At 47.5% G+C, this 144,179-nt stretch overlaps 1 protein-coding gene across 1 annotated transcript; it reads left to right on the forward strand.

Moving 5' to 3' along the window:
- Positions 1 to 46,310: 46,310 nt before the first annotated feature.
- LOC137361814 (microtubule-actin cross-linking factor 1, isoforms 6/7-like) lies at positions 46,311 to 112,349 on the forward strand. Its single transcript, XM_068026427.1, has 5 exons — positions 46,311 to 46,387; positions 53,286 to 53,480; positions 86,337 to 86,462; positions 86,833 to 86,976; positions 111,939 to 112,349. Exons 2-5 carry the CDS (start codon positions 53,397 to 53,399, stop codon positions 112,200 to 112,202), a joined length of 618 nt encoding a protein of 205 aa, XP_067882528.1. The 5' UTR covers positions 46,311 to 46,387; positions 53,286 to 53,396; the 3' UTR covers positions 112,203 to 112,349.
- Positions 112,350 to 144,179: the final 31,830 nt, after the last annotated feature.

Consider the following 144,179-nt stretch of genomic DNA (forward strand, 5'->3'; position numbering starts at 1 on the left):
GGCAGGTTCAGTGAGTGTTTAGGATCTGGAATACACTGTCTGAGAGTGTGGTGGAGGCAGGTTCAGTGACTGTTTAGGATCTGGAATGCACTGTCTGAGAGTGTGGTGGAGGCAGGTTCAGTGAGTGTTTAGGATCTGGAATGCACTGTCTGAGAGTGTGGTGGAGGCAGGTTCAGTGAGTGTTTAGGATCTGGAATGCACTGTCTGAGAGTGTGGTGGAGGCAGGTTCAGTGAGTGTTTAGGATCTGGAATGCACTGTCTGAGAGTGTGGTGGAGGCCGGTTCAGTGTGTGTTTAGGATCTGGAATGCACTGTCTGAGAGTGTGGTGGAGGCAGGTTCAGTGAGTGTTTAGGATCTGGAATGCACTGTCTGAGAGTGTGGTGGAGGCAGGTTCATTGAGTCTTTAGGATCTGGAATGCACTGTCTGAGAGTGTGGTGGAGGCAGGTTCAGTGAGTCTTTAGGATCTGGAATGCACTGTCTGAGAGTGTGGTGGAGGCAGGTTCAGTGGGTGTTTAGGATCTGGAATGCACTATCTGAGAGTGTGGTGGAGGCAGGTTCCGTGAGTGTTTAGGATCTGGAATGCACTATCTGAGAGTGTGGTGGAGGCAGGTTCAGTGAGTGTTTAGGATCTGGAATGCACTGTCTGAGAGTGTGGTGGAGGCAGGTTCAGTGGGTGTTTAGGATCTGGAATGCACTGTCTGAGAGTGTGGTGGAGGCAGGTTCAGTGAGTGTTTAGGATCTGGAATGCACTGTCTGAGAGCGTGGTGGAGGCAGGTTCAGTGAGTGTTTAGGATCTGGAATGCACTGTCTGAGAGTGTGGTGGAGGCAGGTTCAGTGAGTCTTTAGGATCTGGAATGCACTGTCTGAGAGTGTGGTGGAGGCAGGTTCATTGAGTCTTTAGGATCTGGAATGCACTGTCTGAGAGTGTGGTGGAGGCAGGTTCAGTGAGTGTTTAGGATCTGGAATGCACTGTCTGAGAGTGTGGTGGAGGCAGATTCAGTTAGTGTTTAGGATCTGGAATGTGCTGTCTGAGAGTGTGGTGGAGGCAGGTTCAGTGAGTGTTTAGGATCTGGAATGCACTGTCTGAGAGTGTGGTGGAGGCAGGTTCAGTGAGTGTTTAGGAATTGGAATACACTGTCTGAGAGTGTGGTGGAGGCAGGTTCCGTGAGTGTTTAGGATCTGGAATGCACTGTCTGAGTGTGTGGTGGAGGCAGGTTCAGTGAGTGTTTAGGATCTGGAATGCACTGTCTGAGAGTGTGGTGGAGGCAGGTTCAGTGAGTGTTTTGGATCTGGAATGCACTGTCTGAGAGTGTGGTGGAGGCAGGTTCAGTGAGTGTTTAGGATCTGGAATGCACTGTCTGAGAGCTTGGTGGAGGCAGGTTCAGTGAGTGTTTTGGATCTGGAATGCACTGTCTGAGAGTGTGGTGGAGGCAGGTTCAGTGAGTGTTTAGGATCTGGAATGCACTGTCTGAGAGTGTGGTGGAGGCAGGTTCAGTGAGTGTTTAGGATCTGGAATACACTGTCTGAGAGCTTGCTGGAGGCAGGTTCAGTGAGTGTTTAGGATCTGGAATGCACTGTCTGAGTGTGTGGTGGAGGCAGGTTCAGTGAGTGTTTAGGATCTGGAATGCACTGTCTGAGAGTGTGGTGGAGGCAGGTTCAGTGAGTGTTTAGGATCTGGAATGCACTGTCTGAGAGTGTGGTGGAGGCAGGTTCAGTGCGTCTTTAGGATCTGGAATGCACTGTCTGAGAGTGTGGTGGAGGCAGGTTCAGTGACTGTTTAGGATCTGGAATGCACTGTCTGAGAGTGTGGTGGAGGCAGGTTCAGTGAGTGTTTAGGATCTGGAATTCTCTGTCTGAGAGTGTGGTGGAGGCAGGTTCAGTGAGTCTTTCGGATCTGGAATGCACTGTCTGAGAGTGTGGTGGAGGCAGGTTCAGTGAGTGTTTAGGATCTGGAATTCACTGTCTGAGAGTGTGGTGGAGGCAGGTTCAGTGAGTGTTTAGGATCTGGAATGCACTGTCTGAGAGTGTGGTGGAGGCAGGTTCAGTGAGTGTTTAGGATCTGGAATGCACTGTCTGAGAGTGTGGCGGAGGCAGGTTCAGTGAGTGTTTAGGATCTGGAATGCACTGTCTGAGAGTGTGGTGGAGGCAGGTTCAGTGAGTGTTTCGAATCTGGAATGCACTGTCTGAGAGTGTGGTGGAGGCAGGTTCAGTGAGTGTTTAGCATCTGGAATGTGCTGTCTGAGAGTGTGGTGGAGGCAGGTTCAGTGAGTGTTTAGGATCTGGAATGCACTGTCTGAGAGTGTGGTGGAGGCAGGTTCAGTGAGTGTTTAGGATCTGGAATGTGCTGTCTGAGAGTGTGGTGGAGGCAGGTTCAGTGAGTGTTTAGGATCTGGAATGCACTGTCTGAGAGTGTGGTGGAGGCAGGTTCAGTGAGTCTTTAGGATCTGGAATGCACTTTCTGAGAGTGTGGTGGAGGCAGGTTCAGTGAGTGTTTAGGATCTGGAATGCACTGTCTGAGAGTGTGGTGGAGGCAGGTTCAGTGAGTCTTTAGGATCTGGAATGCACTGTCTGAGAGTGTGGTGGAGGCAGGTTCAGTGAGTGTTTAGGATCTGGAATACACTGTCTGAGAGCTTGGTGGAGGCAGGTTCAGTGAGTGTTTAGGATCTGGAATGCACTGTCTGAGTGTGTGGTGGAGGCAGGTTCAGTGAGTGTTTAGGATCTGGAATGCACTGTCTGAGAGTGTGGTGGAGGCAGGTTCAGTGAGTGTTTAGGATCTGGAATGCACTGTCTGAGAGTGTGGTGGAGGCAGGTTCAGTGACTGTTTAGGATCTGGAATGCACTGTCTGAGAGTGTGGTGGAGGCAGGTTCAGTGCGTCTTTAGGATCTGGAATGCACTGTCTGAGAGTGTGGTGGAGGCAGGTTCAGTGACTGTTTAGGATCTGGAATGCACTGTCTGAGAGTGTGGTGGAGGCAGGTTCAGTCTGTGTTTAGGATCTGGAATTCTCTGTCTGAGAGTGTGGTGGAGGCAGGTTCAGTGAGTCTTTCGGATCTGGAATGCACTGTCTGAGAGTGTGGTGGAGGCAGGTTCAGTGACTGTTTAGGATCTGGAATGCACTGTCTGAGAGTGTGGTGGAGGCAGGTTCAGTGAGTGTTTAGGATCTGGAATTCACTGTCTGAGAGTGTGGTGGAGGCATGTTCAGTGAGTGTTTTGGATCTGGAATGCACTGTCTGAGAGCGTGGTGGAGGCAGGTTCAGTGAGTGTTTCGAATCTGGAATGCACTGTCTGAGAGTGTGGTGGAGGCAGGTTCAGTGAGTCTTTAGGATCTGGAATGCACTGTCTGAGAGTGTGGTGGAGGCAGGTTCAGTGAGTGTTTAGGATCTGGAATACACTGTCTGAGAGTGTGGTGGAGGCAGGTTCAGTGAGTGTTTAGGATCTGGAATGTGCTGTCTGAGAGTGTGGTGGAGGCAGGTTCAGTGAGTGTTTAGGATCTGGAATGCACTGTCTGAGAGTGTGGTGGAGGCAGGTTCAGTGAGTGTTTAGGATCTGGAATTCACTGTCTGAGAGTGTGGTGGAGGCAGGTTCAGTGAGTGTTTAGGATCTGGAATGCACTGTCTGAGAGTGTGGTGGAGGCAGGTTCAGTGAGTGTTTAGGATCTGGAATGCACTGTCTGAGAGTGTGGTGGAGGCAGGTTCAGTGAGTCTTTAGGATCTGGAATGCACTGTCTGAGAGTGTGGTGGAGGCAGAATGAATTGTGACTTTCAGAAGGGAATTGGATAGTTATCTGAAGAAAAACATTTGCAGGTTTGCAGGAAAAAGGCAGGGGAATGGGACTAGATGAGTTGTCTCTCTCTCTCCCCACTTTCTCTCTCTCTCTCTCTCTCTCTCTCACTCCCCGCCTCTCTCTCTCTCTCTCTCTCCCCGCCTCTCTCTCTCTCTCTCACTCCCCGCCTCTCTCTCTCTCTCTCTCACTCCCCGCCTCTCTCTCTCTCTCTCTCACTCCCCGCCTCTCTCTCTCTCTCTCCTATCCCCTCACTCCCCCGCCTCTCTCTCCCTCTTTTTTCCCCCACCTCTCCTCTCATTCCCTTCCCCTCCCTCTCACTGCCCTACCTCTCTCTCTCTCCCTCTCTTCCCCCCCACCCCCCCCCCCCCCCCACCCCTTTCTCTGTCTCACCCTCACTTGTCAGGTAGAACACAAGTGAATCATTAATTTGTTAACGGTGGAATAATTGGTTTGAATTGTCAGGTGAAGCTGTCAGACGAATTAACCCTGGAGACTCAGTTCCATAACAATGTACAGGACCTGATGGGCTGGATGGCAGACACCATGAGCTCCGTGAATAACCTGACACCGCCGAGTTTCATCCTGGACATCATCAACCAACAGCTCCAGGAGCACCAGGTGAGCAGGAACAATATCTGTCCAGCATTCTCCATCCAGACTCATCCAGCAGGCCAGGAGAGTAATGCCCAGGAGTGGGGGTGTGTGTGATGGACTGAGCCGGGGGAGCAGGAGAGCAATACCTAGGGTGACGTGGTCTGGGGATTAGGATTCGCGGGGTGGGGTGGGGGATGGAACAATGCTTTTCTGTTGGTCAGTGAAACCTATCAGCTCTCTTTTTCCAGGTACTTACTAGTGATGTGTCCTCACACTGTGCACTGGTGAGCGAGTTGGAGCAGAGCTCAGAGTCTCTGAAGTACTGTAGCAGGAAACAGGATCAGTCCCTCATTCAAAACTTGATGGTGACTGTGCTGGATAGATGGGGGAAGCTGTCACAGCGTACCAAAGAACGAGGGAACACACTAGAGGAGGCCAGGAAACAAGCCAAACAGGTAAGAAACCAACTTAACCCTCAATTCTGTCAGCTGTCAGCACAGTTCACAATCAGCAGCAGATTCACTTTAACAGAGAGTAGGTGGTCAATGGCATTGATCCTTTTCCCATTCCCATTGGGAATTGGAGCATTGATCCTGTGCCCATTCCCAGAGGGAATCAGTGCATGACCCTGTGCCCATTCCTATTGGTAAATGGAGGATTGACCCTGTATCCATTCCCATTGGGAATCAGAGCATTGTCCCTGTGTCCATTCCTGTTGGGAATCAGAGCATTGTCCCTGTGTCCATTCCTGTTGGGAATCAGAGCATTGTCCCTGTGTCCATTCCTGTTGGGAATTGGAGCATTGTCCCTGTGTCCATTCCTGTTGGGAATCAGAGCATTGTCCCTGTGTCCATTCCTGTTGGGAATCTGAGCATTGTCCCTGTGTCCATTCCTGTTGGGAATCAGAGCATTGTCCCTGTGTCCATTCCTGTTGGGAATCAGAGCATTGACCCTGTGTCCATTCCTGTTGGGAATCAGAGCATTGTCCCTGTGTCCATTCCTGTTGGGAATCAGAGCATTGTCCCTGTGTCCATTCCTGTTGGGAATTGGAGCATTGACCCTGTGTCCATTCCTGTTGGGAATCAGAGCATTGTCCCTGTGTCCATTCCTGTTGGGAATTGGAGCATTGTCCCTGTGTCCATTCCTGTTGGGAATCAGAGCATTGTCCCTGTGTCCATTCCTGTTGGGAATCAGAGCATTGTCCCTGTGTCCATTCCTGTTGGGAATCAGAGCATTGTCCCTGTGTCCATTCCTGTTGGGAATCAGAGCATTGTCCCTGTGTCCATTCCTGTTGGGAATCAGAGCATTGTCCCTGTGTCCATTCCTGTTGGGAATCAGAGCATTGTCCCTGTGTCCATTCCTGTTGGGAATCAGAGCATTGTCCCTGTGTCCATTCCTGTTGGGAATCAGAGCATTGACCCTGTGTCCATTACTGTTGGGAATCAGAGCATTGTCCCTGTGTCCATTCCTGTTGGGAATCAGAGCATTGTCCCTGTGTCCATTCCTGTTGGGAATTGGAGCATTGACCCTGTGTCCATTTCTGTTGGGAATTGGAGCATTGTCCCTGTGTCCATTTCTGTTGGGAATTGGAGCATTGTCCCTGTGTCCATTACTGTTGGGAATTGGAGCATTGTCCCTGTGTCCATTACTGTTGGGAAATGGAGCGTTGACCCTGGGCCCATTACTGTTGGGAATTGGAGTGTTGACCCTGGGCCCATTACTGTTGGGAATTGGAGCATTGACCCTGTGTCCATTCCTGTTGGGAATCAGAGCATTGTCCCTGTGTCCATTACTGTTGGGAACTGGAGCATTGTCCCTGTGTCCATTACTGTTGGGAAATGGAGCGTTGACCCTGGGCCCATTCCCATTGGGAATGGGAGCATTGACCCTGTGTCCATTCCCATTGGGAATGGGAGCGTTGACCCTGGGCCCATTACTGTTGGGAATTGGAGCATTGTCCCTGTGTCCATTACTGTTGGGAAATGGAGCGTTGACCCTGGGCCCATTACTGTTGGGAATTGGAGCATTGTCCCTGTGTCCATTTCTGTTGGGAAATGGAGCGTTGACCCTGGGCCCATTACTGTTGGGAATTGGAGCATTGTCCCTGTGTCCATTACTGTTGGGAATTGGAGCATTGTCCCTGTGTCCATTACTGTTGGGAATTGGAGCATTGTCCCTGTGTCCATTCCCATTGGGAAATGGAGCGTTGACCCTGTGCCCATTCCCATTGGGAATTGGAACATTGACCCTGTGTCCATTCCCATTGGGAATTGGAACATTGACCCTGTGTCCATTCCCATTGGGAATTGGAACATTGACCCTGTGTCCATTGCCATTGGGAAATGGAGCGTTGACCCTGTGCCCATTCCCATTGGGAATTGGAACATTGACCCTGTGCCCATTCCCATTGGGAATTGGAACATTGACCCTGTGTCCATTCCCATTGGGAAATGGAGCATTGACCCTGTGCCCATTCCCATTGGGAATTGGAACATTGACCCTGTGTCCATTCCCATTAGGAATTGGAACATTGACCCTGTGTCCATTCCCATTGGGAATTGGAACATTGACCCTGTGTCCATTGCCATTGGGAAATGGAGCGTTGACCCTGTGCCCATTCCCATTGGGAATTGGAACATTGACCCTGTGTCCATTCCCATTGGGAAATGGAGCATTGACCCTGTGCCCATTACTGTTGGGAATTGGAACATTGACCCTGTGCCCATTCCCATTGGGAAATGGAGCGTTGACCCTGTGTCCATTACTGTTGGGAATTGGAACATTGACCTTGTGCCCATTCCCATTGGGAAATGGGAGCATTGACCCTGTGTCTATTCCCATTGGGAATGGGAACATTGACCTTGTGCCCATTCCCATTGGGAAATTGGAACATTGACCCTGTGTCTATTCCCATTGGGAAATGGAGCGTTGACCCTGTGCCTATTCCCATTGGGAAATGGAGCGTTGACCCTGTGTCCAATACTGTTGGGAATTGGAGCGTTGATCCTGTGCCTATTCCCATTGGGAAATGGAGCGTTGACCCTGTGCCCATTCCCGTTGGGAAATGATGCGTTGATCTTGTGCCGATTCCCATTGGGAAATGGAGCGTTGATCCTGTGCCCATTCCCGTTGGGAATCGGAGCATTGACCCTGTGTCCATTCCCATTGGGAAACTGCTCGCTGATCCTGTGCCCATTCCCATTGGGAAATGATGCGTTGATCTTGTGCCGATTCCCATTGGGAAATGGCGCATTGACCCTGTGCCCATTTCCGTTGGGAAATAGAGCGTTGACCCTGTGCCCATTCCCGTTGGGGAATGGAGCGTTGACCCTGTGCCCATTCCCATTGGTAAATGGAGCGTTGACCCTGTGTCCATTCCCATTGGGAAACGGCTCGCTGATCTTGTGCCCATTCCCGTTGGGAAATAGAGCGTTGACCCTGTGCCCATTTCCGTTGGGAAATAGAGCGTTGACCCTGTGCCCATTCCCCTTGGGAAATAGAGCGTTGACCCTGTGCCCATTCCCGTTGGGAAATGGAGCGTTGACCCTGTGCCCATTCCCGTTGGGAAATGGAGCGTTGACCCTGTGCCCATTCCCGTTAGTAAATGGAGCGTTGACCCTGTGCCCATTCCCGTTGGGAAATGGAGCATTGACCCTGTGCCCATTCCCGTTGGGAAATGGAGCATTGACCCTGTGCCCATTCCCGTTAGTAAATGGAGCGTTGACCCTGTGCCCATTCCCGTTGGGAAATGGAGCGTTGACCCTGTGCCCATTCCCGTTGGGAAATGGAGCGTTGACCCTGTGCCCATTCCCGTTGGGAAATGGAGCGTTGACCCTGTGTCCATTCCCAATGGGAAATGTAACGTTGACCCTGTGTCCATTCCTGTTGGGAAATGGAGCGTTGACCCTTTGCCCATTTCTGTTGGGAATCACAGCATTGACCCTGTGTCCATTCCTGTTGGGAATCGGAGCATTGATCCTGTGTCCATTCCCAATGGGAAATTTAACGTTGACCCTGTGTCCATTCCCATTGGGAAATGTAACATTGACCCTGTGTCCATTTCTGTTGGGAAATGAAGCGTTGACCCTGTGTCCATTCCCATTGGGAAATGTAACATTGACCCTGTGTCCATTCCCATTGGGAAATGTAACATTGACCCTGTGTCCATTCCCATTGGGAAATAGAGTGTTGACTCTGTGCCCATTCCCGTTGTGAATGCTTTTCTGTTACAGTTTAGTGAATCCAGGAAGATGCTGCTGGATTGGATGGATGAAGTGGATCAGCATGTGGAGTCACAGAAGGAGACTGCTGTTAACATGAATGATATTAAACAGCTGCTCACCCAGCAACAGGTTAGCATTCCAGCAATATAAAACATTGACTTTAACAGCCAACAACTAAGAATTTACCTGGAGTACTGCGTGCTGTTTTGGTCGATCTTACCTTACGAAGGATATTATTGCTATACAGGGAATGCAATGAAGGTTCACCAGACTTGTTCCCGGGATGGTGGGACTGTCCTATGAAGAGAGATTGGGGAAACTGGGCCTGTATTCTCCAGAGTTTCGAAGAATGAGAGGCAATCTCATTTTTTTTTTTTGAGATACAGCACTGAAACAGGCCCTTCGGCCCACCGAGTCTGTGCCGACCATTAACCACCCATTTATTCTAATCCTACACTAATCCCATATCCCTACCATATCCTCACCTGTCCCTATATTCCCCTACCACCTACCTATACTAGGGGCAATTTATAATGGCCAATTTACCTATCAACCTGCAAGTCTTTCGGCTGTGGGAGGAAACCGGAGCACCTGGAGGAAACCCACGCAGACACAGGGAGAACTTGCAAACTCCACACAGGCAGTCCCCAGAATTGAACCCGGGTCGCTGGAGCTGTGAGGCTGCGGTGCTAACCACTGTGCCGCCCTACATTGAAACCTACAAAATACTTAAAGGGATAAACAGGGTAGATGCAGCTAAGATGTTTCCCCTGGTTGGGAAGTCTATTACCAAGGGACACAATTTTGAAATAAGGGGAGGCCAAGTGAACAGAGATGAGGAGAAATATCTTTACTCAGAGGGTTGTGAATCTTTGGAATTCTCTACCCCAGAGGGCTGTGGAAGCTCAGTTATTGAGTATGTTTAAAGCAGAGATTGATAGATTTCTAAATACCAATGACATAAAGGGATACAGGGATAATGTAGGAAAAAGGCATTGAAGTGGATGAGCAGCCATGATCGTATTGAATGGTGGAGCAGTCTCAATGGGCTGAATGGCCTACTCCTGCCCCTATGGTCCTAATTGATTCTGAGTAATGATATCCATCATACACCCTCTTTTTTATTTCATCATATTCTCTATCTCCCTCATCATCCAAGGAGCCCTGGTTTCGGTTCCCTTACCTTGTCCCTCTTGTTGCAATGTACCTAGCCTGTACCTGAAAGATCTCTTCCTTAAAGATCACCCATTGTTCCGTTGCAGTTTTTCCTGTCAATCTTTTGTTCTATTTTACCTTGGCTAGACCTCACTTATCCCATTGAAATTAGCCCTCTTCCAATTTCCATATTCTACTTTAGATTGTTCCTTGCTCTTCTCCATTTTGAATCTAAACCTGAACACTTAATATCCTTGAATATTAAGCACCCTGTCCTCACTATTTTTAAACCATTTTTCCATTATTACCACTACATCATATTCCCATATGGCTATTTTGCTTCTAACTCACCAACCTTGATCACCACACATTATAATGTGTTGTGTTGCAATTGCATGAAGTGGGAGTTCTTGGATGCCAGTGTGATCCAGGGCAAACACATCTGCAGTAAGTGTCTACGGCTGCAGGGACGTCAGCTCAAGGTTTATGAGCTGGAGGCTGAACTTTATTTTATTCTTTCAGGGCTTGTGGGCGTTGCTGGCTCGGCCAGCATTTGTTGCCCATCCCGAATTGCCCTTGAGAAGGTGGTGGTGAGCTGCCTTCTTGAACCGCTTCAGTCCATGTGGGGTAGGTACACCCACAGTGCTGTTAAGAAGGGAATTCCAAGATTTTGACCCAGCGACAGTGAAGGAACGGCGATATAGTTCCAAGTCAGGATGGTGTGTGACTTGGAGGGGAACTTGCAGGTGGTGGTGTTCCCATGCATCTGCTGCTCTTGTCCTTCTAGTTGGTAAAGGTTGTGGGTTTGGAAGGTGCTGGCTAAGGAGCCTTGGTGAGTTGCTGCAGTGCATCTTGTAGATGGTACACACTGCTGCCACTGTGCGTTGGTGGTGGAGGGAGTGAATGTTTGTAGATGGAGTGCCAATCAAATGGGCTGCTTTGTCCTGGATGGTGTCGAGCTTCTTGAGTGTTGTTGGAGCTGCACCCATCCAGGCAAGTGGAGAGTATTCCATCACACTCCTGACTTGTGCCTTGTAGATGGTGGACAGGCTTTGGGGAGTCAGGAGGTGAGTTACTCGCTGCAGGATTCCTAGCCTCTGACCTGCTCTTGTAGCCATGGTATTTATATGGCTACTCAAGGTCAATTGTAACCCCCAGGAGGTTGATAGTGGGGGATTCAGCAATCGTAGTGGTATTGAATGTCATGGGGAGATGGTTAGATTCTCTCTTGTTGGAGATGGTCATTACCTGTAACTTGTGTGGCGCAAATGTTACTTGCCACAAACCAGCCCAAGCCTGAATATTATCCAGGTCTTGCTACATATGGATACGGACTGTTTCACTACCTGAGGAGTCATGAATGGTGCTGAACATTATGCAATCATCAGCGAACATCCCCACTTCTGACCTTATGATTGAACAAAGAACAAAGAACAGTACAGCACAGGAACAGGCCATTCGGCCCTCCAAGCCTGCGCCGATCTTGAAGGAAGGTCATTGATGAAGCAGCTGAAGATGGTTGGAGATGGCCGAGGACACTACCCTGAGGAACTCCTGCAGTGATGTCCTGAAGCTGAGATGATTGACCTCCAACAATCACAACCATCTTCCTTTGCGCGAGGTACAACTCCAACCAGCAGAGAGTTTTAACCCTGATTCCCATTGACTCCAGTTTTGCTGGGGCTCCTTGATGCCATACTCGATCAAATGCTGCCTTGATGTCAAGGGCAGTCACTCTCACCTCACCTCTTTTTTTGTCCATGTTTGAACCAAAGCTGTAATGAGGTCAGGAGCTGAGTGACCCTGACGGAGCCCAAACTGAGTGTCAGTGAGCAGGTTATTGCTAATCAAGTGCTGCTTGATAGCACTGTTGATGACACCTTCCATCACTTTACTGATGATTGAGAGTAGGCTGATGGGGCGTTAATTGGCCGGGTTGGATTTGTCCTGCTTTTTGTGTACAGGACATACCTGGGCAATTTTCCACATTGCAGGGTAGATGCCAGAGTTGTAGCTGTACTGGAACAGCTTGGCTAGGGGCACGACAAGTTCTGGAGCACAGGTCTTCAGTATTATTGCCGGAATGTTGTCAGGGCCCATAGACTTAGCAGTATCCAGTGCCTTCAGTCCACTGTCCCTCCACCTCTGGTCAGTCTTTCCTGTTGGCGTGACAGGTCATACTTAGGATGATGATGGTGGTGTCAGGGACAGTGTCTATAAGGTATGATTCCGTGATTCCTATGTCAGGCTGTTGCTTGATTAGTCTGTGGGACAGCACTCCCAATTTTGGTACAAGTCCCCAGATGTTAGTGAGGTCTTTGCAGGGTCGACCCGGATGGGTTTGCCATTGTCGTTTCTAGTGCTTAGGTCGATGCCGGGTGGTCTGTCCAGTTTCATTCCTTTTCTTAGATTTTGTATCGGTTTGATACAACTGAGTGGCTTGTTAGGCCATTTCAGAGGGCAGTAAAGAGTTAATTATTTTGCTGTGGGTCTGGAGTCACATGTAGGACACATAAGGAGTCACATAAGGACAGCAGATTTCCTTCCCTAAAGGACATTAGTGAACCAGATGGGATTTTACAACAATCGACAACAATTTCACGGTGACCATTAGACTAGCTTTTTTAATTCCAAATTTATTAATTGAATTTAAATTCCACCTGCTGTGGTGGGATTCGAACCCATGTCCCCAGAGCATTAGGGGCTCTGGGTTACTAGTCTAGTGACATTACCACTACACCACCACCTCACCGCTGCAGACACTGCAACACATCAGGGAGGGGGAAAGTTACCGGAACACATTGTATCAAAAGGCGGTCACACCACTGAAGATAGGATCTTCTGATTATCAGGGACAAGAGGGTGTGAATGTGAGTGAGGCAGATATGGGGACCCAGAACGTAGAGGTGAAGGAGCTTCAGCCTTAGCAATTGTCCAACAGGTTCGAGGCTCTCACAACCTGCCTGGATGAAAGTGAGGGCTGCAAGATGGATGAATGAACTGACCATAGCACCATGGTACAGGAAGCCATTCAAGTGGGGGGAGTTAATAGAAATGTAGTGGTAGTAGGAACTCAGTGATGCCATTGATTCCCTAGCCAGCGGAAAAGCCCCTGGGAAGGACAGCATTACCCCTGAAATAATCAAGAGTGCCAAGCCTGCTATACTCTCAGCACTACATGAACTGCTATGCCTGTGCTGGGACGAGGGAGCAGTACCCCAGGGCATGCGCGATGCCAACATCATCACCCTCTATAAAAACAAAGGTGACCGCGGTGACTGCAACAACTACCGTGGAATCTCCCTGCTCAGCATAGTGGGGAAAGTCTTTGCTCGAGTCGCTCTGAACAGGCTCCAGAAGCTGGCCGAGCGCGTCTACCCTGAGGCACAGTGTGGCTTTCGTGCAGAGAGATCGACTATTGACATGCTGTTCTCCCTTCGTCAGATACAGGAGAAATGCCGTGAACAACAGATGCCCCTCTACATTGCTTTCATTGATCTCACCAAAGCCTTTGACCTCGTCAGCAGACGTGGTCTCTTCAGACTACTAGAAAAGATCGGATGTCCACCAAAGCTACTAAGTATCATCACCTCATTCCATGACAATATGAAAGGCACAATTCAACATGGTGGCTCCTCATCAGAGCCCTTTCCTATCCTGAGTGGTGTGAAACAGGGCTGTGTTCTCGCACCCACACTTTTTGGGATTTTCTTCTCCCTGCTGCTTTCACATGCGTTCAAATCCTCTGAAGAAGGAATTTTCCTCCACACAAGATCAGGGGGCAGGTTGTTCAACCTTGCCCGTCTAAGAGCGAAGTCCAAAGTACGGAAAGTCCTCATCAGAGAACTCCTCTTTGCTGACGATGCTGCTTTAACATCTCACACTGAAGAATGCCTGCAGAGTCTCATCGACAGGTTTGCGTCTGCCTGCAATGAATTTGGCCTAACCATCAGCCTCAAGAAAATGAACATCATGGGGCAGGATGTCAGAAATGCTCCATCCATCAATATTGGCGACCACGCTCTGGAAGTGGTTCAAGAGTTCACCTACCTAGGCTCAACTATCACCAGTAACCTGTCTCTAGATGCAGAAATCAACAAGCGCATGGGTAAGGCTTCCACTGCTATGTCCAGACTGGCCAAGAGAGTGTGGGAAAATGGCGCACTGACACGGAACACAAAAGTCCGAGTGTATCAGGCCTGTGTCCTCAGTACCTTGCTCTACGGCAGCAAGGCCTGGACAACGTATGCCAGCCAAGAGCGACGTCTCAATTCATTCCATCTTCGCTGCCTTCGGAGAATACTTGGCATCAGGTGGCAGGACTATATCTCCAACACAGAAGTCCTTGAAGCGGCCAACACCCCCAGCTTATACACACTACTGAGTCAGCGGCGCTTGAGATGGCTTGGCCATGTGAGCCGCATGGAAGATGGCAGGATCCCCAAAGACACATTGTACAGCGAGCTCGCCACTGGTATCAGACCCACCGGCCGTCCATGTCTCCGTTATAAAGACGTCTGCAAACGTGACATGAAATCGTGTGACATTGATCACAAGTCGTGGGAGTCAGTTGCCAGCATTCGCCAGAGCTGGCGGGCAGCCATAAAGACAGGGCTAAATTGTGGCGAGTCGAAGAGACTTAGTAGTTGGCAGGAAAAAAGACAGAGGCGCAAGGGGAGAGCCAACTGTGCAACAGCCCCAACAAACAAATTTCTCTGCAGCACCTGTGGAAGAGCCTGTCACTCCAGAATTGGCCTTTATAGCCACTCCAGGCGCTGCTTCACAAACCACTGACCACCTCCAGGCGCGTATCCATTGTCTCTCGAGATAAGGAGGCCCAAAAGAAGGGGACAGTATAGTTAGGGGGATTGACACTGTTCTCTGCAGCCAAGAGTGAGAGTCCAGATGGTTGTGTTGTCTGCCCAGTACCAGGGTTCAGGATATCTGCTCTGGGCTGGTGAGCAACTTGCAGTGGGAGGGACAAGATCCAGTGGTCATGGTACATGTAGGTAAAACTAAGAAAGAGGCTCTGCTGAGGGAGTATGAGTATCTAGGGTCTAAATTAAAAGAGAAAGTTTACTAGACTAATACCTGGAATGGTCAGGTTGTCTTATGAGGAAAGCTTGGACAGGCTAGGCTTGTAACCACTGGAGTTTAAAAGAGTAAGAGGCGACTTGATTGAAACATATAAGGTCCTATCTTGACAGGTTGTTTCCCCTTGTGGGAGAATTTAGAACTAGGCGTCACTTGTCATGATCCTGTCTTTTTTTTTTCTCTGGGAAGTATGTGGTGTGTCTTTAAGACAGCAGAGGATCAGTACTGCTTGAAGAAATAGCAAGTCTCAGGAGTTAGAACAAAGAACAGTACAGCACAGGAACAGGCCATTCGGCCCTCCAAGCCTGCGCCAATCTTGATGCCTGCCTAAACTAACACCTTCTGCACTTCCGGGGCCCATATCCGTCTATTCCCATCCTATTCATATATTTGTCAAGATGTCTCTTAAACGTCGCTATCGTATCTGCTTCCACCACCTCCCCTGGCAGCAAGTTCCAGGCACTCACCACCCTCTGTGTAAAAAACTTGCCTCGCACATCCCCTCTAAACTTTGCCCCTCCCCTCTAAACTTTGCCCCTTGCACCCTAAACCTATGTCCCCTAGTAACTGACTCTTCCACCCTGGGAAAAAGCTTCTGACTATCCACTCTGTCCATGCCGCTCATAACTTTGTAAACCTCTATTATGTCACCCCTCCACCTCCGTCGTTCCAGTGAAAACAATCCGAGTTTATCCAACCTCTCCTCATAGCTAATGCCCTCCAGACCAGGCAACATCCTGGTAAACCTCCTCTGTACCCTCTCCAAAGCCTCCACGTCCTTCTGGTAGTGTGGCGACCAGAATTGCACACAATATTCTAAGTGTGGCCTAACTAAGGTTCTGTACAGCTGCATCATGACTTGCCAATTTTTATATTCTATGCCCCGACCGATGAAGGCAAGCATGCCGTATGCCTTTTTGACTACCTTATCCACCTGTGTTGCCACTTTTAGTGACCTGTGGACCTGGACGCCCAGATCTCTCTGTCTGTCAATACTCCTAACGGTTCTGTCATTTACTGTATACCTCCCACCTGCATTAGACCTTCCAAAATGCATTACCTCACATTTGTCCGGATTAAACTCCATCTGTCATTTCTCCGCCCAAGTCTCCAACCGATCTATATCCTGCTGTATCCTCTAACAATCCTCATCACTATCCGCAACTCCACCAACCTTTGTATCGTCCGCAAACTTACTAATCAGACCAGTTACATTTTCCTCCAAATCATTTATATATACTACAAACAGCAAAGGTCCCAGCACTGATCCCTGCGGAACACCACTAGTCACATCCCTCCATTCAGAAAAACACCCATCCACTGATACCCTCTGTCTTCTATGACTGAGCCAGTTCTGTATCCATCTTGCCAGCTCACCTCTGATCCCGTGTGACTTCACCTTTTGTACCAGCCTGCCATGCGGGACCTTGTCAAAGGCTTTACTGAAGTCCATATAGATAACATCCACTGCCCTTCCTTCATCAATCATCTTCGTCACTTCCTCAAAAAACTCAATCAAATTAGTAAGACACGACCTCCCCTTCACAAAACCATGCTGTCTCTCGCTAATAAGTTTGTTTGTTTCCAAATGGGAGTAAATCCTGTCCCGAATAATCCTCTCTAATAGTTTAATAAAAGCAAAATACTGCGGATGCTGGAAATCTGAAACAAAAACAAGAAATGCTGGATTCACTCAGCAGGTCTGGCAGCATCTGTGGAAAGAGAAGCAGAGTTAACGTTTCGGGTCAGTGACCCTTCTTCGGAACTCGAAGTTCCGAAGAAGGGTCACTGACCCGAAACGTTAACTCTGCTTCTCTTTCCACAGATGCTGCCAGACCTGCTGAGTGAATCCAGCATTTCTTGTTTTTCTCTCTAATAGTTTCCCTACCACAGACGTAAGGCTCACCAGCCTATAATTTCCTGGATTATCCTTGCCACCCTTCTTAAACAAAGGAACAACATTGGCTATTCTCCAGTCCTCTGGGACCTCACCTGTAGCCAATGAGGATGCAAAGATTTCTGTCAAGGCCCCAGCAATTTCTTCCCTTGCCTCCCTCAGTATTCCAGGGTAGATCCCATCAGGCCCTCGGGACTTATCTACCTTAATGCTTTGCAAGACACCCAACACCTCCTCCTTTTTGATAATGAGATGACTGAGACTATCTGCACTCCCTTCCCTAGACTCATCATCCACCAAGTCCTTCTCTTTGGTGAATACTGATGCAAAGTACTCATTTAGCACCTCACCCATTTCCTCTGGCTCCACACATAGATTCCCATCTCTGTCCTTGAGTGGGCCAACCCTTTCCCTGGTTACCCTCTTGCTCTTTATATATGTATAAAAAGCCTTGGGATTCTCCTTAATCCTGTTTGCCAATGACTTTTCATGACCCTTTTTAGCCCTCCTACCTCCTTGCTTAAGTTCGTTCCTACTGTCTTTATATACCTCAAGTGCTTCGTCTGTTCTTCGCCTTCCAGCCCTTACGAATGCTTCCTTTTTCTTTTTGACGAGGCTCACAATATCCCGCGTTATCCAAGGTTCCCAAAACTTGCCAAACTTATCCTTCTTCCTCACAGGAACATGCTGGTCCTGGATTCTAATCAGCTGACGTTTGAAAGACTCCCAAATGTCAGATGTTGATTTACCCTCAAACAGCCGCCCCCAATCTAAATTCTTCAGTTCCTGCCTAATATTGTTATAATTAGCCTTCCCCCAAATTAGCACCTTCACCCGAGGACTACTCTTATTCTTATCCACAAGTACCTTAAAACTTATGGAATTATGGTCACTGCTCCCGAAATGCTCCCCTACTGATACTTCGACCACCTGGCCGGGCTCATTCCCCAATACCAGGTCCACTATGGCCCCATCCCTAGTTGGACTATCTACATACTGTTTCAAGAAGCCCTCCTGGATGCTTCTCACAAATTCTGCCCCATCCAAGCCCCTAGCACTAAGTGAGTCCCAGTCAATATCGGGGAAGTTAAAATCATCCACCACCACAACCCTATTACCTTTACATCTTTCCAAAATCTGTCTACATATCTGCTCCTCTACCTCCCGCTGGCTGTTGGGAGGACTGTAGTAAACCGAAAATGCATTTTGGTTGCCATTGGATACAGCCATTTGGAGACTGCAATTCAAAGGGTGTATTCTCGTTACCTTGGACACAGTCATTTGGACTGAGCATCAAGTGACACATTTGTTAAAATTCAATTTTGAACTGGCTTTTTAGTTGGGGACAGGAAATTTCTAACAGAACACAGACAGACAGCTGGTGTTAGCACCTGAAAGAAGAGCTCTCAGCCATTTAAACTGAAGGAAGAGAATTTAGTCTGTTTATTTATTATTATCTCTCAAAATTCTAAAAAAATAGTCAAGCCAAACAGAGATCTCTGATAATTTAAACTGAAGGAAGGGGAGTTAGACTGTGACAATGTGTAATCCCTCAAAGATTCTGAAGCCGAATTAATTCATTTAAAAAGTGTTTGCAAGTCGTTAATTGTTGAAATTCATCACTTACTGCTGGAATTAGACTCCGGACTGTTCTACTGTTGAAGAACCTTTTTTCCCCATCAAACGGCTGTGAGGTCTTCAAGCAACCTTGGACTTTTTTCACCTGCGGCTGGGGCGTGAATTTGCAAGGGCTCTAATTTTTTCTATTTTAAATGTTGTTATATCTTCATCGTGTTTAAGAGTTTAGTTTTTTTAATTAAACAGTTAATTTGTTGATTTAAAGACACCTGGTTTGGTTAGCCTCATTCGGGAGTTAATAGATGGTACAATTTGGCTGGGTCTTTCTTTAATTTGGAAAGTTTAAAATGATATGTTAGGCAATCTGTGGAGGGACGGGATTGAATTAACAGTGCGTTTCTCCCACCACAATCAGAATCGTAAATTTTGATTGGGGGCTTTGACTGGAGTGGTCAGTTGTAACATATATTAATTGGGTTTCTCGTCCGGGATTTGAATCACATATTAATTGGGGGCTCACTCGAGATTTGAATCATATATTAATTGGGTTTCTCATCTGGGATTTGAATCATATTTTAATTGGGGGCTCGCTCGCAGTTGAATCATATTTAATTCGATGGCTCACATCTGGGATCAGAATCAAACTAATTTGGAGGGCTCACATTTGGAATCATAGTAATTACTCATCTCTGGGAGAACATATTTAAATTGGGGTCCTGCGTTTGGCATCATTTTAATTGCTCCCGAGTCTGGGGTCATATCATTGGAAACCTGATTGTTGGGATCTAAATCTAACACCAATTACAAAGAAATTAAAAGAACCAAGTCTTTTGTATACCATTGTAATGGCAGTCATGGTTGCAGCAGAGTTTTTGAGAAAGCAGAATGCCTCCCTGAGTGACTTGATAACTTTAACTAAGAACAAATTAAAAGAATTGGCAGCAAAATTGGGGTTGGAATTGAAATCAGACGTCAAAAAAGCAGAGATAATTGACATAATAGCCGAACATCTAGAATTAGAAGATGATGATGATGATGCTGAAGGGGAATACAAGGAAAAAAGAAAGGGAATACGGGAGACATGAAGGTAGTAGGTCTGAGAGTGATGCAGTGGTATTGGCTAGGATTCAGTTAGAAATGAAAAAACTTGAGGTAGAAAAAGAACTATGAAAACTTGAATTGGAAAAAGAGGAAAAGGAAAAAGAAATAGCATTAAGAAAACTTGAATTGGAAAAAGAGGAAAGGGAGAAAGAGAGAACACTTCGGAGAGAAAGTGAAAGAGAAGAGAGGGAACTTAAGTTAAAAGAGAAGGAACTAAGACAAAAGGGTAGTCTTAAATCCAAGAAAACTTCGAGTCAGGAAGAATCTGAATTTAGATCAGGACCCAGCGAGAAGTTGTTTAAATTAATGCAATCTCTTCTTAAGTTCGAGGAAAGGGACGTAGAGACATTTTTCATATTTTTTGAAGAAATAGCCAAACAGATGAAGTGGCCAAAAGAAAGCTGGACATTGCTCATGCTGGGCAGGCTGGTAGACAGAGTTCATGAAGTTTATGCCATGCTTCCTAAAGAGGCTTCTGCAGATTATGAGATGGCAAAAAAGGCTATTCTCACTGCGTACGAGCGAGTCCCTGAAGCTTACCGTCAGAAGTTTAGGAACTTATGGAGATTAACTGGGCAGACATATTTAGAATTTGAGAGGGTGAAGCAAATGAATTTTGACGGTTGGAAATGGGTATTAAAGATAGAAACCACATATGAGAACCTTCGAGGATTGATTCTCTTAGAAGAGTTTAAAAACTCCATGCCCCAGGATCACCTCCTCAGTTCAGAAAGGAAGGTGCTGAGGGTAGAAGTGAGGTTCACAAGCCAAAGTGTTATCATTGCAACAAAATGGGTCATCTTCGTTCAGAGTGCTGGAAATTGCAAGGTAAACCCATAAGACTTGTTGGGGTACACAAAGTTAGTGCGGAGGAAAAGACTCTGACTGAGAGTATAGCAAACCAGGATATAGCTTTACTGACAGCTGTGAATGTGAAACCAGATACTAAAACTAAAAGGAGTGCAGAGGTTAAGAATAAAATATATGAAAGCTCTAATGAATTTTTGTCAAAGGGGAGAGTAACTCCGTATCCTGTAAGTGAGGCAGGGAAACCTATCATTATATTCAGGGACACAGGAGCAACCCAAACACTCTTGCTGGGGAAGGATATAAAGTTTCCACCAGAGAGCGCCTTGAACGCTAAAGTTTTAGTTAATAGAATTGGCGGAGTGTGTATACCTGTAACTTTGTATAAAGTACGCCTAGAGGGTGAGTTAATATCTGGGGTAGTAACTGTCGGTGACCTTATTTCTGGAGATCAAAGATGTGGAATCAGTTTGGGTAGAGATGAGAAATAGTAAAGGTAAGAAGTCAGTTGTGGGAGTAGTTTATAGGCCCCCTAACAGTAACCACACTATAGGATGGGGTATACAGTAAGAAATAATGGGGCTTGTGAGAAAGGTGCAACGATGATAATCATGGGTGATTTTCATCTACATATAGATTGGACGAATCAGATTGGTAACGGTAGTCTGGAGGATGAGTTCAGAGAGTGTTTTCAGGACAGTTTCTTGGATCAACACATTTTAGAGCCAATCAGAGAGCAGGCTATTGTAGATCTGGTAATGCGTAAAAAGGCAGGATTAATTAATGACCTCAGAGAAAGGCAGTGATCACAACATGACTGAATTTCACATTCAGTTTGAGGGTGAGAAGTATGGATCTAAGATGAGTGTTTTAAACTCAAATAAGGGTAATTATGAGGGCGTGAAGACAGAACAGGCTAAAGTAAACTGGGAAATTAGTTCAAGGGATAGGTCAGTAGAGATGCAGGCATTTAAAGAGATATTTCATAACACTCAGAAAAGATACATTCCAGAGAGGAAGAAAGACTCTAAGGAAAGGACGCACCATCCTTGGCTAACTAAGGAAGTTAAAGATCGTATCAAATTAAAAGAACAAGCATATAATTCCACGAAGAAGTCCCACCTTCACATTGAGGATACCCTCCATCGTGTTGTGTGGCATTACCACTGTGCGAAATGGGATAGATTTCGAACAGTGCAATGCAAAACTGGGCATCCATCAGGCACTGTGGGCCATCAGCAGCAGCAGAATTGTATTCAACCACAATCTGTAACCTCATGGCCCAGCATATCCCCCACTCTACCATTACCATCAAGCCAGGAGAACAACCCTGGTTCAATGAAGAGTGCAGGAGGGCATGCCAGGAGCAGCACCAGGCATAACTCAAAATGAGGTGTCAACCTGGTGAAGCTCAACACATGACTATCTGCATGCCAAACTGCGTAAGCAGCATGCGATAGACAGAGCTAAGCAATCCCATAACCAACAGATCAGATCTAAGCTCTGCAGTCCTGCCACATCCAGCTGTGAATGGTGGTGGACAATTAAACAACTAACTGGAGGAGGTGACTCCACAAATATCCCCATCCTCAACAATAGGGGAGCCCAGCACATCAGTGCGAAAGATAAGGCTGAAGCATTTGCAACAATCTTCAGCCAGAAATGCCAAGTGGGTGATCCATCTCAGCCCCCTCCTGAAGTCCCCAGAATTACAGATGCCAATCTTCAGCCAATTCGATTCACTCCGCATGATATGAAGAAACGACTGAAGGCACTGGATACTGCAAACGCTATGGGCCCTGACAACATTCCGGCAATAGTACTGAAGACCTGTGCTCCAGAACTTGCCGCGCCCCTAGCCAAGCTGTTCCAGTACAGCTACAACACTGGCATCTACCCGGCAATGTAGAAAATTGCCCAGGTATGTCCGATACACAAAAAGCACGACAAGTCCAACCCGGCCAATTACCGCCCCATCAGTCTACTGTCAATCATCAGTAAAGTGATGGAAGGTGTCATCAACAGTGCTATCAAGCAGGACTTGCTTAGCAATAACCTGCTCAGTGACGCTCAGTTTGGGTTCCGCCAGGGCCACTCTCCTGACCTCATTACAGCCTTGGTTCAAACATGAACAAAAAAGCTGAACCCAAGAGCTGAGGTGAGAGTGACTGCCCTTGACATCAAGGCAGCATTTGACCGAGTATGGCATCAAGGAGCACCAGCAACTTTGAAGTCAATGGGAATTAGGAGGAAAACTCTCCGCTGGTTGGAGTCATACCTAGCACAAAAGAAGATGGCTGTGGTTGTTGGAGGTCAATCATCTGAGCTCCAGGACATCACTGCAGGAGTTCCTCAGGGTAGTGTCCGAGGCCCAACCATCTTCAGCTGCTTCATCAATGACCTTCCTTCAGTCATAAGGTCAGAAGTGGGGATGTTTGCTGATGATTGCACAATGTTCAGCACCATTGCTGATGGTGATGACACAAAGATAGATAGGAAAGTAAGTTGTGAAGAGGACATGAATCTGTAAAGGGACACAGATAGGTTAAGAGAGTGGGAAAAGATTTGGCAAATGGAGTACAATGTCAGGAAATGTGAACTTGTCCACTGTGGCAGGAAGAATAGAAAAGCAACATATTATTTAAATGTAGAGAGAGATTGCAGAACTGAGGTACAGAGGGATCTGGGTGTCCTGGTACATGGATCACAAAAACTTGGCATGCAGATACAACAAGTGATTCTGAAAGCAAATGAAATGTTATTGTTTGCAATGGGAATGGAATATAAAAGTAGAGATTGGGAGCACTTTGGGACAAGTGACCATAACTCTATTAGCTTCAAGATAGTTATGGAAAAGGAGAGGACTGGTCCTCAGGTTGAAGTCCTAAATTGGGGGAAGGCTAATTTCAATGGCATCAGACAGGAACTCTCAAAGGTTGAATGGGAGAGGCTGTTTACAGGTAAAGGGACGTCTGGCAAGTGGGAGGCTTTTAAAAGTGAGATAGGAAGAGTTCAGGGCCGGCATGTTCCTGTTAGATGGAAGGGCAAGGCTGGCAAGTTTAGGGAACCTTGGTTGACGAGGGATATTGAGGGTCTGGTCAGGACAAAGAAGGAGGCATATGTCAGGTATAGGCAGCTGGGATCAAGAAAGTCCCTCGAGGAGTATAGGGTATGTAGGACTACACTTAAGAAGGAAATTAGGAGGGTGACAAGGGGCCAAGAGATTTCCCTGGCAGATAAGATAAAGGAGAATCCTAAAAGATTCTATAAGTATATTAAGAGTAAAAGGGGGGCAAGGGAGAGAGTAGGCCCCCTTAAAGATCAGTGTGGCAATCTATGTGTGGAGCCACAGGAAATGGGCGAGGCCTTAAATGAATATTTCTTGTCCGTATTTACCGTGGAGAAGGTCATGGAAGCTAGTGAGTTCAAGGGAGGGAACAGCGATATCCTGGAGCATATCAACATTACAAAGGAGGAGGTGTTGGAGGTTTTGAAGCGCATGAAGGTGGATAAATCCCCAGGGCCTGACCAGGTGTATCCTAGGATGCTATGGGAAGCAAGGGAGGAGATTGCTGGGGCCCGACAGAGATTTCTGTATCATCATTAGCCACGAGTGAGGGACCAGAAGACTGGAGGATAGCTAATGTTGTGCCTTTATTTAAGAAGGGCAGCAGGGATAAGCCAGGGAACTGCAGGCCGGTGAGCCTTACATCAATGGTGGGAAAGTTATTGGAAGGGATTCTGAGAGACAGGATTTATATACATCTGGAAAGGCATGGTCTGATTAGGGATAGTCAGCATGGCTTTGTGCATGGGAAATCATGTCTCACGAATTTGATTGAGTTTTTCGAGGAGGTGACCAAGAGGATTGACGAGGGCAGGGCGATGGACGTTGTCTACATGGACTTTAGCAAGGCCTTTGACAAGGTCCCGCATGGTAGGCTGGTCCAGAAGGTTCGAACACATGGGATCCAGGGTGAGCTAGCAAATTGGATACAAAATTGGCTTGGTGATAGGAGGCAGAGGGTGGTAGTGGAGGGTTGTTTGTCAGATGAGAGGCCGCTGACCAGTGGTGTGGCGCAGGGATCGGTGCTGGGCCCTCTGTTGTTTGTCATATATATTAATGACTTGGATGTGAATTTAAGGGGCATGATTAGTAAGTTTGCAGATGCCACCAAAATTGGTTGTATAGTGGACAGTGAAGAAGGTTGTCTAAGGTTACAACAGGATATAGATCAACTGGGGAAGTGGGCAAGGGATTGGCAAATGGAATTTAACGCAGACAAGTGTGAAGTGATGCATTTTGGGAAGTTAAACCAGGGCAGGACATATACAGTGAATGGCAGGGCCCTGGGGAGTGTTGTTGAGCAGATAGACCTTGGGGTGCAAGTACATAGTTCCCTGAAAGTCGCAACACAGGTAGACAGGGTGGTGAAGAAGGCGTATGGCATGCTTGCCTTCATCAGCTGAGGCATTGAGTACAAGAGTTGGGACGTCATGTTACAGTTGTACATAACGTTGGTTCGGCCACATTTGGAGTACTCTGTGCAGTTCTGGTCACCGCACAACAGGAAAGATGTGATTAAGCTATAGAGGGTGCAGAAAAGATTCACAAGGATGTTGCCTGGTTTGGAGGGCTTGAGTTATAAAGAGAGATTGAATTTTGTAAAGATGTAAAGGTAACAGGGTTGTAGTGGTGGGTGATTTTAACTTCCCCTATATTGACTGGGCCTCACTTAGTGCTAGGAGCTTGGATGGGGCAGAATTTGTAAGGACCATCCAGGAGGGCTTCTTGAAACAATATGTAGATAGTCCAACTAGGGATGGGGCCATTCTAGACCTGGTATTGGGGAATGAGCCCAGCCAGGTGGTTGAAGTTTCAGTAGGGGAGCATTTCGGGAGCAGTGACCATAATTCCATAAGTTTTAAGGTACTTGTGGATAAGGATAAGAGTAGTCCTCGGGTGAAGGTGCTAAATTGGGTGTAGGCTAATTAAAACAATGGGTTGGCCCACTCAAGGACAGAGAAGGGAATCTATGTGTGGAGCCAGAGGAAATGGACGAGGTACTAAATGAGTACTTTGCATCCGTATTCACCAAAGAGAAGGCCTTGGTGGATGATGAGCCTAGGGAAGGGAGTGTAGATAGTCTCAGTCATCTCATTATCAAAAAGGAGGAGGTGTTGGGTGTCTTGCAAAGCATTAAGGTAGATAAGTCCCGAGGGCCTGACGGGATCTACCCTGGAATACTGAGGGAGGCAAGGGAAGAAATTGCTGGGGCCTTGACAGATATCTTTGCATTTCATTGGCACAGGTGTGGTCCCAGAGGACTGGAGAATAGCCAATGTTGTTCCTTTGTTTAAGAAGGGTAGCAAGGATAATCCAGGAAATTATAGTCGGTGAGCCTTACATCAGTGGTCGGGAAATTATTAGAGAGGATTCTTCGGGACAAGATTTACTCCCATTTGGAAACAAACGAACCTATTAGCGAGAGGCAGCATGGTTTTGTGAAGGGGAGGTCGTGTCTCACTAATTTGATTGAGTTTTTTGAGGAAGTGACAAAGATGATTGGTGAAGGAAGGGCAGTGGATGTTGTCTGCATGGACTTCAGTAAAGCCTTTGACAAGGTCCCTCAAGGCAGCCTGGTACAAAAGGTGAAGTCACACGGGATCAGAGGTGAGCTGGCAAGATGGATACAGAACTGGCTCAGTCATAGAAGACAGAGGGTATCAGTGGAAGGGTGCTTTACTGAATGGAGGGATGTGATTAGTGGTGTTCCGCTGGGACCTTTGCTCTTTGTATTATATATAAATGGTTTGGAGGAAAATGTAGCTGGTCTGATTAGTAAGTTTGCGGACGACACAAAGGTTGGTGGAGTTGCGGATAGTGATGAGGATTGTCAGAGGATACAGCAGGATATAGATCGGTTGGAGACTTGGGCGGAGAAATGGCAGATGGAGTTTAATCCGTACAAATGTGAGGTAATGCATTTTGGAAGGTCTAATGCAGGTGGGAAGTATACAGTAAATGGCAGAACCCTTAGGAGTATTGACAGGCAGAGAGATCTGGGCGTACAGGTCCAGAGGTCACTGTAAGTGGCAACGCAGGTGGATAAGGTAGTCAAGAAGACATACGGCATGCCCTTCCTTCATCGGTCGGGGCATAGAGTATAAAAATTGGCAAGTCATGCTGCAGCTGTACAGAACCTTAGTTAGGCCACACTTAGAATATTGTGTGCAATTCTGGTCTCCACACTACCAGAAGGACGTGGAGGCTTTGGAGAGGGTACAGAAGAAGTTTACCAGGATGTTGCCTGGTCTGGAGGGCATTAGCTATGAGGAGAGGTTGTATAAACTCGGATTGTTTTTACTGGAACGACAGAGGTGGAGGGGCGACATGATAGAGGTTTACAAAGTTATGAGCGGCATGGACAGAGTGGATAGTCAGAAGCTATTTCCCAGGGTGGAAGAGTCAGTTACTAGGGGACATAGGTTTAAGGTGCGGGGGACAAAGTTTAGAGGGGATGTGCGAGGCAAGTTTTTTACACAGAGGGTGGTGAGTGCCTGGAACTTGTTGCCGGGTGAGGTGGTGGAAGCAGGTACGATAGCGACGTTTGAGAGGCATCTTGACAAATACATGAATAGGATGGGAATAGAGGGATACGGGCCCCGGAAGTGCAGAAGGTTTTAGTTTAGACAGGCATGAAGATCGGCGCAGGCTTGGAGGGCCGAATGGCCTGTTCCTGTGCTGAACTGTTCTATGTTCAAAGTGAACAACTTTATACTTCCGTACATTATACTCCATCTGCCATCTTGTTGCCCACTCACTTAACCTGTCTTTTTCTCTTTGCAGCCTCTCTGCATCCTCCCCACAGCTTACCTTTCCACCGAGATTTGTTTTATCAACAAACTTCGATGCATTACTCACTGTGTCTTCATCTAAGCCATTGATGTAGATTGTAAACAGCTTAGGCCCCAGCACTGATCCTTGTTGCACTCCACTATTTACTGCTTGCCAACTTGAAAATACCCTGTTTAAAGAGTCATAGTCATAGAGTCATACAGCATAGAAACAAGCCCTTCGACCCACCGCGTCCATGCCGACCATAATGCCTATCTATACTAAACCCACCTGCCTGCATTAATTCCATATCCCTCTATGCCTTGCTCATTCAAGTACCTGTCCAGATGCCTCTTAAATGTTGCTACTGTTCCTGCCTCCACCACCTCCTCAGGCAGCTCATTCCAGATACCCACTATTCTTTGTGTGAAAAATCTACCCCTCTTTATGGCCACTCTTTGCTTCCTGTCTGTGAACCAATCTCCATGAGCCCTTTTCTTGCCTATTCACCTTTTGTGTGGCACCTTATCGATTGCCTTTTGGAAATCCAGACAAATCGAGGGCAATTAGGGATAGGCAATAAATGCTGGGCTAGCCAGTGATGCCCACATCCCATGAACCAATAAAAAGAAAATTGCATCTACTGGTTCCCCTTTATCTACCCGACTAGTTACATCCTCAAAAAAACTCGAATAAATTTGTCAAAAAGGATTTCCCTTTAGTAAAACCATGCCGACTTGTTCTGATCACACTATGCTTTTCCAAGTGGATTGTTAAGACTTCTTCAATAAGAGATTCCAGCATTTTCCCAACAACTGATGTTCGGCGAACTGGCCTGTAGTTCCCTGTTTGCTCTCTCCCTCCTTTCTTGATCCAATCTGATCAGACCGTTCCCGAATCTAAGGAAGTTTGGAAAATCATAGCTAGCGCATCCACTATCTCTGCAGCTATCTCTTTTAGAACCCTAGGATGTAGGCCATCAGGTCACGGAGATTTGTCAGATTTTAGTCCCTGAAGTTTCTCCAGTACTTTTTCTCTGCTGATATAAACTTCCTTAATTTCCTCACTCTTTTTAGCCCCTCGATTACTGTCTAATTCTGGTATGGAACTTAAAAGACAGACACAAAACATTTGTTCAATGTCTCTGCCATTTCCTCATGATGATTTCTGCTGTCTCTGCTTCTAATGGACCAAAGTTGACTTTAGCTACTCTCTTCCTTTTTATATACATATAAAAGCTCTCAGAATCTGTTTTTATATTCCCTTTGATATCCTACTTTTTAATTTCCTCGCTAGCTCCTGAAAGTCTAAGCATCGGACCTCAATAGGGGATTCTGTGGCAAGTAATCTCTTTTGTCAATTTAGAGCAGAGGGGATGGAAGCTAGGGCAGTTGCATGCTCCTCTTGCAGGATGTGGGAGGTGAGGGTCACCACTTGTGTCCCTGCTGACTTCACCTGTGCGAAGTGCACCCAACTCCAGCTCCTCACAGACCGCGTTAGGGAACTGGAGCTGGAGCTGGATGAAATTTGGATCATTCAGGAGGCTGAGGGGGTGATAGAGAGCAGTTATAGGGAAGTAGTGACACCTAAGTTACAGGATAAAGGTAGCTGGGTGACCATCAGGGGAGGGAAAGGGAATAGGCGCACAGTGCAGGGATCCCCTGTGGTCGTTCCCCTCAATAATAAGTATACCGTTTTGGATACGGTTGGGGGGGACGACCTACCAGGGGAAAGCCACAGCGGCCAGGTCTCTGGCACTGAGCCTGGCTCTGTGGCTCAGAAGGGAAGGGGGGAGAATAGGAGAGCGATAGTGAAAGGAGATTCAATGGTTAGAGGAACAGACAGGAGATTCTGTGGTCGCGAACGAGACTCCCGGATGGTATGTTGCCTCCCGGGTGCCAGGGTCAGGGATGTCTCGGATCGAGTCTACAGGATTCTTAAGGGGGAGGGGGAGAAGCCAGAGGTCGTGGTACATATCGGTACCAATGACATAGCTAGGAAAAGGGATGAGGACCTGAAAAGCGAATATAGGGAGTTAGGTTGGAAGCTAAAAGGCAGGACGAGCAGGATAGTAATCTCAGGATTGTTACCGGTGCCACGTGCTAGTGAGGCTAGAAACAGAGAGCGAGTGCAGCTGAACACGTGGCTACAGAGCTGGTGTAGGAGGGAGGGATTCAGATATGTGGATCATTGGGATACCTTCTGGGGAAGGTGGGACCTGTACAAGAAGGGCAGGTTGCATCTGAACTGGAGGGGCACCAATATCCTGGGCGTGAGGTTTGCTCGAGCTCTTCGGGAGGGTTTAAACTAGTTTGGCAGGGGGATGGGAACCGGAGCTACGGATCAGTGGATGGGGTAGCTGTTGAACAGGAAGATACAGAGTGCAAAGAGTCTGTGAGGAAGGTTAGACAGTTGACAGGGCAAAGTTGCAGCCAGTATGATGGGTTGAAGTGTGTCTATTTTAACGCAGGAAGTGTCAGGAATAAGGGTGATGAACTTAGAGCATGGATCAGTACTTGGAGCTACGATGTTGTGGCCATTACGGAGACGTGGATATCACAGGGGCAGGAATGGATGCTGGATGTTCCGGGGTTTAGATGTTTCAAAAGGAATAGGGAGGGAGGTAAAACAGGTGGGGGAGTGGCATTGCTAATCAGGGATAGTATCACAGCTGCAGAAAGGGAGGTTGTCAAGGAGGGTTTGTCTACTGAGTCAGTATGGGTGGAAGTCAGAAACAGGAAAGGAGCAGTCACTTTATTGGGAGTTTTCTATAGACCCCCCCAGTAGCAACAGAGACACGGAGGAACAGATTGGGAGGCAGATTTTGGAAAGGTGCAGTGGCGCAGTGGTTAGCACTGCAGCCTCACAGCTCCAGCGACCCGGGTTCAATTCTGGGTACTGCCTGTGTGGAGTTTGCAAGTTCTCCCTGTGTCTGCGTGGGTTTCCTCCGAGTGCTCCGGTTTCCTCCCACAGCCAAAAGACTTGCAGGTTGGCAGGTAAATTGGCCATTATAAATTGCCCCTAGTATAGGTAGGTGGTAGGGAAATATAGGGACAGGTGGGGATGTGGTAGGAATATGGGATTAGTGTAGGATTAGTATAAATGGGTGGTTGATGGTGGGCACAGACTCGGTGGGCCGAAGGGCCTGTTTCAGTGCTGTATCTCTAAACTAAACTAAACTAACAGGGTTGTTGTCATGGGTGACTTCAACTTCCCTAATATTGATTGGAACCTCCTTAGTGCAAATAGTTTGGATGGAGCAGTTTTTGTCAGGTGTGTCCAGGAAGGTTTCCTGACTCAATATGTAGATAGGCCGACTAGAGGGGAGGCTATGTTGGATTTGGTGCTTGGCAACGAACCAGGCCAGGTGGCAGATCTCTCGGTGGGAGAGCATTTCAGTGATAGTGATCACAACTCCCTGACCTTTACTATAGTCATGGAGAGGGACAGGAGCAGACGGGATGGGAAAATATTTAATTGGGGGAGGGGAAATTACAATGCTATTAGGCAGGAACTGGGGAGCATAAATTGGGAACAGATGTTCTCAGAGAAATGCACGACAGAAATGTGGAGGTTGTTTAGGGAGCACTTGCTGCGACTGCTGGATAGGTTTGTCCCGGTGAGGCAAGGAAGGGATGGTAGGGTGAAGGAACCTTGGATGAGAAGAGATGTGGAACAGCTAGTCAAGAGGAAGAAGGAAGCTTACTTAAGGTTGAGGAAGCAAGGATCAGACAGGGCTCTAGAGGGTTACAAGGTAGCCAGGAAGGAACTGAAGAATGGACTTAGGAGAGCTAGAAGGGGACATGAAAAAGTCTTGGCGGGTAAGATTAAGGAAAATCCCAAGGCGTTCTACACTTATGTGAGGAACAAGAGGATGGCCAGAGTGAGGGTAGGGCCGATCAGGGATAGTGGAGGGAACTTGTGCCTGGAGTCGGAGGAGGTAGGGGAGGTCCTAAATGAATACTTTGCTTCAGTATTCACTGGTGAGAGGGACCTGGTCGTTTGTGAGGACAGCGTGGAACAGGCTTATATGCTCGAACAGGTTGATGTTAAGAAGGAGGATGTGCTGGAAATTTTGAAAGACATAAGGACAGATAAGTCCCCGGGGCCAGACGGGGTATACCCAAGGTTATTACGGGAAGCGAGGGAAGAGATTGCCGCGCCTTTGGCGATGATCTTTGCGTCCTCACTGTCCACTGGAGTAGTACCAGATGATTGGAGGGTGGCAAATGTTATTCCCTTGTTCAAGAAAGGGAATAGGGATAACCCTGGGAATTATAGACCAGTCAGTCTTACGTCGGTAGTGGGCAAATTATTGGAGAGGATTCTGAGAGACAGGATTTATGATTATTTGGAAAAGCGTGGTTTGATTCGAGACAGTCAGCATGGCGATGTGAGGGGCAGGTCATGCCTCACAAGCCTTTTTGAATTCTTTGAGGATGTGACAAAACACATTGATGAAGGAAGAGCAGTGGATGTGGTGTATATGGATTTTAGCAAGGCGTTTGATAAGGTTCCCCATGGTAGGCTCATTCAGAAAGTAAGGAGGCATGGGATACAGGGAAAGTTGGCTGTCTGGATACAGAATTGGCTGGCCCATAGAAGACAGAGGGTGGTAGTAGATGGAAAGTATTCAGCCTGGAGCTCGGTGACCAGTGGTGTTCTGCAGGGATCTGTTCTGGGACCTCTGCTCTTTGTGATTTTCATAAATGACTTGGATGAGGAAGTGGAAGGCTGGGTTAGCAAGTTTGCCGATGACACGAAGATTGCTGGAGTTGTGGATAGTGTGGAAGGCTGTTGTAGGTTGCAACGGGACATTGACAGGATGCAGAGCTGGGCTGGGAAGTGGCAGATGGAGTTCAACCTGAGAAAGTGTGAAGTGATTCATTTTGGAAGGTCGAATTTGAATGCAGAATACAGGCTTAAAGACAGGATTCTTGGTAGTGTGGAGGAACAGAGGGATCTTGGGGTCCATGTCCATAGATCGCTCAAAGTTGCCAACCAAGTTGATAGGGTTGTTAAGAAGGTGTATGGTGTGTTGGCTTTCATTAACAGGGGGATTGAGTTTAAGAGCCGCGAGGTTATGCTGCAGTTCTATAAAGCCCTGGTTCGACCACACTTGGAATATTGTGTTCAGTTCTGCTCCCCTCATTATAGGAAGGATTTGGAAGCTTTAGAGAGGGTGCAGAGGAGATTTACCAGGATGCTGCCTGGACTGGAGGGCATGTCCTACGAAGAAAGATTGAGGGAGCTAGGGCTTTTCTCATTGGAACGAAGAAGGATGAGAGGTGACTTGATAGAGGTGTACAAGATGATGAGAGGCATAGATAGAGTGGATAGCCAGAGACTTTTTCCCAGGGCGGAAAGGGCTATCACCAGGGGGCACACTGCCCCCCCTCCCACCCCACCGCCCCCCCACCACCGCTCCCTCACCACCCCCCCACTGCCCCTCCCCCACCTCTACATTGACGTGCAAGGCACGGAAAATCGAGCTGGCTCCACAACATGCGACCTGAGTGGGTTGGGCTGCCATTGTTTTTGCCCGCTGCCAATTTTGGTGGTGAGAATATAAATTTCAGCCTACACTGTGTAACACATTCACTTATTCTGCATTACATGGGGCAGCACAGTGGTTAGCACCGCAGCCTCACAGCTCCAGCGACCCGGGTTCGATTCTGGGTACTGCCTGTGTGGAGTTTGCAAGTTCTCTCTGTGACCGTGTGGGTTTTCGCCGGGTGCTCTGGTTTCCTCCCACAGCCAAAGACTTGCAGGTTGATAGGTTAATTGGCCATTGTAAATTGCCCCTAGTATAGGTAGGTGGTAGGGAAATATAGGGACAGGTTGGGATGTGGTAGGAATATGGGATTAGTGTAGGATTAGTATAAATGGGTGGTTAATGGTCGGCACAGACTCGGTGGGCCAAAGGGCCTGTTTCAGTGCTGTATCTCTAAATCTAAAAAAAAACTAAATCTAAAAAATAACGCACTGGGCTGCACTGTACAAGCTCATCACCAATCTCGGCCATGAGTTTCAAAGATGGCAGTCCGCCCGTGCAGAACCACTGTCATTGTCAGTGCCGCGGCTCATTTAAATGGTCAGGCAGATGCGCCCCCCGATGACGTGGAAGGGGTGGGCGGTCCGTCCCCAGCAACAGCGTTAGGTGCCGACGCATTTTTAAAGGGCTTCCAGCCCTTCAATTTAATTTACATTTTTAAAGAAAGTTGAGTGTGAAAAAATTAAATAATGTTATCTTGATCTCTACCCCCCCACCCGCCATGACCATCACATTTATTTGCTGCCCTCTCCCCTGCCCTCAAAAAACAGACCTTGTGCTCCTGACATCCCCCCATCAAAGTTCATAAACTAAGAACTTTACCCCTTCCCACCAGCTCCTAGACCAATTGAAAATGTTTAACCCCGCACTCCCCACCCACCCTGAAAACATACCTGCTCACCCCTCCCCACCAGTGTTCTGCCTCGGATCTCTGAACGGTGGTCTGAAGGTGCAGGAGTGGCAGCTGCCATCACCAATATGGCACCAGGACGGATGGCGGGAGCGGGTAAGTATTTAATTCATTAGTTTAGTTTAGTTTAGAGATACAGCAAATACATTAACCTATTCAAATTGTGATGCTGCTGATGAGTAGCAGGGGGCCCATCATGGGGCCTTGCCGCAGCTGGCAATATGGGACCAGGCCTTCCCGGCGTCGAGGCCCATGGCGGGCCTCTCCCGGAGCCATTTTCTGGGCCCCTCCACTGTGACCCCCGACGTCGGGAGGCCTGTAAAATCCAGCCCTCTCACTCACACTGTGTAACACCCACTCCCCAGCACATTGATTTGATTGTGAAGATACGAGGATTATTTGTTTTTGACTTTAGGAATTACAGAAAGAACTGCGAGGACGAAGGGCTGTTTATGAAGCAACGTTGAGAAACTGGCGAGTGCTGATGGACAAAGCACAAAAGCCAGGTGACCGGGAACTACTGCAGCAACTGGTGGCAGACGTGTGTGATCACTGGGACACCTTGTGTGGGAAATATGTGGAGAGGTATAGATTGTATTTAAGTGTGAAGTGACTCATTTTGGTCCGAAGAATGCAGCAAGGCAATATAAACTAAATCGTACAATTTTATAAAAGCAAAATACTGCGGATGCTGGAAATCTGAAATACAAACAAGAATGCTGGAATTGAGTTCCGAAGAAGGGTCACGGACCCGAAACGTTAACTCTGCTTCTCTTTCCACAGATGCTGCCAGACCTGCTGAGTGATTCCAGCATTTCTTGTTTTTATTTCGTACAATTTTATAATTTATTAGAGTTCTTCAAGGGAGTTACATGTGCTGTGGATAAAGGGGAACCAGTGGATGTACTGTACTTAGATTTCCAGAAGGCATTTGATAAGGTGCCACATCAAAGGTTATTACAGAAAATAAAAGCTCCTGGTGTAGGGGTAACATGGGATAGAAGATTGGCTAGCTGACAGGAAACAGAGTAGGCATAAATGGGTCATTTTCTAATTGTCAAGATGTAACGAGTGGTGTGCCACAGGGATCTGTGCTGGAGCCTCAACTTTTTACAACTTATATAAATGACTTGGATGAAGGGACCGAAGGTATGGTTGCTAAATTTGCTGATGACACAAAGATAGGTAGGAAAGTAACTTGTGAAGAGGATATAAGGAGGCTACAAAGGGATATAGATAGGTTAAGTGAGTGGACAAAGACCTGGAAAATGGAGTATCATGTGGGAAAGTGGGAAATTGTCCACTTTGGCAGGAAGAATAAAAAAGAAGCATATTATCTAAATGGTGAGAGATTGCAGAGCTCTGAGATGCAGAGGGATCTGGGTGTCCCAGTGCATGAGTCACAAAAGGTTAGTATGCAGGAACAGCAAGTAATTAGGAAAGCTGATAGAAAGTTATCGTTTATCACGAGGGGAATTGAATACAAAAGTAGGGAGGTTATGCTTCAGTTATACAGGGCATTGGTGAGACCACATCTGGAGTACTGTGTACAGTACTGGTCTCCTTATTTAAGGAAGGATGTAAATGCGTTGGAAGCAGTTCGGAGAAGGTTTACTAGACTAATAGAATGGGCGGGCTGTCTTATGAGGAAAGATTGGACAGGCCAGGCTTGTATCCGCTGGAATTTAGAAGAGTAAGAGGCGACTTGATTGAAACATATAAGATCCTGAGGGGTCTTGACAGGGTGGATGTGGAAAGGATGTTTCCCCTTGTGGGAGAATCTAGAGGTAGGCGGGAATGTGCAGTTGAGGTTACAATCAGATCAGCCATGATGGCGGAGCAGGCTCGAGGGGCCGGGTGACCTACGCCTGCTCCTAATTGGTATACTCATATGTTCGTATGCACTGCAGCAGCTCACCACGCTCCTTAGAAAGCACCTTCCAAAACCACGACCTCCACCAACTAGAAGGACAAGGGCAGCAGACGCATGGGAACACCAACACCTGCAAGTTCCCCTCCAAGTCACACACCATCCTGACTTGGAACTATATTGCCGTTCCTTCACTGTCACTGGGTCAAAATCCTGGAACTCCCTTCCTAACAGCACTGTGGGTGTACCTACCTCACATGGACTGCAGCGGTTCAAGAAGGCAGCTCACCATCACCTTCTCAAGGGCAATTAGGGATGGGCAATAAATGCTGGCCGAGCCAGGGATGCCCACATCCCATGAATAGGATGAATTAAAAAAATGCAGTTCTAGGCACCACACCCTAGGAAGGATATACAAAGAACAAAGAACAGTACAGCACAGGAAAAGGCCATTCGGCCCTCCAAGCATGCGCCGATCTTGCTGCCTGCCTAAACTAAAACCTTATGCACTTCCGGGGTCCGTATCCCTCTATTCCCATCCTATTCATGTATTTGTCAAGATGCCTCTTAAACGTCTCGATGGTACCTGCTTCCACCACCTCCCCCGGCAACAGGTTCCAGGCACTCACCACCCTCTGTGTAAAGAACTTGCCTCGCACATCCCCTCTAAACTTTGCCCCTCGCACCTTAAACCTATGTCCCCAAGTAACTGACTCTTCCACCCTGGGAAAAAGCTTCTGACTATCCACTCTGTCCATGCCGCTCATAACTTGGTAAACCTCGATCATGTCGCCCCTCCACCTCCGTCGTTCCAGTGAAAACAATCCGAGTTTATCCAACCTCTCCTCATAGCTAATACCCTCCAGACCAGGCAACATCCTGGCAAACGTCTTCTGTACCCTCTCCAAAGCCTCCACGTCCTTCTGGTGGTGTGGCGACCAGAATTGCACACAATATTCGAAGTGTGGCCCAACTAAAATTCTGTACAGCTGCAGCATGAACAGAACAAAGAACAAAGAAAATTACAGCACAGGAACAGGCCCTTCGGCCCTCCAAGCCTGTGCCGATCCAGATCCTCTACCTAAACATGTCGCCTATTTTCTAAGGGTCTGTATCTCTTTACTTCCTGCCCATTCATATGTCTGTCTAGATACATCTTAAAAGATGCTATCGTGCCCGCGTCTACCACCTCTGCTGGCAATGCGTTCCAGGCACCCATCACCCTCTGCGTAAAGAACTTTCCACGCATATCTCCCCTAAACATTTCCCCTCTCATTTTGAACTCGTGACCCCTAGTAATTGAATCCCCCACTCTGGGAAAAAGCTTCTTGCTATCCACCCTGTCTATACCTCTCATGATTTTGGACACCTCAATCAGGTCCCCCCTCAACCTCCGTCTTTCTAATGAAAATAATCCTAATCTACTCAACCTCTCTTCATAACTAGCGCCCTCCATACCAGGGAACATCCTGGTGAACCTCCTCTGCACCCTCTCCAAAGCATCCACATCCTTTTGGTAATGTGGCGACCAGAACTGCATGCAGTATTCCAAATGTGGCCGAACCAAAGTCCTATACAACTGTAACATGACCTGCCAACTCTTGTACTCAATACCCCGTCCGATGAAGGAAAGCATGCCGTATGCCTTCTTGACCACTCTATTGACCTGCGTTGCCACCTTCAGGGAACAATGGACCTGAACACCCAAATCTCTCTGGACATCAATTTTCCCCAGGACTTTTCCATTTACTGTATCGTTCACTCTTGAATTGGATCTTCCAAAATGCATCATCTCGCATTTGCCCTGATTGAACTCCATCTGCCATTTCTCTGCCCAACTCTCCAGTCTATCTATATTCTGCTGTATTCTCTGACAGTCCCCTTCACTATCTGCTACTCCACCAATCTTAGTGTCATCTGCAAACTTGCTAATCAGACCACCTATACTTTCCTCCAAATCATTAATGTATATCACAAACAACAGTGGTCCCAGCACGGATCCCTGTGGAACACCACTGGTCACACGTCTCCATTTTGAGAAACTCCCTTCCACTGCTACTCTCTGTCTCCTGTTGCCCAGCCAGTTCTTTATCCATCAAGCTAGTACACCCTGGATCCCATGCGACTTCACTTTCTCCATCAGCCTACCATGGGGAACCTTATCAAACGCCTTACTGAAGTCCATGTATATGACATCTACAGCCCTTCCCTCATCAATCAACTTTGTCACATCCTCAAAGAATTCTATTAAGTTGGTAAGACATGACCTTCCCTGCACAAAACCATGTTGCCTATCACTGATAAGCCCATTTTCTTCCAAATGGGAATAGATCCTATCCCTCAGTATCTTCTCCAGCAGCTTCCCTACCACTGACGTCAGGCTCACCGGTCTATAATTACCTGGATTTTCCCTGCTACCCTTCTTAAACAAGGGGACAACTTTAGCAATTCTCCAATCCTCCGGGACCTCACCCGTGTTTAAGGATGCTGCAAAGATATCTGTTAAGGCCCCAGCTATTTCCTCTCTGGCTTCCCACAGAAAGCTGGGATAGATCCCATCCGGACCTGGGGACTTGTCCACCTTAATGCCTTTTAGAATACCCAACACTTCCTCCTTCCTTATGCTGACTTGACCTAGAGTAATCAAACATCTGTCGCTAACCTCAACATCCGTCATGTCCCTCTCCTCGGTGAATACCGATGCAAAGTACTCGTTTAGAATCTCACCCATTTTCTCTGACTCCACGCATAACTTTCCTCCTTTGTCCTTGAGTGGGCCAATCCTTTCTCTAGTTACCCTCTTGCTCCTTATATATGAATAAAAGGCTTTGGGATTTTCCTTAACCTGTTTGCTAAAGATATTTCATGACCCCTTTTAGCCCTCTTAATTCCTCGTTTCAGATTGGTCCTACATTCCCGATATTCTTCCAAAGCTTCGTCTTTCTTCAGCCGCCTAGACCTTATGTATGCTTCCTTTTTCCTCTTAGCTCGTCTCACAATTTCACCTGTCATCCATGGTTCCCTAATCTTGCCATTTCTATCCCTCATTTTCACAGGAACATGTTTCTCCTGCACGCTAATCAACCTCTCTTTAAAAGCCTCCCACATATCACATGTGGATTTACCTTCAAACAGCTGCTCCCAATCTACATTTCCCAGCTCCTGCCGAATTTTGGTATAGTTGGCCTTCCCCCAATTTAGCACTCTTCCTTTAGGACCACTCTCGTCTTTGTCCATGAGTATTCTAAAACTTACGTTTTTGTGATCACTATTCCCAAAGTAGTCCCCAACTGAAACTTCAACAACCTGGCCGGGCTCATTCCCCAACACCAGGTCCAGTATGGCCCCTTCCCGAGTTGGACTATTTACATACTGCTCTAGAAAACCCTCCTGGATGCTCCTTACAAATTCTGCTCCATCTAGACCTCTAACACTAAGTGAATCCCAGTCAATGTTGGGAAAATTAAAATCTCCTATCACCACCACCCTGTTGCTCCTACATCTTTCCATAATCTGTTTACATATTTGTACCTCTATCTCACGCTCGCTGTTGGGCGTACCTATTTTTATACTCTATGCCCCGACCGATGAAGGCAAGCATGCCGTATGCCTTCTTGACTACCTTATCCACCTGCATTGCCACTTTCAGTGGCCTGTGGACCTGTACGCCCAGATCTCTCTGCCTGTCAATACTCCTAAGGGTTCTGCCATTCACTGTATACTTCCCACCTGCATTAGACCTTCCAAAATGCATTTCCTCACATTTGTCCGGATTAAACTCCATCTGCCATTTCTCCGCCCAAGTCTCCAACCGATCTATATCCTGCTGTATCCTCTGACAATCCTCATCACTGTCCGCAACTCCACCAACCTTTGTGTCGTCCACAAACTTACTTATCATACCAGCTACATTTTCCTCCAAATCATTTATATATACTACAAACAGCAAAGGTCCCAGCACAGATCCCTGCGGAACACCACTAGTCACAGCCCACCATTCAGAAAAGCACCCTTCCACTGTTACCCTCTGTCTTCGATGACCGAGCCAGTTCTGTATCCATCTTGCCAGCTCACCTCTGATCCTGTGTGACTTCACCTTTTGTACCAGTCTGCCATGCGGCACCTTGTCAAAGGCTTTACTAAAGTCCATATAGATAACATCCACTACCCTTCCTTCACCAATCATCTTCGTCACTTCCTCAAAAAACTCAATCAAATTAGTGAGACACGACCTCCCCTTCACAAAACCATGCTGTCTCTCGCTAATATATCCATTTGTTTCCAAATGGGAGTAAATCCTGTCCCGAAGAATCCTCTCTAATAATTTCCCTACCACTGACGTAAGGCTCACCAGCCTATAATTTCCTGGATTATCCTTGCTACCCTTCTTAAACAAAGGAACAACATTGGCTATTCTCCAGTCCTCTGGGGCCTCACCTGCAGCCAATGAGGATGCAAAGATTTCTGTCAAGGCCCCAGCAATTTCTTCCCTTGCCTCACTCAGTATTCTGGGGTAGATCCCATCAGGCCCTGGGGACTTATCTACCTTAATGCTTTGCAAGACGCCCAACACCTTCTCCTTTTTGATAATGAGATGACTGAGACTATCTACACTCCCTTCCCTCGGCTCATCATCCACCAAGTCCTTCTCTTTGGTGAATACTGATGCAAAGTACTCATTTAGTAACTCGCCCATTTCCTCTGGCTCCACACGTAGATTCCCTTCTCTGTCCTTGAGTGGGCCAACCCTTTCCCTTTTTACCCTCTTGTTCTTTATACACGTATAAAAAGCCTTGGGATTTCCCTTAATCTTGTTTGCCAATGACTTTTCATGACCCCTTTTAGCCCTCCTGACTCCTTGCTTCAGTTCCTTCCTACTGTCTTTATATTCCTCAAGGGATTCGTCTGTTCCGAGCCTTCCAGTCCTTACGAATGCTTCCTTTTCCTTTTTGACTAGGCTCACAATATCCCGTGTATTCCTGGAGTTTAGAATTTTAAAGGATGATTTGATTGAAGTTTTCAAGATATTAAGGGGAACAGACAGGATAGATGGAGAGAAACTCTTTCCACTGTTTGGGAGGTCTAGGACGAGGGAGCAGAATCTAAAAATCAGAGCCAGGCCTCCTCCCATGCTATATTATTGTCTAATTCATGCAGACCCTGGTTCACCTGCTCACAAAATGCAACAGACTGAGATGCAAAAGAAAAAAAAAGCCTTGCATTTCTGTAGCATCTTTAATGACCTCAGGAGGGCCTAAAGTGCTTGACAACCAATGAAATACTTCTGAAGCATAGTCACTATCATAATATAGGAAAAGTGACAGCCAATTTGCGCACAGCAAGATTCCATAAACAAAGTGTGAAATGTGTTTATTAACACTGAACAAACTGGGGCACTTTTCTGTAGAAAAGGGAAGCCTGAATGTGACCTTATTGATGTCTTTAAAATTATGAGAGGTTTTGATAGGGATCATGGCTGATCATCCAACTCAGTAGCCTGTTCCCGCTTTCCCCCAATAACCTTTGATGCTTTTAGACCCAAGAGCTATATCTAACTCCTTCTTGAAAACATTCAATGTTTTGGCCTCAACTGCTTTCTGTGGTAGTGAATTCCACAGGCTCACCACTCTCTGGGTGAAGAAATTTCTCCTCATCTTAGTCCTGAAAGGTTTACCCCGTATCATTAGACTATGACCCCTGGTTCTGGACTCCCCCACCATCGGGAACATCCTTACTGCATCTACCCTGTCAAGTCCTGGTAGAATTTTAAAGGTTTCTATGAGATCCTCCCTCACTCTTCTGAACTCCAGCAAATATAATCCTAATCAACTCAATCTCTCCTCATACGTCAGTCCCGCCATCCCAGGAATCAGTCTGGTAAACCTTCGCTGCACTCCCTCGACAGCAAGAACATCCTTCCTCAGATAAGGAGACCGAAACTGCACACAATATTCCAGGTGTGGCCTTACCAAGGGCCTGTATAATTGCAGCAAGACATCCCTGCTCCTGTACACCGACAGTGCAGCATTCCCTCAGTTCTGACCCTCTGACAGTGCAGCACTCCTTCAGTATTGACCCTCCGACATTGCAGCATTCGCTCTGTACTTACCTTCTGACAGTGCAGCACTCCCTCAGTACTGATACTCTGATAGTGCAGCACTCCCTCAGTACTGATACTCTGACAGTGCGGCACTCCCTAGGTACTGACCATCCGACATTGCAGCACTCCCTCAGTACTGACCCTCTGACAGTGCGGCACTCCCTCAGTACTGACCCTCTGACAGTGCGGCACTCCCTCAGTACTGACCCTCTGACAGTGCGGCACTCCCTCAGTACTGACCCTCTGACAGTGCAGCACTCCCTCAGTACTGACCCTCTGACAGTGCAGCACTCCCTCAGTACTGACCCTCTGACAGAGTAGTGCTCCCTCAGTACTGACCCTCTGACAGTGCAGCACTCCCTAGGTACTGACCCTCTGACAGTGCAGCACTCCCTAGGTACTGACCATCCGACATTGCAGCACTCCCTCAGTACTGACCCTCTGACAGAGCAGTGCTCCCTCAGTACTGACCCTCTGACAGTGCGGCGCTCCCTCAGTACTGACCCTTTGACAGTGCGGCACTCCCTCAGTACTGACCCTCTGACAGTGCGGCACTCCCTCAGTACTGACCCTCTGACAGAGTAGTGCTCCCTCAGTACTGACCCTCTGACAGTGCAGCACTCCCTAGGTACTGACCCTCTGACAGTGCAGCACTCCCTAGGTACTGACCATCCGACATTGCAGCACTCCCTCAGTACTGACCCTCTGACAGAGCAGTGCTCCCTCAGTACTGACCCTCTGACAGTGCGGCGCTCCCTCAGTGCTGACCCTTTGACAGTGCGGCACTCCCTCAGTACTGACCCTCTGACAGTGCGGCGCTCCCTCAGTACTGACCCTTTGACAGTGCGGCACTCCCTCAGTACTGACCCTCCGACAGTGATGAGTGCGTCATCCTTAAAGCCTCTGATTATCTTCTCCATGTTTTCAGGCAGCACAAGATAGAGCAGGCCTTGCTGAGCTCGGGCAGATTCATGGATGCTTTGCAACTGCTCATGGACTGGCTGTACAGGGCCGAGGTCCTGCTGAGTGAGGAGACCAGAGTCAATGGCGACTGGCAGTCTGTCAATACTCTCATTGACAAACACAAGGTAAAGACTTAAAGGGAGACTTAGAATATCAGACAGCAATCTGACAGCAGCCTAATTAATACCCTGTAAAACTTTACCTTTATCTCTTTGCTTTTTACTTCCTGATCCTTTAATGGACCGAAGGTTTCAGGTAAACCGTTGCCTGATGTCAGGGATTGTTGTCACCACCAGTCAGTTACTTAATACCATGCATCAAGCCCTGTGTGAGGACCCTGGGACCTAACACAGGCATTTGATATATGGCAGTCAGAGAGATTGCTGCTGATTTACGGGAACCGGAAGGCACTCCTGATAGATGGGTGACGGTCCTGATATATGGCACTCGCGGAGGTGCTCCTGATACACAGGATTGACTGGGCACTGCATGACACTCATTCACTGCAGCTCATGAATGGACACAAAGGAGTCAGTGCTTCACTCACAAATACCCCCGATCATTCGACTGCTCCAAGCTGTGCAGGGGGTTAATTATGTATTAATGGTATTTAATGGCAGGTGATGGGCATTATTTGGGGAATCATTTGTGTCCCTATAAATACACACAGACGGCATCTGTGGTTAGGCAGATTCGGAGGGCGGAGTTCCAGAGTGGTGAATATAAAAAACTTACCTCGGGGATTCTCGGAGCACACTCGGAGGGTGGAGTTCCAGAGCGGTGAATATAAAAAACTTACCTCGGGGATTCTCAGAGCAGACTCGGAGGGTGGAGTTCCAGAGCGGTGAATATAAAAAACTTACCTCGGGGATTCTCGGAGCAGACTCGGAGGGTGGAGTTCCAGAGCGGTGAGTATAAAAAACTTACCTCGGGGATTCTCGGAGCAGACTCGGAGGGTGGAGTTCCAGAGCGGTGAATATAAAAAACTTACCTCGGGGATTCTCGGAGCAGACTCGGAGGGTGGAGTTCCAGAGCGGTAAGTATAAAAAACTTACCTCGGGGATTCTCGGAGCAGACTCGGAGGGTGGAGTTCCAGAGCGGTGAGTATAAAAAACTTACCTCGGGGATTCTCGGAGCAGACTCGGAGGGTGGAGTTCCAGAGCGGTGAATATAAAAAACTTACCTCGGGGATTCTCGGAGCAGACTCGGAGGGCGGAGTTCCAGAGCGGTAAGTATAAAAAACTTACCTCGGGGATTCTCGGAGCAGACTCGGAGGGTGGAGTTCCAGAGCGGTGAATATAAAAAACTTACCTCGGGGATTCTCGGAGCAGACTCGGAGGGTGGAGTTCCAGAGCGGTGAATATAAAAAACTTACCTCGGGGATTCTCGGAGCAGACTCGGAGGGCGGAGTTCCAGAGCGGTAAGTATAAAAAACTTACCTCGGGGATTCTCGGAGCAGACTCGGAGGGTGGAGTTCCAGAGCGGTGAATATAAAAAACTTACCTCGGGGATTCTCGGAGCAGACTCGGAGGGTGGAGTTCCAGAGCGGTGAATATATAAAAAACTTATCTCGGGGATTCTCGGAGCAGACTCGGAGGGTGGAGTTCCAGAGCGGTAAGTATAAAAAACTTACCTCGGGGATTCTCGGAGCAGACTCGGAGGGTGGAGTTCCAGAGCGGTGAATATAAAAAACTTACCTCGGGGATTCTCGGAGCAGACTCGGAGGGTGGAGTTCCAGAGCGGTAAGTATAAAAAACTTACCTCGGGGATTCTCGGAGCAGACTCGGAGGGTGGAGTTCCAGAGCGGTAAGTATAAAAAACTTACCTCGGGGATTCTCGGAGCAGACTCGGAGGGTGGAGTTCCAGAGCGGTGAATATAAAAAACTTACCTCGGGGATTCTCGGAGCAGACTCGGAGGGTGGAGTTCCAGAGCGGTAAGTATAAAAAACTTACCTCGGGGATTCTCGGAGCAGACTCGGAGGGTGGAGTTCCAGAGCGGTGAATATAAAAAACTTACCTCGGGGATTCTCGGAGCAGACTCGGAGGGTGGAGTTCCAGAGCGGTGAATATAAAAAACTTACCTCGGGGATTCTCGGAGCAGACTCGGAGGGTGGAGTTCCAGAGCGGTAAGTATAAAAAACTTACCTCGGGGATTCTCGGAGCAGACTCGGAGGGTGGAGTTCCAGAGCGGTGAATATAAAAAACTTACCTCGGGGATTCTCGGAGCAGACTCGGAGGGTGGAGTTCCAGAGCGGTGAATATAAAAAACTTACCTCGGGGATTCTCGGAGCAGACTCGGAGGGTGGAGTTCCAGAGCGGTGAATATAAAAAACTTACCTCGGGGATTCTCGGAGCAGACTCGGAGGGTGGAGTTCCAGAGCGGTGAATATAAAAAACTTACCTCGGGGATTCTCGGAGCAGACTCGGAGGGTGGAGTTCCAGAGCGGTGAATATAAAAAACTTACCTCGGGGATTCTCGGAGCAGACTCGGAGGGCGGAGTTCCAGAGCGGTAAGTATAAAAAACTTACCTCGGGGATTCTCGGAGCAGACTCGGAGGGTGGAGTTCCAGAGCGGTGAATATAAAAAACTTACCTCGGGGATTCTCGGAGCAGACTCGGAGGGTGGAGTTCCAGAGCGGTGAATATAAAAAACTTACCTCGGGGATTCTCGGAGCAGACTCGGAGGGTGGAGTTCCAGAGCGGTGAATATAAAAAACTTACCTCGGGGATTCTCGGAGCAGACTCGGAGGGTGGAGTTCCAGAGCGGTGAATATAAAAAACTTACCTCGGGGATTCTCGGAGCAGACTCGGAGGGTGGAGTTCCAGAGCGGTGAATATAAAAAACTTACCTCGGGGATTCTCGGAGCAGACTCGGAGGGTGGAGTTCCAGAGCGGTAAGTATAAAAAACTTACCTCGGGGATTCTCGGAGCAGACTCGGAGGGTGGAGTTCCAGAGCGGTGAATATAAAAAACTTACCTCGGGGATTCTCGGAGCAGACTCGGAGGGTGGAGTTCCAGAGCGGTGAATATAAAAAACTTACCTCGGGGATTCTCGGAGCAGACTCGGAGGGTGGAGTTCCAGAGCGGTGAATATAAAAAACTTACCTCGGGGATTCTCGGAGCAGACTCGGAGGGCGGAGTTCCAGAGCGGTGAATATAAAAAACTTACCTCGGGGATTCTCGGAGCAGACTCGGAGGGCGGAGTTCCAGAGCGGTGAATATATAAAAAACTTACCTCGGGGATTCTCGGAGCAGACTCGGAGGGCGGAGTTCCAGAGCGGTAAGTATAAAAAACTTACCTCGGGGATTCTCGGAGCAGACTCGGAGGGCGGAGTTCCAGAGCGGTGAATATAAAAAACTTACCTCGGGGATTCTCGGAGCAGACTCGGAGGGTGGAGTTCCAGAGCGGTGAATATAAAAAACTTACCTCGGGGATTCTCGGAGCAGACTCGGAGGGTGGAGTTCCAGAGCGGTGAATATAAAAAACTTACCTCGGGGATTCTCGGAGCAGACTCGGAGGGTGGAGTTCCAGACCGGGCAGTATAAAAAACTTACCTCGGGGATTCTCGGAGCAGACTCGGAGGGTGGAGTTCCAGACCGGGCAGTATAAAAAACTTACCTCGGGGATTCTCGGAGCAGACTCGGAGGGTGGAGTTCCAGAGCGGTGAATATAAAAAACTTACCTCGGGGATTCTCGGAGCAGACTCGGAGGGTGGAGTTCCAGAGCGGTAAGTATAAAAAACTTACCTCGGGGATTCTCGGAGCAGACTCGGAGGGTGGAGTTCCAGAGCGGTAAGTATAAAAAACTTACCTCGGGGATTCTCGGAGCAGACTCGGAGGGTGGAGTTCCAGAGCGGTGAATATAACAAACTTACCTCGGGGATTCTCGGAGCAGACTCGGAGGGTGGAGTTCCAGAGCGGTGAATATAACAAACTTACCTCGGGGATTCTCGGAGCAGACTCGGAGGGTGGAGTTCCAGAGCGGGCAGTATAAAAAACTTACCTCGGGTGGGTTAAAAAAAACTGAAAAAGTGACGTCACAGGAAAGCTGTGACCGGATTGGCCGGTAGGGAATCTCTACTGAATTTGAAAAGAAAACTGATATAAATTGATTAAAACATTAATTAACTAATTAATAATTAGAGTAACTGAACCAGAGGGAGGAGATTACTGCCTTTAGTTAGCATTCAGAATTTATTGTAGAAATCGAGCACCAGGGACCATATCGTTAAGAGTATCCTAATTTTGTGAGGATTTAATAAGTATTTATTTATTTTAAATTAATTTATTAATTAGTGCTAGAAATTTCAGTAAGAGGGGTGAAGTGCTTCACCTGTGAGATGTGGGAGGTCCGTGATGCTTCCAGCGTTCCGAGCGACTACATCTGCAGGAAGTGTACCCAGTTGCAGCTCCTCACAGACCGCATGGATCAGTTGGAGCGGCAACTGGATGCACTTAGGAGCATGCAGGTGGCAGAAAGCGTCATAGACAGGAGTTTTAGAGAAGTGGTTACATCCAAGGTGCAGACAGATAGATGGGTGACCGCTAGAAGGGGCAGGCAGTCAGTGCAGGAATGCCCTGTGGCTATCCCCCTCTCTAACAAGTATACCGTTTTGGATACTGTTGGGGGGGATGGCCTATCGGGAAAACAGCAGCAGCCAGAGCAGTGGCACCACGGCTGGCACTGGTGTTAAGGGAGGGTCAAAGCGCAGAAGAGCAATAGTTATAGGGGACTCTATAGTCAGGGGTACAGATAGGCACTTCTGTGGACGTGAAAGAGACTCCAGGATGGTATGTTGCCTCCCTGGTGCCAGGGTCAAGGATGCCTCTGAATGGACAGGGGGCATTCTGAAGGGGGAAGGTTGTGGTACACATTGGCACCAATGACATAGGCAGGAAGAGTGATGAGGTCCTGCAGGAGGAGTTGAGGGAGTTAGGTAGTAAGTTAAAAAACAGGACCTCTGGGGTTGTAATCTCTGGATTACTCCCTGTGCCACGTGCCAGTGAGGCTAGAAATAGGAAGATAGTGCAGCTCAACACGTGGCTGAGCAGCTGGTGTAGAAGGGAGGGTTTCAGATATCTGGACCATTGGGATCTCTTCAGGGACAGATGGGACCTGTACAAGAAGGACGGGTTGCATCTAACCTGGAGGGACACAAATATCCTGGCTGCGAGGTTTGCTAGCGTCACTTGGGAGGGTTTAAACTAGTGTGGCAGTGGGGTGGGAACCAGAGCAGCAGGACAGCAAGTGAAATAAATGAGGAGGACATAGTAAATAAGGCCAGTAAGACTAAGAGGAAGAGCAGGCAGGGAGATGTTGCTGAGCACAGTGGGACTGGTGGTCTGAAGTGCATTTGTTTCAATGCGAGATGTATAACAGGTAAGGCAGATGAACGTAGAGCTTGGATTAGTACTTGGAACTATGATGTTCTTGCTATTACAGATATTTGGTTGAGGGAAGGACAGGATTGGCAGCTAAATGTTCCAGGATTTAGATGCTTCAGGCGGGATAGAGGGGGATGTAAAAGGGGTGGGGGAGTTGCATTACTGGTTAAGGAGAATATCACAGCTGTACTGCGGGAGGACACCTCGGAGGGGTCATGCAGCGAGGCAATATGGGTGGAGCTCAGGAATAGGAAGGGTGCAGCCACGATGTTGGGGGTTTTCTACAGGCCTCCCAACAGCCAGCGGGAGGTAGAGGAGCAGATATGTAGACAGATTTTGGAAAGATGTAAAGGTAACAGGGTTGCAGTGTTGGGTGATTTTAACTTCCCCTATATTGACTGGGACTCATTTAGTGCTAGGGGCTTGGATGGGGCAGAATTTGTGAGGAGCATCCAGGAGGGCCTCTTGAAACAGTATGTAGATAGTCCAACTAGGGATGGGGCCATTCTGGACCTGGTATTGGGGAATGAGCCCGTCCAGGTGGTCGAAGTTTCAGTGGGGGAGCAGTGACCATAATTCCATAAGTTTTAAGGTACTTGTGGATAAGGATAAGAGTAGTCCTCGGGTGAAGGTGCTAAATTGGGGGAAGGCTAATTATAACAATATTAGGCAGGAACTGAAGAATTTAGATTGGGGGAAGCTGTTTGGGGGTAAATCAACATCTGACATGTGGGAGTCTGTCAAACATCAGCTGATTAGAATCCAAGACCAGCATGTTCCTGTGAGGAAGAAAGACAAGTTTGGCAAGTTTCGGGAAGCTTGGATAACACGGGATATTGTGAGCCTAGTCAAAAAGAAAAAGGAAGCATTCGTAAGGGCTGGAAGGTGAGGAACAGACGAATCCCTTGAGGAATATAAAGACAGTAGGAAGGAACTTAAGCAAGGAGTCAGGAGGGCATAAAGGGGTCATGAAAAGTCATTGGCAAACAGGATTAAGGAAAATCCCAAGGCTTTTTGTACATATATAAAAAGCAACAGGGTAACCAGGGAAAGGGTTGGCCCACTCAAGGACAGAGGAGGGAATCTATGTGTGGAGCCAGAGGAAATGGGTGAGGTGCTAAATGAGTACTTTGCATCAGTATTCACCAAAGAGAAGGACTTGGTGGATGATGAGCCTAGGGAAGGGAGTGTAGATAGTCTCAGTCATCTCATTATCAAAAAGGAGGAGGTGTTGGGTGTCTTACAAAGCATTAAGGTAGATAAGTCCCCAGGGCCTGATGGGATCTACCCCAGAATACTGAGGGAGGCAAGGGAAGAAATTGCTGGGGCCTTGACAGAAATCTTTGCATCCTCATTGGCTACAGGTGAGGTCCCAGAGGACTGGAGAATAGCCAATGTTGTTCCTTTGTTTAAGAAGGGTAGCAAGGATAATCCAGGAAATTATAGGCCGGTGAGCCTTACGTCAGTGGTCGGGAAACTATTAGAGAGGATTCTTCGGGACAGGATTTACACCCATTTGGAAACAAACAATCTTATTAGTGAGGGACAGCATGGTTTTGTGAAGGGGAGGTCGTGTCTTACTAATTTGATTGAGTTTTTTGAGGAAGTGACGAAGATGATTGATGAAGGAAGGGCAGTGGATGTTGTCTATATGGACTTCAGTAAAGCCTTTGACAAGGTTCCTCATGGCAGACTGGTACAAAAGGTGAAGTCACACGGGATCAGATGTGAGCTGGCAAGATGGATACCGAATTGGCTCGGTCATAGAAGACAGAGTATCAGTGGATGGGCGTTTTTCTGAATGGAGGGATGTGACTAGTGGTGTTCCGCAGGGATCAGTGCTGGGACCTTTGCTGTTTGTCGTATATATAAATGATTTGGAGGAAAATGTAGCTGGTATGATTAGTAAGTTTGCGGAAGACACAAAGGTTGGTGGAGTTGCAGATAATGATGAGGATTGTCAGAGAATACAGCAGGATATAGATCGGTTGGAGACTTGGGCGGAGAAATGGCAGATGGAGTTTAATCTGGACAAATGTGAGGTAATGCATTTTGGAAGATCTCATGTAGGTGGGAGGTATACAGTAAATGGCAGAAACCTTGGGAGTAATGACAGGCAGAGAGATCTGGGCGTACAGGTCCACATGTCACTGAAAGTGGCAATGCAGGTGGATAAGGTAGTCAAGAAGGCATACGGCATGCTTGCCTTCATCGGTCAGGGCATAGAGTATAAAAATTGGCAAGTCATGTTGCAGCTGTACAGAAGCTTAGTTAGGCCACACTTGGAATATTGCGTGCAATTCTGGTCGCCACACTACCAGAAGGACGTGGAGGCTTTGGAGAGGGTAGAGAGGAGGTTTACCAGGAAGTTGCCTGGTCTGGAGGGCGTTAGCTACGAGGAAAGGTTGGAAAAACTCGGATTGTTTTCACTGGAACGACGGAGGTGGAGGGGCGACATGATAGAGGTTTACAAAGTTTATGAGCGGCATGGACAGAGTGGATAGTCAGAAGCTTTTTCCCAGGGTGGAAGAGTCAGTTACTAGGGGACATAGGTTTCAGGTGAGAGGGGCAAAGTTTAAAGGGGATGTGTGAGGCAAGCTCTTTACACAGAGGGTGGTGAGTGCCTGGAACTTGCTGCCAGGGGAGGTGGTGGAAGCAGATACGATAGCGACGTTTAAGAGACATCTTGACAAATACATGAATAGGATGGGAATAGAGGGATACGGGCACCGGAAGTGCAGAAGGTTTTATTTTAGACAGGCATCAAGATCGGCGCAGGCTTGGAGGGCCGAATGGCCTGTTCCTGTGCTGTACTGTTCTTTGTTCTTTGTTCTAGTCATAGAGTTATACAGCAAAGAAACAGGCCCTTCGGCCCATCATGTCTGTGCCAGCCATCAATCACCTAACTATTCTAATCCCATATTCCTGCATTTGGCCCGTAACCTTGTATGCTATGGCATTTCAAGTGCACATCTAAATACTTCTTAAATGTTGTGAGGGTTCCTGCCTCTACCACCTCTTCAGGCAGTGTGTTCCAGATTCCAACCACCCTCTGGGTGAGAAACTTTTTCATCAAAATCCCTCTAAACCTCCTTCCTTATATCTATGCCCCCTGGCTATTGATCCCTCTGCTCGGGGAAAAAATGTATTCCTATCTATCCTGTTAATGACCCTCATAATTTTATATACCTCAATCAGGTCCTTCCTCAGCTTTTTCCCCAAGCTTATCCAGTCTCTCTTCATAGCTGAAATGCTCCAGCCCAGGCAACATCCTGATGAATCTCCTTTGCACCCTCTCCAGTGCAATCACATCCTTCCTATAGTGTGGTGCCCAGAACTGTACACAGTACTCCAGCTGTGGCCTAACTAGCGTTTTATACAGCTCCATCATAACCTCCCTGCTCTTTTATTGTATATTTCGGCTAATAAAGGCAAGTATCCCATATGTCTTCCTAACCACCTTATCTACCTGTGCTGCTGCCTTCAGTGATCTATGGACTAGTACACCAAGGTCCACCTGACCCTCTGTACTTCCTAGTGTCCTACCATCCATTGTATATTTCCTTGCCTTGTTGGTCCTCCCAAAATGCATCACCTCACACTTCTCAGGATTAAATTCCATTTGCCACTGCTCCATGCATTTTACCAGCCCATCTATATCGTCCTGTAATCTAAGGCTTTCTTCCTCAGTATTTATGACACCACCAATTTTACTGTCATCTGTGAACTTACTTATCATACTTCCTATATTCACATCTAAATCATTAATGTACACTACAAACAGCAAGGGTCCCAGCACCGATCTCTGTGGTACACCACTGGCCACAAGGTTCCATTCACAAAAAAAACCCTCGACCATTACCCTCTGCCTCCTGCCACTAAGCCAATTTTGGATCCAATTTGTCAAATTGCCCTGGCTCCCATGGGCTCTTACCTTCTTAACCAATCTCCCATGCGGGATCTTATCAAAAGCCTTACTGAAGTCCATGTAGACTACATCAACTGCTTTACCCTCATCTACACATCTCGTCACTGCCTCGAAAAATTCACTCAAGTTTGTTAGACATGATTGTTGTTGTGAAAGGAGATGCTTGCTTGTATTCTGTAACTGTCGGGAGAAACTGTTCCCATTTGTGAAAGGACCAAAAATGAAAGGGCACAGATTTAATGTAATTGGCAACAGAAGCAATGGTTACCCCACATGTACTGCAGTGGTTCAAGAAAGCAGCTCACCACCACCTTCTCAAGGGCAATTAGGGATGGGCAATAAATGCTGGCCTGGCCAGTGACGCCCACATCCCATGAACAAATAAATTTTTAAAAACTTTTTTACGCAGCGAGTGGTTAAGGTCTGGAATGCGCTGCATGAGCGTGTAATGGAGGCAGGTTCAATTGAAGCATTAAAAAGGGAATTAGACAGTTATATGAACAGGAAGAATGTGCAGCGTTACAGGGAGAAGGCAGGGGAATGGAACTGAGGGAGTTGCTCGTTCGGAGAGCCAGAGTGCACACGATGGGCCGAATGACCTCCTGTGCTGTAACAATTCTGTAAATCCTTATAAAAGTGTTTAAAGATTGGCTCCGGTATATCCTTCACTAACTGGCTTTCTGGAATATGGGGAACTTTAAAGCACAATAAACATATTCTGAGTTTAAATGATAAGAAATTGGAAAAGGAAGGAGCAACACACTGATACTGATGGGGAAAGATATAAAGAATGAAGTATTTACCCAGAAGAGGTCGAGGACTTCGCCTTATCGTGTGGGGCACTAACAGCTGGGGGCCTTGTTCCCAATGAATAATCATGAAGTGTAATGGCTATTATTATTCAGGGAGCACAGCAGCCATTTTATACTCAGTAAGAACTCACAAACATAAATGAGACAACTGGGATGTTAATGAGTTTCTGATGATAGATGAGGGATAAATATTGACCATGACACCAGGAAAACTTGGAATGGTGTAGTGGGATCTTTAACACCCAACTGAGGGAGAACTCCTGCAAAAGTGAGCAAAAAAACCACACCTTCAGCACAGCACTGGAGTACTGGGTCTTGGAGTGCAGCATGACTTGGACTGTAAAGTTGCTGACTGAGCCAAACTATATATAACAGTAAATGTGAATTTGCTTGAGCTAAATTGGTATAATTCTGTTGCTCTGCCTGTGTGTCTGTCGCTCTGTGAAATAGACTTGCATTTATATACTGCCTTTCATGATCACAGGATGTCCCAGAGTGTTTTACAGGCAACGCAGTACTTTATTTGAAATGTAGTCACTGTTATTATGCAGGAATCTGTGTATCTATTACCGTCGCAATTTCTCACATGCTTTCTGGTGAAGTGTGAGGTTAGTGATGTGAACATTAACACAATGTCCTCAGGATGATAAACATCCTATGTTCCACTAATCTCTGTAATTTCCTCCACTGCAGGTGTTTCAGAAGGAGTTGGGTAAACGTGCGAGTTGTGTTAAAGCTCTGAAACGTACTTTCAAGGATCTGAGCAAGAACCAATGTGTGGATTCTGCTTGGCTCCAAGCTCAGATGGAGGAACTCAGTAAACAGTGGGAAGATGTGTGCCATCTTTCTGTATCGAAGCAGTCTCTGCTTGAAGCTGCCTTGTGTCAGGTAGGACCAGAGTCTCAATCCATCACCTTTCAAACTATCTAATTATCCCACATCAGCAACTGTATCAAGGCTGAGGAGCGGACGCTAGGGACTGAGGAGCCCGCTGTCTGAAGGGAGGAGTGCAAGAACCCATGCCAGGAGTAGCACCAGGCACACCTAAAAATGAGGTGCCAACCTGGAAGCTACAACACAGGACTATGTGCATGCTAAACAGCAGAAGCAAAGCAATCCCACAACTCATGAATCAGATCAAACTTCTCCAGCTGTGTATGCTGGTGGTGAGAAGAGAGTGGTTGGCAAGTGGACTCTGATTGGTAGAGGTGTTGCCATGGAGAATTCACCAGTTTATGGTGACTGAGTTAACTGTCAAGCTTTGTTTGAAATTTAAACCAGGCAGCTTGACTTTGGGCAAGGCATTGCCCTGAGAAATGTCACTTATTTTGTTTAGATGAAACAGGCGCAATGTGTGTACATGTTCTTTCTGTCTGCAAAGAACAGGGCCCTGTGTATTAATATATGTAGCTTCCAGTACATGCAAATGCGCCACACTGCGAGTCTGACTGACAATTTTAAATTGGTTGTCAGCGTAATTCTTAGCAAACTGATGGTTATTTAGCAAATGTTGTTCTATTGCGGAATCACTTCTAATGTTGGACACTGTGTTTTGGGTGTGATGCTAGGTATATAGGCTGTAAGTCCCAGACTGGCAGATCGCATCAAAGAGCATGTCCCTTCTGCTGTTCCCAATGAGCAAGGCACAGACCGTACCCAACCAGCCTGAACTTGCAAATCTCAAGAGCAACGGGGCATATGCAGGAGATCTTCTATTTAACAGGGTGGCTCATTTACATGGCCGGGGCAATCCACCCACCTCCAATGATGTGGAGGGGACAGGCGTTTTGTTCCCAGTAACGGTTACCAGCACCACTGTGCAGGCGCTGCCCCATTCAGTGTAATTTAAATTTTTTAAGTTACAGCAGCTTAAAAATTAAAGTGAGAAATGTATTAAAAGTTTCAATCCTCTCTCCCACGCTCCCAATGACAATTTATTAATTGCCCTGACCCCCAAAATTGCAATCCCAACCAAACCCCCGCCCACCCACCAAAGTTTATAACCTTTTACCTTCAACCCCTTCCCACCATCCCTTCCACCAATCACAAGAGTTTTCCTTGCTCCCTCCTCCCAATCAGTATTCCGACTTGGATCTCCAAACGGAGATACAAAGGTGTGGTAATTCTGGCAACTGGCTGGAATATCACAGCAGATTGGCCATCGTGATGAGGTAAGTATTTATTTATTCATTTAAATATGAACATATTTTAATTATGTTTTTATCTCCAAGCGGCGGGGGTGGGGGGTGCTGCTAAGAGGTCTCACTACCACCAGTAACAGGGGGCGAGGCCTTCCCAATGGCGAGGCCGGGGGCGAGGCCTCTCCTGGATGTATTTTCCAGGCCCCCCCACCACCATGACCCCAGACGTCGGGTGGCTGGTAAAATTCAGCCCATATTCTCTCTTTGCATCTCTTATTTGCCTTTTCACTTCCCCTCTGAATCTTCTATATTCAGCCTGGTTCTCCATTGTCTTATTCACCTGACATCTGTCATAAGCACACTTTTTTTCTTCATCTTCATCTCTATCTCTTTTATCATCCAGGGAGCTCTGGATTTATTTGCCCTACCTTTTTCCTTAGTGAGAATATACCTTGACTGTGCCTGCACTATCTCTCCTTTGAAGGTAGCCCAATATTCAGCTACTGTTTTTCCTTCCAACCTTTGATCTAATTTATTTGGCCCAGATTCATTCATACCCATTGAAGTTGGCTTTCCCCCAGTTAATTATTCTTAATCTGGAATGTTCTTTGTCCTTTTCTGTAGTCAGCCTAAACCTATAATATCACCAAAGCAAAAATGATCACTGTCCCCTAAATGTTCTCCAACTAAATTTGATCCACTTGGTCCACCTCAATCCCAAGAGCCAGGTCTAGCTGTGCATTCTCTCTCATTGGACTGGAAACATACTGCTGTAGAAAATTTTCCTGAACACACTCTCGGAACTCTTGCCCCTCACTGCCCTTTACACTACTACTATCCCAGTCTATATTTGTATAATTAAAGTCCCCCAATATAACTACCCTATCCTTCTGGCATGTCAGAGGTGGAGGTAAAAGAGGAGGGGGTGTTGCACTATTGATTACAACAAACAAAGAACAGTACAGCACAGGAACAGGCCATTCGGCCCTCCAAGCCTGCACCGATCTTGATGCCTGCCTAAACTAAAACCTTCTGCACTTCTGGGGTCCATATCCCTCGATTCTCATCCTATTCATGTATTTATCAAGATGCCTCTTAAACGTTGCTATCGTACCTGCTTCCACCACCTCCCCCGGCAACATGTTCCAGGCACTCACCACCCTCTGTGTAAAGAACTTGCCTCGCACATCCCCTCTAAACTTTGCCCCTCGCACCTTAAACCTATGTCCCCTAGTAACTGACTCTTCCACCCTGGGAAAAAGCTTCTGACTATCCACTCTGTCCATGCCACTCATAACTTTGTAAACTTCTATCATGTTGCCCCTCCACCTCCGTCGTTCCAGTGAAAACAATCCGAGTTTATCCAACATCTCCTCATAGCTAATGTCCTCCAGACCAGGCAACATCCTGGTAAACCTCTTCTGTACCCTCTCCAAAGCCTCCACGTCCTTCTGGTAGTGTGGCGACCAGAATTGCACGCAATATTCCAAGTGTGGCCTAACTAAAGTTCAGTACAGCTGCAGCATGACTTGCCAATTTTTATACTCTATGCCCCGACCGATGAAGGCAAGCATGCCGTATGCCTTCTTGATGACCTTATCCACCTGCGTTACCACTTTCAGTGACCTGTGGACATGTATGCCCAGATCTCTCTGCCTGTCAATACTCCTAAGGGTGCTGCCATTTACTGTATACTTCCCACCTGTATTAGATCTTCCAAAATGCATTACCTCACATTTGTCTGGATGAAACTCCATCTGCCATTTCTCCGCCCAAGTCTCCAACCGATCTATATCCTGCTGTATCCTCTGACAATCCTCATCACTATCCGCAACTCCACCAACCTTTGTGTCCTCCACAAACTTACTAATCAGACCAGCTACATTTTCCTCCAAATCATTTATATATACTGCAAACAGCAAAGGTCCCAGCACTGATCCCTGCGGAACACCACTAGTCACAGCCCTCCATTCAGAAAAGCACCCTTCCACTGTTACCCTCTGTCTTCTATGACCGAGCCAGTTCTGTATCCATCTTGCCAGCTCACCTCTGATCCCATGTGACTTCACCTTTTGTACCAGTCTGCCATGAGGTACCTTGTCAAAGGCTTTACTGAAGGGCGTGGAACGCCCTGCCTGCAGCAGTAGTAGATTCGCCAACTTTAAGGGCATTTAAGTGGACATTGGATAGACACATGGATGAAAATGGAATAGTGCAGGTCAGATGGTTTCACAGGTCGGCGCAACATCGTGGGCCGAAGGGCCTGAACTGCGCTGTAATGTTTCTAATTCGAATTCTAAAAAAAAAAGATAACATCCACTGCCCATCCTTCATCAATATTTTTGTCACTTCCTCAAAAAACTCCATCAAATTAGTGAGACACGACCTCCCCTTCACAAAACCATGCTGCCTCTCGCTAATAAGTCCGTTTGTTTCCAAATGGGAGTAAATCCTGTCCCGAAGAATCCTCTCAAATAATTTCCCCAACACTGACGTAAGGCTCACCGGCCTATAATTTCCTGGATTATCCTTGCCACCCTTCTTAAACAAAGGAACAACATTGGCTATTCTCCAGTCCTCTGGGGCCTCACCTGTAGCCAATGAGGATGCAAAGATTTCTGTCAAGGCCCCAGCAATTTCTTCCCTTGCCTCCCTCAGTATTCCAGGGTAGATCCCATCAGGCCCTGGGGACTTATCTCCCTTAATGCTTTGCAAGACACCCAACACCTCCTCCTTTTTGATAATGAGATGACTGAGACTATCGACACTCCCTTCCCTCGGCTCATCATCCACCAAGTCCTTCTCTTTGGTGAATACTGATGCAAAGTACTCATTTAGTACCTCGCCCATTTCCTCTGGCTCCACACATAGGTTCCCATCTCTGTCCTTGAGTGGGCCAACCCTTTCCCTGGTTACCCTCTTGCTCTTTATATATGTATAAAAAGCCTTGGGATTTTCCTTAATCCTGTTTGCAATTGACTTCTCATGACCCCTTTTAGCCTTCCTGACTCCTTGCTTAAGTTCCTTCCGACTGTCTTTATATTCCTCAAGGGATTTGTCTGTTCCTAGCCTTCCAGCCCTTACGAATGCGTTCTTTTTCTTTTTGTCTCGGCTCACAATATCCCGTGTTATCCAAGCTTCCTGAAACTTGCCAAACTTATCCTTCTTCATCACAGGAACATGTCGGTCCTGGATTCTAATCAACTGACGTTTAAAAGACTCCCACATGTCAGATGTTGATTTACCCCCAAACATCCGCCCCCAATCTAAATTCTTCAGTTCCTGCCTAATATTGTTATAATAGCCTTCCCCCAATTTAGCACCCAATTCAGAGAGGACAATTTAGGTTTCCTCCCACATGCCAAAGACTTGCAGGTTGATAGGTAAATTGGCCATTATAAATTGCCCCTAGTATAGGTAGGTGGTAGGGAAATATAGGAACAGGTGGGGATGTGGTAGGAATATGGAATTAGAACATAGAACATAGAACATTACAGCGCAGTTCAGGCCCTTCAGCCCTCGATGTTGCGCTGACCTGTGAAACCATCTGACCTACACTATTCCATTTTCATCCATATGTCTATCCAATGACCACTTAAATGCCCTTAAAGTTGGCGAGTCTACTACTGTTGCAGGCAGGGCGTTCCACGCCCCTACTACTCTCTGTGTAAAGAAACTACCTCTGACATCTGTCCTATATCTATCACCCCTCAACTTAAAGCTATGTCCCCTCGTGTTTGCCATCACCATCCGAGGAAAAAGACACTCACTATCCACCCTGTCCAACCCTCTGATTATCTTATATGTCTCTATTAAGTCACCTCTTCTCCTTCTCTCTAACGAAAACAACCTCAAGTCCCTCAGCCTTTCCTCGTAAGACCTTCCCTCCATACCAGGCAACATCCTAGTAAATCTCCTCTGCACCCTTTCCAAAGCTTCCACATCCTTCCTATAATGCGGTGACCAGAACTGCACGCAATACTCCAGGTGCGGTCTCACCAGAGTTTTGTACAGCTGCAGCATGACCTCGTGGCTCCGAAACTCGATCCCCCTACTAATAAAAGCTAACACACCATATGCCTTCTTAACAGCTCTATTAACCTGGGTGGCCACTTTCAGGGATTTATGTACCTGGACACCAAGATCTCTCTGCTCATCTACACTACCAAGAATCTTCCCATTAGCCCAGTACTCTGCATTCCTGTTACTCCTTCCAAAGTGAATCACCTCACACTTTTCCGCATTAAACTCCATTTGCCATCTCTCAGCCCAGCTCTGCAGCCTATCTATGTCCCTCTGTAACCTACAACATCCTTCGGCACTATCCACAACTCCACCGACCTTCGTGTCATCCGCAAATTTACTAACCCACCCTTCTACACCCTCATCCAGGTCATTTATAAAAATGACAAACAGCAGTGGCCCCAAAACAGATCCTTGCGGTACACCACTAGAAACTATACTCCAGGATGAACATTTGCCATCAACCACCACCCTCTGTCTTCTTTCAGCTAGCCAATTTCTGATCCAAAGCACTAATTCACCTTCAATCCCATGCTTCTGTATTTTCTGCAATAGCCTACCGTGGGGAACTTTATCAAATGCCTTACTGAAATCCATATACACCACATCCACGGCTTTACCCTCATCCACCTGTTTGGTCACCTTGTCAAAAAACTCAATAAGGTTTGTGAGGCACGACCTACTCTTCACAAAACCATGCTGACTATCTCTGATGAACTTATTCTTTTCAAGATGATTATAAATTAGTGTCGGATTAGTATAAATGGGTGGTTGATGGTCGGCACAGACTCGGTGGGCCGAAGGGCCTGTTTCAGTGCTGTATCTCTAAATCACGGCAGTACTTGGAGAGGATATCCCAGGGGGAATGTCCAGCGAGGCCATATGGGTAGGACTTAGAAATAAGAAATGGGTGATCACTTTGATGGGATTATACTATAGGCCCCCCAGTAGTCAGAGGGAAGTGGAGGAGCATATATGTCGGGAAATCACAGATAGGTGTAGGAATTATAGGGTTGTAATAGTAGGTGATTTTAACTTCCCTAATATTGACTGGGACTGCCTTAGTGCTAAGGGATCAGATGGGGAAGAATTTGTTAAGTGTGTCCAGGATAGTTTTCTGAAGCAGTATGTGGATGGCCCTACTAGAGAAGGGGCTACACTCAACCTCCTCTTAGGAAATGAGGCTGGGCAGGTGGTTGATGTGTCAGTGGGGGAGCACTTTGGGACCAGTGACCATAACTCTATTAGCTTCAAGATAGTTCTGGAAAAGGATAGGACTGGTCCTCAGGTTGAAGTCCTAAATTGGGGGAAGGCTAATTTCGATGGTATCAGACAGGAACTCTCAAAAGTTGAATGGGAGAGGCTGTTTACAGGTAAAGGGACGTCTGGCAAGTGGGAGGCTTTTAAAAGTGAGATAGGAAGAGTTCAGGGCCGGCATGTTCCTGTTTGATGGAAGGGCGAGGCTGGCAAGTTCAGGGAACCTTGGCTGATGAGGGATACTGAGGGTCTGGTCAGGACAAAGAAGGAGGCATATGTCAGGTATAGGCAGCTGGGATCGAGCGAGTCCCTCGAGGAGTAAAGGGGATGTAGGACTACACCTGAAGAAGGAAATTAGGAGGGCGAAAAGGGGCCATGAGATTTCCTTGGCAAAGAAGATAAAGGACAATCCTAAAAGATTCTATAAGTATATTAAGAGTAAAAGGGTAGTTAGGGAGAGAGTAGGTCCCCTTAAGGATCAGTGTGGCAATCTATGTGTGGAGCCACGGGAAATGGGTGAGGTCTTAAATGAATATTTCTCGTCCTTATTTACCGTGGAGAAGGTCATGGAAGCTAGTGAGTTCAAGGAAGGGAATACCGATATCCTGGAGCATATCAACATTACAAAGGAGGAGGTGTTGGAGGTTTTGAAGCGCATTAAGGTGGATAAATCCCCAGGGCCTGACCAGGTGTATCCTAGGATGCTATGGGAAGCAAGGGAGGAGATTGCTGGGGCCCTGGCAGAGATTTTTGTACCATCGTTAGCCATGGGTGAGGTACCGGAAGACTGGAGGATAGCTAATGTTGTGCCTTTATTTAAGAAGGGCAGCAGGGATAAGCCAGGGAACTACAGGCCGGTGAGCCTTATATCAGTGGTGGGAAAGTTATTGGAAGGGATTCTGAGAGACAGGATTTATGTGCATCTGGAAATGCAAGGTCTGATTAGGGATAGTCAGCATGGCTTTGTGTGAGGTAAATCATGTTTCACAAATTTGATTGAGTTTTTCGAGGAGGTGACCAAGAGGATTGATGAGGGCAGGGCGATGGACGTTGTCTACATGGACTTTAGCAAGGCCTTTGACAAGGTCCCGCATGGTAGGCTGGTCCAGAAGGTTCGAACACATGGGATCCAGGGTGAGCTAGCAAATTGGATACAAAATTTGTTTGGTGATAGGAGGCAGAGGGTGGTAGTGGAGGGTTGTTTTTCAGATTGGAGGCCGGTGACCAGTGCTGTGCCGTAGGGATCGGTGTTGTTTGTCATATTTGTTAATGACTTGGATGTGAATGTCAGGGGCATGATTAGTAAGTTTGCAGATGACACCAAAATTGGTTGTATAGTGGACAGTGAAGAAGGTTGTCTAAGGTTACAACAGGATATAGATCAACTGGGAAAGTGGGCAAGGGAGTGGCAAATAGAATTTAACGCAGACAAGTGTGAAGTGATGCATTTTAGGAAGTTAAACCAGGGCAGGACATATGCAGTGAATGGCAGGGCCCTGGGGAGTGTTGTTGAGCAGAGAGACCTTGGGGTGCAAGTACGTAGTGCCCTGAAAGTGGCAACACAGGTAGACAGGGTGGTGAAGAAGGCGTATGGCATGCTTGCCTTCATTGGCCGAGGCATTGAGTACAAGAGTTGGGACGTCATGTTCCAGTTGTACATAATATTGGTTAGGCCGCATTTGGAGAACTGTGTGCAGTTCTGGTCACCGCACTACAGGAAAGATGTGATTAAGCTAGAGAGGGTGCAGAAAAGATTCACAAGGATGTTGCCTGGTTTGGAGGGCTTGAGTTATAACGAGAGAGATTGGATAGGCTGAATCTGTTTTCCCTGGAGCGAAGGAGGCTGAGAGGGGACATGATAGAGGTATATAAAATTATGAGAGGCATAGATAGAGTAGATAGCCAGAGTCTGTTTCCCATGGTAGGGGTGACTAAAACTAGAGGGCATAGATTTAAGGTGAGAGGGAGGAGGTTTAAAGGGGATCAAAGGGGTAAATTTTTCACACAAAGAATAGTGGGTATCTGGAATGAGCTGCCTGAGGAGGTGGTGGAGGCAGGAACAGTAGCGACATTTAAGAGGCATCTGGACAGGTACTTGAATGAGCAAGGCATAGAGGGATATGGAATTAATGCAGGCAGGTGGGATTAGTATAGATAGGCATTATGGTCGGCATGGACGCGGTGGGCCGAAGGGCCTGTTTCTATGCTGTACGACTCTATGACTGTATAATTCTTGCATCTCTCTGTAATTTCCTTGAAAATTTGTTCCTCTTCATTCTTTCCAGTATTGATGGTCTATAGACTACACCGAGCAATGTAACTGCACCTTCTTGTTCCTTAGCTCTAGCCAAATTGATTCTGTCCTCGACCCATCTTGGACATCCTTTTTTTCCAGCACCGCAATGATCTCCTCAATCAATACCATCACCCCTCACCATTTTTTCCCTTTACTATCTTTCCTGAACACCTTGTATCCAGGAATATTCAGCACCCAGCCCTGCCCTTCTTTGAGCCAGGTCTCTGTTATCGTCACAACATCATATTTCCACAGATTTCCTTAAACAGAGGCCCAACGAGTCCCCATCCATCACCACCCTCCTCAGCCTGGCTGAACTTGTTCTCACATTGAACAACTTCTCCTTCAACTCCACTCACTTCCATCAAGTTAAAGGTGTTGCTATGGGTACCCGCATGGGTCCTAGTTATGCCTGACTTTTGTGGGATATGTTGAACATTTCTTGTTCCAGTCCTACTCAGGCCCCCTCCCCCAACTCTTTTTCTGGTACATTGATGACTGTATCGGTGACACTTCCTGCTTCCGCCCCGAACTAGAAAACTTTATCAACTTGGCTTCCAATTTCCACCCTTCTCTCACCTTTACATGGTCCATCTCTGACACTTCCCTTCCCTTCCTCAACTTCTCTGTCTCCATCTCTGGGGATAGGCCATCCACTAATATCCATTATTAGCCCACTGTCTCCCACAGCTATCTTGACGACACTTCTTCACACCCTGCCTCCTGTAACCCTCCCAGTTTCTCCATCTCCGACACACCTGTTATGATGATGCTACCTTCCACAACAGCACTTCTGATATGTCTTCCTTTTTCCTTAACCGAGGATTCCCCCCCGACTGTTGATGACAGGGCCCTCAACCGTGTCCGGCCCATTCCCCGCACCTCTACTCTCACCCCTTCTGCTCCCTCCCAGAACCGCGACAGGGTTCCCCTTGTCCTTGCTTTCCCCACCAGCCTCCATATCCAAAGGATCATCCTCCGCCATTTCCACCACCTCCAGTGTAATGCCACTACCAGTCGCATCTTCCCCTCCCTTCCCTGTCAGCATTTCGAAGGGATCGTTCCCTCCGGGTCACCCTGGTCCACTCCTCCATTACCCCCACCACCTCATCCCCTTCCCATGGCACCTTCCCCTGCAATCGCAGGAGGTGTAATACCTGCCCATTTACCTCCTCTCTCCTCACTATCCCAGGCCCCAAACACTCCTTTCAGGTGAAGCAGTGATTTACTTGTGCTTCTTTCAATGTAGTATACTGTATTCGCTGCTCACAGTGTGGTCTCCTCTACATTGGGGAGACCAAGCGCAGACTGGGTGACCGCTTTGCGGAACACCTCCGCTCAGTCCGTAAGCAGGACCCTGAGCTTCCGGTTGCTTTCCATTTCAACACTCCCCCCTGCTCTCATGCTCACATCTCTGTCCTGGGATTGCTGCAGTGTTCCAGTGAACATCAACGCAAGCTCGAGGAACAGCATCTAATCTTTCGATTAGGCACACTACAGTCTGCCGGACTGAACATTGAGTTCAATAATTTCAGAGCATGACTGGCCTTTTTTAAATTTTTTTTTATTTTTTTATTATTTTATTTTATTTTTTAACTGTATACCTGATTTTCCATCTGGACAGAACTGCTCATTACTCTGCTATTAACACTCTCTCTGGACTAATGCTTTGTCTTTCACCACAAGTATTCACACACTCTTTGCCTTTGTCCCAGGACAGCTTTGTTATTTATCTCTCCTGCCCTGTGCCCTATCACACACCTTCTGTTTTGTTCTCTTCCCCACCAAAACCCCCAGCCCCTTTCACTTGCTTAAAATCTATTACATTTCCAACTTTTTTGCCAGTTCTGATGAAAGGTCACAGACCTGAAATGTTCACTCTGTTTCTCTCTCCACCGATGCTACCTGACCTGCTGAGTATTGCCAGAACATTCTGTTTTTATATCAAATTTCTACATGTCAATCTGTGCCTGTATCTTCCCAAACTTATTAACCACACTCCATGTTTACATACCCAAAGGCGTACAATGTGACGAAAATGAGTGGTGGAGGATTGGGAAGTTTTTAGAAACCAGCAATGGATGACGAAAAAACTAATAAAGAGAGAGAAAATTGATTGGAAGTAAATTGGCAAGAAATATAAAAACTAACAGTAAGAGCTTCTACGGGTTTATAAAAAGGAAGAGAGTAGCTAAAGTAAGTGTGGGACCCTTAGAGGATGAGACTGGGGAATTAATAACAGGGAACAGGGAAATGGCAGATAATTTAAACCAATATTTTGCATCGGTCTTCACGGTGGAGGACACTATAAACATCCCAACAATAATAGATGAGCAAGGTATAAATGGGAGGGAGGAACTTGTAACAATCTCTAACACAAGGGAAAAGGTGCTGCACAAACTGATGGGACTAAAGACAGACAAGTTGCCAGGACCTGATGGCCTGCATCCAAGGGTTTTAAAAGAAGTGGCTGCAGAGATAGTGGAGGCATTGATCATAATATACCAAAACTCACTGGATTCCGGTAGGGTACCAGCGGATTGGAAAACCGCGAATGTGACGCCCCTATTCAAGAAAGGGGGGAGACAGAAAGCAGGAAACTATAGACCAGTTAGCTTAACATCTGTCATTAGGAGCGGGACCGAGCAGACCTGCGAGGAGACAGGCACCGGCGAGCGGGAGTTCCAGCAGTTTAAAAGAGGCATACTCTCAAAGGGACAGCGAGAGATTTCCACGACTGACATCACAGTTCAGAAAGTGACGTTGCAAGGGGAGGCAGCTGATTGGTAAGTAGGAACAGGTGAGTATTTCTACCCTTTTCTACTACTTTCAATAGCTAAAGTAAAGGTAGGGAATTTAGATTGTAGTAGGTAGTGTTTGGAGTAGAATAAGGTCCCCAGTGTAATTAGTACTCTAAATTAAAGGGAGTAACAAAGGAGCTGAATCTCAGGCTGAGTCATGGCAGGAGAGCTCAGCCCCGTGATCTCCTCCTGCGCTATGTGGGAAATCAGGGATGCTTCCAGTGTCCCTGACGACCATGTGTGCAGGAAGTGTATCCATCTGCAGCTACTGACTACCCGCATTACGGAGCTGGAGCTGCGGGTGGATTCACTGTGGAGCATCCGTGATGCTGAGAACGTCGTGGATAGCATGTTTAGTGAGGTGGTCACACTGCAGGTAATGGCTGCACAGGCAGAAAAGGGATGGGTGACCACCAGGCAGAGTAGTAGGCGCAGGCAGGTAGTGCAGGAGTCCCCTGTGGCCATCCCCCTCTCAAACTGATATACTGCTTTGGATACTGTTGTGGGGGCGGGGGGAATGGCCTCCCAGGGGAAAGCAGCACAGCCAAGTCCGTGGCACCACAGAGGGCTCTGCGGCATAGCAGGGGAGGAAAAGGGGTGAAAGAGCTATAGTGATAAGGGATTCTATCGTAAGGGGTGCTGATAGGCGTTTCTGTGGCCACAAACGAGACTCCAGGATGGTATGTTGCCTCCCTGGTGCTAGGGTCAAGGATGTCTCGGAGCAGCTGCAGGACATTCTGAAGGGAGAGGGTGAACAGTCAGTGGTCATGGTCCATATTGGTACCAACGACACAGGTGGAAAGAAGGATGAGGTCCTGTAACAAGAATTTACGGAGCTATGTAGCAGATTGAAAAGCAGGACCTCAAAGGTTGTAATCTCTGGATTACTCCCTGTGCCACGTGCTAGTGAGTCTAGGAATAGGAGGATAGAGCAGAATAATGCGTGGCTGAGGTTATGGTGCAGGAGGGAGGGCTTTAGTTTCCTGGATCACTGGGTCTGTTTCTGGCGAAGGTGGGACCTGTACAAGATGGATGGGTTGCACCTGAACCAGAACGGGACCAACATCCTTGCTGGGAGGTTTGCTAGTGCTGTTGGGGGGGCGTTTAAACTAATTTGGCAGGGGGATGGGATACAGAGTGGAGGTACAGTAGGGGGTGATGCACAGTCAAATATAGAGAAAATGAGTCAGTCTGGAAGGCAGAGTAAATATAGACTTGTTCAGGCATGAGTGAAAAATGCAAGGCTGGATTGCATCTATTTTAATGCAAGGATTCTGACGAGTAAGGCAGATGAATTGAGGGCATTGATTAACACATGGGAATATGATATTATTGCGATCACAGAGACATGGTTGAGGGAAGGGCAGGACTGGCAGCTCAATATTCCAGGGTATAGAATCATCAGGCATGATAGGGAAGGGGTAAAAGAGGAGGTGGCATTGCACTGTTGATCAAGGAGTCAATTACTGTAGTAAGGAGGGATGATATCTTAGAAGGTTCCTCAAATGAGGCCATATGGGTAGAACTTAAAAACAATAAGGGGGCAATCACTTGACTGGGAATGTACTACAGGCCTCCAAACAGTCAGGGAGAGATAGAGGAGCAGATATGTAGGCAAATCTCAGAGGTGTAAAAATAATAGGGTAATAATAGTAGGGGATTTCAACTTCCCCAATATCAACTGGGATAGTCTTAGTGCAAAAGGCTTAAAGGGGGCGGAATTCTTAAAATGCATACAGGAGAGCTTTTTGAGCCAGTACGTAGAAAGTCCTACAAGAGAAGGGGCAGTATTGGACCTAATCCTAGTGAATGAAGCCGGACACGTGGCAGAAGTGTCAGTGGGGGAGCATTTCAGGGATAGTGACGATGACTCTGTAAGATGTAAGGTAATTATGGAAAAGGACAAAGATGGACCGGAAATAAAAGTACTGAATTGGGGGAAGGCCGATGTCAATACGATAAAACAGGATCTGGCGAAAGTGGACTGGGAGCAGCTACTTGCCGGAAAGTGGACATCAGACCAGTGGGAGTCATTTGTAGAGGAAATAGTGAGAGTTCAGAGCCAACATGTACCCGTTAAGGTGAAGGGTAGGACCAACAAGTCCAGGGAACCCTGGATGTCAAGGGACATAGAGGATTGGATCAGGAAAAAAAAGGAGGCTTGTGGCAGATTCAGAGGGCTGAAAACAGTGGAGGCACTAGAGGAGTATAGAAAGTGTAGGGGAGTACTTAAAAAAAAAAGTAATTAGGAGAGCGAAGAGGGGACATGAAAAAACACAGGCGGGCAAGAGGATAACCAAGGAAAGAGTAGGGCCCATTAGGGACCAAAGTGGCAATCTGTGTGTGGAGCCAGAGGACATAGGTGAGGTTTTAAATGATTACTTTTCATCTGTGTTCACTATGGAGAAGGACGATGTAGGTGTAGAGATCAGGGAAGGGTATTGTGATATACTTGAACATATTAGCATCGAAAGGGAGGATGTATTAGCTGTTTTAGCGGGCTTAAAAGTGGATAAATCCCCAGGCCCAGATGAGATGTATCCCAGGCTGTTATGTGAGACAAAGAACACAAAGAACAAAGAAAATTACAGCACAGGAACAGGCCCTTCGGCCCTCCAAGCCTGCGCCGATCCAGATCCTCTATCTAAACATGTTGCCTATTTTCTAAGGGTCTGTATCTCTTTACTTCCTGCCCATTCATGTATCTGTCTAGATACATCTTAAAAGACGCTATCGTGCCCGCGTCTACGACCTCCGCTGGCAACGCGTTCCAGGCACCCACCACCCTCTGCGTGAAGAACTTTCCACGCATATCCCCCCTAAACTTTTCCCCTTTCACTTTGACCTCTTGTCCCCTAGTAATTGAATCCCCCACTCTGGGAAAAAGCTTCTTGCTATCCACCCTGTCTATACCTCTCATGATTTTGTACACCTCAATCAGGTCCCCCCTCAACCTCCGTCTTTCTAATGAAAATAATCCTAATTTACTCAACCTCTCTTCATAGCTAGCGCCCTCCATACCAGGCAACATCCTGGTGAACCTCCTCTGCACCCTCTCCAAAGCATCCACATCCTTTTGGTAATGTGGCGACCAGAACTGCACGCAGTATTCCAAATGTGGCCGAACCAAAGTCCTATACAACTGTAACATGACCTGCCAACTCTTGTACTCAATACCCCGTCCGATGAAGGAAAGCATGCCGTATGCCTTCTTGACCACTCTATTGACCTGCGTTGCCACCTTCAGGGAACAATGGACCTGAACACCCAAATCTCTCTGTACATCAATTTTCCCCAGGACTTTTCCATTTACTGTATAGTTCACTCTTGAATTAGATCTTCCAAAATGCATCACCTCGCATTTGCCCTGATTGAACTCCATCTGCCATTTCTCTGCCCAACTCTCCAGTCTATCTATATTCTGCTGTATTCTCTGACAGTCCCCTTCACTATCTGCTACTCCACCAATCTTAGTGTCGTCTGCAAACTTGCTAATCAGACCACCTATACTTTCCTCCAAATCATTAATGTATATCACAAACAACAGTGGTCCCAGCACGGATCCCTGTGGAACACCACTGGTCGCACGTCTCCATTTTGAGAAACTCCCTTCCACTGCTACTCTCTGTCTCCTGTTGCCCAGCCAGTTCTTTATCCATCTAGCTAGTACACCTTGGACACCATGCGCCTTCACTTTCTCCATCAGCCTACCATGGGGAACCTTATCAAACGCCTTACTGAAGTCCATGTATACGACATCTACAGCCCTTCCCTCATCAACCAACTTTGTCACTTCCTCAAAGAATTCTATTAAGTTGGTAAGACATGACCTTCCCTGCACAAAACCATGTTGCCAATCACTGATAAGCCCATTTTCTTCCAAATGGGAATAGATCCTATCCCTCAGTATCTTCACCAGCAGCTTCCCTACCACTGACGTCAGGCTCACCGGTCTATAATTACCTGGATTTGCCCTGCTAATTTACCCTTCTTAAACAAGGGGACAACATTAGCAATTCTCCAGTCCTCCGGGACCTCACCCGTGTTTAAGGAAGTTGCAAAGATATCTGTTAAGGCCCCAACTATTTCCCCTCTCGCTTCTCACAGTAACCTGGGATAGATCCCATCCGGACCTGGGGACCTGTCCACCTTAATGCCTTTTAGAATACCCAACACTTCCTCCCTCCTTATGCCGACTTTACCTAGAGTAATCAAACATCTGTCCCTAACCTCAACATCCGTCATGTCCCTCTCCTCGGTGAATACCGATGCAAAGTACTCATTTAGAATCTCACCCATTTTCTCTGACTCCACGCATAACTTTCCTCCTTTGTCCTTGAGTGGGCCAATCCTTTCTCTCGTTTACCCTCTTGCTCCTTAGATATGAGTAAAAGGCTTTGAGATTTTAGAATTAGAATTAGAATTAGAACATTACAGCGCAGTACAGGCCCTTCGGCCCTCGATGTTGCGCCGACCCGTGAAACCATCTGACCTACACTATTCCATTTTCATCCATATGTCTATCCAATGACCACTTAAATGCCCTTAAAGTTGGCGAATCTACTACTGCTGCAGGCAGGGCGTTCCACGCCCTTACTACTCTCTGAGTAAAGAAACTACCTCTCACATCTGTCCTATATCTATCACCCCTCAACTTGAAGCTATGTCCCCTCGTGTTTGCCATCACCATCCGAGGAAAACGACTCTCACTATCCACCCTATCTAACCCTCTGATTATCTTATATGTCTCTATTAAGTCACCTCTCCTCCTCCTTCTCTCCAACGAAAACAACCTCAAGTCCCTCAGCCTTTCCTCGTAAGACCTTCCCTCCATACCAGGCAACATCCTAGTAAATCTCCTCTGCACCCTTTCCAAAGCTTCCACATCCTTCCTATAATGCGGTGACCAGAACTGCACGCAATACTCCAGGTGCGGTCTCACCAGAGTTTTGTACAGCTGCAGCATGACCTCGTGGCTCCGAAACTCGACCCCCCTACTAATAAAAGCTAACACACCATATGCCTTCTTAACAGCCCTATTAACCTGGTTAGCAACCTTCAGGGATTTATGCACCTGGACACCAAGATCTCTCTGTTCATCTACACTACCAAGAATCTTCCCATTAGCCCAGTACTCTGCATTCCTGTTACTCCTTCCAAAGTGAATCACCTCACACTTTTCCGCATTAACCTCCATTTGCCATCTCTCAGCCCAGCTCTGCAGCCTATCTATGTCTCTCTGTACCCTACAACATCCTTCGGCACTATCCACAACTCCACCGACCTTAGTGTCATCTGCAAATTTACTAACCCACCCTTCTACACCCTCTTCCAGGTCATTTATAAAAATGACAAACAGCAGTGGCCCCAAAACAGATCCTTGCGGTACACCACTAGTAACTAAACTCCAGGATGAACATTTGCCATCAACCACCACCCTCTGTCTTCTTTCAGCTAGCCAATTTCTGATCCAAAGCACTAAATCACCTTCAACCCCATACTTCCATATTTTCTGCAATAGCCTACCGTGGGGAACCTTATCAAACGCCTTACTGAAATCCATATACACCACATCCACTGCTTTACCCTCATCCACCTGTTTGGTCACCTTCTCGAAAAACTCAATAAGGTTTGTGAGGCACGACCTACCCGTCACAAAACCGTGCTGACTATCTCTAATGTACTTATTCTTTTCAAGATGATTATAAATCCTGTCTCTTATAACCTTTTCCAACATTTTACCCACAACCGAAGTAAGGCTCACAGGTCTATAATTACCAGGGCTGTCTCTACTCCCCTTCTTGAACAAGGGGACAACATTTGCAATCCTCCAGTCTTCCGGCACTATTCCTGTCGACAATGACGACATAAAGATCAAGGACAAAGGCTCTGCAATCTCCTCCCTAGCTTCCCAGAGAATCCTGGGATAAATCCCATCTGGCCCAGGGGACTTATCTATTTTCACACTTTCCAAAATTGCTAACACCTCCTCCTTGTGAACCTCAATCCCATCTAGCCTCGTAGCCTGAATCTCAGTATTCTCAACAACATTTTCTCTCTACTGTAAATACTGACGCAAAATATTCATTTAACACTTCCCCTATCTCCTCTGATTCCACACACAACTTCCCACTACTATCCTTGATTGGCCCTAATCTAACTCTAGTCATTCTTTTATTCCTGATATACCTATAGAAAGCCTTAGGGTTTCCCCTGATCCGATCCACCAATGACTTCTCGTGTCCTCTCCTTGCTCTTCTTAGCTCTCCCTTTAGATCCTTCCTGGCTAGCTTGTAGCTCCCAAGCGCCCTAACTGAGCCTTCACGTCTCATCCTAACATAAGCCTTCTTCTTCCTCTTGACAAGCGCTTCAACTTCTTTAGTAAACCACGGCTCCCTCGCACTACAACTTCCTCCCTGCCTCACAGGTACATACTTATCAAGGACACGCAGTAGCTGCTCCTTGAATAAGCTCCACATTTCGATTGTTCCCATCCCCTGCAGTTTCCTTCCCCATCCTACGCATCCTAAATCTTGCCTAATCGCATCATAATTTCCTTTCCCCCAGTTATAATTCTTGCCCTGCGGTATATACCTGTCCCTGCCCATCGCTAAGGTAAACCTATCCGAATTGTGATCACTATCACCAAAGTGCTCACCTACATCTAAATCTAACACCTGGCCGGGTTCATTTCCCAGTAGCAAATCCAATGTGGCATCGCCCCTGGTTGGCCTGTCTACATACTGTGTCAGAAAACCCTCCTGCACACACTGGACAAAAACTGACCCATCTAAAGTACTCGAACTGTAGTATTTCCAGTCGATATTTGGAAAGTTAAAGTCCCCCAGAACAACTACCCTGTTACTCTCACCCCTGTCGATTTTCCTGAACCCTATTTGCTAAAGATATTTCATGACCCCTTTTAGCCCTCTTAATTCCTCGTTTCAGATTGCGCCTACAATCCCGATATTCTTTCAAAGCTTCGTCTTTCTTCAGCCGCCTAGACCTTATGTATGCTTCCTTTTTCCTCTTAGCTAGTCTCACAATTTCACCTGTCATCCATGGTTCCCTAATCTTGCCATTTCTATCCCTCATTTTCACAGGAACATGTCTCTCCTGCACGCTAATCAACCTCTCTTTAAAAGCCTCCCACATATCAAATGTGGATTTACCTTCAAACAGCTGCTCCCAATCTACATTCCCCAGCTCCTGCCGAATTTTGGTATAGTTGGCCTTCCCCCAATTTAGCAGTCTTCCTTTCGGACCACTCTCGTCTTTGTCCATGAGTATTCTAAAACTTACGGAATTGTGATCACTATTCCCAAAGTAGTCCCCTACTGAAACTTCAAACACCTGGCCGGGCTCATTCCCCAACACCAGGTCCAGTATGGCCCCTTCCCGAGTTGGACTATTTACATACTGCTCTAGAAAACCCTCCTGGATGCTCCCTACAAATTCTGCTCCATCTAGGCCTCTAACACTAAGTGAATCCCAGTCAATGTTGGGAAAATTAAAATCTCCTATCACCACCACCCTGTTGCTCCTACAGCTTTCCATAATCTGTTTACATATTTGTACCTCTATCTCACGCTCGCTGTTGGGAGGCCTGTAGTACAGCCCCAACATTGTTACCGCACCCTTCCTATTTCTGAGTTCTGCCCATATTGCCTCACAGCTCGAGTCCTCCATCGTGCCTTCCTTCAGCACAGCTGTGATATCCTCTTTGACCAGTAATGCAACTCCTCCACCCCTTTTACCTCCCTCTCTATCCCGCCTGAAGCATCGGTATCCTGGGATATTTAGTTGCCAATCATGCCCTTCCCTTAACCAAGTCTCAGTAATAGCAATAACATCATACTCCCAGGTACTAATCCAAGCCCTAAGTTCATCTGCCTTACCTACTACACTTCTTGCATTAAAACAAATACACCTCAGACCACCAGTCCCTTTGCTTTCATCATCTGTTCCCTGCCTACTCTTTCCCTTAGTCACGCTGACTTCATTATCTAGTTCCTTACAGGCTTTAGTTACTACATCCTTACTCTCCACTGACTTCATTTGGTTCCCATCCCCCTGCCACATTAGTTTAAACCCTCCCCAACAGCATTAACAAAAGCACCCCCAAGGACATTGGTTCCAGTCCGGCCCAGGTGTAGACCATCCAATTTGTAATAGTCCCACCTCCCCCAGAACCGGTCCCAATGTCCCAAAAATCTGAACCCCTCCCTCCTGCACCATCTCTCAAGCCACGCATTCAAAGAACAAAGAACAAAGAACAAAGATAATTACAGCACAGGAACAGGCCCTTCGGCCCTCCAAGCCTGCGCCGATCCAGATCATCCATCTAAACATGTTGCCTATTTTCTAAGGTTCTGTATCTCTTTTCTTCCTGCCCATTCATGTATCTGTCTAGATACATCTTAAAAGACGCCATCGTGCCCGCATCTACCACCTCCGCTGGCAACGCGTTCCAGGCACCCACCACCCTCTGCGTAAAGAACTTTCCACGCATATCCCCCCTAAACTTTTCCCCTTTCACTTTGAACTCGTGTCCTCTAGTAATTGAATCCCCCACTTTGGGAAAAAGCCTCTTGCTATCCACCCTGTCTATACCTCTCATGATTTTGTATACATCAGTCAGGTCCCCCCTCAACCTCCATCTTTCTAATGAAAATAATCCTAATCTACTCAACCTCTGTTCATAGCTAGCGCCCTCCATACCAGGCAACATCCTGGTGAACCTCCTCTGCACCCTCTCCAAAGCATCCACATCCTTTTGGTAATGTGGCGACCAGAACTGTACACAGTATTCCAAATGTGGCCGAACCAAAGTCCTATACAACTGTAACATGACCTGCCAACTCTTGTACTCAATACCCCGTCCGATGAAGGAAAGCATGCCGTATGCCTTCTTGACCACTCTATTTACCTGCGTTGCCACCTTCAGGGAACAGTGGACCTGAACACCCAAATCTCTCTGGACATCAATTTTCCCCAGGACTTTTCCATTTACTGTATCGTTCACTCTTGAATTGGATCTTCCAAAATGCATCACCTCGCATTTGCCCTGATTGAACTCCATCTGCCATTTGTCTGCCCAACTCTCCAATCTATCTATATTCTGCTGTATTCTCTGACAGTCCCCTTCACTATCTGCTACTCCACCAATCTTAGTGTCGTCTGCAAACTTGCTAATCAGTCCACCTATACTTTCCTCCAAATCATTAATGTATATCACAAACAACAGTGGTCCCAGCACGGATCCCTGTGGAACACCACTGGTCACACGTCTCCATTTTGAGAAACTCCCTTCCACTGCTACTCTCTGTCTTCTGTTGCCCAGCCAGTTCTTTATCCATCTAGCTAGTACACCTTGGACCCCATGCGCCTTCACTTTCTCCATCAGCCTGCCATGGGGAACCTTATCAAACGCCTTACTGAAGTCCATGTATATGACATCTACAGCCCTTCCCTCATCAATCAACTTTGTCACTTCCTCAAAGAATTCTATTATGTTGGTAAGACATGACCTTCCCTGCACAAAACCATGTTGCCAATCACTGATAAGCCCATTTTCTTCCAAATGGGAATAGATCCTATCCCTCAGTATCTTCTCCAGCAGCTTCCCTACCACTGACGTCAGGCTCACCGGTCTATAATTACCTGGATTATCCCTGCTACCCTTCTTAAACAAGGGGACAACATTAGCAATTCTCCAGTCCTCCGGGCTGACTATTCTTTCATTTCTACTCTGACTATCACGTGGCACTGGTAGCAATCCTGAGATTACTACCTCTGAGGTCCTACCTTTTAACTTGGCTCCTAACTCCCTAAATTCTGCTTGTAGGACCTCATCCCGTTTTTTACCTATATCATTGGTGCCTATGTGCACAACGACAACTGGCTGTTCACCCTCCCCCTTCAGAATGTTCTGCAGCCGATCTGAGACATCCCTGACCCGTGCAGCTGGGAGGCAACATACCATTCGGGAGTCTCGTTTTCGACCACAGAACCACCTATCTACTCCCCTTACTATCGAATCCCCTATGACTATAGCCCTTCCACTCTTTTTCCCGCCCTTCTGAACAGCAGAGCCAGCCACGGTGCCATGAACCTGGCTACTGCTGCCTTCCCCTGGTGAACCATCTCCCTCAACAGTATTCAAAACGGTATACCTGTTGTGGAGGGAGATGACCGCAGGGGACTCCTGCGCTGCCTTCCTGCTCTTTCTCTGCCTTTTGGTCACCCATTTCCTTTCTCCCTCAGCAATCCTAATCTGCGGTGTGACCAATTCGCTAAACGTGCTATCCACGACCTCCTCAGCATCGCGGATGCTCCAAAGTGAGTCCATCCGCAGCTCCAGAGCCGTCATGCGGTCTAACAAGAGCTGCAGCTGGACACACTTCCAGCACGTGAAGGAGTCAGGGACATCAGCCATGTCCCTGAGCTCCCACATTGAGCAAGAGGAGCATAACACGGGTCTGAGATCTCCTGCCATTTTTAATCTTAAGCTTAAACTTAGTTAAATGAAAAAGGAACGAAAAGTTTTTAACCAATCACACGATAAAAAAAAAGAGAAATAGAAAAAGCCTTACCTTATCTACACACCACCGAGTCCTTTTTTTTTGGTTAGAGGAGGAGGGCAGGTGGGAGACACTACCTGTGTAGTGTCTTGTGTTCAGAAACGGCCCAAATATATAGGGTTTTACTTACCCAGCAGCCCCCTGGTCTCCGCCCAAAACAAAAGGAAATTAAGTTTACTTTAAACTGACCTTCCCAGCTGCTCACTCGCTCGCACTCTCTGCTCCCGAAAAAGCTGCTGCAATGAAAGGATACTTGCCTTTCTTAGCCGAGGCATAGAATATAAGAGTAGGGAGGTTATGATGGAGCTGTATAAAACACTAGTTAGGTCACAGCTGGAGTACTGTGTACAGTTCTGGTCACCACACTATAGGAAGGATGTGATTGCACTGGAGAGGGTGCAGAGGAGATTCACCAGGATGTTGCCTGGGCTGGAGCATTTCAGCTATGAAGAGAGACTGAAAAGGCTAGGGTTGTTTTCCTTAGAGCAGAGAAGGCTGAGGGGGGACATGACTGAGGTGTACAAAATTATGAGGGGCATAGATAAGGTAGATAGGAAACAAATTTTTCCCTTAGCGGAGGGGTCAATAACCAGGGAACATAGATTTAAGGTAAAGTGCCAGAGGTTTAGAGCGGATTTGAGGAAAAATGTTTTCAGCCAAAGGGTGGTTGGAATCTGAAACGCACTGCCTGAAGAGGCGGTAGAAGCTGGAATACTCACAACATTTAAGATGTATTTAGATGAGCAATTGACCGCGGTGACTGCAACAATGACCATGGAATCTCCCTGCTCAGCATAGTGCAGAAAGTCTTCACTCGAGTCACTTGTTCTCCCTTCGCCAGCTGCAGGAGAAATGCCGCGAACAACAGATGCCCCTCTACGTTGCTTTCATAGATCCAACCAAAGCCTTTGACCTCGTCAGCAGACGTGATCTCTTCAGACTACTAGCAAAGATCAGATGTCCACCAAAGCTACTAAGTATCATCACCTCATTCCATGACAATATGAAAGGCACAATTCAGCATAGCGGTGCCTCATCAGATCCCTTTCCTATCTTGAGTGGTGTGAAACAGGGCTGTGTTCTCGCACCTACACTGTTTGGGATCATCTTCTCCCTGCTGCTCTCACATGCGTTCAACTCTTCAGAAGAAGGAATTTTCCTCCACACAAGATCAGGTGGCAGGTTGTTCAACCTTGCCCGTCTAAGAGCGAAGACCAAAGTACGGAAAGTCCTCATCAGGGAACCCCTCTTTGCTGACAATGCTGCATTAACATCCCCAGGAAAAAAGACAGAAGCGCAAGGGGAGAGCCAACTGTGTAACAGCTGACAACCAATTTTATCTGTAGCACCTGTGGAAGAGTCTGTCACTCTAGAATTGGCCTTTATAGCCACTCCAGGCGCTGCTCCACAAACCACTGACCACCTCCAGGTGCTTACCCATTGTCTCTCGAGACAAGGAGGCCAAAGAAGAAGAAGTAGATGATGAGCACTTCAAATGCCATAGTATACAATGCTATGGGCCAAGTGCTGGAAAATGGGATTAGAATGGTTAGGTGCTTGATGACCGGCACAGTCACGATAGGCTGAAGGGCCTATTTCTGTGCTGTATAACTCTATGACTCAAATAGGAAAATGCTTGAGTCCATTATTAAGGAAGAAATAGCAGGATATTTAGAAAAACATGATGCAATCAAACAGAGTCAACATGGTTTTATGAAAGGGAAATCATGTTTGACAAATTTGTTAGAGTTCTTTGAGGATATAACCGGCAGAGTTGATGAAGGGGAACCGGTAGATTTAGTGTATTTGGATTTTCAGAAGGTGTTTGATAAGGTGCCACATAAAATGTTATTACACAAAATAAGAGCTCAGGGTATTGGGGGTAATGTGTTGGCATGGATTGAGGATTGACTAACACACAGAAAGCAGAGAGTCGGGATTAATGGGTCTTTTTCAGGTTGGAAAGCTGTAACTAATGGGGTGCCACAAGGATCGGTCCTAGGGCCTCAACTGTTTACTATCTATATTAATGACTTGGAGGAAGGGACAGAGTGTAGTGTATCCAAATTTGCTGATGATACAAAAATAGGTGGGAAGGCATGTTGTGATGAGGACACAAAGAATCTGCAAAGGGATATAGATAGGTTCAGTGAGTGGGCAAAAACTTGGCAGATGGAGTTCAATGTGGGAAAGTGTGAGGTCATCCACTTTGGTAGGAAGAATAAAAAGGCAGATTATTATTTAGATGGAGAAAGACTACAAAATACTGCAGTACAGAGGGATCTGGGTGTTCTTGTGCATAAAATGCAAAGTTAGCATGTAGGTGCCGCAAGTAATTAGGAAGGCTAATGGAATTTTGTCCTTTATTGCTCGAGGGGTTAGAGTTTAAAAATAGGGAAGTCTTGTTACAACTGTACAGGGTGTTGGTGAGGCCACACCTGCAGTACTGCGTACAGTTTTGGTCCCCGTAGTTAAAGAAGGATATACAAGAAGGATATACCGTCCGCGGCGGCAATTGGGGGGAGGAGCGCCGCGTGATCCCGGCGGCGGCTCCCGCTCACTCGGCGGCTCCGCACTGTTTCCACGCAGGCTTTCCCCACGGCTCCGGCTCGGCTCCCGGGTCCCGTTCCAGTGGCAGTGCATCATTGTGGAGGGGACAATGCTGGGAGCTGGTGAGGTGTTTTGTTGCCTGCACCCCCTTCCCAGCTCCCACCTCGCACCATCTTCCCCTTGCACCCCCTTCCCCTACACACCTCTCCATTGCGTTTGATAAGGTTCCCCATGGTAGACTGATGGAGAAAGTGAAGTCGCATGGGGTCCAAGGTGTACTAGCTAGATGGATAAAGAACTGGCTGGGCAACAGGAGACAGAGAGTAGCAGTGGAAGGGAGTTTCTCAAAATGGAGCCGTGTGACCAGTGGTGTTCCACAAGGATCCGTGCTGGGACCACTGTTGTTTGTGATATACATAAATGATTTGGAGGAAAGTATAGGTGGTCTGATTAGCAAGTTTGCAGACGACACTAAGATTGGTGGAGTAGCAGACAGTGAAGGGGACTGTCAGAGAATACAGCAGAATATAAATAGATTGGAGAGTTGGGCAGAGAAATGGCAGATGGAGTTCAATCAGGACAAATGCGAGGTGATGCATTTTGGAAGATCCAATTCAAGAGTGAACGATACAGTAAATGGAAAAGCCCTGGGGAAAATTGATGTACAGAGAGATTTGGGTGTTCAGGTCCACTGTTCCCTGAAGGTGGCAACGCAGGTAAATAGAGTGGTCAAGAAGGCATACGGCATGCTTTCCTTCATCGGACGGGGTGTTGAGTACAAGAGTTGGCAGGTCATGTTACAGTTGTATAGGACTTTGGTTCGGCCACATTTGGAATACTGTGTACAGTTCTGGTCGCCACATTACCAAAAGGATGTAGAAGCTTTGGAGAGGGTGCAGAGGAGGTTCACCAGGATGTTGCCTGGTATGGAGGGCGCTAGTTATGAAGAGAGGTTGAGCAGATTAGGATTATTTTCATTAGAAAGACGGAGGTTGAGGGGGGACCTGATTGAGGTGTACAAAATCATGAGAGGTATAGACAGGGTGGATAGCAAGAAGCTTTTTCCCAGAGTGGGGGAATCAATTACTAGGGGTCACGAGTTCAAAGTGAAAGGGGAAAAGTTTAGGGGGGATATGCGTGGAAAGTTCTTTACGCAGAGGGTGGTGGGTGCCTGGAACGCGTTGCCAGCGGAGGTGGCAGACGCGGGCACGATAGCGTCTTTTAAGATGTATCTAGACAGATACATGAATGGGCAGGAAGCAAAGAGATACAGACCCTTAGAAAATAGGCGACATGTTTAGATAGAGGATCTGGATCGGCGCAGGCTTGGAGGGCCGAAGGGCCTGTTCCTGTGCTGTAATTTTCTTTGTTTGTTCCCCTATACCCTGCAGCCCCCTTCCCAGCTCCCCCCTCGCACCCCCTTCCCCTGCACCCCTCTCCCTTACCCCTTGCTGCCCCCTTCCCGGCTTCCCCTCGCACCATCTTCTCCTCGCACCCCCTTCCCCTGCTCCACCGTCGCACCATCTTCCCCTTGCACTCCCTTCCCCTGCACCCCTCTCCCTTACCCCTTGCTGCCCCCTTCCCGGCTTCCCCTCGCACCATCTTCCCCTTGCACTCCCTTCCCCTGCCGCCCCCTTCCCAGCTACCCCCTCGCGCCATCTTCCCCTCGCGCCCCCTTCTCCTGCACCCCTCTTCCTTACCCCCTGCACCCCTCTCCCTTACCCCCTGCAGCCCCCTTCCCAGCTCCCCCCTTGCACCAGCTCCCCCCTCGCACCAGCTCCCCCCTCGCACCAGCTCCCCCCTCGCTCCAGCTCCAACCTCGCTCCAGCTCTCCCCTCGCACCATCTTCCCCTCGCACCATCTTCCCCTCGCACCATCTTCCCCTCGCACCATCTTCCCCCCCTGCACCCCCTTCCCCTGCACTCCCTTCCCCTGCACCCCTCCCCCTTACCCCCTGCAGCCCCCTTCCCAGCTCCCCACCACACCCACTTCCCTCCACCCCTTCCCACCGCACTCCTCCTCCTTGCACTGCCTCCCCCCCGCTCCCCCCTTGCACCATCTTCCCCTTGCACCCCCTCCCCTACCCCCTGCAGCCGCCTTCCCAGCTCCCCACCGCACCCAGTTCCCTCCACCCCTTCCCACCGCACTCCTCCTCCTTGCACCGCCTCCCCCCCGCTCCCCCCTTGCACCATCTTCCCCTTGTACCCCCTCCCCTACCCCCCAGCAGCCCCCTTCCCAGCTCCCCCTCGCACCCCCTTCCCACCGCACCCCCATCCCCCCACCTCCTCCCACTGGCATCCACCTACCCCTGAGCAGGGGCCCTAACAACCCCACTGCCTTGTGGGCGTCTCGGGAGAGACCAAGGCTAAAGGAGTAAACTCTAACAGAAAATCTGGAGCGGAACCCCGAAGGCGGTCATGTGTCACCTTTGACATGTTTCCGGCAATTCCTGCAGCCATACTGGTGCCAGACGTCGTGCTCTGCACTCCTTTGGACCCCACTAGGAAGGCCGAGAGGTGGGTTTTGACGCTTGGGCAACTCACAACCTCCATACATCCGCCCAGGCATGTGCCATGGAGAGGTCACTCCATAGTCGCCTCACAGTGACCAAATCAACATGGAAGGCAGCAGTTGCGGGTTATAAGTCCAGTTCAATTGGCGTAGAGATTGGGCGCCACGGGTTGCCTTTGTCGGTGAGAGAGGTCATCACATCTACTGGACAGCTACCGCCCGCCTCAAACCGGGCAGACCCCGGTCAGTAAGGTTCTGTCCCGTCACAGTCCACCTGCTTCAATGGGTGCTTGGAGCTCAGGGTCATTGCCCGACAAGTGCACTGTAACACCGCACCAAACAGCACGAAAAAAGGAAAGGACGTACCAGCCCTTCGTTTTGCAAGCTGGAACGTCAGAACTATGTGTCCTGGCCTGTCGGAAGACCTTACACAAATCAACGATTCTCGGGAGACCGCCATCATTAACAACGAGCTCAGTAGACTCAATGTGGACATTGCAGCACTTCAGGAGACAAACCTCCCTGCAAGCGGATCTCTAACAGAGCAAGACTACACCTTCTTCTGGCAGGATAGGGATCCTGAAGAACCAAGGGCGGCACAGTGGCGCAGTGGTTAGCACCACAGCCTCACAGCTCCAGCGACCCGGGTTCAATTCTGGATACTGCCTGTGTGGAGTTTGCAAGTTCTCCCTGTGTCTGCATGGGTTTTCTCCGGGTGCTCCGGTTTCCTCCCACAAGCCCAAAGACTTGCAGGTTGGTAGGTAAATTGGCCATTATAAATTGCCCCTAGTATAGGTAGGTGGTAGGGAAATATAGGGACAGGTGGGGATGTGGTAGGAATATGGGATTAGTGTAGGAGTAGTATAAATGGGTGGTTGATGGTCGGCACAGACTCGGTGGGCCAAAGGGCCTGTTTCAGTGCTTTATCTCTAAAACTAAAACAGCATGGAGTGGGCTTCGCCATCAGAAACTCTTTGCTCAGCATGATAGAGCCTCCCTCAAATGGCTCGGAACGCATACTGTCCATCCGACTGTTCACCGCCTCTGGTCTAGTACACCTACTCAGCATCTATGCTCCAACACTCTGAAGCTAAAGACCAGTTCTATGAGGAACTCCATAAGATCATTAGTAGCATCCCCAATACCGAACACCTATTCCTGCTGGGGGCCTTTACTGCCAGAGTTGGGGCCGACCATGACTCATGTCCCTCCTGCCTTGGGCGCTATGGCATTGGAAGGATGAATGAGAACGGGCAGAGACTGCTTGAGTTGTGTACCTATCATAACCTCTGCATCACCAACTCATTCTTTCACACTAAACCCTGTCACCAGGTTTCTTGGAGGCACCCAAGATCACGTCGTTGGCACCAGCTAGACCTCATCGTCACAAGGCGAGCCTCCTTAAACAGCGTTCAAATCACACGCAGCTTCCACAGTGCGGACTGCGACACCGACCACTCCCTGGTGTGCAGCAAGGTTAGACTCAGACCAAAGAAGCTGCATCACTCCAAGCAGAAGGGCCGCCCGTGCATCAACACGAGCAGAATTTCTCATCCACAGCTGTTACGTAAGTTCCTAAATTCACTCGAAAAAGCCCTTTAAAACCCTCCTACAGGGGTTGCAGAGACCAAGTGGGCCCACATCAGAGATGCCATCTATGACTCAGCAATGACCACCTTTGGTAAACGTGAGAAGCAGAATGCAGACTGGTTTCAATCTCACTTTGAAGAGCTGGAACCTGTCATAGCCGCTAAGCGCATTGCACTGCTGAACTACAAAAAAGCCCCCAGCGAGTTAACATCCGTAGCACTTGGAGCAGGCAGAAGCACTGCACAAAGAACAGCCAGGCGCTGTGCAAATGACTACTGGCAACACCTATGCAGTCATATTCAGCTGGCCTCTGACACCGGAAACATCAGAGGAATGTATGATGGCATTAAGAGAGCTTTTGGGCCAACCATCAAGAAGATCGTCCCCCTCAAATCTAAATCAGGGGACACAATCACTGACCAACGCAAGCAAATGGACCGCAGGGTTGAGCACTACCTTGAACTGTACGCCAGGGAGAATGTTGTCACTGAGACCGCCCTCAATGCAGCCCAGCCTCTACCAGTCATGGATGAGCTGGACGTCCAGCCAACAAAATCGGAACTCAGTGATGCCATTGATTCTCTAGCCAACGGAAAAGCCCCTGGGGAGGACAGCATTACCCCTGAAATAATCAAGAATGTCAAGCCTGCTATGCTCTCAGCACTACATGAACTGCTTTGTCTGTGCTGGGACGAGGGAGAGTACCTCAGGACATGCGCGATGCCAATATCATAACCCTCTAGAACAAGGGTGACCACGGTGACTGCAACAACTACCATGGAATCTCCCTGCTCAGCATAGTGGGGAAAGTCTTCGCTTGAGTCGCTTTAAACAGGCTCCAGAAGCTGGCTGAGTGTGTCTACCCCGAGGCACAGTGTGGCTTTCGAGCAGAGAGATCCACCATTGACATGCTGTTCTCCCTTCGCCAGCTACAGGAGAAATGCCGTGAACAACAGATGCCCCTCTACGTTGCTTTCATTGATCTCACCAAAGCCTTTGACCTCGTCAGCAGACGTGGTCTCTTCAGACTACTAGAAAAGATCGGATGTTCACCAAAGCTACTAAGTATCATCACCTCATTCCATGACAATATGAAAGGCACAATTCAGCATAGCGGCACCTCATCAGAGCCCTTTCCTATCCTGAGTGGCATGAAACAGGGCTGTGTTCTCGCACCTACGCTGTTTGGGATCTTCTTCTCCCTGCTGCTCTCACATGTGTTCAAGTCTTCAGAAGAAGGAATTTTCCTCCACACAAGATCAGGTGGCAGGTTGTTCAACCTTGCCCGTCTAAGAGCGAAGACCAAAGTACGGAAAGTCCTCATCAGGGAACTCCTCTTTGCTGACGATGTTGCATTAACATCCCACACTGAAGAGTGTCTGCTGAGACTCATCGACAGGATTGCAGCTGCCTGCAAATAATTTGGCCTAACCATCAGCCTCAAGAAAACGAACATCATGGGACAGGACATCACAAATGCCCCATCCATAAATATCGGCGACCACGCTCTGGAAGTGGTTCAAGAGTTCACCTACCTAGGCTCAACTATCACCAGTAACCTGTCTCTCAATGCAGGAATCAACAAGCGCATGGGAAAGGCTTCCACTGCTATGTCCAGACTGGCCAAGAGAGTGTGGGAAAATGGCGCACTGACACGGAACACAAAAGTCCGAGTATATCAAGCCTGTGTCCTCAGTACCTTGCTCTACGGCAGCGAGGCCTGGACAATGTACGTCAGTCAAGAGCGACGTCTCAATTCATTCCATCTTCGCCACATTACCAAAAGGATGTCGATGCTTTGGAGAAGGTGCAGAGGAGGTTCACCAGGATGTTGCCTGGTATGGAGGGCATTAGCTTTGAAGAGAGGTTGAGTAGATGAGGATTATTTTCATTAGAAAGACGGAGGTTGAGGGGGGACCTGATTGAGGTGTACAAAATCATGAGAGGTATAGACAGGGTGGATAGCAAGAAGCTTTTTCCCAGAGTAGGGGATTCAATTACTAGGAGTCACGAGTTCAAAGTGAGAGGGGAAAAGTTTAGGGGGGATATGCGTGGAAAGTTCTTTACGCAGAGGGTGGTGGGTGCCTGGAACGCGTTGCCAGCGGAGGTGGTAGACGCGGGCACGATAGCGTCTTTTAAGATGTATCTAGACAGATACATGAATGGGCAGGAAGAAAAGAGATACAGACCCTTAGAAAATAGGCAACATGTTTAGATAGAGGATCTGGATCGGCGCAGGCTTGGAGGGCCGAAGGGCTTGTTCCTGTGCTGTAATTTTCTTCTTCTTTGTTCTTTGTTCTTCGCTGCCTCCGGAGAATCCTTGGCATCAGGTGGCAGGACCGTATCTCCAACACTCAAGTCCTCGAGACAGCCAACATCCCCAGCTTTTCCACCCTACTAAGCCAGCGGCGCTTGAGATGGCTTGGCCATGTGAGCCGCGTGGAAGATGGCAGGATCCCCAGAGACACATTGTACAGCGAGCTCGTCACTGGTATCAGACCCACCGGCCGTCCTTGCCTCCGCTTTTAAAGACGTCTGCAAACGCGAAATGAAGTCCTGTGACATTGATCACAAGTCGTGGGAGTCAGTTGCCAGCGATCGCCAGAGCTGGCGGGCAACCATAAAGGCGGGGCTATAGCGTGGCGCGTCGAAGAGACTTAGCAGCTGGCAGGAAAAAAGACAGAAGTGCAAGGAGAGAGCCAACTGTGTAACAGCCCCAACAACCAATTTTATCTGTCGCACCTGTGGAAGAGCCTGTCACTCTAGAATTGGCCTTTATAGCCACTCCAGGTGCTGCTCCACAAACCACTGACCACCTCCAGGCGCGTATCCATTGTCTCTCGAGACAAGGAAGCCAAAGAATACTCGCATTGGAGGCTGTTCAGAAAAGGTTCACTGGGCTGATTCCTGGGATGAAGGGTTTGTCTCATCAAGAACGGCCAAACAGGTTAGGCCTTTATTCATTGGAGTTTAGAAGAATGAGAGGTGATCTTATAGAAACAAATAAGATTTTAAGGGGGCTTGACAGGGTAGATGTTGAGAATATGTTTCCACTGGGGGGGGAATCTCGAACTAGGGGACACAATTACAGAATAAGGGGGCACACATTTAAAAGTGAGATGCAAAGGAATTTCTTCTCTCAGAGGGTGGTGAATCTCTGGAATTCTCTACCTCAGAGTTGTGGAGGCTAGGTCACTAAATGTATTTAAGGAGGAGGGAGATAGATTTTTGAAATCTCGGGGAGTCGAGGGTTATGCGGAGCAGACCCGAAAGAGGAGTTGAGGCCTGGGACAGATCAGCCATGATTGTATTGAATGGCAGGGCAGGTTTGAGGGGCTGAATGGCCTACTCCTGCTCCTATTTCTTATGTTCACACATGCACATTAAGCCTGATTTAGACTTTAGTACTTTCTCCCTTGCACTGACCCCACCTGTTAACTTACTATTTCCTACTCTAGTGCTATCTATCTCAGCATTTTGTGCACTGTGCTATTCCTCCTGCTTCTACTTCTTTTGATCTTATGTTTGGAGGAGCCTGATGTATGAACATACGAATTAGGAGCAGAAGTAGGCCATTCGGCCCCTCTAACTTGCTCTGCTGTTCAATAAGATCTTGGCTGATCTGTTTGTGTTTCAAATTCCACACTCCCATTTACCCCCGATAATCTTTGATTCCCTCGTCTAACAAGAATCTATCTACCCCCGCCTTAAAAATATTCAATGATCCCGCCTCCACCACCTTCAGATGCAGAGAATTCCAAAGTCGCACAACCCTCTGAGAAAACATTTCTTCTCATCTGTCCTAACACAAACATACAGTGTCTGATGGACCCAGTGACTGAGGGGCCCATTGGAAGTGTGAACGACCTTAGCTTGATTTCCAGTGTCGTCTTTAAGGTCTTTGCTGCTGCCGTATCCTTGGCCCCCACTCACACCCCACCCTGCTGCCTCACAATTCACACCGAGTCTGACTCTGCTTTCTCTCCTGTCAGGCTGAGCAGTTTCACTCTTCAGTTCAGGCTTTCTTGGGTCGCCTGATGGAAACAGAAAGGAAACTGAAGTCTGGCTTCATCCCAGAGGAAGAGGAGGCTCTGCTGGCATTGAAGCAACAGCACCAGGTGGGTCCTGTGTAGTGGGAGATGGTAGAGGGAATGTGGGAGAGGGAGAAAACGAGGGAAGAAAGGAGCAGATAGTGGGGTGGGAGACTGGAGGAAGGCAGAGGCATGTGGGTGAGGGGCGAGGGGGAGGAAATGGGAGAAAAGGACAGGGCAAAGGAGTTGGGTGGGGGTGAGGGGTGAAAGGGAGGAAGGCAGAGGGGCAAGGGTTAGGGAGAGGAAATGGCGGAGGGGTGGGGGAGGAAGTGCAGAGGGGAGGAGGAGGGGAGGGAGAGGAAATGGCGGAAGGGTAGGGGGAGGAATTAGCAGAGAGGAGGAGGGTGGTTGGTGAGTCAGTAAGGAGATACGTGACTTCTTCCTGATTCCTGTTCAGGAGCATGTGACCAGTCTGGAGTGTGAGCGTCAAGCGCTGGATTGTGTCGTGTCGCTCGGGGACGAAATCCTTGTTTCCTGTAACCCAGAGTCAGTCAATACTATCAGAACCTGGATCAGCACCGTCCAGCAGCGATGGCAAGAGGTGAGTCGCAATCGTAATGTCAGATTAGGGTGTTTGTGACCCCTGACACCACCAGCGGCACTGCTGGGGAGACCTTGTCCCAGCCTGAATCAACATTTTAAATGTAAAACTTTAATAAAATTGTTTGGACGGTGGTCTAGGGTCTCAAAAGCAACGGTACAGCAGCGGCAATCACAACCTGAGTCAGGGGAGCAGGGACTCGGGGATTGGTAAGAAAGAAAGGGTCGGGGCGAAATGGGTTAGAGGGAGTAGAGGCTGAGATCAGGAGGTCAGGAGGGTGCAGGGGTCGGGAGTTGGGGTGAGAGGGAGCAGGGTAAGAAATGTACTCCAGCCGCTGTAAGTCGGGATTGGGTGCATCCATCCCAGGAACCTTGTTACTCTGCTGAGTTACAGGAACCGGGAACTGGCCAGTCCAGTCTGTCCCTCTAGATCCAGCACAAGGACCTGAAATATACTGTTGGCAGTTAGACATCCCTTGTCCACAAAAAGCAGGACAAATCCAATCCGGCCAATTACCGCCCCATCAGTCTACTCTCAATCAAAGTGATGAAAGGTGTTGACGACAGAGCTATGAAACGGCACTTAGTGACAACCTGCCCAGTGATGCTCAGTTTGGGTTCCGCTAGGGCCACTCGGCTCCTGACCTCATTACAGCCTTGATTCAAACAAGAGCAAAAGAGCTGAACTCAAGAGGTGAGGTGAGAGTGACTGCCCTTGACATCAAGGCAGCATTTGACCGAGTATGGCATCAAGAAACCCGAGAAAAACTGGAGTCAATGGGAATCGGGGAAATAAGAACATCGGAAATAGGAGCAGGAGTAGGCCATTTAGCCCATCGAGCCTGCTTCACCATTGAAACAGATCATGGCTGATCAGCTATCTCTACGCCATTTTACCCCATTATCCCCAGAACCTTGGATGTCATTAGTGTCCAGATATCGATCACAGAATCACAGAGGCACAGAATAATACAGTGCAGAAGAGGCCCTTCGGCCCATCGAGTCTGCACCGATGTATTAAAGACACCTGACCTGTCTACCTAATCCCATTTGCCAGCACTTGGCCCATAGCCTTGAATGTTATGACGTGCCAAGTGCTCATCCAGGTACTTTTTAAAGGATGTGAGGCAACCTGCATCTACCACCCTCCCAGGCAGGGCATTCCAGACCGTCACCACCCTCTGGGTAAAAAAGTTCTTCCTCAAGTCCCCCTTAAACCTCCCGCCCGTCACATTAAACTTGTGACCACTTGTAACTGACCCTTCAACTAAGGGGAACAGCTGCTCCCTATCCACCCTGTCTATGCCCCTCAATCTTGTACACCTCGATCAGGTCACCCCTCAGTCTTCTCTGCTCCAATGAAAACAACCCAAGCCTATCCAACCTCTCTTCATAGCTTAAATGTTCCATCCCAGGCAACATCCTGGTGAATCGCCTCTGCACCCCCTCCAATGCAATCACATCCTTCCTATAATGTGGCGACCAGAATTGCACACAGTACTCCAGCTGTGGCCTTACCAAAGTCCTGTACAAATCCAACATGACCTCCCTGCTTTTGTAATCTATGCCTCGATTGATAAAGGCAAGTGTACCATATGCCTCTTTCACCACCCTATTAACCTGCCCTCCTGCCTTCAGAGATCTATGGACAAACACGCCAAGAATTAGAATTAGAATTAGAACATTACAGCGCAGTACAGGCCCTTTGGCCCTCGATGTTGCGCCGACCTGTGAAACCATCTGACCTACACTATTCCATTTTCATCCATATGTCTATCCAATGACCACTTAAATGCCCTTAAAGTTGGCGAGTCTACTACTGTTGCAGGCAGGGCGTTCCATGCCCTTACTACTCTCTGAGTAAAGAAACTACCTCTCACATCTGTCCTATATCTATCACCCCTCAACTTAAAGCTATGTCCCCTCGTGTTTGCCATCACCATCCGAGGAAAAAGACTCTCACTATCCACCCTATCTAACCCTCTGATTATCTTATATGTCTCTATTAAGTCACCTCTCCTCCTCCTTCTCTCCAACGAAAACAACCTCAAGTCCCTCAGCATTTCCTCGTAAGACCTTCCCTCCATACCAGGCAACATCCTAGTAAATCTCCTCTGCACCCTTTCCATAGCTTCCACATCCTTCCTATAATGCGGTGACCAGAACTGCATGCAATACTCCAGGTGCGGTCTCACCAGAGTTTTGTACAGCTGCAGCATGACATCGTGGCTCCGAAACTCGATCCCCCTACTAATAAAAGCTAACACACCATATGCCTTCTTAACAGCCCTATTAACCTGGGTAGCAACCTTCAGGGATTTATGCACCTGGACACCAAGATCTCTCTGTTCATCTACACTACCAAGAATCTTCCCATTAGCCCAGTACTCTGCATTCCTGTTACTCCTTCCAAAGTGAATCACCTCACACTTTTCCGCATTAAACTCCATTTGCCATCTCTCAGCCCAGCTCTGCAGCCTATCTATGTCCCTCTGTACCCGACAACATCCTTCGGCACATTCCACAACTCCACCGACCTTCGTGTCATCCGCAAATTTACTAACCCACCCTTCTACACCCCCTTTCAGGTCATTTATAAAAATGACAAACAGCAGTGGCCCCAAAACAGATCCTTGCGGTACACCACTAGTAACTAAACTCCAGGATGAACATTTGCCATCAACCACCACCCTCTGTCTTCTTTCAGCTAGCCAATTTCTGATCCAAAGCTCTAAATCACCTTCAACCCCATACCTCCGTATTTTCTGCAATAGCCTACCATGGGGAACCTTATCAAACGCCTTACTGAAATCCATATACACCACATCCACTGCTTTACCCTCATCCACCTGTTTGGTCACCTTCTCGAAAAACTCAATAAGGTTTGTGAGGCACGACCTACCCGTCACAAAACCGTGCTGACTATCTCTAATGTACTTATTCTTTTCAAGATGATTATAAATCCTGTCTCTTATAACCTTTTCCAACATTTTACCCACAACCGAAGTAAGGCTCACAGGTCTATAATTACCAGGGCTGTCTCTACTCCCCTTCTTGAACAAGGGGACAACATTTGCTATCCTCCAGTCTTCCGGCACTATTCCTGTCGACAATGACGACATAAAGATCAAGGACAAAGGCTCTGCAGTCTCCTCCCTAGCTTCCCAGAGAATCCTAGGATAAATCCCATCTGGCCCAGGGGACTTATCTATTTTCACACCTTCCAAAATTGCTAACACCTCCTCCTTGTGAACCTCAATCCCATCTAGCCTCGTAGCCTGAATCTCAGTATTCTCCTCGACAACATTTTCTTTCTCTACTGTAAATACTGACGCAAAATATTCATTTAACACTTCCCCTATCTCCTCTGATTCCACACACAACTTCCCACTACTATCCTTGATTGGCCCTAATCTAACTCTAGTCATTCTTTTATTCCTGATATACCTATAGAAAGCCTTAGGTTTTTCCCTGATCCTATCCGCCAATGACTTCTCGTGTCCTCTCCTTGCTCTTCTTAGCTCTCCCTTTAGATCCTTCCTGGCTAGCTTGTAACTCTCAAGCGCCCTAACTGAGCCTTCACGTCTCATCCGAACATAAGCCTTCTTCTTCCTCTAGACAAGCGCTTCAACTTCTTTAGTAAACCACGGCTCCCTCGCTCGACAACTTCCTTCCTGCCTCACAGGTACATACTTATCAAGGACACGCAGTCGCTGCTCTTTGAATAAGCTCCACACTTCGATTGTTCCCATCCCCTGCAGTTTCCTTCCCCATCCTACGCATCCTAAATCTTGCCTAATCGCATCATAATTTCCTTTCCCCCAGCTATAATTTTTGCCCTGCTGTATATGCCTGTCCCTGCCCATCGCTAAGGTAAACCTAACCGAATTGTGATCACTATCACCAAAGTGCTCACCTACATCTAAATCTAACACCTGGCCGGGTTCATTACCCAGTACCAAATCCAATGTGGCATCGCCCCTGGTTGGCCTGTCTACATACTGTGTCAGAAAACCCTCCTGCACACACTGGACAAAAACTGACCCATCTAAAGTACTCGAACTATAGTATTTCCAGTCGATATTTGGAAAGTTAAAGTCCCCCATAACAACTACCCTGTTACTCTCGCCCCTGTCAAGAATCATCTTCGCTATCCTTTCCTCTACATCTCTGGAACTATTTGGAGGTCTATAAAAGACTCTCAACAGGGTGACCTCACCTCTCCTGTTTCTAACCTCGGCCCATACTACCTCAGTAGACGAGTCCTCAAACGTCCTTTCTGTCGCTGTAATACTCTCCTTGATTAACAATGCCACACCCCCCCCTCTTTTACCATCTTCTCTGTTCTTACTGAAACATCCCGGAACCTGCAACATCCATTCCTGCTCCTGCTCTACCCATGTCTCCGAAATGGCCACTACATCGAGATCCCAGGTACCAACCCATGCTGCAAGCTCACCCACCTTATTCCGGATGCTCCTGGCGTTGAAGTAGACACACTTTAAACTAGGTTCTTGCTTGTCAGTGCCCTCTTGCGTCCTTGTAACCTTATCCCTGACCTCACTACTCTCAACATCCTGTACACTGGAACTACAATTTAGGTTCCCATTCCCCTGCTGAATTAGTTTAAACCCCCCCGAAGAGCACTAGCAAATCTCCCCCCCAGGATATTGGTACCCCTCTGGTTCAGGTGAAGACCATCCTGTTTGTAGAGGTCCCACCTACCCCAGAAAGAGCCCCAGTTATCCAGGAAACCAAAACCCTCCCTCCTGCACCATCCCTGCAGCCACGTGTTCAACTCCTCTCTCTCCCTATTCCTCACTTCGCTATCACGTGGCACGGGCAACAACCCAGAGATAACAACTCTGTTTGTTCTCGCTCTAAGCTTCTACCCGAGCTCCCTGAATTTCTGTCTTCAATCCCCATCTCTCTTCCTACCTGTGTCGTTGGTGCCTATGTGGACCACGACTTGGGGCTGCTCCCCCTCCCCATTAAGGATCCCAAAAACACGCCAAGGTCCCTTTGTTCCTCGGAACTTCCCAGTGTCAGGCCATTCATTGAATACTTCCTTGTCACATGACTCCTTCCAAAGTGTATCACCTCACGCTTTTCAGCATTAAATTCCATCTGTCACTTTTCTGCCCATTTGACCATCCCGTCTATATCTTCCTGTAACCTAAGACACTCAACCTCACTGTTAACCACTCGGCCAATCTTTGTGTCATCCGCGACTTACTGATCCTACCCCCCACATAGTCATCTATGGAGTTTATATAAATGACAAACAATAGGGGACCCAGCACAGATCCCTGTGGTACGCCACTGGACACTGGCTTCCAGTCACTAAAACAGCCGTCTGTCATCACTCTCTGTCTCCTGCAGCCAATTTTGAATCCACCTTATCAAGTTACCCTGCATCCCATGTGCATTTGCTTTCTTGATAAGTCTCCCATGTGGGACCTTGTCAAAGGCTTTGCTGAAATCCATGTAAACTACATCAACTGCACTACCCACATCTACACACCTGGTCACATGCTCAAAAAATTCAATCAAATTTGTTAGGCATGACCTCCCTCTGACAAAGCCATGCTGACTATTCCGAATCAAATTTTGCCCCTCCAAGTGGAGGTAGATTCTCTCCTTCAGAATTTTCTCCAATAGTTTCCCTACCACTGACGTGAGACTCACTGGTCTGTCGTTCCCTGGCTTATCTCCACAGCCTTTCTTAAATAGTGGGACCACATTAGTTGTTCTCCAGTCCTCTGGCACCTACCCCGTGGCCAGAGAGGAATTAAAAATTTGGGTCAGAGCCCCTGCAATCTCCACCCTCGCCTCCCACAGCATCCTGGGACATAAATCATCCGGACCTGGAGATTTGTCCAATTTTAAGCCTTCCAAAACCTCCAATACCTTGTCACTCCCTCTGACAATTTGCTCAAGAACCTCACAGTCTCTCTCTCTAAGTTCCGTATCTACATCCTCATTCTCCTGGGTGAAGACAGATGTGAAGTCTTCATTCAACACCCTATCAATGTCCTCTGGCTCCACCCACAAATTTCCCCCTTGGTCCCTAATGGGTCCTACTCTTTCCCTGGTTATCCTCTTCCCATTGATATGCTTATAGAATATTTTGGGATTTTCCCTATTTTTCCCAGCCAGAGCTTTCTCATATCCCCTCTTTGCTCTCCTAATTGCTTTCTTAAGCTCCATCCTACACTTTCTGTACTCCACTAATGCTTCCGTTGATTTGCTCTCCTTGTATTTGCTAAAAGCCTCTCTTTTCCTTCTCATCGTACCCTGAATGTTTCTGGTCATCCATGGTTCTCTGGGCTTGTTGCTCCTACCTATTACCCGAGAGGGAACATGTTGGGCTTGTACCCTCCCCATTTCCTTTTTGAATGCCCCCCATTGCTCTTCTGTAGATTTCCCAACAAGTAACTCTTTCCAGTCTACCTTGGCCAGATCCTGCCTTATTTTACTAAAATTCGCTCTCCCCCTATCCAAAACCTTGTTTTGCAACTTGTCTATTTCTTTCTCCATAATAAGCTTAAATTGTACCATGTTGTGGTCGCTATCACCAAAATGCACCCCCACCAACACATCAACCACCTGTCCGGCTTCATTCCCCAGAATTAGGTCCAGCACTGCACCCTCCCTTGTTGGATCCTGTACATATTGAGCTAAAAAGTTCTCCTGTAAACATTTTAAGAACTCCACTCCATCTAAGCCCTTAACATGATGACTATCCCAATTAATGCTGGGAAAGTTGAAATCACCTAATATAATTACCCGATTATTTTTACACACCTCTGCAAATTGCGCACATGTTTGCTCCTCAATTTCCCGCTGACTATCTGGGGGTCTATAATAAACACCGAGCAATGTGGCTGTCCCTTTTTTATTCCTAAACTCTACCCATAAAGCTTCATTTGATGCCCCCTCCAAGATATCATCTCTCCTACTGCAGTAACTGACTCCTTAACTAATATTGCAATGCCCCCTCCTCTTTTACCCCCTCCTCTGTCTCACCTGAAGATTCTACATCCCGGGATATTGAGCTGCCAATCCTGCCCCTCCCTCAACCATGTCTCCATGATGGCTACTATATCACAATTCCACGTGTCAATCCTTGCCCTTAACTCATCCGTTTTACCTGCAATACTCCTGGCATTAAAGTAGAGGCCATCCATCCTGGTCTTACTCCCTTGAAACTTACTTCCGCTGTATTCCCTCTGACCTGTTTGCTTTCCTGTGTTTAGCTGTATCCCTAATCTGCTTGGAGTCTGGGTCCCCTCCCCCTGCCAAATTAGTTTAAACTCCTCCCAACAGCACTAGCAAACCCGCCAGCAAGGATGTTAGTCCCCCTCTGGTTCAGTTGTAGACTGTCCCGCTTGTACAGGTCCCACCTTCCCCAGAAACGGTCCCAGTGGTCCAAGAGCAAAGAACAAAGAAAATTACAGCACAAGCCTGCGCCGATCCAGATCCTCTATCGAAACATGTCGCCTATTTTCTAAGGGTCTGTATCTCTTTTCTTCCTGCCCATTCATGTATCTGTCTAGCTACATCTTAAAAGACGCCATCGTGCCCGCATCTACCACCTCCGCTGGCAACGCGTTCCAGGCACCCACCACCCTCTGCGTAAAGAACTTTCCACGCATATCCCCCCTAAACTTTTCCCCTTTCACTTTGAACTCGTATCCTCGAGTAATTGAATCCCCCCACTCTGGGGAAAAAGCCTCTTGCTATCCACCCTGTCTATACCTCTCATGATTTTGTACACCTCAATCAGGTCCCCCCTCAACCTCCGTCTTTCTAATGAAAATAATCCTAATCTACTCAACCTCTCTTCATAGCTAGCGCCCTCCATACCAGGCAACATCCTGGTGAACCTCCTCTGCACCCTCTCCAAAGCATCCACATCCTTTTGGTAATGTGGCGACCAGAACTGCACGCAGTATTCCAAATGTGGCCGAACCAAAGTCCTATACAACTGTAACATGACCTGCCAACTCTTGTACTCAATACCCCGTCCGATGAAGGAAAGCATGCCGTATGCCTTCTTGACCACTGTATTTACCTGCGTTGCCACCTTCAGGGAACAGTGGACCTGAACACCCAAATCTCTCTGTAGATCAATTTTCCCCAGGACTTTTCCATTTACTGTATAGTTCACTCTTGAATTGGATCTTCCAAAATGCATCACCTCACATTTTCCCTGATTGAACTCCATCTGCCATTTCTCTGCCCAACTCTCCAATCTATCTATATTCTGCTGTATTCTCTGACAGTCCCCTTCACTATCTGCTACCCCACCAATCTTAGTGTCGTCTGCAAACTTGCTAATCAGTCCACCTATACTTTCCTCCAAATCATTAATGTATATCATAAACAACAGTGGTCCCAGCACGGATCCCTGTGGAACACCACTGGTCACACGTCTCCATTTTGAGAAACTCCCTTCTCCTGCTACTTTCTGTCTCCTGTTGCCCAGCCAGTTCTTTATCCATCTAGCTAGTACACCTTGGACCCCATGCGCCTTCACTTTCTCCATCAGCCTGCCATGGGGAACCTTATCAAACGCCTTACTGAAGTCCATGTATACGACATCTACAGCCCTTCCCTCATCAATCAACTTTGTCACTTCCTCAAAGAATTCTATTAAGTTGGTAAGACATGACCTTCCCTGCACAAAACCATGTTGCCTATCACTGATAAGCCCATTTTCTTCCAAATGGGAATAGATCCTATCCCTCAGTATCTTCTCCAGCAGCTTCCCTACCACTGACGTCAGGCTCACCGGTCTATAATTACCTGGATTATCCCTGCTACCCTTCTGAAACAAGGGAATCTAAAACTCTTCCTCCTGCACCATATCTTAAGCCACGCATTCATCTGTGCTATTCTCTTATTTCTATACTCGCTAGCACGTGGCACTGGGAGTAATCCAGAGATTACAACCCGAGAGGTCCTGCTTTTTAGTCTTCTGCCTAGCTCCCTGAATTCTTGATGCAAGACCTCATCCCTCTTTCTACCTATGTCATTGGTCCCAACATGTACCATGACCTCTGCCTTATCACCCTCCCCCTTCAGGATGCCCTGCAGCCGTTCAGTGACATCCCGGACCCTGGCACCAGGGAGGCAACACAGCATCCTGGAGTCACGTTGACGGCCACAGTAGCGCCTATCTGTTTCCCTGACTATAGAATCCCCTATGACTATTGCTCTTCCTCTCTTTCCCCCTTCTTGTCCAGAAAGGCTGCTTGCGGTGCCAGAAGCTTGGCTCTGTCCACACTCCCTGGAGGAACCAGCCTCATCAGCTTCCAAAATGGAATACCGATTTGCAAGCAGGACCCCAGGGGACTCCTGAACTGCCTGCCTGATTCACTTGGACTGCCTGGTGCTCACCCATTCCCTTCCTTCCTCAGCTGCAGTGTGACCACCTCTCTATATGTGCTATCCACAATGCTCTCAGACTCGCGGATGCTCCACAGTGTTTCCAGCCGCCGTTCCAGATCTGAAACCCGAGCTTCCAGGAGCTGCAGCTGGACACACTTCCTGCACACATGCTGGTCCCGGGGACTGGAAATGTTCCCGGATTCCCACATGCAGCAAGAGGAGCAAACCACGGCTTTAAGCTCTCCTGCCATGACTAAACCTTTTAAATTTAAAACTATGGAAGATTTTAATTAAAAAAATCAACTAAGTCTTGCTAAAACAATGACTTACAATTCAATCCACTTTGAAAAATACCCACCAGGACTTACTCACCAGTCAGCTGTGCTCTTTGGAAGATCTCGGCTCCCCTCACTCTGAGGACAGGGAGGAAATGTAAGGAGCTCATCGCTCCCTCCTCACCGAAATTCCTCAGTTACCAAACTTCCACTTTAGCACTCGAATGCAACCCAAGTCAGCAGTCCAGTGCAAATCAATTTCCGTCTTAAACATGCTCAATGATTGAGCTTCCACAGCCATCTGGGATCGGGAATTCCAAAGATTCACCACCTTCTAAGTAAAGAAATTCCTCCTCATCTCAGTATTAAATGGCCTGTCTCTTATTCTGAGACTGTGTCCTGACTCTAGACTCACCAGATAGACACATGGCAACACAATATCGTTGCTATAATGGAAACTTGCCTTAAAGAGGGGCAAGAATGGCAGCTCAACATCCCTGGGTATCGGGTTTTCAGGCAGGATAGAGAGGGGGATAAAATAGGAGTGGGTATAGCATTATTAGTTAAAGAATCAATTACTGCTGTGAGGAGGGATGATATAGAACATAGAACATCGAACAGTACAGCACAGTACAGGCCCTTCGGCCCACGATGTTGTGCCGAAACTTTAACCTACTCTAAGATCAAACTAACTACCTACCCTTCATTCTACTATCATCCATGTACCTATCCAAGAGTCGCTTAAATGCCCCTAATGTATCTGCTTCTACTACCACCGCTGGCAGTGCATTCCACGCACCCACCACTCTCTGTGTAAAGAACCTACCTCTGACATCTCCCCGAAACCTTCGTCCAATCACCTTAAAATTGTGCCCCCTGGTGATAGCCCTTTCCACCCTGGGAAAAAGTCTCTGACTATCCACTCTATGCCTCTCATCATCTTGTACCCCTCTATCAAGTCACCTCTCATCCTTCTTCGCTCCAATGAGAAAAGCCCTAGCTCCCTCAATCTTTCTTCGTAGGACATGCCCTCCAGTCCAGGCAGCATCCTGGTAAATCTCCTCTGCACCCTCTCTAAAGCTTCCACATCCTTCCGATAATGAGGCGACCAGAACTGAACACAATATTCCAAGTGTGGTTGAACCAGGGCCTTATAGAGCTGCAGCATAGCCTCGCGGCTCTTAAGCTCAATCCCCCTGTTAATGAAAGCCAATACCCCATACGCCTTCTTAACAACCCTATCAACTTGGGTGGCAACTTTGAGGGATCTATGGACATGGACCCCAATATCCCTCTGTTCCTCCACACTACCAAGAATCCTGTCTTTAAGCCTGTATTCTGCATTCAAATTCGACCTTCCAAAATGAATCACTTCACACTTTTCCAGCTGGAACTCCATCTGTCACTTCTCAGCCCAGCTCCGCATCCTGTCAATGTCCCATTGCAACCTACAACAGCCTTCCACACCATCCACAACTCCAGCAACCTTCATGTCATCGGCAAACTTGCTAACCCAGCCGTTGCCAATCATGCCCTTCCCTCAACCAAGTCTCAGTAATAGCAATAACATCATACTCCCAGGTACTAATCCAAGCCCTAGGTTCATCTGCCTTACCTACTACACTTCTTGCATTAAAACAAATGCACCTCAGACCACCAGTCCCTTTGCATTCATCATCTGCTCCCTGTCTACTCTTTCCCTTAGTCACGCTGACTTCATTATCTAGTTCCTTACAGGCTTTAGTTACTACCTCCTTACTCTCTACTGACCTCGTTTGGTTCCCATCCCCCTGCCACATTAGTTTAAACCCTCCCCAACAGTGTTAGCAAAAGCACCCCCAAGGACATTGGTTCCAGTCCGGCCCAGGTGTAGACCGTCCAATTTGTAATAGTCCCACCTCCCCCAGAACCGGTCCCAATGTCCCAAAAATCTGAACCCCTCCCTCCTGCACCATCTCTCAAGCCACGCATTCATCCTGACTATTCTTTCATTTCTACTCTGACTATCACGTGGCACTGGTAGCAATCCTGAGATTACTACCTCTGAGGTCCGACTTTTTAACTTGGCCCCTAACTCCCTAAACTCTGCTTGTAGGACCTCATCCCGTTTCTTACCTATATCATTGGTGCCTATGTGCACAATGACAACTGGCTGTTCACCCTCCCCCTTCAGAATGTTCTGCAGCCGATCTGAGACATCCCTGACCCGTGCACCTGGGAGGCAACATACCATTCGGGAGTCTCGTTTTCGACCACAGAACCGCCTATCTACTCCCCTTACAATCGAATCCCCTACGACTATAGCCCTTCCACTCTTTTTCCCGCCCTTCTGAATAGCAGAGCCAGCCATGGTGCCATGAACCTGGCTACTGCTGCCTTCCCCTGGTGAGCCATCTCCCTCAACAGTATCCAAAACGGTATACCTGTTTTGGAGGGAGATGACCGCAGGGGACACCTGCGCTGTCTTCCTGCTTTTTCTCTGCCTTTTGGTCACCCATTCCCTTTCTCCCTCAGCAATCCTAATCTGCGGTGTGACCAATTCACTAAACGTGCTATCCACGACCTCCTCAGCATCGCGCATGCTCCAAAGTGAGTCCATCCGCAGCTCCAGAGCCGTCATGCGGTCAAACAAGAGCTGCAGCTGGACACACTTCCAGCACGTGAAGGAGTCAGGGACATCAGCCGTGTCCCTGAGCTCCCACATTGAGCAAGAGGAGCATAACACGGGTCTGAGATCTCCTGCCATTTTCAGTCTTAAGCTTAAGTTAGTCTTAACTTAGATAAACGAAAAAGGAACGAAAAGTTTTCACCAATAACAGGAAAAAAAAAATAGAATAAGCCTTACCTTATCTGCACACCACTGAGTCCTTTTTTTATGGTTAGAGGAGGAGGGCGGGTGGGAGACACTACAGGTGTTTCGGTGTAGGTGTACAGGTGTAGTGTCTCGGGTTCAGCCGCTGCCCAAATATATAGGACTTACTTACCCAACTGCCACCTCGCTCTCCCTGTCGCCGCTGCAAAAAGACTCCCTGTCGCCGCTCCCTGTCGATATCCCAGGATATCAATGCTTCCGGCGGGATAGAGAGGGAGGTAAAAGGGGTGGAGGAGTTGCAGTACTGGTCAAAGAGAATATCACAGCTGTGCTGAAGGAGGGCACCATGGAGGACTCGAGCTGTGAGGCAATATGGGGAGAACTCAGAAATAGGAAGGGTGCGGTAACAATGTTGGGGCTGTACTACAGGCCTCCCAACAGCGAGCGTGAGATAGAGGTACAAATATGTAAACAGATTATGGAAAGATGTAGGAGCAACAGGGTGGTGGTGATAGGAGATTTTAATTTTCCCAGCATTGACACGGATTCACTTAGTGTTAGAGGTCCAGGTGGAGCAGAATTTGTAAGGAGCATCCAGGAGGGTTTTCTAGAGCAGTATGTAAATAGTCCAACTCGGGAAGGGGCCATACTGGACCTGGTGTTAGGGAATGAGACTGGCCAGGTGGTTGAAGTTTCAGTAGGGGACGACTTTGGGAATAGTGATCACAATTCCGTAAGTTTTAGAATACTCATGGACAAAGACGAGAGTGGTCCGAAAGGAAGAGTGCTAAATTGGGGGAAGGCCAACTATACCAAAATTCGGCAGGAGCTGGGGAATATAGATTGGGAGCAGCTGTTTGAAGGTAAATCCACATTTGATATGTGGGAGGCTTTGAAAGAGAGGTTGATTAGCGTGCAGGAGAGACATGTTCCTGTGAAAATGAGGGATAGAAATGGCAAGATTAGGGAACCATGGATGACAGGTGAAATTGTGAGACTAGCTAAGAGGAAAAAGGAAGCATGCATAAGGTCTAGGAAACTGAAGAAAGACGAAGCTTTGAAAGAATATCGGGATTGTAGGCGCAATCTGAAACGAGGAATTAAGAGGGCTAAAAGGGGTCATGAAATATCTTTCGCAAACAGGGTTAAGGAAATTCCCAAAGTCTTTTATTCATTAATAATGAGCAAGAGGGTAACTAGAGAAAGGATTGGCCCACTAAAGGACAAAGGAGGAAAGTTATGCGTGGAGTCAGAGAAAATGGGTGAGATTCTAAACGAGTACTTTGCATCGGTATTCACCGAGGAGAGGGACATGACGGATGTTAAGGTTAGGGACAGATGTTTGATTACTCTAGGTCAAGTCAGCATAAGGAGGGAGGAAGTGTTGGGTATTCTAAAAGGCATTAAGGTGGACAAGTCCCCAGGTCCGGATGGGATCTATCCCAGGTTACTGAGGGAAGCGAGAGAGGAAATATCTGGGGAACTTAACAGATATCTTTGCAGCATCCTTAAACACGGGTGAGGTCCTGGAGGACTGGAGAATTGCTAATGTTGTCCCCTTGTTTAAGAAGGGTAGCAGGGATAATCCAGGTAATTATAGACCGGTGAGCTTGACGTCAGTGGTAGGGAAGCTGCTGGAGAAGATACTGAGGGATAGGATCTATTCCCATTTGGAAGAAAATGGGCTTATCAGTGATAGGCAACATGGTTTTGTGCAGGGAAGGTCATGTCTTACCAACTTAATAGAATTCTTTGAGGAAGTGACAAAGTTGATTGATGAGTGAAGGGCTGTAGATGTCATATACATGGACTTCAGTAAGGCGTTTGATAAGGTTCCCCATGGCAGGCTGATGGAGAAAGTGAAGTCGCATGGGGTCCAGGGTGTACTAGCTAGATGGATAAAGAACTGGCTGGGCAACAGGAGACAGAGAGTAGCAGGAGAAGGGAGTTTCTCAAAATGGAGACGTGTGACCAGTGGTGTTCCACAGGGATCCGTGCTGGGACCACTGTTGTTTGTGATATACATTAATGATTTGGAGGAAAGTATAGGTGGTCTGATTAGCAAGTTTGCAGACGACACTAAGATTGGTGGAGTAACAGATAGTGAAGGGGACTGTCAGAGAATACAGCAGAATATAAATAGATTGGAGAGTTGGGCAGAAAAATGGCAGATGGAGTTCAATCAGGGCAAATGCGAGGTGATGCATTTTGGAAGATCCAATTCAAGAGTGAACGATACAGTAAATGGAAAAGTCCTGGGGAAAATTGATCTACAGAGAGATTTGGGTGTTCAGGTCCATTGTTCCCTGAAGGTGGCAACGCAGTTCAATAGAGTGGTCAAGAAGGCATACGGCATGCTTTCCTTCATCGGACGGGGTATTGAGTACAAGAGTTGGCAGGTCATGTTACAGTTGTATAAGACTTTGGTTCGGCCACATTTGGAATACTGCGTGCAGTTCTGTTCGCCACATTACCAAAAGGATGTAGATGCTTTGGAGAGGGTGCAGAGGAGGTTCACCAGGATGTTGCCTGGTATGGAGGGCGCTAGCTATGAAGAGAGGTTGAGCAGATTAGGATTATTTTCATTAGAAAGACGGAGGTTGAAGGGGGACCTGATTGAGGTGTACAAAATCATGAGAGGTATAGACAGGGTGGATATCAAGAAGCTTTTTCCCAGAGTGGGGGATTCAAATACTAGGGGTCACGAGTTCAAAGTGAGAGGGGAAAAGTTTAGGGGGGATATGAGTGGAAAGTTCTTTACGCAGAGGGTGGTGGGTGCCTGGAACGCGTTGCCAGCGGAGGTGGTAGACGCGGGCATGATAGCGTCTTTTAAGATGTATCTGGACAGATACATGAATGGCCAGGAAGCAAAGAGATACAGACCCTTAGAAAATTGGCGACATGTTTAGATAGAGGATCTGGATCGGCGCAGGCTTGGAGGGCCGAAGGGCCTGTTCCTGTGCTGTAATTTTCTTTGTTCATTGTTCTTTGTTCTTCCACTTCCTCATCCAAGTCATTTATAAAAATCACAAAGAGCAGAGAACCCAGAACAGATCCTTGTGGAACACCACTGGTCACCGAGCTCCATGCTGAATACTTTCCATCTACTGCTACCCTCTGTCTTCTATGGGCCAGCCAATTCTGTATCCAGACAGCCAAATTTCCCTGTATCCCATGCCTCCTTACTTTCTGAATGAGCCTACCATGGGGAACCTTATCATACGCCTTGCTAAAATCCATATACACCACATCCACTGCTCTTCCTTCATCAATGTGTTTTGTCACATCTTCAAATAATTCAATAAGGCTTGTGAGGCATGACCTGCCCCTCACAAAGCCATGCTGACTGTCTCTAATCAAACTATGCTTTTCCAAATAATCATAAATCCTGTCTCTCAGAATCCTCTCCAATAATTTGCCCACTACCGACGTAAGACTGACTGGTCTATAATTCCCAGGGTTATCCCTATTCCCTTTCTTGAACAAGGGAACAACATTTGCCACCCTCCAATCATCTGGTACTACTCCAGTGGACAGTGAGGACGCAAAGATCATCGCCAAAGGCGCGGCAACCTCTTCCCTCGCTTCCCGTAATATCCTTGGGTATATCCCGTCTGGCCCCGGGGACTTATCTGTCCTTATGTCTTTCAAAATTTCCAGCACATCCTCCCTCTTAACCTCAACCTGTTCGAGCATATCAGCCTGTTTCACGCTGTCCTCACAAACGACCAGGTCCCTCTCACTAGTGAATACTGAAGCAAAGTATTCATTTAGGACCTCCCCTACCTCCTCCGACTCCAGGCACAAGTTCCCTCCACTATCCCTGATCGGCCCTACCCTCACTCTGGCCATCCTCTTGTTCCTCACATAAGTGTAGGACGCCTTGGGATTTTCCTTAATCCTACCCGCCAAGACTTTTTCATGTCCCCTTCTAGCTCTCCTAAGTCCATTCTTCAGTTCCTTCCTGGCTACCTTGTAACCCTCTGGAGCCCTGTCTGATCCTTGCTTCCTCAACCTTAAGTAAGCTTCCTTCTTCCTCTTGACTAGCTGTTCCACATCTCTTGTCATCCAAGGTTCCTTCACCCTTCCATCCCTTCCCTGCCTCTTCGGGTCAAACCTATCCAGCAGTCGCAGCAAGTGCTCCCTAAACAACCTCCACATTTTTGTCGTGCATTTCCCTGAGAACATCTGTTCCCAATTTATGCTGCCCAGTTCCTGCCTAATAGCATTGTAATTCCCCCTCCCCCAATTAAATATTTTCCCATCCCGTCTGCTCCTGTCCCTCTCCATGACTATAGTAAAGGTCAGGGAGTTGTGATCACTATCACCGAAATGCTCTCCCACCGAGTGATCTGCCACCTGACCTGGTTCGTTGCCAAGCACCAAGTCCAACATAGTCTCCCCTCTAGTCGGCCTATCCACATATTGAGTCAGGAAACCTTCCTGGACACACCTGACATAAACTGCTCCATCCAAACTATTTGCACTAAGGAGGTTCCAATCAATATTAGGGAAGTTGAAGTCACCCATGACAACAACCCTGTTACTTCTGCACATTTCCAAAATCTGCCTCCCAATCTGTTCCTCCATGTCTCTGCTGCTATTGGGGGGTCTATAGAAAACTCCCAACAAAGTGACTGCTCCTTTCCTGTTTCTGACTTCCACCCATAATGACTCAGTAGACAAACCCTCCTCGACGACCTCCCTTTCTGCAGCTGTGATACTATCCCTGATTAACAATGCCACTCCCCCACCTCTTTTACCTCCTTCCCTATTCCTTTTGAAACATCTGAACCCCGGAACATCCAACATCCATTCCTGCCTCTGTGATATCCACGTCTCTGTAATGGCCACAACATCGTAGCTCCAAGTACTGATCCATGCTCTAAGTTCATCACCCTTATTCCTGACACTTCTTGCGTTAAAATAGACACACTTCAGCCCATCATACTGGCTGCAACTTTGCCCTGTCAACTGTCTAACCTTCCTCACAGACTCTCTGCACTCGGTATCTGCCTGTTCAACAGCTACCCCATCCACTGATCCGTAGCTCCGGTTCCCATCCCCCTGCCAAACTGTGAAATGAATGATCAAACAAGGCCATATGGGTGGAACTCAGAAATAAATGAAGGCCAGCCACATTACTAGGAGTGTACTTTGGACCCCCAAATAGTGAGAGGGCGATAGAATAACAAATATGTAGGCAAATTTCTGAGTGCAAAAACTAAAGGGCAATAATAGTTGGGGATTTCAACTACACTAATATCAACTGGGATACAAACAGTGTGAAGTGCACAGAGGACACAAAATTCTTGAACTGTGTTCAAGAGAACTTTTTTAGCCAGCACGTAACAAGCCCAACAAGAGGGGGCGCAATTCTAGATTTAGTCTTCTGAAATGAAGCTGGGCAAGTGGATGAAGTAACAATGGGTGACTATTTTGGAGATAGTGACCATTATACAGTTAGTTTTAACATAATCATGGAAAAGGACAAAGATAAAACAGGAGTAAAAGTTCTAAATTGGAGGAAGGCAAATTTTACAAAAATGAGAGATGATTTGGCGAAAGTGGACTGGATACGGCTACTGAAAGGAAAATCAGTGACAAACCTGTGGGAGGTATTCAAAAGCGAGATTCCACAGGCACAGTGTCGACATGTCCCCACAATGATAAAGGGTGGTACTGACAAATCTAGAACCCCCTGGCTATCTAGAAGCTTACAGAGTAAGTTAAAACTGATAATGAAAGTTTATGATGATCACAAAAATCTTCATACTTTAGAAAGCCGAGAGTATAGAAAGTGCAGGGGTGAAGTAAAAAAGGAAATTAGAAAAGCAAAGAGAGGACATGAAAAATTATTGGCAGGGACACAGATAGGCACTTCTGTGGACGTGAAAGAGACTCCAGGATGATATGTTGCCTCCCTGGTGCCAGGGACAAGGATGTCTCTGAACGGACAGGGGGCATTCTGAAGGGGGAGGGTGAACAGCCAGAGGTTGTGGTACACATCAGTACCAACGACATAGGCAGGAAGAGTGATGAGGTCCTGCAGTGGGAGTTTAGGGAGTTAGGTAGAAAGTTAAAAGACAGGACCTCTAGGGTTGTAATCTCGGGATTACTCCCTGTGCCACGTGCCAGTGAGGCAAGAAATAGGAAGATAGTGCAGCTAAACACGTGGCTGAACAGCTGGTTTAGGAGGGAGGGTTTCAGATATCTGGACCGTTGGGGATCTCTTCAGGGACAGATGGGACCTGTACAAGAAGGACGGGTTGCATCTAAACTGAAGGGACACAAATATCCTGGCTGCGAGGTTTGCTCGCGTCACTCGGGAGGGTTTAAACTAGTGTGGCAGGGGGGGTGGGAACCAGAGCAGTAGGACAGCAAGTGAAATAAATGAGGGGGAACTAGTAAATAAGGCCAGTAAGACTAAGAGGAAGAGCAGGCAGGGAGATGTTGCTGAGCACAGCGGGACTGGTGGTCTGAAGTGCATTTGTTTCAATGCAAGAAGTATAACAGGTAAGGCAGATGAACTTAGAGCTTGGATTAGTACTTGGAACTATGATGTTGTTGCTATTACAGAGACTTGGTTGAGGGAAGGACAGGCTTGGCAGCTAAATGTTCCAGTATTTAGAAGCTTCAGGTGGAATAGAGGGAGATGCAAAAGGGGTGGGGGAGTTGCATTACTGGTTAAGGAGAATATCACAGCTGTACTGTGGGAGGACACCTCGCAGCGAGGCAATATGGGTGGAGCTCAGGAATAGGAAAGGTGCAGTCACGATGTTGGGGGTTTATTACAGGCCTCCCAACAGCCAACGGGAGATAGAGGAGCAGATATGTAGACAGATGTTGGAAAGATGTAAAGGTAACAGGGTTGTAGTGGTGGGTGATTTTAACTTCCCCTATATTGACTGGGACTCATTTGGTGCTAGGGGCTTGGATGGGGCAGAATTTGTAAGGAGCATCCAGGAGGGCTTCTTGAAACAATAGGCAGATAGTCCAAGTGGGGACGGGGCTGTACTGGACCTGGTATTGGGGAATGAGTCCGGCCAGGTGGTCGAAGTTTCAGTAGGGGGAGCATTTCGGGAACAGTGACCATAATTCCATAAGTTTTAAGGTACTTGTGGATAAGGATAAGAGTAGTCCTCGGGTGAAGGTGCTAAATTGGGGGAAGGCTAATTATAACAATATTAGGCAGGAACTGAAGAATTGAGATTGGGGGAGGCTGTTTGAGGGTAAATCAACATCTGACATGTGGGAGTCTTTCAAACGTCAGTTGATTAGAATCCAGGACCAGCATGTTCCTGTGAGGAAGAAGGATAAGTTTGGCAAGTTTCGGGAACCTTGGATAACGCGGGATATTGTGAGCCTCGTCAAAATGAAAAAGGAAGCATTCGTAAGGGCTGGAAGGCTAAGAACAGACGAATCCTTTGAGGAATATAAAGACAGTAGGAACGAACTTAAGCAAGGAATCAGGAGGGCTAAAAGGGGTTATGAGAAGTCATTGACAAACAGGATTAAGGAAAATCCCAAGGCTTTTTATACATATATAAAGAGCAAGAGGGGAACCAGGGAAAGGGTTGGCCCACTCAAGGACAGAGAAGGGAATCTATGTGTGGAGCCAGAGGAAATGGGCAAGGTACTAAATGAGTACTTTGCATCAGTATTCACCAAAGAGAAGGACTTGGTGGATGATGAGTCCAGGGAAGGGAATGTAGATAGTCTCAGTTATCTCATTATCAAAAAGGAGGAGGTGTTGGGTGCCTTGCTAAGCATTAAGGTAGATAAGTCCCCAGGGCCTGATGGAATCTACCCCAGAATACTGAGGGAGGCAAGGGAAGAAATTGCTGGGGCCTTGACAGAAATCTTTGCATCCTCATTGGCTACAGGTGAGGTCCCAGAGGACTGGAGAATAGCCAATGTTGTTCCTTTGTTTAAGAAGGGTAGCAAGGATAATCCAGGAAATTATAGGCCGGTGAGCCTTACGTCAGTGGTCGGGAAATTAATAGAGAGGATTCTTCGGGACAGGATTTACTCCCATTTGGAAACAAATGGACTTATTAGCAAGAGGCAGCATGGTTTTGTGAAGGGGAGGTCGTGTCTCACTAATCTGATTGAGTTTTTTGAGGAAGTGACGAAGATGATTGATGAAGGAAGGGCAGTGGATGTTATCTATATGGACTTCAGTAAAGCCTTTGACAAGGTCCCTCATGGCAGACTGGTAAAAGGTGATGTCACATGGGATCAGAGGGGAGCTGGCAAGATGGATACAGAACTGGCTCTGTCATAGAAGACAGAGGGTAGCAGTGGAAGGGTGCTTTTCTGAATGGAGGGATGTGACTAGTGGTGTTCCGCAAGAATCAGTGCTGGGACCTTTGCTGTTTGTAGTATATATAAATGATTTGGAGGAAAATGTAGCTGGTCTGATTGGTAAGTTTGCAGACGACACAAAGGTTGGTGGAGTTGCGGACAGTGATGAGGATTGTCAGAGGATACAGCAGGATATAGATCGGTTGGAGACTTGGGCGGAGAAATGGCAAGAACAAAGAACAAAGAAAATTACAGCACAGGAACAGGCCCTTCGGCCCTCCAAGCCTGCGCCGATCCAGATCCTCGATCTAAACATGTCGCCTATTTTCTAAGGGTCTGTATCTCTTTTCTTCCTGCCCATTCATGTATCTGTCCAGATACATCTTAAAAGACGCTATCGTGCCCGCGTCAACCACCTCCGCTGGCAACGCGTTCCAGGCACCCACCACCCTCTGCGTGAAGAACTTTCCACGCATATCCCCCCTAAACTTTTCCCCTTTCACTTTGAACCCGTTACCCCTAGTAATTGTATCCCCCACTCTGGGAAAAAGCCTCTTGCTATCCACCCTGTCTATACCTCTCATGATTTTGTACACCTCAATCAGGTCCCCCCTCAACCTCCGTCTTTTTAATGAAAATAATCCTAATCAGCTCAACCTCTCTTCATAGCTAGCGCCCTCCATACCAGGCAACATCCTGGTGAACCTCCTGTGCACCCTCTCCAAAGCATCTACATCCTTTTGGTAATGTGGCGACCAGAACTGCACGCAGTATTCCAAATGTGGCCGAACCAAAGTCTTATACAACTGTAACATGACCTGCCAACCCTTGTACTCAATACCCCGTCCGATGAAGGAAAGCATGCCGTATGCCTTCTTGACCACTCTATTTACCTGCGTTGCCACTTTCAGGGAACAGTGGACCTGAACACCCAAGTCTCTCTGTACATCAATTTTCCTCAGGACTTTTCCATTTACTGTATAATTCACTCTTGAATTGGATCTTCCAAAATGCATCACCTCGTATTTGCCCTGATTGAACTCCATCTGCCATTTTTCTGCCCAACTCTCCAATCTATTTATATTCTGCTGTATTCTCTGACAGTCCCCTTCACTATCTGCTACTCCACCAATCTTAGTGTCATCTGCAAACTTGCTAATCAGACCACCTATACTTTCCTCCAAATCATTTATGTATATCACAAACAACAGTGGTCCCAGCACGGATCCCTGTGGAACACCACTGGTCACACGTCTCCATTTTGAGAAACTCCCTTCCACTGCTACTCTCTGTCTCCTGTTGCCCAGCCAGTTCTTTATCCATCTAGCTAGTACACCTTGGACGCCATGCGACTTCACTTTCTCCATCAGCCTACCATGGGGAACCTTATCAAACGCCTTACTGAAGTCCATGTATATGACATCGACAGCCCTTCCCTCATCAATCAACTTTGTCGCTTCCTCAATGAATTCTATTAAGTTGGTAAGACATGACCTTCCCTGCACAAAACCATGTTGCCTATCACTGATAAGCCCATTTTCTTCCAAATGGGAATAGATCCTATCCCTCAGTATCTTCTCCAGCAGCTTCCCTACCACTGACGTCAGGCTCACCGGTCTATAATTACCTGGATTATCCCTGCTACCCTTCTTAAACAACGGGACAACATTAGCAATTCTCCAGTCCTCCGGGACCTCACCCATGTTTAAGGATGTTGCAAAGATATCTGTTAAGGCCCCAGCTATTTCCTCTCTCGCTTCCCTCAGTAACCTGGGATAGATCCCATCCGGACCTGGGGACTTGTCCACCTTAATGCCTTTTAGAATACCCAACACTTCCTCCCTCCTTATGCTGACTTGACCTAGAGTAATCAAACATCTGTCCCTAACCTCAACATCCGTCATGTCCCTCTCTTCAGTGAATACCGATGCAAAGTACTCGTTTAGAATCTCACCCATTTTCTCTGACTCCACGCATAACTTTCCTCCTTTGTCCTTGAGTGGGCCAATCCTTTCTCTAGTTACCCTCTTGCTCCTTATATATGAATAAAAGACTTTGGGAATTTCCTTAACCCTGTTTGCTAAAGATATTTCATGACCCCTTTTCGCCCTCTTAATTCCTCGTTTCAGATTGGTCCTACATTCCCGATATTCTTTCAAAGCTTCGTCTTTCTTCAGCCTCCTAGACCTTATGTATGCTTCCTTTTTCCTCTTAGCTAGTCTCACAATTTCACCTGTCATCCATGGTTCCCTGATCTTGCCATTTCTATCCCTCATTTTCACGGGAACATGTCTCTCCTGCACGCTAATCAACCTCTCTTTAAAAGCCTCCCACATATCACATGTGGATTTACCTTCAAACAGCTGCTCCCAATCTACATTCCCCAGCTCCTGCCGAATTTTGGTATCGTTGGCCTTCCCCCAATTTAGCACTCTTCCTTTGGGACCACTCTCATCTTTGTCCATGAGTGTTCTAAAACTTACGGAATTGTGATCACTATTCCCAAAGTAGTCCCCTACTGAAACTTCAACCACCTGGCCGGGCTCATTCCCCAACACCAGGTCCAGTATGGCCCCTTCCCGAATTGGACTATTTACATGCTGCTCTAGAAAATCCTCCTGGATGCTCCTTACAAATTCTGCTCCATCTGGACCTCTAACACTAAGTGAATCCCAGTCAATGTTGGGAAAATTAAAATCTCCTATCACCACCACCCTGTTGCTCCTACATCTTTCCATAATCTGTTTGCATATTTGTACCTCTATCTCACACTCGCTGTTGGGAGGCCTGGAGTACAGCCCCAACATTGTTACCACACCCTTCCTATTTCTGAGTTCTGCCCATATTGCCTCACTGCTCGAGTCCTCCATAGTGCTTTCCTTCAGCACAGCTGTGATATCCTCTTTGACCAGTACTGCAACTCCTCCACCCCTTTTACCTCCCTCTCTATCCCGCCTGAAGCATCAATATCCTGGGATATTTAGTTGCCAATCATGCCCTTCCCTCAACCAAGTCTCAGTAATAGCAATAACATCATACTCCCAGGTACTAATCCAAGCCCTAAGTTCATCTGCCTTACCTACTACACTTCTTGCATTAAAACAAATACACCTCAGACCACCAGTCCCTTTGTGTTCATCATCTGCTCCCTGTCTACTCTTTCCCTTAGTCACGCTGACTTCATTATCTAGTTCCTTACAGGCTTTAGTTACTACCTCCTTACTGTCCACCGACCTCATTTGGTTCCCATCCCCCTGCCACATTAGTTTAAACCCTTCCCAACAGCGTTAGCAAAAGCAACCCCAAGGACATTGGTTCCAGTCCGGCCCAGGTGTAGACTGTCCAATTTGTAATAGTCCCACCTCCTCCAGAACCGGTCCCAATGTCCCAAAAATCTGAACCCCTCCTTCCTGCACCATCTCTCAAGCCACGCATTCATCCTGACTATTTTTTCATTTCTACTCTGACTATCACGTGGCACTGGTAGCAATCCTGAGATTACTACCTCTGAGGTCCTACTTTTTAACTTGGCTCCTAATTCCCTAAATTCTGCTTGTGGGACCTCATCCCGTTTTTTACCTATATCCTTCTCCTAATTACTTTAGTTATTACTAATTACCCTGGTTATTGACCTATCTGCTACGGGGAATAGGTCAGAGAGTCATAGAGTTATACAGCACAGAAACAGGCCCTTCGGCCCATCGTGTCTGTGCCGGGCATCAAGCACCTAACTGTTCTCATCCCATTTTCCAGAACTTGGCCCGTAGCCTTGTATGCTATGGCGTTTCAAGTGCTCATCTAGATACTTCTTAAATGTTCCTTCCTATCTACTCTATTTAGACCCTCATAATTTTATACACCTCAATTTAATCTCCCCTCAGCCTCCTCTGTTCCAAAGAAAACAACCTCAGACTATCCAATCTTTCCTCACAGTTAAAATTCTCCAGTCCTGGCAACATCCTTGTAAATTTCCTTTTTACCCTCTCTGGTGTGAGTCCTTCCTTCCTGATGCGTGGATATTAAATGTTAAGGCGTTAGCCTGAACCCCAAGTGGCTGGCGGGGCTAACCCCAGTGTTTTGCCCAACCTAACTGGTAGTGTCTGTCTTGTTGTTGTGACGTGAGATGGTGCAGTTCACTGGTATTAGCCTCATGTTTTTACGGTTGTATTTCAGGTGATGAGCTGGGTCAGTTTGCAGGGAGATCGAGTTGAGGCAGCCTTGTTGTCTCTGGCATCAGAGCGTCAGGAGATGGAGCAGCTGCGGGACTGGGTATTGGCAGCAGCTGAGTCGCTGACTCTGAGAGATCAAGAGCCTCTCCCGGATGAGATTGTGCAGATCGAGGAGCTGATATCACTGCACGGAGTAAGGATCCTTCTTTCCGAATCCAACGCACAAGTCTGTGTCTTGTGCCAGTGTCCTGAGGACAGTTTCCTGTAGAGCTTCAATGCAGTGAAATCAAAAACCCATTCAACTGAACATAAGATGCTAACCGCAACATTTCCGACTGAACCCCAGGCGACAGAGCTCTGTTCTGGGACCCCCAGGGGATGAAGCTCTGTGCTGGGACTCCGAGGGGACAGAGCTCTGTTCTGGGATCTCCAGGGGACGAAGCTCTGTGCTGGGACTCCGAGGGGACAGAGCTCTGTGCTGGGACTCCGAGGGGACAGAGCTCTGTGCTGGGACTCCGAGGGGACAGAGCTCTGTGCTGGGACTCCGAGGGGACAGAGCTCTGTGCTACGATTATGCATGTGTTACACTGTGTTGTAGTGCCAATCATGCTGATTTCCTTTCCTGAATACTGAGTCTTAGCTTCATAGATGTTTCAGCACTGCCGGGGTTAACCTGCCTGCTGACAACAAAGAACAAAGAAAATTACAGCACAGGAACAGGCCCTTCGGCCCTCCAAGCCTGCGCCGATCCAGATCCTCTATCTAAACATGTCGCCTATTTTCTAAGGGTCTGTATCTCTTTACTTCCTGCCCATTCATGTATCTGTCTAGATACATCTTAAAAGACGCTATCGTGCCCGCGTCTACCACCTCCGCTGGCAACGCGTTCCAGGCACCCACCACCCTCTGCGTAAAGAACTTTCCACGCATATCCCCCCTAAACTTTTCCCCTCTCACTTTGAACTCGTGACCCCTAGTAATTGAATTCCCCACTCTGGGAAAAAGCTTCTTGCTATCCACCCTGTCTATACCTCTCATGATTTTGTACACCTCAATCAGGTCCCCCCTCAACCTCCGTCTTTCTAATGAAAATAATCCTAATCTACTCAACCTCTCTTCATAGCTAGCGCCCTCCATACCAGGCAACATCCTGGTGAACCTCCTCTGCACCCTCTCCAAAGCATCTACATCCTTTTGGTAATGTGGCGACCAGAAATGCACGCAGTATTCCAAATGTGGCCGAACCAAAGTCTTATACACTTGTAACATGACCTGCCAACCCTTGTACTCAATACCCCGTCCTATGAAGGAAAGCATGCCGTATGCCTTCTTGACCTCTCTATTGACCTGCGTTGCCACCTTCAGGGAGAAATGGACCTGAACACCCAAATCTCTCTGTACATCAATTTTCCCCAGGACTTTTCCATTTACTGTATAATTCACTCTTGAATTGGATCTTCCAAAATGCATCACCTCGCATTTGCCCTGATTGAACTCCATCTGCCATTTCTCTGCCCAACTCTCCAGTCTATTTATATTCTGCTGTATTCTCTGACAGTCCCCTTCACTATCTGCTACTCCACCAATCTTAGTGTCGTCTGCAAATTTGCTAATCAGTCCACCTATACTTTCCTCCAAATCATTTATGTATATCACAAACAACAATGGTCCCAGCACGGATCCCTGTGGAACATCACTGGTCACACGTCTCCATTTTGAGAAACTCCCTTCCACTGCTACTCTCTGTCTCCTGTGTGAGTAGAACAACGAGAGACAAAACTTCCACATTCGCAGCACATTCATTGCAAGAATCCCACTGCCCTGCTCTCTTCCCAGAGGAAAATCCCAAGGCTTTTTATACGTATATAAAGAGCAAGAGGGTAACTAGGGAAAGGGTTGGCCCACTCAAGGACAGAGAAGGGAATCTATGTGTGGAGCCAGAGGAAATGGACGAGGTACTAAATGAGGACTTGGCATCAGTATTCACCAAAGAGAAGGACTTGGTGGATAATGAGCCTAGGGAAGGGAGTGCAGATAGTCTCAGTCATCTCATTATCAAAAAGGAGGAGGTGTTGGGTATCTTGCAAAGCATGAAGGTAGATAAGTCCCCAGGGCCTGATGGGATCTACCCCAGAATACTGAGGGAGGCAAGGGAAGAAATTGCTGGGGCCTTGACAGAAATCTTTGCAGCCTCATTGGCTACAGGTGAGGTCCCAGAGGACTGGAGAATAGCCAATGTTGTTCCTTTGTTTAAGAAGGGTAGCAAGGATAATCCAGGAAATTATAGGCCGGTGAGCCTTACGTCAGTGGTCGTGAAATTATTAGAGAGGATTCTTCGGGACAGGATTTACTCCCATTTGGAAACAAACAAACTTATTAGTGAGAGACAGCATGGTTTTGTGAAGGGGAGGTCGTGTCTCACGAATTTGATTGAGTTTTTTGAGGAAGTGACAAAGATAATTGATGAAGGAAGGGCAGTGGATGTTATCTATATGGACTTCAGTAAAGCCTTTGACAAGGTCCCGCATGACAGACTGGTACAAAAGGTGAAGTCACACGGGATCAGAGGTGAGCTGGCAAGATGGATACAGAACTGGCTCTGTCAGAGAAGACAGAGGGTATCAGTGGAAGGGTGCTTTTCTGAATGGAGGGATGTGACTAGTGGTGTTCCGCAGGGATCTGTGCTGGGACCTTTGCTGTTTGTAGTACATATAAATGATTTGGAGGAAAATGTAGTTGGTCTGATTCGTAAGTTTGCGGACGACACAAAGGTTGGTGGAGTTGCGGATAGTGATGAGGATTGTCAGAGGATACAGCAGGATATAGATCGGTTGGAAACTTGGGCGGAGAAATGGCAGATGGAGTTTAATCTGGACAAATGTGAGGTAATGCATTTTGGAAGGTCTAATGCAGGTGGGAAGTATACAGTAAATGGCAGAACCCTTAGGAGTATTGACAGGCAGAGAGATCTGGGCGTACAGGTCCACAGGTCACTGAAAGTGGCAACACAGGTGGATAAGGTAGTCAAGAAGGCATACGGCATGCTTGCCTTCATCGGTCGGGGCAGAGAGTATAAAAATTGGCAAGTCATGCTGCAGTTGTACAGAACTTTAGTTAGGCCACACTTAGAATATTGTGTGCAATTCTGGTCACCACACTACCAGAAGGACGTGGAAGCTTACCAGGATGTTGCCTGGTCTGGAGGGCATTAGCTATGAGGAGAAGTTGGATAAACCCGGATTGTTTTCACTGGAACGACGGAGGTGGAGGGGCGACAGGATAGAGGTTTACAAAGTTATGAGCGGCATGGACAGAGTGGATAGTCAGAAGCTTTTTCCCAGGCTGAAAGAGTCAGTTACTAGGGGACATAGGTTTAACGTGAGAGGGGCAAAGTTTAGAGGGGATGTGCGAGGCAAGTTCTTTACACAGAAGGTGGTGAGTGCCTGGAACTTGCTGCCGGGGGAGGTGGTGGAAGCAGGTACGATAGCGACATTTAAGAGGCATCTTGACAAATACATGAATAGGATAGGAATAGAGGGATACGGACCCCGTAAGTGCAGAAGATTTTAGTTTAGGCAGGCATCAAGATCGGCGCAGGCTTGGAGGGCCGAATGGCCTGTTCCTGCGCTGTACTGTTCTTTGTTCTTAGTTCTGTCTCAATCCAAGGCTAATCCCACTGCCCCACTCCACTTTGCCCTGTATCAATCCTAAATTAATCCCAATGTCCCACTCTCTCCCCATAGTCCTGTATCACTGCCAAACTCATCCCATTGCTCCGCTCTCTCCCCATAGCCATGTATGAATCCCAAACTATTGCCAATGCTCCGCTAACTCCCGCATAGCCTGGTATCAATTCCAAACTGAAACCCGCCCCCACCCCGCTCTCTCAATAGCCCTGTACTCTGGATGCCCATAATAATGCCCTGTGGACATGGGTTCAAATCCCACCGTGCCAGCTGGTGGGATTTAAATTCAATTAATTGTGGGGCGGCACAGTGGCGCAGTGGTGAACACCGCAGCCTCACCGCTCCAGCGAACCGGGTTCAGTTCTGGGTACTGCCTGTGTGGAGTTTATAAGTTCTCCCTGTGACCACGTGGGTTTCTGCTGGGTGTTCCGGTTTCCTCCAACAGCCAAAGACTTTCAGGTTGGTCGGTAAATTGGCCATTGTAAATTGCCCCGAGTGTAGGTAGGTGGTAGGAGAATTGAGGGAAGGTGGGTATGTGGTAGGAAATATGGGATTAATGTAGGATTAGTATAAATGGGTGGTTGTTGGTCAGCACAGACTTGATGGGCCGAAGGGCCTGTTTCAGTGCTGTATCTCTCTATGACTCTAATTAATAAAAACCTGGAATTGAAAGCTAGTCTCAGTAATGGTGCCATGAAGCTGTCATCGATCGTTGTAAAAGCCCATCTGGTTCACGAATGTCCTTTCGCGAAGGAAATCTGCTGTCCTTACCTGGTCTGGCCTACATGTAACTCTTGACCAACAGCAATGTGGTTAATCTGAAACGTTAACTCTGCTTCTCTCTCCACAGATGCTGCCAGTCCTGCTGAGTATTTCCAGCTTTTGCTGTTTTATTTCAGATTTCCAGCATCTGCAGTATTTTGCTTTTATTTTAGCAGTTGACCATTAATTAACTGCCCTCTGAAAGGGCCTAGCAAGTCACTCAGTTATGAAGGGCAATTCGGGATAGGCAACAAATGCTGGCCTTTCCAGCGATGCCCACATCCCATGAAAGAATAAAAATTAAAATCTCTCAAAATAATTCCACTGCTCTACGCTCTCCCCATAGCCCTGGAACAATCCCAAATTACTTCCACTGTCCCCTTGGCATCCCAGCTTCCTCCCCATAGCCCTGTATCAATTCCAAACTAATCCCACTTCCCCACTCTTCCTGCAGCCCTGTTTCAACCCCAAGCTAATCACACAGCCCGCTCCCTCCACATAGCCCAGTATGAATCCAAACTAAAACCCGCCCCGCTCTTTTCCAATAGCCTGGTTAATCCTAAAATAATCCCACTGTTCTGCCATCTCCCCATAGCCCTGTAACAATCCCAAAGAAGGACGCGTTGCATCTAAACTGGAAGGGGACCAATATCCTTGCGGGGAGGTTTGCTAGTACTATTCAGGAGGGTTTAAACTAGTCTTGCAGGGGGGTGGGACCCAAAGTAGTAGTCTCTCAGATCAGATAGTTGAGGCAAATGTAGAGGTTAAAGCAAGCAAGTCCAGTCGGCAGGCCGGGCAGGGGCAGGACAGGGAACGTGGAAGGTCTGGTAGGCTAAACTGCATTTACTTTAATGCAAGAAGCCTTACAGGTAAGGCAGATGAACTCAGAGCATGGATCGGTACATGGGATTGTGATATTATAGCTATTACGGAAACGCGGTTGAGGGATGGGCAGGACTGGCAGCTCAATGTTCCGGGGTACCAATCCTTCCGGCGTGACAGAGGTGGAGGTAAGAGAGGAGAGGGAGTTGCACTATTGATTAGGGAGGACATCACGGCAGTACTTAGAGAGGATATCCCAGGGGGAATGTCCAGCGAGGCCATATGGGTAGAACGTAGAAATAAGAAAGGGGTGATCACTTTGATGGGATTATACTATAGGCCCCCCAATAGTCAGAGGGAAGTGGAGGAGCATATATGTAGGGAAATCACAGATAGGTGTAGGAATTATAGGGTTGTAATAGTAGGTGATTTTAACTTCCCTAATATTGACTGGGACTGCCTTAGTGCTAAGGGATCAGATGGGGAAGAATTTGTTAAGTGTGTCCAGGATAGTTTTCTGAAGCAGTATGTGGATGGCCCTACTAGAGAAGGGGCTACACTCAACCTCCTCTTAGGAAGTGAGGATGGGCAGGTGGTTGATGTGTCAGTGGGGGAGCACTTTGGGACCAGTGACCATAACTCTATTAGCTTCAAGATAATTATGGAAAAGGATAGGACTGGTCCTCAGATTGAAGTCCTAAATTGGGGGAAGGCTAATTTCGATGGCATCAGACAGGAACTCTCAAAAGTTGAATGGGAGAGGCTGTTTACAGGTAAAGGGACGTCTGGCAAGTGGGAGGCTTTTAAAAGTGAGACAGGAAGAGTTCAGGGCCGGCATGTTCCTGTTAGATGGAAGGGCAAGGCTGGCAAGTTTAGGGAACCTTGGTTGACGAGGGATATTGAGGGTCTGGTCAGGACAACGAAGGAGGCACATGTCAGGTATAGGCAGCTGGGATCGAGCGAGTCCCTCGAGGAGCATAGGGAATGTAGGACTACACTTAAGGAGGAAATTAGGAGGGCAAAAAGGGGCCATGAGATTTCCCTGGCAGATAAGATAAAGTAGAATCCTAAAAGATTCTATAAGTATATTAAGAGTAAAAGGGTAGCTAGGGAGAGACTAGGTCCCCTTAAGGATCAGTGTGGTAATCTATGTGTGAAGCCACGGGAAATGGGCGAGGTCTAAAATGAAGCGCATTAAGGTGGACAAATCCCCAGGGCCTGATCAGGTGTATCCTAGGATGCTATGGGAAGCAAGGGAGGAGATTGCTGGGGCCCTGGCAGAGATTTTTGTATCATCGTTAGCCACGGGTGAGGTACTGGAAGACTGGAGGATAGCTAATGTTGTGCCTTTATTTAAGAAGGGCAGCAGGGATAAGCCAGGGAACTACAGGCTGGTGAGCCTTACATCAGTGGTGGGAAAGTTATTGGAAGGGATTCTGAGAGACAGGATTTATGTGCATCTGGGAAGACATGGTCTGATTAGGGATAGTCAGCATGGCTTTGTGCGTGGGAAATCATGTCTCACGAATTTGATTGAGTTTTTCGAGGAGGTTACCAAGAGGATTGACGAGGGCAGGGCGATGGACGTTGTCTACATGGACTTTAGCAAGGCCTTTGACAAGGTCCCGCATGGTAGGCTGGTCCAGAAGGTTCGAACACATGGGATCCAGGGTGAGCTAGCAAATTGGATACAAAATTGGCTGGACATTTGCAGTGAATAGCAGGGCCCTGGGGAGTGTTGTTGAGCAGAGACACCTTGGGGTGCAAGTACATAGTTCCCTGAAAGTCGCAACACAGGTAGACAGGGTGGTGAAGAAGGTGTATGGCATGCTTGCCTTCATCGGCCGAGGCATTGAGTACAAGAGTTGGGACGTCATGTTACAGTTGTACATAACGTTGGTTCGGCTGCATTTGGAGTACTGTGTGCAGTTCTGGTCGCCGCACTACAGGAAAGATGTGATTAAGTTAGAGAGGGTGCAGAAAAGATTCACAAGGATGTTGCCTGGTTTGGAGGGCTTGAGTTATAAAGAGAGATTGGATAGGCTGGATCTGTTTTTCCTGGAGCAAAGGAGGCTGAGAGGGGACTTGATAGAGGTATATAAAATTATGAGAGGCATAGATAGGGTAGATAACCAGAGTCTGTTTCCCATGGTAGGGGTGACTAAAACTAGAGGGCATAGATTTAAGGTGAGAGGGAGGAGGTTCAAAGGGGTAAATATTTCACACAAAGAATCGTGGGTATCTGGAATGAGCTGCCTGAGGAGGAGGCAGGAACAGTAGCGACATTTAAGAGGCATCTGGACAGATACTTGAATGAGCAAGGCATAGAGGGATATGGAATTAATGCAGGCAGGTGGGATTCGTATAGATAGGCATTATGGTCAGCATGGACGCGATGGGCCAAAGGGCCTGTTTCTATGCTGTACGACTCTATGACTCTAATCCCTTTGCCCCGCTCTCTCCCCATAGCCCTATGCCAATCCCAAACTAATCCCACTGCTGTCATCTCTCCCAATGGCCCTGTATCAATCCCAAACTAATCCCACTGCCTCACTCTCTCCCCATAGCCCTGTATCAATCCCAAACTAATCCCACTGCTGTCTTTTCTCTCCCACTGGCCCTGCATCAATCCCAAATGAATCCCACTGCCCCACTCTTTACCTGTAGCCCTGTATCAATCCCAAACTAATCCCACTGCCCCACGCTCTCCATATAGCCCTGTATCAATCCCAAATTTATCCCGATGTCCCACCCTCTCCCCACAGCCCTTATCAATCCCAAACTAATCCCACTGCCCCGCTCTCTCCCCATCGCCCTGTATCAATCCCAAACTAATCCCACTGCCCCACGCTCCCCATAGCCCTGTATAAATACCAAACTAATCCCACTGACCCGCTCTTTCCCCATAGCCCTTATCAATCCCAAACTAATCCCACTGCCCCACTCTCTCCTCATAGCCCTGTATCAATCCCAAACTAATCCCACTGCCCTGCTCTCTCCCCATAGACTTGCAGCAATCCCAAACTAATCCCCCTTCCACTTTCTCTCCCCATAGCCCTGTATCAATCCCAAACTAATCCCACTGCCCCACGCTCCCCGTAGCCCTGTATAAATACCAAACTAATCCCACTGACCCGCTCTTTCCCCATAGCCCTTATCAATCCCAAACTAATCCCAGTGCCCCGCTCTCTCCCCATAGCCCTGTATCAATCCCCAAACTAATCCCACTGCCCCACTCTCTCCTCATCGTCCTGTATCAATCCCAAACTAATCCCACTGCCCCACTCTCACCTCATAGTCCTGTATCAATCTCAACCTAATCCCACTGCCCCGCTCCCACCCCATAGCCCTGTATCAATCCCAAACTAATCCCACTGCCCCGCTCCCACCCCATAGCCCTGTATCAATCCCAAACTAATCCCACTGCCCTGCTCTCTCCCCATAGACTTGCAGCAATCCCAAACTAATCCCCCTTCCACTTTCTCTCCCCATAGCCCTGTGTCAATCCAAAACTAATTCTACTGCCACACTCTCTTCCTGTAGCCCTGTATCAATCCCAAACTAATTTGTCACCATCTCTGTTCCATTAAGAAACGTCCCAATTTCTCCAGTCTCTCCTCATAACTATAGTTCTCCATCCCTGGCATCACCCTGGTGAATCTGCACTCTCTGCTCCCTGTGGATTTATTGCTCTCTTTAATATTCCCATTACAATATTCAGTCTCTAACAAATTTATCATCACCTGTTCACTCCTGATGCTATACTTTATTTATGAAATCTGAAATGACGTCTTGTTTTTATGACTCTTTTTACTATTCATTCACGGGATCTGGGTGTCACTGGCGTGGCCGGCCTTTATTGCTCATCTTTGTACTCTCCTCATTGTCTAGCTGGGATTGCTGCTCACCTCGTTGGCTAGCTGGGATTATTGTTTTCTCCACTGGCCAGCTGTTATTGCTGACGTTTTTCTCTTTCAGGTTTTCCTGGATGAATTGATGAGGAAGAAACCGGAAATAGAGAAAGAGACAAAATCTTATTCCCAAATTCTGGCTAATCAGCGCCATGTCTCTCATCGCGTCCGTGCTTCAGCCAGTAAGGATGCTGTAAAATGGCAGAGTTCTAGTCTACGTGTATGAAACAGAACTAAAAAGCTAATCATTATCTGTGCTGCAAGACCATTGAGCAGAGGTCGAGGCATGAGGAACTGATTGGCCTCCTGTTCCTACAGCTCCAAGCACATTGGGTGGGATCCAAGATTCAGGCCTCTCAGCACCAACCCTAAATTTCTTTCCACAGATGCTGCCAGACCTGCTGAGTGAATTAGAATTAGAACATTACAGCGCAGTACAGGCCCTTCGGCCCTTGATGTTGCGCCGACCATCTGACCTACACTATTCCATTTTCATCCATATGTCTATCCAATGACCACTTAAATGCCCTTAAAGTTGGAGTGGTTCCAGCATTTCTTGTTTTTATTTCAGATTTCCAGCATCCGCAGTATTTTGTTTTTATTACCCAAATTTCTATCCCTAGCTCCGACTCTCCCTTACAATCCCCAATTCCTGGCTCTCCGTTATCACAGAATTATAGAATTGTTACATTGCAGAAGGAGGCCATTCTGCCCATCGTGTTTGTGCCAGCTCTCCTAATGCCATTCCCCCACCTTCTCCCCTGCATATTCTTCCGTTTCAGAAACAGTCTAATTCTGTTTTAAAAGCCTCGATTGAATCTGCCTCCACCACACTCTCAGGAACTGCATCCCAGATCTGAACCACTCTCTGGGGATTGGAACGGACAGTTGGAGCCAGGAGTTGGTGATTGAAATGGCTCTGACTTTCTGTTACGATCATCAAATCTGACTCTCTATTACAATTCCCAGCTCCAACTTCCGACCCTCCATTACAATCTGCAATCCTAGCTCCAACTCTGTGCAATCTTCAGAAACTGCCCTCCAGCCTTCCTTTCCGGGAGTGGAGTGGAGAGGAGAGGACCTGAGGGGAGAACGCCAAGAGAGGAACCGATAAATAGAGCCGGAGGATCGCGACCTAGACACTTAACGTCCAGGAGCGGAGAAGGAGAGGACCTGAGGGGAGAGCGCCAAGAGAGGAACCGATAAATAGAGCCGGAGGATCGCGACCTAGACACTTACCGTCCGGGAGCGGAGAAGGAGAGGACCTGAAGGGAGAACGCTGAGAGAGGAACCGATAGATAGAGCCGGAGGATCGCGACCTAGACACTTACCGTCCGGGAGCAGAGCGGAGAGGACCTGAAGGGAGAACGCTGAGAGAGGAACCGATAGATAGAGCTCAGCCCCGTGATATGCTCCTCCTGCGCTATTTGGGAAATCAGAGACGCTTCCAGTGTCCGTGACAACCATGTGTGCAGGAAGTGTATCCATCTGCAGCTACTGACTACCCACATTACGGAGCTGGATCTGCGAGTGGATTCACTGCGGAGCATCCGTGATGCTGAGGACGCCGTGGATAGCACGTTTAGAGAGGTGGTCACACCGCAGGCAAATGCTGCAAAGGCAGGAAGGGAATGGGTGACCACCAGGCAGAGAAGAGGAAGGCAGGTAGTGCAGGAGTCCCCTGTGACCATCCCCCTCTCAAACAGATATACCGCTTTGGATACTGTTGGGGGAGATGGCTCAGGGGAAAGCAGCAAGAGCCAAGTTCATGACACCATGGGTGGCTCTGCTGCACAAGATGGAAGGAAGAAGAGTGGCAGGGCTATAGTGATAGGGGATTCAACCGTAAAGGGAACAGACAGGCATTTCTGCGGCCGCAAACGTGACTCCAGGATGGTATGTTGCCTCCCTGGTGCTCGGGTCAAGGATATCACGGAGCGGCTGCAGGATATTCTGAAGGGGGAGGGTGAACAGTCAGAGGTTAGGTTACACATTCGTACCAACGACATAGGTAGAAAGAGGGATGAGATTCTGCAAAAAGAATTTAGGGAGCTAGGTCACAGATTAAAAAGGAGGACCCCAAAGGCTGCAATCTCTGGATTACTCCCAGTGCCACGTGCTAGTGAGTATAGGAATAGGAGGATAGAGCAGATGAATGTGTGGCTGAGGAGATGGTGCAGGAGGGAGGGCTTTAGTTTCCTGGATCACTGGGTCTGTTTCTGGTGAAGGTGGGACCTGTACAAGTTGGACGGGTTGCACCTGAACCGGAACGAGATCAATATCCTTGCTGGGAGGTTCTAGTGCTGTTGGGTGAGGTTGGGGGCTGGGGGTGCGGTTTAAACTAATTTAGCAGGGGGATGGGATACAGAGTGGAGGTACAGTAGGGGGTGATGCACAGTCAAATATAGAAGAGAAACTGAGTCAGTCTGGAAGGCAGAGCAAATATAGACCTGTTAAGACACGAGTGAAAAATGTATGCCTGCATTGCATCTATTTTAATGCAAGGAGTCTTACTAATAAGACAGATGAATGAGGGCATTGATTAACACATGGGAATATGATCTTATTGCTATCACAGAGACATGGCTGAGGGAGGGGCAGGACTGGCAGTTCAATATTCCAGGGTATAGAATCTTCAGGCGTGACGGAGGGGGGTGTAAAAGAGGAGGTGGCATTGCACTGTTGATCAAGGAGTCAATTACTGCAGTAAGGAGGGATGATATCTTAGAAGGTTCCTCAAATGAGGACATATGGGTAGAACTTAAAAACAAAAAGGGGTCAATCACTTGGCTGGGAATGTACGACAGGCCTCCAAACAGTCAGGGAGAGATAGAGGAGCAGATATGTAGGCAAATCTCAGAGAGTGTAAAAATAATAGGGTAATAATAGTAGGAGATTTCAACTTCCCCAATATCAATTGGGATAGTCTCAGTGCAAAAGGCTTAAAGGGGCAGAATTCTTAAAATGCATACAGGAGAGCCTTTTGAGCCAGTACGTAGAAAGTCCGACAAGAGAAGGGGCAGTATTGGACCTAATCCTAGGGAATGAAGTCAGACAAGTGGTAGAAGTTTAGAGGGGATTTGAGGAAAAGATTTTTAACCCAGAGGGTGGTTGGAATCTGGAACGCACTGCCTGAAGAGGTGGGAAAGACAGGAACCCTCACAACACTTAAGAAGTATTTCGATGAACACTTGAAGTGCCAGAGCAAAGACGGCGATGGGCCAGGTGCTGGAAAATGGGATTAGAATAGTTAGGTGCTTGATGGCTGGCACAGACACGATGGGCTGAAGGGCCTGTTTCTGTGCTGGAAAACTCTATGACTCTATTAGAAGTGTCAGTGGGGGAGCATTTCTGGGATAGTGACCATTACTCTCTAAGACCTAAGGTTGTTATAGAAAAGGACAAAGAAGGCCAGGAAATAAATGTCCTGAATTGGGGGAAGGTCAATTTCAATATGATGGTGGTCATCTTCTAAGATTCTATAGACTCTGGAACAGTTCCTACAGATTGCAGGGTAGCTAATGTAATCCCACTATTTAAAAAGGGAGGTAGAGACAAAGCAGGGAATTATAGACCAGTCAGCCTGACATCGGTAGTGGGGAATATTCTAGAGTCCATTATCAAAGATTTTATAGCAGAGCACTTAGAGAACAGTGACAGAATTGGGCAGAGTCAGCATGGATTTACGAAAGGGAAATTATGCTTGACAAATCTAATAGAATTCTTTGAGGCTGTAACTAGTAGAGTTGATGAGGGGGAGCCAGTGGATGTGGTTTATTTGGACTTTCAGAAGGCTTTCGACAAAGTCCCACATTAGAGATTAACGTGTAAAATTAAAGTGCTTGGGATTGGGGGTAGTGTATTACAAAGAACAGTACAGCACAGGAACAGGCCATTCAGCCCTCCAAGCCTGCGCCGATCTTGATGCCTGCCCAAATTAAAACCTTCTGCACTTCCGGGGACCGTATCCCTCTATTCCCATCCTATTCATGTATTGCGATGGATAGAAAATTGGTTGGCGGACAGGAAACAAAGAGTAGGGATAAATGGGTCTTTTTCCGAATGGCAGGCAGTGACTAGTGGGGTACCGCAGGGATTGGTGCTAGGACCCCAGCTATTCACAACATATATCAATGATTTAGATGAGGGAACTAAATGTAATATCTCCAAATTTGGAGATGACACAAAACTGGGTGGGAGGGTGAGTTGTGAGGAGGATGCAGAGAGGCTTCAGGGTGATTTGGACAAGTTGAGTGAGTGGGCTAATGCATGGCAGATAGAGTATAATGTGGATAAATGTGAGGTTATCTACTTTGGTAGCAAAAATAGGAAGGCAGATTATTATCTGAACGGCTATAAACTGAGTGGAATATGCAATGAGACCTGGGTGTTCTCATACACCAGTCGCTGAAGGTAAGCATGCAGGTGCAACAGGCGGTAAAAAAGGCAAATGGTATGTTGGCCTTCATAGCGAGAGGATTCGAGTACAGGAGCAGGGATGTCTTGCTGCAATTATACAGGGCCTTGGTGAGGCCATACAAAGAACAAAGAAAATTACAGCACAGGAACAGGCCCTTCGGCCCTCCAAGCCTGCGCCGATCCAGATCCTCTATCTAAACATGTCGCCTATTTTCTAAGGGTCTCTATCTCTTTACTTCCTGCCCATTCATGTATCTGTCTAGATACATCTTAAAAGACGCTATCGTGCCCGCGTCTACCACCTCCGCTGGCAACGCGTTCCAGGCACCCACCACCCTCTGCGTAAAGAACTTTCCACGCATATCCCCCCTAAACTTTTCCCCTTTCACTTTGAACTCGTGACCCCTAGTAATTGAATCCCCCACTCTGGGGAAAAAGCTTCTTGCTATCCAACCTGTCTATACCTCTCATGATTTTGTACACCTCAATCAGGTCCCCCCTCAACCTCCGTCTTTCTAATGAAAATAATCCTAATCTACTCAACCTCTCTTCATAGCTAGCGCCCTCCATACCAGGCAACATCCTGGTGAATCTTCTCTGCACCCTCTCCAAAGCATCCACATCCTTTTGGTAATGTGGCGACCAGAACTGCACGCAGTATTCCAAATGTGGCCGAACCAAAGTCCTATGTAACATGACCTGCCAACTCTTGTACTCAATAACCCGTCCGATGAAGGAAAGCATGCCGTATGCCTTCTTGACCACTCTATTGACCTGCGTTGCCACCTTCAGGGAACAATGGACCTGAACACCCAAATCTCTCTGTACATCAATTTTCCCCAGGACTTTTCCATTTACTGGAATATTGTGTGCAGTTTTGGTCTCCTTATCTGAGGAAGGATGTTCTTGCTATCGAGGGAGTGCAGCGAAGGTTTACCAGACTGATTCCTGGGATGGCGGGACTGACGTATGAGGAGAGATTGAGTCGGTTAGGATTATATTTGCTGGAGTTCAGAAGAGTGAGGGGGGAATCTCATAGAAACCTATAAAATTCTCACAGGACTTGACAGGGTAGATGCAGGAAGGATGTTCCCGATGGTGGGGGAGTCCAGAACCAGGGGTCATAGTCTAAGGATACGGGGTAAACCTTTCAGGACTGAGATGAGGAGAAATTTCTTCACCCTGAGAGTGGTGAGCCTGTGGAATTCACTACCACAGAAAGCTGTTGAGGCCAAAACATTGTATGTTTTCAAGAAGGAATTAGATATAGCTCTTGGGTCCAAAGGGATCAAAGGTTATTGGGGGAAAGCGAGAACAGGTTCCTGAGTTGGATGATCAGCCATGATCATAATGAATGGCGGAGCAGGCTCGAAGGGCCAAATGGCCTACTCCTGCTCCTATTTTCTATGTTTCTATGATAAAACAGGATCTGGCCAATGTGGACTGGGAGCAGCTACTTGTAGGAAAGTCTGCATCAGACCAGTGGGAGCCATTCAAAAAGGAAATAATGAGAGTTCAGGGCCAACACGTTCCTGTAAAGGTGACGGGTAGGACCAACAAGTGCAGGTAACCCTGGATGTCAAAGGATATAGAGGATAGGATCAGGAAAAAAAGGAGGCTTATGGCAGATTCAGAGTGCTGAAAACAGTGGAAGCCCGAGAGGAGTATAGAAAGTGTAGGGGGTACTTAAAAATAGTAATTAGGAGAGCGAAGAGGGGACATGAAAAAACACTGGTGGGCAAGATAAAGAAAAATCCCAAGGCATTTTATAAGTATATTAAGGGCAAGAGGATAACCAGGGAAAGAGTAGGGCCCATTCGGGACCAGAGAGGCAATCTGAGTGTGGAGCCGGAGGACATAGGTGAGGTTTTAAATGATTAATTTTCATTTCTGTTCACTATGGAGAAGGATGATGTCGGTGTAGAGATCAGGGAGGGGGATTGTGATATACATGAACATATTAGCATTGAAAGGGAGGAAGTATTAGCTGTTTTAGTGGGCTTAAAAGTGGATAAATCCCCAGGCCCAGATGATATGTATCCCAGGCTGATATGTGAGGCAAAGGAGGAGATAGCAGGGGCTCTGACACAAATTTTCAAATCCTCTCTGGCCACAGGAGAGGTACCAGAGGATTGGAGGACAGCAAATGTGGTACCATTATTTAAGAAGGGTAGCAGGCATAAACCAAGTAATTACAGGCCAGTGAATCTAACATCAGTGGTAGGGAAACTATTGGAAAAAATTCTGAGGGACAGGATTAATCTCCACTTGGAGAGGCAGGGATTAATCAGGGATAGTCTGCATGGCTTTGTCAGGGGGAGATCGTGTCTAACAAACTTAATTGAATTTTTCGAGGTGGTGACTAGATGTGTAGATGAGGGTAAAGCAGTTGATGTAGTCTACATGGACTTCAGTAAGGCTTTTGATAAGATCCCGCATGGGAGATTGGTTAAGAAGGTAAGAGCCCATGGGATTCAAGGCAATTTGGCAAATTGGATCCAAAATTGGCTTTGTGGCAGGAGGCAGAGGGTAATGGTCGAGGGTTGTTTTTGCGAGTGGAAGCCTGTGACCAGTGGTGTACCGCAGGGATCGGTGCTGGGACCTTTGCTGTTTGTAGTGTACATTAATGATTTAGACATGAATATCGAAGGTATGATCTGTAAGTTCGCTGATGACAAGAAAATTGGTGGTGTTGTAAATAGCGAGGAGGAAAGCCTTAGATGACAGGACGATATAGATGGGCGGAGCAGTGGCAAATGGAATTTAATCCTGAAAAGTGTGAGGTGATACATTTTGGGAGGACTAACAAGGCAAGGGAATATACAATGGATGGTAGGACCCTAATAAGTATGGAGGGCCAGAGGGACCTTGGTGTACTTGTCCATAGATCACTGAAGGCAGCAGCACAGGTCGATAAGGTGGTTCGGAAAGCATATGGGATACTTGCCTTTATTAGCCGAGGCATAGAATATAAGAGCAGGGAGGTTATGATGGAGCTGTATAAAACGCTAGTTAGGCCACAGCTGGAGTACTGTGTACAGTTCTGGGCACCACACTATAGGAAGGATGTGATTGCACTGGAGAGGGTGCAGAGGAGATTCACCAGGATGTTGCCTGGGCTGGAGCATTTCAGCTATGAAGAGAGACTGGTCAGGCTCGGGTTGTTTTCCTTAGAGCAGAGTAGGCTGAGGGGGGGACCTGATTGAGGTATACAAAATTATGAGGGGCATTAATAGGATAGATAAGAAGAAACCTTCTCCCTTCGAGGAGGGGTCAATAATCAGGGGGCATAGATTTAAGGTAGGGGGCAGGAGGTTTAGAGTGGATTTGAGGAAACATTTTTTCACCCAGAGAGTGGTTGGAATCTGGAACACACCACCTGAAGGGGTGGTAGAGACAGGAACCATCACAGCATTTAAGAAGTATTGATGCCCTTGACATCAAGGCAGCATTTGACCGAGTATGGCATCAAGGAGCCCGAGCAAAACTGGAGTCGATGGGAATCAGGGGGAAAACTGTCTGCTGGTTGGAGTCATACCTAGCGCAAAGGAAGATGATTGCGGTTGTTGCAGGTCAATCATCTCAGCTCCAGTTCCTCAGGGTAGTGTCCCAGGCCCAACCATCTTTAGATGCATCATCAATGACCTTCCTTCAATCATAAGGTCATGTTCGCTGATGATTGCACAATGTTCAGCACCATTCGTGACTCCTCAGATACTGAAGCAGTCCGTGCAGAAAAGCAGCAAGACGTGGATAGTATCCAGGCTTGGGCTGATAAGTGGCAAGGAACATTCGCGCCACACAATGGCAATGACCATTTCCAACAAGAGAGAATCTAACCATTTCCCTTTGACATTCAATGACATTACAATCACTGAATCCCCCACTATCAACATCCTGGGGGTTAGCATTGACCAGAAACTGAACTGGAGTAGTCATATAAATACCGTGGCGACAAGAGCAGGTCAGAGGTTACGAATTCTGTGGCGAGTAACTCACCTCCTGACTCCCCAAAGCCTGTCCACCATCTACAAGGCACAAGTCAGGAGTGTGATGGAATACTCTCCACTTGCCTGGATGGGTGCAGCTCCAACAACACTCAAGAAGCTCGACACCATCCAGGAGAAAACAGCCCACTTGATTGGCACCCCATCCACAAACATTCACACCCTTCACCACAGATGCACAGTGGCAGCAGTGTGTACCATCTACAAGATGCACAGCAGCAATGCACCAAGGCTCCTTAGACAGCACCTTCCAAACCCGCGACCTCTACCAACCAGAAGGACAAGGGTAGCAGTTCCATGGGAACACCACCACCTGCAAGTTCCGCTCCAAGTCACACACCATCCTGAATTGCAACTATATCGCTACCAACTTCTCCCCTGCCAGATCATTACCTAGGAGCAGGACAACCCCATCCACAGGCAAACTAAGGACAATCCCAACAGTCACCGGACCCTAAACTAGATCGCAATCAGGTGCACCCGGTGTACACTGCCCTCCAGTACCATTCACCACCATTTTGGTGTTCACTGCAATTTCTGGGGGAAAGGTCAAGCCTTTTTCCAGTAAAAGGGATCTGAGAGTCAGAGAGTCGCAGAGCATAGAACCAGGCCCTTCGGTTCACCGCGTCCATGCCGACCATAATGCCTATCTATACTAATCCCACCTGCCTGCATTAATTCCATATCCCTCTATGCCTTGCTCATTCAAGTACCTGTCCAGATGCCTCTTAAATATCGCTACTGTTCCTGCCTCCACCACCTCCTCTGGCAGCTCATTCCAGATACCCACTATTCTTTGTGTGAAAAATTTACCCCTTTGATCCCCTTTAAACCTCCTCCCTCTCACCTTAAATCTATGCCCTCTAGTTTTAGTCACCCCTACCATAGGAAACAGACTCTGGCTATCTACCCTATCTATGCCTCTCATAATTTTATATACCTCTATCATGTCCCCTCTCAGCCTCCTTCGCTCCAGGGAAAACAGACCCAGTCTATCCAATCTCTCTTTATAACTCAAGCCCTCCAAACCAGGCAACATCCTTGTGAATCTTTTCTGCACCCTCTCTAGCTTAATCACATCTTTCCTGTCGTGAGGCGACCAGAACTGCACACAGTACTCCAAATGCGGCCTAACCAATGTTATGTACAACTGTAACATGACGTCCCAATTCTTGTACTCAATGCCTCGGCCGATGAAGGCAAGCATGCAGTACACCTTCTTCACCACCCTGTCTACCTGTGTTGCCACTTGCAGGGAACTATGTACTTGCACCCCAAGGTCTCTCTGCTCAACAACACTCCCCAGGGCCCTGCCACTGTATATGTCCTGCCCTGGTCTAACTAGATAATGAAGTCAGCGTGACTAAGGAAAAGAGTAGACAGGGAGCAGATGATGAACGCAAAGGGACTGGTGGTCTGAGGTGCATTTGTTTTAATGCAAGAAGTGTAGTAGGTAAGGCAGATGAACTTAGGGCTTGGATTAGTACCTGGGAGTATGATGTTATTGCTATTACTGAGACTTGGTTAAGGGAAGGGCATGATTGGCAACTAAATATCCCAGGATATTGATGCTTCCGGCGGGATAGAGAGGGAGGTAAAAGAGGTGGAGGAGTTGCAGTACTGGTCAAAGAGGATATCACAGCTGTGCTGAAGGAGGGCACGATGGAGGACTCGAGCAGTGAGGCAATATGGGGAGAACTCAGAAATAGGAAGGGTGCGGTAACAATGTTGGGGTTGTACTACAGGCCTCCCAACAGCGAGCGTGAGATAGAGGTACAAATATGTAAACAGATTATGGAAAGATGTAGGAGCAACAGGGTGGTGGTGATAGGAGATTTTAATTTTCCCAACATTGACTGGGATTCACTTAGTGTTAGAGATCTAGATGGAGCAGAATTTGTAAGGAGCATCCAGGAGGGTTTTCTAGAGCAGTATGTAAATAGTCCAACTCGGGAAGGGGCCATACTGGACCTGGTGTTGGGGAATGAGCCCGGCCAGGTGGTTGAAGTTTCAGTCGGGGACTACTTTGGGAATAGTGATCACAATTCCGTAAGTTTCAGAATACTCATGGACAAAGACGAGAGTGGTCCTAAAGGAAGAGTGCTAAATTGGGGGAAGGCCAACTATACCAAAATTCGGCAGGAGCTGGGGAAGTAGATTGGGAGCAGCTGTTTGAAGGTAAATCCACATTTGATATGTGGGAGGCTTTTAAAGAGAGGTTGATTAGCGTGCAGGAGAGACATGTTCCTGTGAAAATGAGGGATAGAAATGGCAAGATTAGGGAACCATGGATGACAGGTGAAATTGTGAGACTCGCTAAGAGGAAAAAGGAAGCATACATAAGGTCTAGGAGGCTGAAGAAAGACGAAGCTTTGAAAGAATATCGGGAATGTAGGACCAATCTGAAACGAGGAATTAAGAGGGCGAAAAGGGGTCATGAAATATCTTTAGCAAACAGGGTTAAGGAAAATCCCAAAGCCTTTTATTCATATATAAGGAGCAAGAGGGTAACTAGAGAAAGGATTGGCCCACTCAAGGACAAAGGAGGAATGTTATGCGTGGAGTCAGAGAAAATGGGTGAGATTCTAAACGAGTACTTTGCATCGGTATTCACCGAGGAGAGGGACATGACGGATGTTGAGGTTAGGGACAGATGTTTTATTACTCTTGGTCAAGTCGGCATAAGGAGGGAGGAAGTGTTGGGTATTCTAAAAGGCATTAAGGTGGACAAGTCCCCAGGTCCGGATGGGATCTATCCAAGGTTACTGAGGGAAGCGAGAGAGGAAATAGCTGGGACCTTAACAGATATCTTTGCAGCATCCTTAAACACGGGTGAGGTCCCGGAGGACTGGGGAATTGCTAATGTTGTCCCGTTGTTTAAGAAGGGTAGCAGGGATAATCCAGGTAATTATCGACCGGTGAGCCTGACGTCAGTGGTAGGGAAGCTGCTGGAGAAGATATTGAGGGATAGGATCTATTCCCATTTGGAAGAAAATGGGCTTATCAGTGATAGGCAACATGGTTTTGTGCAGGGAAGGTCATGTCTTACCAACTTAATAGAATTCTTTGAGGAAGTGACAAAGTTGATTGATGAGGGAAGGGCTGTAGATGTCATATACATGGACTTCAGTAAGGCGTTTGATAAGGTTCCCCATGGTAGGCTGATGGAGAAAGTGAAGTCGCATGGGGTCCAGGGTGTACTAGCTAGATGGATAAAGAACTGGCTGGGCAACAGGAGACAGAGAGTAGCAATGGAAGGGAGTTCCTCAAAATGGAGACGTGTGACCAGTGGTGTTCCACAGGGATCCGTGCTGGGACCACTGTTGTTTGTGATATACATAAATGATTTGGAGGAAAGTACAGGTGGTCTGATTCGCAAGTTTGCAGACGACACTAAGATTGGTGGAGTAGCAGATAGTGAAGGGGACTGTCAGAGAATACAGCAGAATATAAATAGATTGGAGAGTTGGGCAGAAAAATGGCAGATGGAGTTCAATCAGGGCAAATGCGAGTTGATGCATTTTGGAAGATCCAATTCAAGAGTGAATTATACAGTAAATGGAAAAGTCCTGGGGAAAATTTATAATCATCTTGAAAAAAATAAGTTCATTTGCGATAGTCAGCACGGTTTTGTGAAAGGTAGGTCGTGCCTCACAAACCTTATTGAGTTTTTCGAGAAGGTGACCAAACAGGTGGATGAGGGTAAAGCCGTGGATGTGGTGTATATGGATTTCAGTAAGGCGTTTGATCAGGTTCCCCACGGTAGGCTATTGCAGAAAATACGGAAGTATGGGGTTGAAGGTGATTTAGAGCTTTGGATCAGAAATTGGCTAGCTGAAAGAAGACAGAGGGTGGTGGTTGATGGCAAATGTTCATCCTGGAGTTTAGTTACTAGTGGTGTACCGCAAGGTTCTGTTTTGGGGCCACTGCTGTTTGTCATTTTTATAAATGACCTGGAAGAGGGTGTAAAAGGATGGGTTAGTAAATTTGCGGATGACACCAAGGTCGGTGGAGTTGTGGATAGTGTCGAAGGGTGTTGTCGGGTACAGAGGGACATAGATAGGCTGCAGAGCTGGGCTGAGAGATGGCAAATGGAGTTTAATGCGGAGAAGTGTGAGGTGATTCACTTTGGAAGGAGTAACAGCAATGCAGAGTACTGGGCTAATGGGAAGATTCTTGGTAGTGTCGATGAGCAGAGAGATCTTGGTGTCCAGGTACATAAATCCCTGAAAGTTGCTCCCCAGGTTAATAGGGCTGTTAAGAAGGCATATGGTGTGTTAGCTTTTATTAGTCGGGGGATCAAGTTTCTGAGCCACGAGGTCATGATGCAGCTGGCCAAAACTCTGGTGAGGCCGCACCTTGAGTATTGCGTGCAGTTCTGGTCACCGCATTATAGGAAGGATGTGGAAGCTTTGGAAAGGGTGCAGAGGAGATTTACTAGGATGTTGCCTGGTATGGAGGGAAGGTCTTACGAGGAAAGGCTGAGGGACTTGGGGTTGTTTTCGTTAGAGAGAAGGAGGAGGAGAAGTGACTTAATAAAGACATACAAGATAATCAGAGGGTTAGATAGGGTGGATAGTGAGAGTCTTTTTCCTCGGATGATGATGGCAAACACGAGGGGACATAGCTTTAAGTTGAGGGGTGAAAGATATAGGACAGATGTGAGAGGTAGTCTCTTTACGCAGAGAGTAGTAAGGGCGTGGAACGCCCTGCCTGCAACAGTAGTAGACTCGCCAACTTTAAGGGCATTTAAGTGGTCATTGGATAGACATATGGATGAAAATAGAATAGTGTAGGTCAAATGGTCGGCGCAACATCGAGGGCCGAAGGGCCTGTACTGCGCTGTAATGTTCTAATTCTAAAAAAAAAATTGATGTACAGAGAGACTTGGGTGTTCAGGTCCATTGTTCCCTGAAGGTGGCAACGCAGGTCAATAGAGTGGTCAAGAAGGCATACGGCATGCTTTCCTTCATCGGACGAGGTATTGAGTACAAGGGTTGGCAGGTCATGTTACAGTTGTATAAGACTTTGGTTCGGCCACATTTGGAATACTGCGTGCAGTTCTGGTCGCCACATTACCAAAAGGATGTAGATGCTTTGGAGAGGGTGCAGAGGAGGTTCACCAGGATGTTGCCTGGTATGGAGGGCACTAGCTATGAAGAGAGATTGAGTAGATTAGGATTATTTTCATTAGAAAGACGGAGTTGAGGGGGGACCTGATTGAGGTGTACAAAATCATGAGAGGTATAGACAGGGTGGATAGCAAGAAGCTTTTTCCCAGAGTGGGGGATTCAATTACTAGGGGTCACGAGTTCAAAGTGAGAGGGGAAAAGTTTAGGGGGGATATGCGTGGAAAGTTCTTTACGCAGAGGGTGGTGGGTGCCTGGAACGCGTTGCCAGTGGAGGTGGTAGACACGGGCACGATAGCGTCTTTTAAGATGTATCTAGACAGATACATGAATGGGCAGGAAGCAAAGAGATACAGACCCTTAGAAAATAGGCGACATGTTTAGATAGAGGATCTGGATCGGCGCAGGCTTGGAGGGCTGAAGGGCCTGTTCCTGTGCTGTAATTTTCTTTGTTCCTTGTTCCCAAAATGCATCACTTCGCACTTGTCTGCGTTAAATTCCATTTGCTAATCCCTTGCCCACTTTCCCAGTTGAGCTATATCCTGTTGTAACCTCACATAACCTTCTTCACTGTCCACAATACTACCAATTTTGGTGTCATCTGCAAACTTACTAATCATGCCCCCTACATTCACATCCAAGTCATTAAGATATATGACAAACAACAGAGGTCCTAGCACTGATCCCTGCGGCACACCACTGGTCAGCGGCCTCTCATCTGACAAACAACCCTCCACTACCACCCTCTGCGTCCTATCACCAAGCCAATTTTGTATCCAATTTGCTCGCTCACCCTGGATCCCATGTGTTCGAACCTTCTGGACCAGCCTACCATGCGGGACCTTGTCAGTGGCCTTGTTAAAGTCCTTGTAGACAACGTCCATTACCCTGCCCTCGTCAATCCTCTTGGTCACCTCCTCGAAACACTCAATCAAATTCGTGAGACATGATTTCCCACGCACAAAGCCATGCTGACTATCCCTAATCAGACCATGCCTTTCCAGATGCATTTAATCCTGTCTCTCAGAATCCCTTCCAATAACTTTCCCACCACTGATGTAAGGCTCACCGGCCTGTGGTTCTCTGGCTTATCCCTGCTGCCCTTCTTAAATAAAGGCTCAACATGAGCTATCCTTCAGTCTTCCGGTATCTCATCCGTGGCTAACGATGGTCCAAAAATTTCTGCCAGGGCCCCAGCAATCTCCTCCCTTGCTTCCCATAGCATCCTAGGATACACCTGGTCAGGCCCTGGGGATTTATCCACCTTAATGCGCATCAAAACCTCCAACACCTTCTCCTTTGCAATGTTGATATGCTCCAAGATATCGCTGTTCCCTCCCTTGAACTCACTAACTTCCATGACCTTCTCCACGGTAAATACAGACGAGAAATATTCATTTAAGACCTCGTCCATTTCCCGTGGCTCCACAAATAGATAAAGAACAAAGAACAAAGATAATTACAGCACAGGAACAGGCCCTTCGGCCCTCCAAGCCTGCGCCGATCCAGATCCTCTCTCTAAACATGTCGCCTATTTTCTAAGGTTCTGTATCTCTTTTCTTCCTGCCCATTCATGTATCTGTCTAGATACATCTTAAAAGACTCCATCGTGCCCGCATCTACCACCTCCGCTGGCAATGCGTTCCAGGTGCCCACCACCCTCTGCGTAAAGAACTTTCCACGCATATCCCCCCTAAACTTTTCCCCTTTCACTTTGAACTCGTGTCCTCTAGTAATTGAAACCCCCACTCTGGGAAAAAGCCTCTTGCTATCCACCCTGTCTATACCTTTCATGATTTTGTACACCTCAATCAGGTCCCCCCTCAACCTCCGTCTTTCTAATGAAAATAATCCTAATCTGCTCAACCTCTCTTCATAGCTAGCGCCCTCCATACCAGGCAACATCCTGGTGAACCTCCTCTGCACCCTCTCCAAAGCATCCACATCCTTTTGATAATGTGGCGACCAGAACTGTACGCAGTATTCCAAATGTGGCCGAACCAAAGTCCTATACAACTGTAACATGACCTGCCAACTCTTGTACTCAATGCCCCGTCCGATGAAGGAAAGCATGCCGTATGCCTTCTTGACCACTCTATTTACCTGCGTTGCCACCTTCAGGGAACAGTGGACCTGAACACCCAAATCTCTCTGGACATCAATTTTCCCCAGGACTTTTCCATTTACTGTATAGTTCACTCTTGAATTGGATCTTCCAAAATGCATCACCTCGCATTTGCCCTGATTGAACTCCATCTGCCATTTCTCTGCCCAACTCTCCAATCTATCTATATTCTGCTGTATTCTCTGACAGTCCCCTTCACTATCTGCTACTCCACCAATCTTAGTGTCGTCTGCAAATTTGCTAATCAGTCCACCTATACTTTCCTCCAAATCATTAATGTATATCACAAACAACAGTGGTCCCAGCACGGATCCCTGTGGAACACCACTGGTCACACGTCTCCATTTTGAGAAACTCCCTTCTACTGCTACTCTCTGTCTCCTGTTGCCCAGCCAGTTCTTTATCCATCTAGCTAGTACACCTTGGACCCCAAGCGCCTTCACTTTCTCCATCAGCCTGCCATGGGGAACCTTATCAAACGCCTTACTGAAGTCCATGTATATGACATCTACAGCCCTTCCCTCATCAATCAACTTTGTCACTTCCTCAAAGAATTCTATTAAGTTGGTAAGACATGACCTTCCCTGCACAAAACCATGTTGCCTATCACTGATGAGCCCATTTTCTTCCAAATGGGAATAGATCCTATCCCTCAGTATCTTCTCCAGCAGCTTCCCTACCACTGACGTCAGGCTCACCGGTCTATAATTACCTGGATTATCCCTGCTACCCTTCTTAAACAAGGGGACAACATTAGCAATTCTCCAGTCCTCCGGGACCTCACCCGTGTTTAAGGATGCTGCAAAGATATCTGTTAAGGCCCCAGCTATTTCCTCTCTCGCTTCCCTCAGTAACCTGGGATAGATCCCATCCGGACCTGGGGACTTGTCCACCTTAATGCCCTTTAGAATACCCAACACTTCCTCCCTCCTTATGCCGACTTGACCTAGAGTAATCAAACATCTGTTCCTAACCTCAACATCCGTCATGTCCCTCTCCTCGGTGAATACCGATGCAAAGTACTCGCCACACTGATCCTTAAGGGCACCTACACTCTCCCTCGCTACCCTTTTACTCTTCATATACTTATAGAATCTTTTAGGATTCTCCTTTATCTTGTCTGCCAGGGAAATTTCATGGCCCCTTTTCGCCCTCCTAATTTCCTTCTTAAGTCTACTCCTACATCCGCTATACTCCTCGAGGGACTCGCTTGATCCCAGCTTCCTATGCCTGACATATGCCTCCTTCTTTGTCCTGACCAGACCCTCAGTATCCCTCATCAGCCAAGGTTCCCTGAACTTGCCAGCCTTGCCCTTCCATCTAACAGGAACATGCCGGCCCTGAACTCTTCCTATCTCACTTTTAAAAGCCTCCCACTTGCCAGACGTCCCTTTACCTGTAAACAGCCTCTCCCATTCAACTTTTGAGAGTTCCTGTCTGATGCCATCGAAATTTGCCTTCCCCCAATTTAGGACTTCAACCTGAGGACCAGTCCTCTCCTTTTCCATAACTATCTTGAAGCTAATAGAGTTATGGTCACTGGTCCCAAATTGCTCCCCCATTGACACATCAACCACCTGCCCAGCCTCATTTCCTAAGAGGAGGTTGAGTGTAGCCCCTTTTCCAGTAGGGCCATCCACATACTGCTTCAGAAAACTATCCTGGACACACTTAACAAATTCTTCCCCATCTGATCTCTTAGCACTAAGGCAGTCCCAGTCAATATTAGGGAAGTTAAAATCACCTACTATTACAACCCTATAATTCCTGAACGTATCTGTGATTTCCCTACATATATGCTCCTCCAATTCCCTCTGACTATTGGGGGGCCTATAGTATAATCCCATCAGAGTGATCACCCCTTTCTTATTTCTAAGTTCTACCCATTTGGCCTCGCTGGTCGTTCGCCCCGGGATATCCTCTCTAAGTACTGCCGTGATGTCCTCCCTAATCAATAGTTCAACTCCCACTCCTCTCTTACCTCCACCTCTGTCACACCAGAAGGATCAGTTCCCCCAGGAACATTGAGCTGCCAGTCCTGCCCATCCCTCAACCCCGTTTCCGTAATAGCTATAATATCACAATCCCATGTACCGATCCGTGCTCTGAGTTCATCTGCCTTATCTGTAAGGCTTCTTGCATTAAAGTAAATGCAGTTTAGCCTACCAGACCTTCCACGCTCCCAGTCCTGCCCCTGTCCAACCTGCCGACTGGACTTGCTTGCTTTAACCTCTACAGTTGCCTCAACTATCTCATCGGAGAGACTACTATTTTGGATCCCACCTCCTTGCAAGACTAGTTTAAACCCTCCCGAGTAGTACGAGCAAACCTCCACGCAAGGATATTCGTCCCCTTCCAGTTCAGATGCAACCCGTCCTACTTGTACAGGTCACCTCTGGACCAGAAGAGATCCCAATGATTCAAGTAGCTGAAGCCCTCCCGCCTACACCAGCTCTTCAGCCACGCATTCATTTGCTCTCTGAACATACAGAGGGCATTCTGAAGGGGGAGGGTGAACAGCCAGAGGCTGTGGTACACATCGGTACCAACGACATAGGCAGGAAGAGTGATGAGGTCCTGCAGGGGGAGTTTAGGGAGTTAGGTAGTAAGTTAAAAAAACAGGACCTCTCAGGTTGTAATCTTTGGATTACTCCCTGTGCCACGTGCCAGTCAGGCTAGAAATAGGAAGATAGTGCAGCTAAACACGTGGCTGAGCAGCTGGTGTAGAAGGGATGGTTTCAGATATCTGGACCATTGGGCTCTCTTCAGGGACAGATGGGACCTGTACAAGAAGGACAGGTTGCATCTAAACTGGAAGGGCACTAATATCCTGGCTGCAAGGTTTGCTAGCGTCACTCAGGAGGGTTTAAGCTAGTGTGGCAGGAGGGTGGGAACCAGAGCAGTAGGACAGCTAGTGAAGTAAATGAGGAGGACATAGTAAATAAGGCCAGTAGGACTAAGAGGAACAGCAGGCAGGGAGATGTTGCTGAGCACAGCGGGACTGGTGGTCTGAAGTCGTTTGTTTCAATGCGAGAAGTATAACAGGTAAGGCAGATGAACTTAGAGCTTGGATTAGTACTTGGAACTATGATGTTGTTGCTATTACAGAGACTTGGTTGAGGGAAGGACAGGATTGGCAGCTAAATGTTCCAGGCTTTAGAAGCTTCAGGCGGGATAGAGGGGGACGTAAAAGGGGTGGGGGAGTTGCATTACCGGTTAAGGAGAATATCACAGCTGTACTGCGGGAGGACACCTCAGAGAGGTCATGCAGTGAGGCAATATGGGTGCAGTCACGATGTTGGGGGTTTACTACAGGCCTCCCAACAGCCAGCGGGAGGTAGAGGAGCAGATATGTGGACAGATTTTGGAAAGATGTAAAGGTAACAGGGTTGTAGTGGTGGGTGATTTTAACTTCCCCAATATTGACTTGTGGTGTTCCACAGGGATCAGTGCTGGGACCTTTGCTGTTTGTAGTATATATAAATGATTTGGAGGAAACTGTAGCTGGTCTAATTAGTAAGTTTGCGGACGACACAAAGGTTGGTGGAGTTGCGGATAGTGATGAGGATTGTCAGAGGATAAAGCAGGATATCGATCAGTTGGAGACTTGGGCGGAGAAATGGCAGATGGAGTTTAATCCAGACAAATGTGAGGTGATGCATTTTGGAAGGTCCAATGCAGGTGGGAGGTATACAGTAAATGGCAGAACCCTTAGGAGTATTGACAGGCAGAGAGATCTGGGCGTACAGGTCCACATGTCACTGAAAGTGGCAACGCAGGTGGATAAGGTGGTCAAGAAGGCATACGGCATGCTTGCCTTCATCGGTCGGGGCATAGAGTATAAAAATTGGCAAGTCATGTTGCAGCTGTACAGAACCTTAGTGAAGCCACACTTAGAATATTGCGTGCAATTCTGATCGCCACACTACCAGAAGGACGTGGAGGCTTTGGAGAGTTTACAGAAGAGGTTTACCAGGATGTTGCCTGGTCTGGAGGGCATTAGCTATGAGGAGAGGTTGGATAAACTCGGATTGTTTTCACTGGAACGACGGAGTTGGAGGGGCGACATGATAGAGATTTACAAAGTTATGAGCGGCATGGACAGAGTGGATAGTCAGAATTTTTTTCCCAGGGTGGAAGAGTCAGTTACTAGGGGACATAGGTTTAAGGTGAGAGGGGCAAAGTTTAAAGGGGATGTGTGAGGCAAGATTTTTACACAGAGGGTGGTGAGTGCCTGGAAATTGCTGCCGGGGGAGGTGGTGGAAGCAGGTACAATAGCGACGTTTAAGAGGCATCTTGACAAATATATGAATAGGATGGGAATAGAGGGATACGGTCCCCGGAAGTGCAGAAGGTGTTATTTTGGGCAGGCATCAAGATCGGCGCAGGCTTGGAGGGCCGAATGGCCTGTTCCTGTGCTGTACTGTTCTTTGTTCTTTGAGTTATCCTGCACAGAGCCCCCAATTATATGTTATTTCCAAGCTGGGAGGAGTGCACTGTCTTTTCTAGTTCCACTTCTCCATTGGTCACAACATATATTTAAATGTTTACCCACTTCGTGAGATGGTCAATCAAAGACTCTACTCTTTATCCCAGAATAAAATACACCAACTAGGTTTCTTTAATAAACAACAAAGTTATCAGTTTATTATCAAACAAGTCATAACCAGTAACAAAGCAAAGCATGAACACACAGATTGATATATGAAAGTTCCTTTTTACCTTAGCCTGTCTCACACACACACACATATCCACCGGTTAACCAAAACATAGAGGGCCGGATTTTACAGCCCGCCTGACGTCGGGGGTCGTGGCCGGGGGATGAGGGGTGGAAAATACCTCCGGCAGAGGCCCACTATCGACCTGGATGCTGGGAAAGCCCGGCCTGGCATTACTGGCAGCGGCGAAGCCTCATGACAGCAACCCCACCCTCCACCCCACTACTCGGTGACAGGATCAAAATTTAAATATGTAAATATACTTAAATGAATGAATAAATCACTTACCCGCTCCCACCGTCCATTCCAGTGCCATATTGTTGGTGGCAGTCAGCACTTCTGTGCCTTCGGATCTCCATTCATGAGGACACCAGTGGGAGATCGGAGCAGGTAAGTATTTCAGTGCAGGAGTGGGGGGAGCGGGGTCATACTAATCTGATTGGTGGAGGGGATGGTGGGAAGGGGTGAAGTTAAAAGTTTGTGAACTTTGGTGGCGGGGGGTGGAGAAGGTCAGGTCCACAAGCTAAGTTTTTTTTGTGGGGGGGTGATTCAGTCCTCATCCTGTTCTGATTTGGTGGGGGGACAGGGGGGCAGAGGGGCAGACGTGGTGTTTCAGACGTGTCCTTGATGCTATGCTGTGTTTTATTCCAGGGAAATGCTGTTCTGTGAGATCTCAGCCCCCACTCCCTCTACCTGCTGGCTCCTCAGATGCCCTGACTTCCCAGGTCACCCAGCTCCTGGGTGAATGGCACCAGGTGTGGATCCAGGCATTGGACAGACAGAGCCGGCTGCAGGACAGACTCGACAGACTCCAAGAGGTGAGAACAGTCTGCACTCCAGCCAAGACCAGACAAAGAACTCATACCAACACATTACACACATGCTCAGACACATCGCACCCACCACATCCCCTCGAGCCTCTTCTGCCATTCAGTGAGATCATGACTGATTTGCGACCATTTACCCTGTCTTCACCCCCATGGCCCTTCATACCTTCGGTTGACAGAAATATATCAATCTCTGACTTCAATCATTGAATCAGAGAATGTAACAATTCTGTGCTCATAGCACAGAAGGAGTCCACTCGGCCTGTCCTGTCCATGCTCGCTCTCTGCAAGAGCAACTCACTTATTTCCACTCCCACGCCTTACCCCGTAGCCCTATAATTTTTTTCTCTTAAGATAATTATCCAGTTCTCTTTTGAAAACCTCAATTGAATCTACCTCCACCACACTCTCGAACAGTGCATTCCAGATCCTAAACACTCACTGAACCTGCCTCCACCACACTCTCGGGCAGTGCATTCCAGATCCTAAACACTCACTGAACCTCCCTCCACCACACTCTCAGACAGTGCATTCCAGATACTCAACAAAGAACAAAGAAAATTACAGCACAGGAACAGGCCCTTCAGCCCTCCAAGCCTGCGCCGATCCAGATCCTCTATCTAAACATGTCGCCTATTTTCTAAGGGTCTGTATCTCTTTGCTTCCTGCCCATTCATGTATCTGTCTAGATACATCTTAAAAGACGCTATCGTGCCCGCGTCTACCACCTCCGCTGGCAACGCGTTCCAGGCACCCACCACCCTATGCGTAAAGAACTTTCCACGCATATCCCCCCTAAACTTTTCCCCTATCACTTTGAACTCGTGACCCCCAGTAATTGAATCCCCCACTCTGGGAAAAAGCTTCTTGCTATCCACCCTGTCTATACCTCTCATGATTTTGTACACCTCAATCAGGTCCCCCCTCAACCTCCGTCTTTCTAATGAAAATAATCCTAATCTGCTCAACCTCTCTTCATAGCTAGCGCCCTCCATACCAGGCAACATCCTGGTGAACCTCCTCTGCACCCTCTCCAAAGCATCTACATCCTTTTGGTAATGTGGCGACCAGAACTGCACGCAATATTCCAAATGTGGCCGAACCAAAGTCCTATACAACTGTAACATGACCTGCCAACTCTTGTACTCAATACCCCGTCCGATGAAGGAAAGCATGCCGTATGCCTTCTTGACCACTATATTGACCTGCGTTGCCACCTTCAGGGAACAATGGACCTGAACACCCAAATCTCTCTGTACATCAATTTTCCCCAGGACTTTTCCATTTACTGTATAGTTCACTCTTGAATTGGATCTTCCAAAATGCATCACCTCGCATTTGCCCTGATTGAACTCCATCTGCCATTTCTCTGCCCAACTCTCCAATCTATTTATATTCTGCTGTATTCTCTGACAGACCCCTTCACTATCTGATACTCCACCAATCTTATTGTCGTCTGCAAATTTGCTAATCAGACCACCTATACTTTCCTCCAAATCATTTATGTATATCACAAACAACAGTGGTCCCAGCACGGATCCCTGTGGAACACCACTGGTCACACGTCTCCATTTTGAGAAACTCCCTTCCACTGCTACTCTCTGTCTCCTGTTGCCCAGCCAGTTCTTTATCCATCTAGCTAGTACACCCTGGACCCCATGCAACTTCACTTTCTCCATCAGCCTACCATGGGGAATCTTATCAAACGCCTTACTGAAGTCCATGTACATGACATCTACAGCCCTTCCCTCATCAATCAACTTTGTCACGTCCTCAAAGAATTCTACTAAGTTGGTAAGACATGACCTTCCCTGCACAAAACCATGTTGCCTATCACTG

This window comes from Heterodontus francisci, unplaced genomic scaffold (assembly GCF_036365525.1).
Source record: "Heterodontus francisci isolate sHetFra1 unplaced genomic scaffold, sHetFra1.hap1 HAP1_SCAFFOLD_555, whole genome shotgun sequence".
Lineage (NCBI taxonomy): Eukaryota > Metazoa > Chordata > Chondrichthyes > Heterodontiformes > Heterodontidae > Heterodontus > Heterodontus francisci.

Excerpts from the sequence above, each read along its gene's own strand:
- LOC137361814 (XM_068026427.1), top strand. The coding sequence starts at position 53,397 with ATGGAGGAACTCAGTAAACAGTGGGAAGATGTGTGCCATCTTTCTGTA. Across the intron at positions 86,463-86,832 it reads CATTGAAGCAACAGCACCAG|GAGCATGTGACCAGTCTGGA; the intron begins GTGGGTCCTGTG and ends ATTCCTGTTCAG. Across the intron at positions 86,977-111,938 it reads TCCAGCAGCGATGGCAAGAG|GTGATGAGCTGGGTCAGTTT; the intron begins GTGAGTCGCAAT and ends GTTGTATTTCAG.